General features: G+C 32.3%; 9 protein-coding genes across 11 annotated transcripts; 5 read left to right on the top strand and 4 right to left on the bottom strand.

Annotated features, from left to right (window-relative positions):
- Positions 1–5,005: 5,005 nt before the first annotated feature.
- Positions 5,006–33,975, bottom strand: LOC130446954 (ATP-dependent DNA helicase Q5-like). The gene is made up of 13 exons (XM_056783514.1): positions 33,718–33,975; positions 33,544–33,668; positions 33,323–33,487; positions 33,032–33,205; positions 28,550–28,953; positions 28,223–28,465; positions 26,943–27,152; positions 25,359–25,485; positions 21,557–21,832; positions 18,352–18,760; positions 17,799–18,292; positions 15,754–16,006; positions 5,006–13,983 (listed from the first exon to the last, which is right to left on the bottom strand). The coding sequence occupies exons 1-13, from the start codon at positions 33,815–33,817 to the stop codon at positions 13,907–13,909; spliced, it is 3,057 nt and encodes a 1,018-aa protein (XP_056639492.1). The 5' UTR covers positions 33,818–33,975; the 3' UTR covers positions 5,006–13,906.
- Positions 33,976–35,125: 1,150 nt separating this feature from the next.
- On the bottom strand, positions 35,126–43,907 carry LOC130447122 (NADH dehydrogenase [ubiquinone] iron-sulfur protein 3, mitochondrial-like). The gene is made up of 3 exons (XM_056783778.1): positions 43,772–43,907; positions 39,021–39,248; positions 35,126–35,466 (listed from the first exon to the last, which is right to left on the bottom strand). The coding sequence occupies exons 1-3, from the start codon at positions 43,905–43,907 to the stop codon at positions 35,126–35,128; spliced, it is 705 nt and encodes a 234-aa protein (XP_056639756.1).
- A 24,240-nt stretch (positions 43,908–68,147) lies between these two features.
- LOC130446367 (transcription factor ETV7) lies at positions 68,148–97,897 on the top strand. 2 transcript variants are annotated; one of them, XM_056782586.1, is made up of 3 exons: positions 68,148–68,369; positions 91,250–91,419; positions 95,463–97,897. In XM_056782586.1, exons 2-3 carry the CDS (start codon positions 91,302–91,304, stop codon positions 95,681–95,683), a joined length of 339 nt encoding a protein of 112 aa, XP_056638564.1. In that variant the 5' UTR covers positions 68,148–68,369; positions 91,250–91,301; the 3' UTR covers positions 95,684–97,897. The 2 variants fall into 2 exon arrangements, with proteins under 2 accessions (XP_056638564.1, XP_056638565.1); XM_056782587.1 differs by lacking the exon at positions 68,148–68,369 and adding an exon at positions 72,466–72,543 and having other exon boundaries at positions 95,463–97,891.
- LOC130447121 (piggyBac transposable element-derived protein 4-like) lies at positions 81,423–82,115 on the top strand. Its single transcript, XM_056783777.1, has one exon. The coding sequence runs from the start codon at positions 81,423–81,425 to the stop codon at positions 82,113–82,115; it is 693 nt and encodes a 230-aa protein (XP_056639755.1).
- A 3,357-nt stretch (positions 97,898–101,254) lies between the features above and the next one.
- On the top strand, positions 101,255–110,876 carry LOC130446782 (low-density lipoprotein receptor class A domain-containing protein 3-like). The gene is made up of 6 exons (XM_056783240.1): positions 101,255–101,359; positions 101,452–101,635; positions 101,707–102,029; positions 104,995–105,117; positions 105,222–105,302; positions 106,864–110,876. Exons 1-6 carry the CDS (start codon positions 101,308–101,310, stop codon positions 107,283–107,285), a joined length of 1,185 nt encoding a protein of 394 aa, XP_056639218.1. The 5' UTR covers positions 101,255–101,307; the 3' UTR covers positions 107,286–110,876.
- Positions 110,877–113,327: 2,451 nt separating this feature from the next.
- On the bottom strand, positions 113,328–120,384 carry LOC130446277 (GDP-L-fucose synthase). 2 transcript variants are annotated; one of them, XM_056782414.1, is made up of 7 exons: positions 120,059–120,384; positions 118,230–118,369; positions 118,015–118,129; positions 116,485–116,613; positions 116,207–116,420; positions 115,892–116,020; positions 113,328–113,581 (listed from the first exon to the last, which is right to left on the bottom strand). In XM_056782414.1, exons 2-7 carry the CDS (start codon positions 118,361–118,363, stop codon positions 113,346–113,348), a joined length of 957 nt encoding a protein of 318 aa, XP_056638392.1. In that variant the 5' UTR covers positions 118,364–118,369; positions 120,059–120,384; the 3' UTR covers positions 113,328–113,345. The 2 variants fall into 2 exon arrangements, with proteins under 2 accessions (XP_056638392.1, XP_056638393.1); XM_056782415.1 differs by lacking the exon at positions 120,059–120,384 and adding an exon at positions 119,763–119,877.
- A 34-nt stretch (positions 120,385–120,418) lies between these two features.
- Positions 120,419–120,882, top strand: LOC130446278 (uncharacterized). The gene is made up of 2 exons (XM_056782416.1): positions 120,419–120,567; positions 120,618–120,882. The coding sequence occupies exons 1-2, from the start codon at positions 120,421–120,423 to the stop codon at positions 120,780–120,782; spliced, it is 312 nt and encodes a 103-aa protein (XP_056638394.1). The 5' UTR covers positions 120,419–120,420; the 3' UTR covers positions 120,783–120,882.
- Positions 120,883–122,786: 1,904 nt separating this feature from the next.
- On the bottom strand, positions 122,787–124,656 carry LOC130446276 (zinc finger protein 300-like). Its single transcript, XM_056782413.1, has 2 exons — positions 124,409–124,656; positions 122,787–124,332 (listed from the first exon to the last, which is right to left on the bottom strand). The coding sequence occupies exons 1-2, from the start codon at positions 124,526–124,528 to the stop codon at positions 122,920–122,922; spliced, it is 1,533 nt and encodes a 510-aa protein (XP_056638391.1). The 5' UTR covers positions 124,529–124,656; the 3' UTR covers positions 122,787–122,919.
- Positions 124,657–125,084: 428 nt separating this feature from the next.
- LOC130447120 (uncharacterized) lies at positions 125,085–137,882 on the top strand. The gene is made up of 8 exons (XM_056783776.1): positions 125,085–125,314; positions 125,469–127,069; positions 127,981–128,583; positions 129,436–129,639; positions 129,694–129,987; positions 131,798–132,029; positions 133,181–133,302; positions 137,569–137,882. The coding sequence occupies exons 1-8, from the start codon at positions 125,195–125,197 to the stop codon at positions 137,630–137,632; spliced, it is 3,240 nt and encodes a 1,079-aa protein (XP_056639754.1). The 5' UTR covers positions 125,085–125,194; the 3' UTR covers positions 137,633–137,882.
- Positions 137,883–144,179: the final 6,297 nt, after the last annotated feature.

Raw genomic sequence — 144,179 nt, 5'->3', positions numbered from 1 at the left:
GGCTCTCAAGGCTATCCCGGAGAATGCCTTCCGTGACGCCTTCAATGCTTGGAAATCGCGCTGGCAGCGCTGCATCGACGCAGAAGGAGCCTATTTTGAAAGTTTTGTAACGATTTGCTCAATAAATTTTTTAAATCGACTCAGTCCTATTACTTTCCGGAAAAACCCTGTATATTATATAAATTGTAACTGGACAAAAAATAATTAATTGGGTAGCACTTATGAGAAATATTATTCCTACTATTTATTTACTTAATAATTAATTCGATAAAATGGATTTCCTGATGATTTACATCGCTACTGTAATTAAAACTGCATTTTGGAATTGTAAAAAGTATATTTGGCCAGTTGCCATCATGGTCTGGTCGAGAGAGCAATGGGCATTCGCCGTTGAGAGTTATTTTTCTAAAAATCGCTCAACTTGCCTTCCGCACTCGTTTTGAAATTCCTCCTCACAGACTTCAATTGTGTCGTTGGTTACCTCATTTCGGGAGTGCGGAAGTGTCGCTAAACCCAGACCTGGACATCAAAGGACCACCAGAACTCCAGAAAGTGCCGAAAGATTGAGGCAGTCAATTCTACGTTCTCGTGGGCGGCCCGCTTGCAAACATGCAGCTGCTCTGGGAATTTCTGACACCACTGTTCGGCGAATTCTCCATGAAGACCTTCATTTTCATCCCTATAAATTGGCTGTTGTGCAAGAATTGACTGAACGCGATTTTGTTGCTCGTAAAACGAATGTGAAGTGCTGCTTGACAACCTGTCTCAAGATGCGGTCGTTTTTTTCGCTGACGAGGCTCACTTTCACATTTCGGGCTCCGTCAACAAATAAAACATCCGATATTGGATTGGTGTAAATCCGCGTGACTTCACCAGAAGCCACTTACGAACGAGCTGCTGTCTGGTGTACGATATCGGTAATGGGAGCAGTAACATGATCGAGGAATTTTTTCTTCCAAGCCTCGAACAAATGAACGTTAGGGACGTGTGGTTTCAGCAACATGGAGCCACGACACAGACAGCACGAGGCCCAATGGATTTGTTGCGACATTTCCCCGACCGCCTCATCTCTCTCAGAGGTGATTTCCCATGGCCGGCGGGCTCTCCAGATTTGGCAATTTTTATTAATGGGGTATTTGAAATCCATGGTTTATGACGATCGACCACGAACCATTGCTCACCTGAAGAACAATATTCGTGATGCCATTGCCAACATACCCATCGATATGCTGCGAAGAGTGGAGACGAACTTCCGAAATCGCCTAAATCAGTGTATATACAATGGAAGTCGCCATTTTACAGATGTCATTTTCAGCACTGAATAAAAAAAACTCGGGATATGTATTCTCAAATAAAAAAATAATTAAAATAATATCTGAAGTACTTTTGTTTTTATTGACCTTTCAAATAAGTTAGTTTCTCTGGCGCACCCTGTATTATTACGACAATGTCCAAACTTCTTATAATCTATTTCAGAAAGGTATAGAGTAATAAAATGGGGAAGTCCGTCCAGTTCTATTAGTGCCTCTGCCTAATTCCAACCCTATTTCAGATTCGGCTTTCCTTTTTACGCGTATCCTATCGGCACGCTTTTGGCACACTATTTTCAATGTTTGTGAATGGATAAAATAGGGTAAACCCATATATTGACCCCAACCCGGGTGGTACCACCTGCACTTGATAAAAAGAAAGAATTTTACAATGCAATCAATGCCAAGCTATAAAAGTGGCTTGAATATTCGTTGGGTCACTCTGTGATCCCTTTGCATACCTAATGAGGATTTATTACTCTATACCTTTCTGAAATAAACTATAAATTTTACACCACTGTCTAATACATAGAGGTCTCAAGTGTTTAATTCATTATCGTTCGCTTTTTCTTCACTTTTCAATTGTATCGCTGTCGAATCAAGACTGACTAACGTGTCGTCATCACACAACTTTATACAGGTGTAATCATCTTATCTGGAAGGGAAAAAGTTTCAGATCTGATCAAGAGATGGCCCCAGTTACCTCAATCGCACATGTAACTCTCAACAGTATTTTCTTGCGCCAAAGAATTGTCATTCACTAGTTCAGGTAATTCGTTTACAATAAAATGTTAATACCGTTCTTCAGTCAACGTGTTGTTATAAAAGTCAAATGACCATTGAATATTTCACATCACACTTGTACATAAGTTGAACGAACCCAATGTGAATTTTTGGTCGAACAATAGTGGGTATTATGTGTACCTCTAACTACACCATTTATTTCGAGTCGAATTTTATTACTACAAAACATTTGGTTCGAATGCCAGGGATTATCAGTAATCATTACATCAATTAGAGGAATAAAATCGTTCGAAATCAATAAGCTTCAGTCCTTGAACTAAATAAATTTTAAATGGGTAATGTTTATGTGTGTTAATAATTATTTTATATGGTGCTTTTGTATATTCGTCTTCTTCAGCTATTTTTTTTATGGTATAATATTAGAATTAGCCAATAAAATTATTTTACCGTCGTGTATGTTTAGTTTTTGATCGATAAAAAAAAAGGAGTTGTGGCGATGAAGTTAAAAGACAGTTATCATTTTACAAAGGTTTTTGAACGGTGCTATTTAAATTAATATATGTTATAAGAAAGGAATGCCGTTTATAAATCGATATAAGGAACTTATCATTAACAAGTTATAGGTCCCGTTGACGCCTAGTTGACGAAAAGTAAAAAGTCGAGAAAATTGACGTTATAGTTCTTCCAATATCAATTGCAGATTATAAAAACCCTTGCCCCGATAATTTTGTTTGACCTACCATAGGCGTAAATACCTCATTTTATAAATTTATTATTTTTATAAATACTTGGAATCATAATTATACCTCGTTAAGTTGCTACAACTGAATATTAAATTATAAAATGTAAATAGACTAGTAAAATGTAAGGGAGTTTTGTTTAAACAGGGTACCAGACGTGAACTGAGCCCTTTTTGTACCCATTCGTGTATTAGAACTTTGGTATTCCTTTATCTGACGCAAATAATCTTGTCTCCATCGAACTATCCTTGATGATTCGGTTATTGCCATCCGTTTATTCACTTTTTTGTGTTCAAAAACCACAGGCTGGCAAAACTTGAGGCAACGTTTCTTAACTGGTATAATTGTATTCTGTATTACTTCTAATGTCGTATCCCTGTTCTCCTTCAATAAACTATAAATTGTCCTTTCGTGTCTACTCGATAAATGGGCAATTCTTATTATGATTGAATTATCAGATTGCTGAATATTTTCCTTTTTTAAACATTCGAATATATTTAAAATAACTTGATGTGTTTATTCTCACTAAACTGTGCAATTTCATTGCTATCATTCGCCCATGGTCTAAAGAACACCATATTTCTTTTTATTTGAAGAAATTTATGAATTGAATGAATCTCACCAAGACACGCCACTGCTTATCGCAGGTCTAGGAGAAATATTTCAAATTCAAATTGTGTGCATACGCATTCAGACAGCTTCGGGCAATAGAAATGCATTTATGTTCACGATTCGATGTTTTCATTGGTAAACAGTTGAGATGATCAGTCCACGGTTTGGACTGATCATCTGACGGTTTGCTAGATGTTTACTGAATTTTATACGGGGAGTAAACATTATTTTTCATTTCTTAATTTGGTATGAGTGCCGTGCGTATTTATGAAATATTGATTGTTCCTCGCATTACTCTCTTGTGCAAATGATATTTGAAGTTTCAAGCTCAGGTAACCCTGAAATCTAAAGGATACGTAAGTTATTTCGACAGAAGATTTCAAGAAATGTTTACAGTCATGGATTTAATGTTAGGTACTGTATTCATATGACAGATAAATACCTTGTCAGACTAAAAAATTAGTCGTGGTGCGCATGAGATTTCTATCAACAATCCGACCGCTCATATATATTAATTGTTATTCCACATTACGCCAATTTTCTTTTTTTAATCTTTCAAGCCTAGAAGATGATCTAAGACCCTGGATTTATAAGTTTGATATCTAAATATCATTTATCATCATAGGCCGACAAGACATAAATTTTAGCATGAAAATTATAATCAAGTGGAAAGAAATACTAATGGAAGGATATAGGAACATACATAAAATGATTTAAGAGAAAATGTGATGAGCTGAACCCTGATTCCAGACGAACAAGAAGGAATAACAACATTATGGTGCCACATGCACAACAAGTGGAATACAAAACTTGCCAAGCACTATCGCACTTTCCAATGGCAGTACTTGACGAGGAGGGAATACAAGGTTAGAGGTGAAGAACTCTAAATTCTTGTAATTCTTCATACATTCTTTGGTCGTAAAGTTCGTGCGGAAAACTACGTACTCCAGTCTGTCTATTTCGGTCACACGTGGCCACTGGTCCTTATCTTCCTCCGTAACCTAACAAACGGGTTACAACCACATCCCTAAACTTTCTTCTGATAGCGCTCACGGTCATAATGATTTAATTTCTCACTTTAGGCCTCTCAAAAAAGCCATACTTCAAACAATAATCACTAGCATTGTACTCCAGTACGTCCTCTCTCTTCGAAACGCATCAACAACATGGCAGGCGCCTTATTGTCATGACTGCTCAATAGATGACGCTCACGTCGCAAAGCAGGGTCCTCGTACACTCCAAGATTGAAATGTTTGGCTAAATTGGAATGTCTGGAACCGTTAGTGACATTCATACTGAACACACTGTTTACATTACCACTACACCAACACACTCATAATTACACGGTCTGACGTTTCGATAACCAAGTTATCGTCTTCAGAGACTAAAAATAACCAGTTAGGTGAACAATAATTGGTAAAAATTTTATCTTCGGCCTCTGAACACGATAACTTGGTTATCGAAACGTACGTCAAATAGTGTAATTGTGAGTGTAGGTGTGATGTGTGTGTAAACAGTGTGTTCAGATTGTTGGGCATGTAAACAACGATATTGAATGATATATTCCAATGTTGATATGGGATGATTCAAACCAATATATATATTTTTGTCCAACAATTTTATTACAAATAAATTATGTACATTAAACCGATAGAATTTATTAGAATAAAAAAATGAACAGCATTTTGTTGTTTGGGTAAACATCAAAAGTAAAGAATGTTCGTGAAATTTCATAAAACAATCCGAGAAAAAATAATAGACTATAAAACAACTTCAAGATTGCTTTAAGACACATGAAATATTTACAGATAAAAATATTCCTCGACTATTTTCCTAATATAAATCAGGCCTTGAGGATAACATATGTGACTCTACCTCCCTTTTACAATAAAATGAATATACCAAACCTCACAGTTAAGTTATATCTCTAACCAGTGCAGTGGAGATGTCACTAAATTCAATCAACAGTTCTAACCTACCAGTTTCTCAAGATCAAAGAAAAAATCAAATCATGAAATTTATATACTTTTCAATGAGGCACCAATCAGTGCATTTTTAAAGACAAAAAGATTACAATAGCTAGTTCACTAAGAACGAATGGACGAAGACAGTCTCTTGAAATGAGTCGCATGGAAGATACCAGAGGACAAGAAGAAAAGAGGTAGACCAAAAAAACGGTGGAGGGAAGTGGTGGACGAGGACCTTATATAGAGAAACAACCAGAGCTGGAGAGAAAAAGCAAGGGACCGAAAAAAGTGTAGAGAAATTACAAGAATATGGACTTAAATGGTCTGCATATAAGCCTATATATACTTCTCAATAGAAATACTTAGGAATTCATCTATAAGCTACTTAATTGGAGAGATCATACAAAGAAAAAACGTGAATAAAGAGAATTGAACTAGCTACATGGCATAAATTAGAAAATTCGTCAAATAAACAAAAATTTTACTATACCAGATACCAATAATTTCAATTTTGACATAGAGTATACAGGATAACTAAGTTGGAATTTCTGGAACCGTCGGTGATATTCATACTCAACACGACCACTACACCAATATTTAAATTACACTGTCTGACGCGCATTTCAATAACCAAGTTACCAGAGACTGAAGGTAAACTATAACCCATTAACTTGACTTACCTGTTTTATACTGAATTATCACACAACTTCTCCCGCGAAAATTAATTCCAGCGGGAAAAACTAGGAAGGAAATAAAACAACAATTTGTACACCTTTGAAAACCTACCCATCAAACCTGATAGTTTTCCAGTGAGGAATTCGTTAGAATTATCAACAAAGTAAAAACTACAGAAATTAAAGATGGGGAAATTTCAATCTCCTTTGATGTAAGTTCATTATTTCCCAGCGTGCCGATCCCGCAGACCTTGGAGTACCTTGAGGACTTACTGAGATCTAATAATGTTGAGGTTTTTCCGCTGGAATCAATTTTAGCGGGAAAAGTTGTATTGGTGGGAAAATTCAGTGTAAAACAGTAAGTCAAGTTATTAGGTTTTAGTTTAGCTTCAGTCTCTGAAGTCGATAACTTGGTTATCGAAATGCGCGTCAGACAGTGTAATTGTGAATGTTAGTTTAGTGGTACTGTAAAAAGTGTGTTCAGTATATACAGGATAAAACAAACGAAACACCGAATTTTTTGTAGATTTTGTATACGCCGTTTGCAGATTTTCTGTTTATGTCAAATTTTTTGAGAAACGACATTATGGTATAATATTTTAAATGCATCGTATTTAGAATTTTTGTTTGATTAAATGTGATATTGCTGAATTTAGTGTGTCTCTGACTTGCGGATTGCTGTTTAACAACATCAAAAAATATTTATTTGATGTAAAATTAAAAATATTTGAACATTTATTTACAATTTTTTAAATTGAAAACCTTCGGCTGCCTTCGACCTTTTAGTTCTTGAAGAGTTCAAGGTAAATCCTTATAAACTATAGACCTCAAATAGTCCCATACAAAAAATACAGTAAATAAATCCCGTGAGATTGCTGACCACTTAATATAAGTTTTTCGGCCAACCCATCAGAAATACAATTTTTAGGTATTGTCTAACCCTATTAGCATTATGAGTTGGAGCCCCATGATCTCGTTAAAGTTATAAAAGGCTCTAATTGTTTTAATTGTAACTTAGGTAAAATATTTATTTAATACTATTATGTACTCGTTTCCGACATAAAGCCGGCCCTTTTCGGTCTATTTATTTAGTTGTTTTGTTTCTTTATTTTCTAGAAGTTTTGAGAAGTTCGTTTTGAATATATAAACGAGTTTATTTAGCGCAGTTAGTTTATAATAAATGGTCATAGTGAAGGAAACAAAATAGAAAAGTAACCGAAGAATTTGATAAATTATATAAGTAATGTATTAGTGATTTGTTGATTATAATATAAGTGTAGTGTAAAGTGTTTAAATAAATTAAATGAGCGAGACAGTGTTTATAAATTCACCCCACGAATAGAAAGAGTGTAAATAAATGAGAAAAACATTTCAATACAAAATTAACATAAATTCCATATTTAATTACAATAAATGTTAAAATTCAAAACCTTTGGCTGTCTGACAGTATCCCAATCTATCAACAAATGACCTTAGAAAACTTTGAATCATTTCATACGTTAAAAAGTTTGAGATAAATTCTTATAAACTATAGGCCTCAAATATTCCCATAGAAAAAATAAGGTGGTGATAAGTCCGGTGACCTTGCTGGCCAATCAATAAAACCACTTCGACCCACCCGTCGGAAATACAATTTTAAGGTATTGTCTAACCCTAGCAACATTACGAGGTGGAGCATCATAGTGCTAAGACCATAGGGACGATAGGGAAACGAAACGAATTAAATTTGTTAATATCACCGTTTAATGTAATAACTATTCCTCGCGAAACGTTTAGCTTCTGTTAATATTATATGATACGACTTACAGATTACGGTTATCGAATCCAATTGTTAGTTGGGGAAAGTGACCTGTGACGGCTCTGTGCTGGTGTTGGGCCTGTGTTATGTATCTTTGGTTGTCTATTTTAAGACGCTTATATTAGCTCCACTTGTATGTGGGTTTTCTTGTAAGTCACCTTTGGATAAAGAGCAAATGGAAAATTTCGTTCTACAGAGAGTTCGAACCTCTAATCTCCGAGTTGGAAATCAAGCACTTCAACTACCAACCACACCGTTACGGTTCGATATAAGTTTTCAAGTTTTTTAATAAATTTCAATTAGTTATAATACATTTAAAAATACTGCGATATCAGAGAAGGTTTTTTACATTTACGCCGCACCTTCAGATGGCGCTCGAGTGATAAACAATGATCAGATGTTTTTTACATTTCTAGGAAATGTTGAAATATCATTGCGAAGGTGTGAATATGATGCTGATGCCTTTTGTTTTATATGTGGTCAATTTATTAAATTTCGAGAGATAAAATATGAACAAAAGAGAAAAGGTCTATGAAATATGCAATACCAAGAATCTAGCGAGAACCGAAACACCACATCCATGAATGCTACTTTAGCATTGTAAATCCGAGTAAAATGTAAAACCTATTGAACATCCCGATCTTGAATCTTCTTCTCTTCCAACTGTACATGACCTGACCCGACCAGTATCTGAGCCACCGAAAAAATTATCTCAAAAAAGTAGCTCTCGCAGTTCTAACAGAAGAAATTCTGATAAAGAATTTTTACTTACACCAGAACCACAAAAACACCATCTTATAACTGCAGAAGATTTTAACGACTTGATAACAAATATGAATTTGCCAAAAAATAAAGCAGAGCTTTTGGCTTCTTGTTTAAAACAGTGGAATTTAGTTGCTGATGATATCGCAGATCAGTGAACTAGGCCTAAAACGTTCACAACGTTTCTTACAAGAGAATATGGACTTTGTTTTTGTAACAGCATAAAAGGTATGTTCGAAGAAATTGGCATACTTTGTGGTCCTAGCGTTTATTCATTCACAGCTCTACAAAAAGCTTAAAAGATGTTTTATTACACAACAGAAATAAACTGCCATCTTTTCGAATTGTTCATTCTTAGGTTGTTGGAATTTTGCTTGAATCAGTGAATTATCATCAGAGCATCTACTGTGAGAATGTCACGCCCATTCGCTAAAAGGCTTAAGTACCTTGAAGGAGTAGCACTACAAGCTAAGGATGTGGGAAACAAAACGCCAAAAAAATAGCCTCCTTTGGGAGAAGTCTATGTATTTTGGAAGCAGAATAATATGATATTGAGTCTTGTACAAAATATCTTCTAGGTATACGTCCAAAGAAAGGTTTTGAATTTGAATAATTATTGTAAATAAATGTACAATTATTCGTAATTTTGTATTAAATAATTGATGTTGTTACACCGTAATACGTAAGTCAGACTCACTAAACTTAGTATTAAGAAAAACAGAGAAGCTGCAAACACCATTACAAAGTACAAAAAAAAATTCTCATACCTGTATATAATTGTATTACAATTTTAGAGAACACTCAATTCATTATTATCCGAAATATTGTTATTCCCCTCTGATACATTAATACCTGGAAATTTGAACAGTAAAAATAAATAAAATAGAGAAGGTAACATCGAAATTTCCCAAACAACATCTATACCCTGTAAAATAACTGAAATTACTTATCCTGATTATATTGGTATGCGCATGTGATCTAAATAAAAATATATTATAATGTTCTTGACTAACCCTGATGTATATCATGTAAATAAAAATAAAATTGATGAATTTAAAAGAAGGAATCACTGTATAAAGAACATTCTAAAATAAAACCAAAAAAAAAAAATTTTCAAAAAATGAATAATAAAAAAGAATTAGGAAAATTGAGGAAAACAAAGATCGATTTTCATAAATAAATACTATTGGCTGATTATATATAGTTAATTCATTACATCATTTTGAAATATATACGGTATTTGTCAAATCGCACGCAAAATTTATGTGCAGGGCGTCAAATAAACGAGAAAGCGGCCATCTTCTTGTATTTTCAAATTTGTAAATTATCTGCTAGGGGGGCGTTGCAAAATATATATAAGAATCTTTGGCTTAGCACCTTTTTCTCCAACTCTTTAAGGGTGTATTGTAGTCTAGAAATTTGCCAAAAATCGATCATTAAAAGGGGGCAAAAAAATTTATATTTCATGTCAACGCCATTTTATGATTTTTTTGGTTAAGTCTAATTTTTCAAATTAGATCACTACAAGGGTTGGAATCATGTCAACCAGGGTACACCATTTTTTTGTAATCCCCACTTTACCAGCCCATAATTCATTGAAGTTCTGATTTTTTTACAATCTTTTATGTTCTCAAAAAGTCAATAAATATAAAAAATAGATAGTAAAAATATTTTTCATTTTTTTACATTAGTTTAAAAAATGCCTAAAATTTAGGCTTCTAAACCAGAATACCTCGAGAATCTCTTTTTGAAAAAAAAGATTTGTATAAAAGAATTTATTTCGTTTTATTAAAACTGTCTCTGATTAGGCTTCTAGACCAGAATACCCCCTTAAGTAATAATAACAAGACAATATTTCGAGAACGACTTTTTGGAAAAAAAGATTCCTATAAAAGAATTTGTTTCATTTGATCTTCATATTGTAGTGCATTTTATCATTCTATAACTTGCCATATGCAAGCAATCAAGTCAACATTCGTCTTATCCGTTTTATTTTTTTAAATTTCTTCCGAATGAAGGAAATAAGATATACATCGTTGCTGAATGGAATTGTAACCCCTCATTTATTTGTATATACCCTAATTAGGTTAATTTTACAAACTTGAAAATAATTTTTGAACGTTTTTCTTGGCCATTTTCATAACAATAATTTTTACTAAAAGGTCGTAAATGATCGGTTCCACGTATATTTGTCAAGTTAAACACTTGCTTCACTTATTTGGTCACCCGGTACATAAAGTGTGCATATATAATGTAATAATATATAAAATTATTATAATGTATCCACAACCATACCGTAAAAAAGTTTAGAAACGCATCTGTTCTTTGAAGAAAATAGAAAATTGTCATATGTATGACAAAATATTACAAAAAGTTTTACAACACTTTTTTCTACCAAAAATCAAATTTTTATTATATCAAAATCTATAAATTATATTTGCTGTGAACTTGCTAAAATTTGCCATAAAATTGTCTTGAAATATAACATTCTTCACTTTTTTGGTTGTCGTTCACTTGCCTTTGTTTTTCTTATACATGATATTACGGCATTTCGGTAATTCTCGATTTCTTCTTCTCTTTTACTTATTGTTTCTAGATCGTTCTAATCTTGTAAACCGTCACTACCCCGTATGCCAAAAAATTATACGAACACACCTACCACCGGTTATCCAAAATACTATCTGCATCTCATTAACGTTCAAGTTCAACAATTAAAACAAATATGTTTTACAAAAATTGAGAACTGTATGGTTTGAAAAAATACTTTAGACATGAAGTAGACATGAGATAAAAAAATTGTGATACTTCTATTTATAATGGAAAATAGTAAGAACATACTTTAAATGTAGGCAAATTATCAGTGTCAGTATCAATAAAAACATTCACCACTCCAAAGAGTATTAACCTCTGCAAATATAGGAGCCGATAATAACTATTTCATAGCCAAACGAATATATATTCGTAAAATTTTGAGGAAACTCAACTTAGGAAATATCGTGCTGCCATTTAAACTCTATATTAAATTATTACAACAGTAAATATTGAATACTGATATAAAAAACCAGCAAATCAGAGATGATAATGTTCGCCAAATGGACTTCTGCTAAGATGCTATGGACAAGATCAACGACGATCATGATAATCTGCACATCTGCTTCAGCTACGAATCGACATTTGTCATTTACCAAGATCCCAATCGTAGACTACTGGTCGATACAGCCTCCAAAAAAAGCACTTGATGTGAATCGACAATACCAAAAAAAATCAACGTTTGGAAAGGAATCATGAGGGCTAACGTCATCGGACCATTCATCATCGAAGAAAATTTGATTGGTGAAACGTATTTTCAACTACTCTAATCGACAAATAGAAAGTCGCATTGGGGTAAGTCAATTAAATAAAAAAAAGTAACATTTTTCACTTGGAAGAAAATTTAACAGCACATTATATATCTGTTTAAAATTGTTTTCAGATTTCTACTTTGTTTCAACAAGACAGCTGCCCGGCTCATAACACCGTGGCGGTAACAGCCTTGTTGAATCGGGAGTTCCTGAATCGCTGTATTGGGCTTTGCAATCAAGAGATGGCTTCACCTGTTCTTGCCCCTTGTGACTATTTTCTTTTCCCGTCATTAAAACAGTTTGTACACAGGGAAATCTTTTGCAAATTTAGAAGAGTCGAAATAAATGTTATGAATACTTTTTACAATAGGTTAAGTTATTATTTAGCTGCTCAAGGGCAGCACTTTGAGCATTTGACATTATTGTACTGAAATTGTAATAATGTAATTTGTTGAACAAAGTTAAAAATAGTTGTAATTGTTACTGATTAGCGGTTTTTTTTTAAATAGTTTATTCATGATATTGTATTTCTTGTGAAATTATTTATCTATGCCCTATTGTTTCTGCGTAGTTATTGATGATTAAAAAAGCATTATTGCACGAAAAATCATCATAAATTTAACAGAAAATTAAAATAATCAAATTATGCCTAGTAATATTCTCAAAGTGCTCAGATTTTCGTCACCCAAAAACGTATTTCCTTGTTTTTTAATCAGTATTTCTTATTTACTGTTGTAATAATTTGAAATTGTTAATAAAAAAATTGTTTTTCACTACAACAGTAATAAAAAGCAGGTACACAGAAGGACCAAAAATGGTCGAGTGTCGGGGGCACTCGGGGTTCACCAGCGCAGGTAGTGGACCCATATTTAATAGAGTTTAAATGGCAGCATGGTGTTTTCTAAGTTAGATTTCCCTAAAAATCTTGGTATAGGTCAAACCCTATAAAACAAACAGAAATAGTCGAAAAACTCAATGGTAGGTTGTTTTCTAACGAAGATAACAAAACAGCATGGATGAAGATAAGGAGAAGTGAAACAATGATAATGAACGAAATTCTGTGCTCAAATCTTAATGAACTTTATTGGAAAATAGCTTACTCAGTGAATTCAGTTCAATTCTACATGACATCTAAAATTTATGGAAACAATAAAGACTCATCATTTTTATATTTTAATGTAACAGCCGAATTTGAAGTTTTCATAAAATGTTTCTCGTTAATTATGCAATATTGAAAGAATGAGTATTTTTTAGAAATTTAAATTTTTCATGAATATGGCACATGGCACATAGAATATAGATTGCTTAAGAATTGGGTGACGTTTGATGACCAAAAAGTTACTTGCAATTCTGGAATTAAAAATAACTCGACGATACTAGTTACATTCTTATAGATAATATAGATAATAAAACAGTTAAGGGTTAAATAACGTCTATGAAAAATTAAATATCAAAACTACAAACGGTAGATACACATAAAACTCACAGGACCTCTGTTTATACCACCACTCTAAAAAATAGAGAACTACGTGCCTACTACAAAAGATTTGCAGGGATACTAAATATATTTTGATTTGAATTTGTTGACCAAAAATAATTCAAAGATTTTTCAAGCACCAATCACTCCATATATTGAATTTTTTTATAATTATATTAAGTTCATAACCTAAGCACCAGTAAAATCGAGCAAAATAAATAAAATTTATTTGAAAAATTTTCTAATTTCTTAATTTACCTTGGCGTTTCAAAACTTTTGTATGGCGGCATATGTATACCTTTCACCATTACTTTACCACACTCCCAGAGTGTAAAATAACTGTTTGAATCGATCAAACTTTGAATCTGAGCACAATAATTAAACTAACGGTTTGAAAAAAGCATTAAATTTTGTATTATAAGCCTATTACTTATTTTAACTATAAGTAAACATTTTTGAAAACATTTCAGAAACATTGTGGTTATAAAGTTGTCCTCGCAGTTATTTCTTCATTTTTTTCTAAAAATCTTTTAACATATTCCTTAATTTCGTGTTCATCTGAAACAAAAAATTTTAATTATTATTTACACAATACAAGATTGTTTCATACAAGGAGGTTCAATGATAAATAAGAAAAAAAATAATAAATAAAAAATTCAAAATAATATAATACAAAATTAATATTTTAGAAAAAATGAGTATTTTGTATAAAAGCTGGTTTTATTGCATTTCAAAATATTCCTAATTAAGACTTTTTATATGTTTGAACCAATTTTCGAGGTATTTTCCTCTTCAAATGACATAGCTCCAAAATATGTGTTTTGAATATCTTCTTTAAGGTAGACAGTCCATCATCTCGATATTTCAGAAGAAACATCACTGGTGATGAAAAATGGTTTGAATACGATCATGGAGCAAACACGATAAACTAGCACAAACCACATCAAAAGCTGAAAAACAACAAAAAAAGGTCATGCTGTCAGTTTGGTGGGATTACAAAGGTGTTGTGTTTTTTGAGCTGCTTCCAAGCAACCAAACAATCAATTCTGATGTTTATTGTCAACAATTAATGAAACTCGATGAAGCAATCAAAGAAAAACGGTCAGAATTGTCAAATTGGAAAGGTTTAGTGTTCCAACATGAAACTATTGGAGCTTGGTTGGGAAGCGATGCCACATCCTCCATACAGCCCTGATCTGGCACCACCTTATCATCATTTATTTCGAAGTTTGCAGAATTATTTTAATGTTCAAACTCTCACAAATGACGATAACCTTCATTCGCACTGGTTCAGGTTTTTTATTTCAAGGACCAGAAATTTTATGAGCGGGGAATCATGAAGTTGAAAGAAATATGGCAAAAGGTCATTGAGAAACATGGAAAATATATGATTGATTAAAAAATATTCTTTCTTTAAAAAAGGGTTTTATTTTATACTACAAAACCGAAATTACTTTGTCGCGAACCCAATATATACATATCAATGAAACTTTCATGTAAATCTCATAAAATTCATCTTAAAACTAGAATATCACAACAAAGGTTGTAAAATGCTGAATGTACTGTAAAGGTTCATTCTTGTTATCAACTTAATACAATACCTTAATGTCCAAAAACAAATTATAATAGATTTTAGAAATCAAGTATTGAATTTTCTATAAGCTATTCAACAAAATCGGATATAATTGATATTAAAAAAAATAAATCCATTTTGCTTTAGTACAACGTACAGTTTGAATGAAATACTGGAAATAAATGAGATTGTATATTTCCAGTACAACTGGACTAGGAAAAAAATTTTATGTGGTATATAACCAAATTTATTAGTAGATAGAAATATGTAACTGATACAAAAGGAGCACTTATTCAATAACTGTCAAGATTACCTCAAAACTACTGTAAATATGGAATCATTTAAATAAGAAAACTAGTGTCGAATGAAGGGTTAAGAATTTGTTTACCAAATACCTTGACAAAACTGACATACCATCAAAGTATCGTCAAAATAAAGAAATTCAAGATTTTGGCTCTATACTCAAGAAAAAAATGATCTTTCATCACTATAATGAAGAGTGTCACAAGTCTTTGGCAAAGATGCTTCTGTACACACCCTATTTTTCATATTATTTTGTTCTCAGAGGACTCTTATTTGTTAACCAACCAAAAAAAATGTATCAGCATAATGATTGGCTGGAAAACAAAGGTGATTACAAAAATAATCACCTATTTACAAATCTAACATAAATAGTTCTTTTAGAAGGGTATTGAGCCATTAGAAAAGTGCTTGAATATATCAGATATATCAAATTTGAACAGAAAATAACTAACCTTTATCTGCTAAGGCATGCGATATATTCCTAGCCAAAGTCTTAAAAATGTCTCTTGATTCAAACCTCCGTTCCGTGTAGGCAGGTGTAAGTAACTTAACTACCAAACCACCGACTTCCACTTTCTTTAATCTGTTTTTCTTCCTCTTGTCTGATATATTATGAGGTTTATTGACTTCTTTTGTTTTATTTCTTTGAGTTACATCATTGAACCTGTCATTTTTGGAGAGACTGTTGTTGCAATCTTCATCACGCTATTTGAAAACAATAATATATTAACAAATAAATACACTTAAGCTATCACTAAAAATTGAAAAATACAGTGAAACCAGTTAAGGTGCATGAGGGCACTAACAGTTGAGAAGTTGAAGACCTAACCACTAAGCTGTCACACCTTTATAACCATGTGACATAACAATTAGATAAATAAAAATAACGTAAAATGTATGTATGTATGTATGTATCTATAGCAGACACTTTCTAATCCTCAAAACTAAGAAAACTATCATTGTCTCCATATACCTGTTAATAGAAATCTGAATATTTGTAAATTAGAAATAGGATTTCCTTCATGTATTTACAACGTTAAAGAACTAACTTTCCTCCATTTAGTGCAGTAAACTAGGCATGTTTGGTTTGATGTCAGGTAAATCGTGATATTTATGTGAATTCTAAGATTTTGCTTCTATAAGTACTTTTAAATACAGATTCTTGGAATTGGAATTGAGAGTATATAGTCGATATTTTTTAATTTTCTGTGACTTTGGGTTGGTAACCATTTAACTGTGGGGTTTGAAATCAAAGTCACTTTCTTTAATGAGGGGTTTGTCGACTTTATGTACATATTTTTTTGATTCGTATCAGTGGTTGACATGTTATATGGACTATAATGAAGAGTATGTTGTATCACAAAGCAAACAAAAATAAATTCATGCAAAAATACGAATTATTTTCACATGTCTAAGAAAATATTGGCATGGAGCAAAGAGCATATGTCTTCTGCTATGACTGGTGTACATCTATTAACTGGTACAAAACAGTTTAATGTACCAAAAATCACCCTTTAGGAAAAATTTCATGGTAAAAATTTTTACTCCAGACAAGAAAAAATTCTTGAATGGATTTAATTTATAGCAAAGAGGAAGTTTCTATTAACAAAAATTAATTCAATATCATGTGATAGGAAACTAGCAGCTTAGTTAAAAATTGATCTTTATGCGGGAAATTACAAGATCAGATGTAAATGGTTTCATGTGTGGCCATCCAAATTTATTCCAGCACATAACCCAAAATTTATCTAAAAGTTTTTGAAAAATAATTTTTACTCAAGTACCTCCATAAAATCTGCATATGTCAGATACTGACTATGGTGACTTTTGGTATCTTTTATTCAAATAATTAGAATTCTAGACTATGGTGATTTTACTATTTTATTTATTTCAATTTTGTTATTCATTTAGCAGTATTAACAGACTGACTACCACTGGTACTCGGTGATGTCTGACTTTGGTTATGCCAGATCTAGGACCATTTAAAACCATTTAAAAAATCTAAAGAAATGAAAATATTAAGAACTTCTAATTATGTCAGTTTACTTAATACTAACTACCTAACAGCCCTGCATGAAAAATGGAAGATATTCTTTATTTTTTTTTTATTTAAAATTGTTTTTTTTTTAATAAATATTCCCAATAAAGTGTCTGCCACTGGTGCTCTTATATTTGATCCATATATTGTTTTCAGAATTGAGAATACTGAACACACTGTTTACACTACTACTATACCAAAATTCACAATTACACTGTCTGAAGAAAGTGTTTCGATAATCAAATTCTTCAGAGTTGAGGTAAGGAGTTTACCTTCAGTCACCAATAGTTCCAGAAACTCCAACTTGGAATTGAGCAAATATGTAAGTAAGTATCTGAAGAGGATAATTTCTATCTGTATGCTGTTAGTTTTTTTATTATTATTCAGTTCTTTATTGGAAACAGATCTACCAATTTACTTGTGCACAATAATAAAAATTATAATAATGAAAATAATTACCTGAAACAGTTCTTCAGTTTTGTCTTTGTTTTTGATATCTATTAAGTCCGACTTTTCTTTTTGATTTTCCTCATTGTAATTTTCTACTTTTCCTTGCACACTATTTATTTTTTGTTGATAACTCTCCTCTTTCTTCTGTGTCTCTATGCCCTTACTCACTAACTTTTCATTATTTTCTTCTTCCTCCCAATCTTCCACTGGTGTTTTTGATCTTTCAGGTTTCAAGTCTTTTTTCTCTTCTTGACAGACTTGCAGAGAAGTTTCTGTGTCCTTCATTTCATCACTACCATTGCTTTTTTCTTCATATTTATATTTGTGTCTATGACCCGATTCCGATTCCTTCTTGCCGTTTTCATTTGAAGCATCCTCTTTCATTCTTTTTCTGTCATCTCTTCTATCACTACTGTGGCTCCTTTTTTTATGTTGGTGTTCTTTCTTATCACTACTGCTTCTGTGTCTGTGTTTTTCTTTTTGATGTTTCTCATGTTTATCATCTAAAAATATATTCAACTGTAGTATGTTGAAAACATTAAATTTAACTTTATAAAATTACCTTGTTTTTCTACTGAATCTGTACTCCTTTTATCATTTTGTTCGTCATCCGATTCATCCCCGAAAAGTGATTTAAAGTCCCTTTTGGCACTCATATCTGATGATTTTGAACTAGATTGATCACTTCTAACCTGACTACCTTCCAAAAGTTCAGAAGCTTTTCTGAAGAAACCACTTATTTTTGTCTGGGGATTACTAAATTTATCTTTATAACTCTCGTGTACTTGCCTCGCCGTTTTAAATTCAGATAAAACGTTTTCTTCTCTACTTTCCAATTTTTTTAACTGTTGTTCTTTCTTGATGTTTCTAAATAAATCAGATAATGTCTCATATTTGGATGGTTTCGGCTCAAAAGTCAAGAGTTTTTCATACACAATTCCATCTTCTGTGAGCTTTTTGATATTAGAAATCTGAAAAGAATTGTTCTAAAAATAACTGAGTGAAAGTTGTTTCTTTCGGAAATATTGTCCATTTGACGATGTATTTATATTCTAAGTACGCCGTTTTATGAAACTTTTTAATCTAGTTATAACACAACAACATACTTTTTTTATATCTTGATATGAAATTTTATAATTGAGGAATCAAAATAATACGTCACAAATACTTTTCGTCTGATTTGAGGTCACCATTTGACGTTAATAATAATCATTGCCGCGTTGCCATAATTTTAATTTGACATTGTATCTACAGAAAAAATATAATCTCCCACAATATATTTATATAAATATTATGGAGGAAAACGTTAAATTTCAATTAAAATGGTATTTGATTTATAACCTTTCTAAATAAACAATTGTTATTGAGGTGTTTTTGACGTAAACGATACATAGACAAAGTAAAAAACTATATTACGTTCCATGCCATAGCCATGACAGTAGTGATAACATTAAAAATGAAAAGTAACTACAATATATAGAGGAATTTAAAGAATAAGAGCAGGTCCGGCATTAATCAGTTTGGGTAGGCACATCAATTAGTTGAAAATGTGTTAGTCAAAATTTATTTGTCTCGAATAGTTAAGTTGTCATAGTAATATGGAATATTTTAAAGGAGGAAAAAAATGAAGAGAAACCATTATTTTGTAGAAATGTAAACCAAAGTTAAAACGGCCACATATATTCTGGGGAGAAAATAATTCCAATATGCTTAAAACAAAAATATAAAAAGTGTAGTAGAGGAAAAAATGGGAGCACTATAGAAGCAGAGGAAAAAAGTTTGAGATTATGGAGTTAAGTGAGACATTTTATATTGAACACTGAAAAGTATGAAAGAAAAATGAAGCGAACAAGATAAATGGAGTAATGCACATAAAACAGAAGTTATTTTAACCAAGTGAAATGCAATAAGATCAAATTGATGAAAGAGAAAGAGAAATGTGGTGGGATGGGAGTGTAAAGAACAAATAAAGTAGAAGAAGCAATAATGAAAATGGTAAAGTGTCAGCAGCAAAATCAATACAATAAAAATTATGAAATAACAAAATTAAAAAGAAAGTTTCAATAAATTGAAATTGATAATTTTTAACCACATAAAAAGTACTGAAAACTAGATTAACACTTACGCATATCAAAAGTACTTACTAAAAATATTAAAACAAAAATTTTTATTTTTATATAACTAATAATTGGTTAATTGTATCATACAAGACAGAATGAGTTGAAAGGAGTGTGGTGATAATGAAATATCTTAAAAATCTGTTTTGTCATAATTGATATAATTATATGTGCTTGAAGAAAAAATATGGAGAAAACAACTACTGGAATTACTACTACTAGAAAAGCTATACAGAATGAGACAAGACAGAACTCCAAGAACGTCAAATCTGGCGACCTGACTGGCCAAAAAAAATTGCTTTCACATCCTATATATCTTCTATAAGAAAAGGCAATTTATCCTTTAACAAATTTAGATATGATTCTCCAATAAGTGAAATATCAAAAATAAAGCATCCAATGATCTGATCATCTAAAATACCACACAAATTTACAGACCATCGACCCTTATGTTGAACCTCTTCCATCCAGTGTGGATTATATTGTGATACATAGTCCATATTTTGATTTTTTATAGTGAGACATAAGCCATCATATGAAAAATATTTTGAAGTAATAGGCCAGCTACGACAGAGGAAAGCGCCAGGACTAGATGACATTAGATATGAAAAATAGAATGAAATAGAAGACGAAGATCTCTGGCAGTTTCAGTCATTCCACATTGTGAACTATTTAAGAGGAGAAGATCAGGAGTAAAGACTGAGTTTCCTAGTATCACAGTAACAAAGGGGAACAAAATAGATCCTTTAGGTCGCCCTAATGTATGTACTCTCCCCCAACCCTTATTCGAGTAGATAGACTGAATCTTGTCGTATCAAATATATGAAGATTTTTAACAAGTATGCGTTTCTGTTATAGTCCAGGCTACCAAGGTTTTCACCTCCGATTTCCATAAACCTGCATCGATTTCTTCTTGCTATTTCTTTTATATAGGCATATTCCTTTACGAGTTCACCGTTATTGTCCACAGTTCCCTTTAATTCCAGCGCCCCTCTTTCGGGTATTCATCATCGCATGTCCAATATATGTCTCCAATATTAGAGTTGGTCGTTTTCTACTCCATTAAAGCTACAATTACAGTTTTCCTTTTAATCACTCATGTTCATGCATTATTTGAATGTGATCATAACATTTTAGTTGATTTGTTATTTAAGCATTTGTTGCCATACTTCACATTTGAGAATTATTTTTTTTCTTATTGCAATTGTCATTTTTCTACTCATTAAATACTTATACTTATACCTTTATTGATTTTTTGCAATAAGGGGTAGTTTTCACCCCTAAAAGTAATAAGCACATATTGGCATAGGATATATTTTTAAGATGAGGGTAATTCAAGCTTAATTTCAAATTTTCATGCAAATCGATGCAGATTCATGGTAATCGGAGGTAGTACCTCATTTTCACCTTGGTAGCCTGGACTATTATCCCTTTTAATAAAATTTACCTTGTAAAAAAGTAACGGTAGGCACACTAACTTAAAATTAATTTACAGGTACCTTTCTTGAACATATTTGTCATAATTTGTTTTTAGTTTTTAATGGAATATTTGAGATGAGAAGCTCAATGACCATAAACTTTAAGTGTTTATCAATTACTTCCCACTCCAAAAGATAGTCCACAATAGAAGCAACCTTTTATTAAACTTACCTTTTTAGCCAAAGAGTTCCTGTACATTGTCATATTAGTATTACTGGTAAAACTTTCATATTCAATATCGATGCTACAATCTTCTACATCTTTTTTGTCTAAAGTAGGATCTTCTTGACATTTGGTATAATTTTCATACAGAACGTCTAATAATTTCGAAACGTATTGTTCTCTAGTAACTAATGTTAAGCCTTTAACTTTATTCGTGGTTGACGAAGCAGCTTTCACTCGAGAATGTGCCGAAAATAGTTTGTCGACCGTTTCTTGAGACACTTCCTGAAAATGTTTATTATGATTTGACTCATCTGAAGGTTCATAAGATATGATACTGGATTATTTTCATTTTAGGGCAGAACGTAAGGTGGAAAAATTATAAATGTATGTTACGAACTCGTCCACGACATGGATCGTGCAGCCGGATCTATTCGGTTATGATGGAAGAGTCTAAAGTTTGGCGAATGCGACGTCTTTGATATTGTTTTTTGTACATGTTTTTGTTACAGCAGTGTTTATATTGTTTTCATAGAATCAACTTCTAGGAAAGCCTTTACTTGTTTACTTTCTAGATTTATTCGAGAAATTCTTTTCTCTCATAAAGTCGTGCTTGTTTAACAGCTAGATTCAGTATATAATTAATATAAATAATAGTGAACGATACGAGATAGTGGAAAATAAGCGCAGAATTTAAATAAATTATACAAGTAGTAAAGTAGTGAACAGTTAATTATATTATTATAAATATTGTCAAATGTAATTGTGTAAATGTTACCGGCAAAGTTTGAAATCAGGCATTCTATAGAATATCTAGGCATTGTATACAATGCCTAAAACTAGCCGGCAATGTATGAAATGGTTCATGTTTCACACATTTCCTAGGTATTTTATAGAATGGCAAATGAGAAACCGACAAAGTATAAAATACATCTCCGATTCGTGGGAAGGCACGTGACTTTAGCGCGTGACTTCTCACCACTAGTTAATAAATGATGTACAAAAAGCCAAAATGACTTACTAAAAAGGAACCCAGTTACTATTAAGTGCTGAATCACTTAGATGTGATAATTGTGGAAAATAAAAGTAAACTTATTTATCCCGTTAAAGAAGGCGCCAGTACTATATAGAGTATTGCGTCACGGACTATGAGTTATTTGACATACTTCATGAAGCTTATTTGTCTGTTGGACACGGAGGACGTGGTAGAATATTGAAAGATCTTTCAACCAAATACAAAAACATTACACGTCATGATATTGAACTGTACATCCACCTTTGTGAACCTTGCCAGAAAAAACATAAAGATATTAAAAAGGGCATTTTGTTCTTGTTATCAGGTAGATCTTATTGACTTTCAGTCTCAGCCAGACAGAAAATACGAATTTATTATGGTGTACCAGATCATCTCACAAAATGTGTGATTCTCAAATCTCTAACGTCAAAAAGAGCAGAAAAAGTAGCCTATAACTTAGTGGACATATTCTCGTTGCATCTATATTACAATCTGATAATGGTAGGTAATTTGCCAATAATGTGGTAACCAGCTTGAAGGAATTTTGGCCAGCATTAAAGATCGTGCATGGAAAGCCTCGCCATTCCCCAAACCATGGTGATGTCGAAAATATGCTTTGTATTTGGATTCAAGATAACAAATCTGACCGCTGGAGTGAAGGACTGCGTTTCGTACAATTTATAAAAAATAGAGCTTATCATTCTGGGATCAAAAGAACACCATACGAATTCTCTTTTTGGTTGCAAACCTAAAGTAGGGCTTACAACAACTTTTCTACCTGAAGATGTCTTAAAAGACATAAATAGAGAGGCGCAGTTAGAAAAAGTAATAGAAAGCGTCCAAACAATGGGAAAAGGCGAAAGTAATCAACCAACATGATGAAGAAATGCTTACTAAAGAGATTTTCGTTTCTGACACTGTTGTGTGTGTTCAAAGGAAACGAGTGACGCACTTGCATGTAAAATGTGTCGTCGAAAAATTCATACCTTCTGTGGACATGCTAGTAAAGGTGATGAAAAGGATATTTTGTGCAATATTTGTTACAAAACTGAAAATGCTATCGAAAGTAAAAAAAACTCTAAAATCAATCTCGAAATACAGCCAAAAAATGGAAATGATTTCGAAAAAAAGATTCCTCCTGCTTCTTTGGGATCTACGGTGCGCGTTACTATTCCTGGCGTCGCCGTCGACAAGGGGAGAAGTGATTCACACAATATATTGGTAGCTATCATGAGTGTGACAGAGGATGGTTTCTATCTACTTAGAAATTCTAAAGGAATTTTAAAGCAATTATATGCGAAACCATATTCCTGACCACGAAATTCCTCTCCGGTCAGTTGCAATTGCTCAGTCCAGTGGCAGTTGACAAGGATTCGTCAAATGCCTGTGTAAAACAAAATGCCAAAATTTGAAATGTCTTTGCGTGAAAAATGTAATGAAATGTAATTCAAAATGTCATTCAAGCCTGTCATGTTGCTACAAGTAGGTTAATTTCTATTTTCATATTAAAATTTTGTTTCCCTTAGGGAAAGGCATAAATTAAGTTTTGTACGAATATCATTTGAATAAAGTTTTTTTAATGGCACTCTCATTTTTTTTTTTAGAATAATATTTGTATTTTGGAGAAATGTAAGTCGGAAATAAAACGCATAATCCGAGTTATCCCATCAGCAAATTGTCGAAGAGAGATGTACTAAGTGCCATGGATTAAGTCTTCTTACAGTTATGTATTAAGAAAATACGTCGTCGTCTTCACATCAAAATTTTCCAATACTAAGATCCAATTTGTATATGCTATAGATCGATTTTTAGAAAATTTTAGCCCTAGCCAAATTTGAAATTATTCGGTCAGTAAGTTTAGGAATTACAGGTTGTAATGTTAAAATTTTCAAAAATTGCAAAATTTTTCTCCTGATGGATTTAGTTTTTTGAATGTTACTCAAAAACTACTGGACGAATTGAGCAGAAATTTTGAATGACTCTATTTAAAATTATACTAAAGCGATTTTTGTTAAAAATTTTTTAGGTTACAATTCATATTTTTTAAAATAATATATACAATTCAGTGGAAAGAATTTAAATTGTGACCTTACAAAAATTTTAACACAAATCAATTTAGAATAGTTTCAAACATATACACATAATATTTCAGGTCAATCAGTCGAATAGTTTTTGAGTAACATTCAAAAAACAACCTCCAAGCTCAAAAGTTTGGATGAGAACAATTCCTAAATTTACTGACCAAATAACTTATTTGGTTTCTTCGACTGAAAATCTATCTGTAGGATCAAATTTGGGTGTTAGTATTGGAAAATTTTGAGATATTGTGAATTTTAATGTGAAGACGACCCCTTTCAGCAGTTTTTTAATGCATAACTATAAAGAAGACTTCAATCCATGAAAAATGGCACCTGGTGCATCTGTCTACTACAATTTTCTGAGGAGATAACTCGGATTATGCATTATCAACATAATAAGCTCATTGGGACGTTTTCTTCATACTTTGCTTAAATAGCATTTGTCATTCTATATAATACTTAAGTAATATATACAATGCCAAGGGAAAGTATGTAATACTTCTCATATTTCATACTTTGCTTAAAAACGTCCGGAATTATATACAATGTAAGTAAGAAACAGTGTGTATAAATTCACACCACTATTAGAAATAGTTTAATTAAATAAAAAAAATTCATTGCATATAAAACTTTGTCGGATTTGTGATAACAGATATTTGATACCTATTTCTGGACTTATTGAATTAAATTTCATTATAATATGATTAATAACACCTACCTGACTGTTTTTTCTTAATGCAAATTGTTTTTTAATAAAATCGTTAGCTGCTTTCTTTGCCTGTTGTTCTCTCTCAAAAGAATAATCATCATTACTATTACTGTCATTATTATAATCTCGTTGTTCTCTGAAAGTACAATAATTTGTCAAAATAAACACCCTCAGTAAAATGCATAATTTGGCTGGAATTTTTAATGAAAAAACTCCCTTTTATTGACTTAATGTATAGTTATAGTAAGATAATCAAGAACTTTTGCTATTGTACAAAACAGATAACTTTGATAAAATGTATGAAGAAGTTATTTTATTTTTAAATTATTTTTATATGAGTACGCCACTTATAGCTCCGTAAAAAAATTTAAATGAATCTTAACGTATTAAGTTAATTACAGAAGACTTCAAACAAGTACAAATGGCACAAAGTACTATCAAGAGCAGGGGTAGGCTAATACTTCTAAGCGCGAGCCAAAATGAAATTTTCAAAATGTCTCCCGGGCCGGAAGGTGAAGTGAAGTGTTTTGGGTGAAGTTTTTTTCCCTGTACAAGATATGTTTCGGCCAAAAACAAATGAATGAAAGTTGAAAAAGAATTTATGCTATAATATAGTGAGGTGCACAAAAATTACCTTCTTTAACCAAATAAAAATCTGGGATAGATTTATAATTTATGAATAGTTCCCACTTTTTTGTGTTATGTGTTTAGCTCCTGTAGCTAGGTGCTAAGACGTGAAAAAATATAAACCATAGATTATTCTGGACTATTTCAATGGTATAGGGATGGGAATTAGGATTAGGAAAAACTAACACTGTAAAACCTTATAAGCTTTATAGTACCTGTAGTATTGAGTAGTGGTTATATACAAAATATACTTTCAAATAAATGTGTATCATTTTACTGACTACCTATTCAAAGTACTGGAAGTAGATAAAATTACTTACAATAAACTTTTACTTTCTACTTATTGAAAGTATTGGAAGTAGGACGAATTACTAAATAAATTACTTCCAGTATGTTTTAAGTACTTCCAATACTTTTAGTTCAAACAAGAAGTACTCAGTACATTTTGGGTTGGTAAAGTACTGGAAATATAAATATTCAGTACCTGCAACTTGAAAATACTGAAAGTGAATTACTTAAAGTGAAGTAGCTCAACTCTGATTAAAATGAATGGGTACTTATGATGAGGTTTCATTACTTTTATCTGTTAGAGAATATTTGGTATTGAAAGAAAATCAAGTATTTTTTTATTTCTGTCAGTTTTTTTTACCGTTTGATTTTAATGTAAATAAGAAGTAACTTAGTAACTGTAAGTAGCTCTTTGAAAGTTATTGTATTACTTTAAGCAAATTAGCTACCATTTTAAGCAAAAAAACTTATTTTAAGTAACTAAGATACTTTTAAAAAAGTACAAACAACTTGTAAATAGTTTCATTTTTGTTATTGAATTTTATTGAATTGCAGCATTTTTATGTGTAAACATTTTCAAAAATCTCTTGGAACGGTAATGTAGTATTTCAAAAAGTATATTTAAATCTTTCATTTTCAAGGTTCATTTTGAGGACATAATGAGGATCTCAAACTCACCTAGAAAGTCCCAAACGTCCCTCTCCGTATAGATCATCATAATCAGTTTCAGAATATGTCGTTGGTCTAGAATCATATTGTATACTTTTAGTAAGAAAATTTTCGACCATCTGTTGCACTTTCTTTTTGTCCACACAATAATCACATCGGTTGTTACATTCCGGAGGTGGTTCTCCAAAATGATCAGTAAATAGTTTATGTCGACAATCCCTGTAAGAAAATGAAAAAATGTAATAAACTCATAATTTCCTGATATAACATATTAACAACATCGGCTGTACTTCAACTGTAATTCATATCAACACTAGCTCTAACTAAAGTACAGTTCAGTAAAGATTGAAAAATTTCTTTTTATGATACTGTTACAAACTCATCTCCGCCCTGGAGCCGGTCCTGCTTGGATATAATAGAATTCTAAAATGCGCTGCCTTTGATGACATACCCGGAATTCGTTTGATTGATGTATATTTACACCCTTGTCGCATGACCATCTACAATTTGCCTGCCTAATAGTTCTAATAAACTTCGATGTTTGAAATGGGTTCAAACATGTCACGGATTTGTTTACACAAGTTTTCTCTAGAAAACATTTTGTGTGTTGGTTTGTGATGGTAAGGCTTTCTGTAATTAAGTGGTTTGGAGATACTTCCTGATATCACTAGGTGTTTCCTTAGGCGGCACCGTACTGAAAGAATCCTCTAAAGTAATTTTCTTTTAGATTATCTGAGACATTAGAAGGCTTTTGCACTCATTTTCTGGAAAGTATTATTGCCTCATCATTTCTCCTGATTCCAGATATATTGGAAATCAAAATAGTTATTATTCTTGCCCAGATCATTCAGTTTCCTAAGGCATTCCCAGATTTGAACTGGTGAAGTGAGTGCGCAATACTTTGATAAAAATCCAAATATCAAAATGGATTACCATTGTCTCTTAGGTTAATTTCTACATATCTTTCAATAGCAAGTGATCCTAATTGCAATTAATTCCAATAGTAATGAGCATTGGGTGCCAAATCCCTTTGTGGTTTTTGAGCTATCTGTGTGTCATTTGATATTTTTCTTGAAAGTTTTAAATTCTTCTCTGTATTTAACATATTGCTAAAGTATGAGAATATCTAGAAAGGCGAATGAATTTGTTGTGTTGTGACTTTCCTAATATTAACATAGTTTTGCAATTTAATTATTTGGAGTAATTATACTAGACGGTAAATTTGATAAATATACTTACTAAATGATATTTTAATAATAAGCATTATTATTTTTAGAAGTTATACTTACGAGGGATTTTCACAAAATTCAAGAATTCTTTTAAACCCTTGTATAGCTTGTTCTAATCTTTTCTTTTTGTTTTCTTTGTCTCCAGCTTTTCCTAAATCTTGAGCTAGATGGAATTCGATAGCTTTACTATCCGATCTTTGATAATAAACTCTACATCTGGATAGTTTACCATCCCGGCCAGCCCTACCAGATTCTTGATAAAATGAAGCTGGTTCCTTCGGAGTTCCCCAGTGAATTACAAATCTACAACATACAAATCCCAATCAATTACAATCCGTAAAAATTTGATTAATTCAACTGAAGGAAATTTTGTAATTCAGTATTTACCTAACTGAAGCTTTATCTACACCCATACCAAAGCTAATAGTAGCACAAATAACAGGTACATCTCCATTTTGCCACTTTTCCTGAAAAACTTTTCTTTCATCGGTCTTCAATCCCGCATGATAGCACAAGCTTTTTATCCCCATTTTATTCAATTTTTCCATCAACATCTCTGTTTGTTCCCTAGTCCTACAATAAATTATTCCACAGGATTTGTCCTCCTTGGGATAGCATTTTTCTTTTTCTAAATCGAGGCATTCCAAAATAAAACTCTTCAAGTGTTTGTAAGGATCATCTAATATATTTGGAAAAAATACATCATAAAACAAGTTGTCTCTAAAGCAAGATGTCCTGAAAGTTTTATAATTGCTACCTAATTTCAGACTTGATATGATGTCCTTTATAACCTGAAAATAGGAATAGAGCAAAAACTTGTGGGTGTATAATCTACTACCCCCATCAAACATAAAGATATTTATTACAAAAAGTATTCACAGTTTCATGAGACAATTGTCGAATACATATTATGTGTATATGATACGGTCCTTAAAATGCATGTTTTGAATTTTCATTCCAGAGGTATATAGTATACCTGATCACTAGTAAAAAAATCCTATTTATATGGGCTCGTTCTCACCTTATAAAGAAAATATCAGAGAAGTTAAGACCCCAATTTTTAGAAACCACATACTTTAGGTGAGGGGGACCAAGCACGGAGTTTGCGATGGATGTACTTGAGCAAAGAAGAAAAAAATAAGCAAGTAATTACACAAATCAAGTCGACGAGGGAAATAAAGTTGAAACACTTTAAAACAACTATAAAAGAAACTGCAAAGGAGGTATTTCCAAAGAAAACTTGGTTTAATGATAAATGCAGCGGATTAGTTGTCAAAAGAAAAGAAGCCAACGATAGATTACTGAAATGCAAAAGCGCTGAAGCAAAGGAGACATACATAGAAATAAACAGGCAAATAAATGTCACCTCAAGAAATGAAAAGAGAAAATTCATAAATGAGAAACTGACTAAAGAGTATTGAATATAATGCAGTATTGAATAACTGTAAAGACTTCCACAAGACAATGAAATTTTTCCAAAAAGGGACTTCCCAAAGTGCTTGGAGTCAAGTATAAGGAAAGCAATATTTTGGAAGATGTTAAAACAGTATTGAACACATGGAAAAATATTTTAAAGAGCTACTGAACTAAACTGAGAATATGAGCAATGAAAATGATCGAGTAGGAGTTAGTAGAACCGACTATGGAAGAAATTGAAAATGTAGTTAAGAATATGAAGAATGGGAAGGCTGCTTGAGAAGATGGAATACCAGTGGAATTAATAAATTACGGTGGGAGACCAATGATGAAGCTCCTCCATAAAATAATAGTTAGGTCTGGAACCTAGAAATTATGCCCAAAGAATAAAAGGAAGCAGTGATAGTCCCCATTCATAAAAAAGGAGATAAAATAGAATGTTCCAACTAGAGGGAGATATCTCTACTGAACTGTAAAATTTTATCTAAAGTAATATTAAATAGTTTAAGAAAATATGGAGATGAAATAATCGGTGAGCACCAAGTAGGATTTATGAGATGGAAATCAACTGCTAACCAAATATATATTATAATAGAACTAGCCTCAAAGTACTGGAAATATGATAGAGAATTACATAAAATATTCATTAACTTCAGGAAGGCTTATGATAGCTTAATAAGATCAAAAGTATGGGATGTGCTCAGAGAGAATAATATACCAGAGATGAAAATAAGAATATACATATACCTTCGATATCACCACAGGAGTAAGACAAGGAGACGGGTTGTCCCCCCTTCTGTTCAACCTTGCTCTAAAAAAAGCTTTGAAAGCAACTGAAGTTACTCCAAGAGGAGCAAATATTAGAGGGAAAATAAATATTTTAGCTTATGCTGATGATGTAGCTTTAACAGCGGACAGTAAGAATGACCTGAAAATACTGGCACAGCATATTATATTAGAAGTAGCACCAAAAGTAGGATTGCAGTTATATGGAGATAAAACTGAATATATGAAAGTGGGAAGAGTTGCAGAGCCCAATCATTTAACGGACGTTATTAGACACAGCTTTAAAATTACTGAAGAATTTAAGTACCTAGGATTTACTTCTAAAAGCAACAATAAAATGGAAGAATAAATACAGATGAGGTTAAACGCAGCCAGTAGATGTTTTTTTAAGCTTACGAAATTGCTTTAAAGTAAACTGCTGTTAAAAAACACGAAAGTAAGAATATACATATAATGTGGTAATATAGCCAGTTTGATTGTATGGAACTGGGGTGTGGACACTAACAAAACACACCCAGAAGTTAATATCATATGAAAAATATTAAGGAGGATATATGGGCCAGTTTTCGAAGGAAGAGAATGGAGAATAATGAAAAACAATGAACTCAGGGTCCGGTACAGACGACCAGATATTGTGGCTACCATAAGAAGTAGAATAATTAGGTGGCTTGACCTAATTAATAAGAAGGGATGAAGAGACAACAATAAGAAGAATGTGGAGAGGTCAAACAGAAGGGAGGCGCTCATTGGGAAGACCAAGAGCAAGATGGAATGACCAAGTAGGTGAAGATGTAAGGAGACTTGGTGGAGAAGTAGACATGGCTGAGGATAGAATATTATGGAGGCAGCTTGTCGGCGAGGCCAAAAATCAGCTTGGATTTGAGTGGCCACAGTAGTAGTAATAGTAAGTACACAATATTAAATTATTGCAAACAATCATTGATGTGAATAATCTTATAAATACTATTATTTTAATTATGTCGTTTCTTTTGCTGTAACACACGGTTGGATCATCAGTGATTGTGGTGAATTTTATGTGGTTATTGTGAATATTAATATTATACATTCCTTTTAATCAATGAGTAAAGACGTCATTATCTAAGTGTCTCAAATAATTTGAATGAAAATGGAGTGCAACTAATACCACCAATACAGTCTGATCCAACGTATTCTGTGCTCATAACCTCACAAAATTAAGGAATTAAGCTGATAAGTTAAAAGCTTTTAGCTCGTAATTTAATCTATATGTTATGTTAATGGTAATTTTTAATTTTGACTGCATAAACCAAGCTTCAAAGTATAGTATTTAATGCACTATACTAAACATTTTATGCAACAGCCATCTGATATTACAATTGAAATTTAGTTATTTCTACAACTTATTCAATATTAATATTCAATTTCCCCTATGTCCCATGTCTCTGAATATTATCAATTTTATATACACAATACAATCATCATTTTCTATATTGCTGGTCTAATTAGCAAATTTCATATTTGATTTCAAAAACTGATTAATAGAATAGTTATAAAACATACCTTAATTTAGAAGTAGTACATGAAATTTTCTTTCCTTCATAGTTTATAGTAGAATAGTGAGTGACCATTAAGCACATAGGCTTTCTGGTAGGTCCTTTGTGCCTCACTTGACATTACAAGACCCTTGAAAAGTCAGGTATTTCTACTAGAACCTTTTGACGTCATTAGGCAACCCATGAGGCTTGCCCAAGGGTTTGAACTGCACACGTGTGTGTTGGACATTCACTGTGAAGTGGTCTGCAGTTTCTTCCTCCTCCATGGACCAGCGGCACTACAGGTCGACTGTGATGCCTAGAGGGTGCATTAGCTTGTCTCATGCCAGCTGTCTTCCATCTCCGCCAAGCCTGCCTTGCAAACAGACCATTGACAGACTTGATAGCAGCACTTTTGGCTAACCCAACCCAAGAATGGGTTCTGGACCTATTGGCGGATATGTCGATCTCAATCTGGCAAATGAGTCCGCTCATTGTTGTCTGGGTAAACCTAACCATTCTTGCCGTTGTGGCTTGTATGGCAGCTCTGTTGTCTGAGCAGATTGATATTACTGTGTTTCTATGGCGTAGTTTGAGTATCGGGTGTTCACATCCCATCACAGTAAATATCTTGGCTTGGAAGATGGTAGCATGTTCCCCAAATAAGAAGAATTTTCTTATTTTGGGGTCTCCTCCGTATTTTTTTAACAAATAGTTGTTTGCAGTGAAAATAATCAAGAATCTTACACAGAATCTTAGTACTTGTATTGTAAAGTTCAAATTTTATTAATAAAAAATGTAATTTGACTAATTGTGAACTAAGGTCAAAGGATCAAATTTCAAAAGCCAGTAGAAGTGGCCAAAATGAATAGCCTATAGGTGGAAAATCTGTAAATCCGCCACTGTATGAGAGTGTTATTGTGGAAGTAGTGTATCCAGTATGAATAAAAGGGTTTTAGAAGTTCCAACTTACTCCCAGTTCTTGATTTAATATCGTTTGATTCAAATGCTAACAAAGTAACAGGAAAATGGGATACTCAAAGTAGGAATCTAATGTGGAAATGTTGAATTTACCAATTTAATTACAAACATAAAAAAGTTTATGGAAAAAATTTATATTGACCCACAGGTTTAACGCAATTTTTCAAAATCTTACCTCAGCATTTGCAGTTGCTGTTAGTGCAATGCAAGGAATATCAACGTTTTCTCTCAAATTTCCCAATTTTTGATATTGGGGCCTAAAATCATGCCCCCATTCACTCACACAATGTGCTTCATCCACGACTAGATAGGCCAATTTATTAAACCTATGCAGGTTTTCATATAAAGCCTTAAATAAAGGGTTTAATTTAAGAAATATAATAATCCATAGTAAATTACCATAAATGACAAGATATAAAAATATTGTGAAAGAAATGATTTATGAAAAATCAGCTTTTGAACTCACTTTAAATGTAGCAGTTGCTGCTTGTTCGGGTGTGACATATAATATCCTAATATTGGGAGAAGTTGATTTCAGATCAGCTATTATAGCAGCCCTTTGGGAAGACGATACTTTAGAGTTAATTGTAGCTGCTCTTATTTTTAAATTAGTAAGATGATCAATTTGATCCTAGAAAGTATGTAAACTTCAAACTCAAGTTCTTTACAAGTATATGAAATAGTTACTTTAATAAGCGCTAAAAGCGGTGAAAATACAATTGTAATTTTTTTATTATATAAAACTGCCGGTAATTGGTAACATAAAGATTTTCCAGATCCAGTAGGCATCGATACAAACACATCACGTTTTCCTAAAAGAAATATGCATGTAATTTTTTTAATTACTTATTCTCATCTTACTTTGGCAAATTTCTATCACGGCTTTTTTCTGGAGATTAGACTTGAATTTATCGAATTTGAAATGCTTTTTCAAACCATTAATAATTTCTTCCTCGTCCATCTCGATTTAATTACTTAGAGCCAATTATTTAAAAAGTATTATGAGAGGCAAAATATGGTAAACAAATAGCACATAACACCACTTTTTCTTCTTTTTTATAGATTATGTCAGTCAGATACCAGATTGGTGTCTATCAAGTTTGTGATTCACAAGTGGACAGTAGTGGATGTAATCGGTAGTGTGAAATTTACTTAATTTTTTGATGTTTTTAAAGATAAACAGGGACCTGTTTGTATTAATTAATATTATTATTATTAATTAGTTTGTATTAATTAATATCTCAGGGTGGCGAGCACAGTGCATTGCCGCGCAGAATTTTTATATTCTGGGTGGAGAATTTTTATATTCTGGGTGGCAATGCACTGTTATGGACAAACGTGGCGCTTACCATCAGACGAGCGATTTGTTCGTCTCGTCATCTATTCTCCTAAACTTTTTTGTTGTGTTTTTATTGCACTACCACTGAAGACGTGTAGTTCATCTTACGTCCTAAGCAGGACTGAGAGGTGATGAGACATTATAGCTCATTTGATCGTCTTCAAAAGTGCGCTTCTTTTGGGCCCTTCCATTTATTTAAAACTTCGATGGTACTAAGCACATGTTCAAAGACTTGTTTAGGATTTGGTCAGGGGAACGCGGAGGCATTTGGGGCCCCCCAAGATCGGAAGCACGGGGCGGCGGGTTGCCCCTTCCGCTCGCCTGTTAGTCCGCCTCTGCCTAGGACATATGATGAGAGGCGATCGATATGAGACAATAATAGAAGGGAATATCGAAGGAAAGCTGTCGATCGGCCATAGATATAATTCATGGCTCAAAGACTTGCGCAGGTGGCTCGGACAGACGTCTTCAGAGATTTTCAGAGCTGCGGTTTCTCATGCGACAATGGCTATTTGGATCGCCAACCTCCGTAGGGGAGAATTTTTTGGAAGCATTCCAAAAGATGACCGGCTTCAAGCTTTTAAGTTGCGGAAGTTTTGGTAACAAAAGTATCGTACATTAATGTACGTGGTGATGATTTTCAACGTTAATAATATAATCATTGACCTAAAAAGACTTGCAATTTTCTTGTATCTTCGTAAACTTCAAGTCCAAAACATCAAAAACAAGCGAAAGAATTTATCATCTAATTGCATTTACCTACTATCTACTCGAGTGGAAAGGACGCTATCATATCATATCATGATCTAGTTAACCAAGTCATAGTTTTCGAAAATTCTCACTTTTCACCAGTGTAATTAATACTTCGTTATGAGAAAACTTTTACTTTTATTCAAAATAAACAATTTCTCACAATAAATTACCACAATACTATTTACATTCTTCAGTTTTATCCAAACTCTTCTTATGTTCATTTCGAACTTTCTCGTTTTGTTCTTGTTTACTTCTGTACTTGTTAAATTGTTCCCATGGAAAACTTAGATCAAATTGTCTAAACTCTTGAGCTAATTCCAGCGGTTCGCAAACAACCCGTTTTTTTTCTTCATCGTATCTGACTTCAACGTAACCGCTAATTGGGAAATCTTTTCTGAAAGGATTTCCTTGGAATCCGTAGTCGGTAAGGATCCGTCTAAGATCTGGATGGTTTGCGAAAAATATTCCAAACATATCGTAGACCTCCCTCTCTGGCCAATTTGCACCTTTGTAGATACCTGACAAAAAACATGCAGTGAAATTCTAACAGAACCAAAAAAACGAATACTTATTTTCGGAGTAATTGTATATACGAGGATGTATTGAAAAATTCTTAGCGTACTATAGAACCAAACAACATATTCTTCTCTTAATTAGATACATTTATTACATCTCTAGACCTTTCAAAAAAAATGTTTTGCAAACCAGACCTCCACAGCTTTTATTACCTCCTCATTGAAAGAAAATTTACGACCTTTTAAACTAAACGATATTTTCGGGGACTGACACAGAAACTGGCCTTCACGATCGGTTATCATCTTCAATGGAAAATTTACCTCTTTTGAAGCTTGTGGTCCAATTTTTCACGGTCGCATACGAAGGACATTGATCACCAAGGGTATTAAGCATATCTTCATAATCTGCTTACCCCTTTGGTGGGCATCTTCTTTCTTTTAATTTATTGCGTAACTCTCGTTTACTTTTTTGGCGTCAAACTTTACACTGACACTTCTAATAAGTTATTGTTCGTTGCTATGGTAACGCAATATTTTGTTTATACATGGAACTGGTCTAAGCTAACTAGATATCAATACATCTTCGTATATACAAATGAAGAATTCCCTAAACTCTGTTAATAGTATTTGATCGATCTTTAGTCATTTATTTAGGAATTTAACGTGTTTTGTACGAAGGCGTTTGCGTTGTGTCATCATCACGTAAACATGGCTGCAGCCATTATTTTCTCACAAAGTGTTAATTGCGAATATATCGGTGACGGAGCAGAATGTATGAGTTGTAGTTGTGAAACTAACCATACTGCTTTTGATGACTGACTTGGAACGATGACTTCTACCTATTTTTAGTAGGTACTATAGTTGTACAATTGCCACTAGAAGTGACACTTTTAATGACAGCCAACAGTGTTAAAAGTGATTTTCATTACAGTGTTGTGAGTATTTCGATATTAAAATGCATTTTGGAATTTAATGTGATTCCAAATTCCCCTGTTTCGTTATTAAAAAAGGGCAGTTATAAAAAACGTATGATATTTGTATTGAAAGTGAGGTAATTATACACTTTCACGGTCACCTGGTTTTTTGGCTCTAGAAAATCGAAAAATGGATGGATTTTAATGATCTTGGTCTCAAAATGTTCCATTTTACGGCGGACTTATCAAAAAAAATACGAAAATTAAAAAAAATAAATATTTTTTACAGTTTCATGACTTTAAATGCAAAACAAATGACTTTCCATATATAATCCTTCGTAACTGTTTCTGACGTCGTGGAATCAAGTTCGTATATTTTTTTTCGAAATTTACATAAAAAAATGAATATGTTGAAAAAAAAAGTTTTTCTACTATTTAAGGTTTAAAACTATTCAAAACCGCAAATTCAGCCACTACCCCCGTGTTTTTCACAAATTCGTTGTAAAATGGAACATTTTGAGACCAAGATCATTAAAATCCATCCATTTTTCGATTTTCTAGAGCCAACCTAACCTAACCTAACCTAACCTAACCTAACCTAATCTAATCTAACCTAACCTAACCTAACCTAACCTAACCTAAACTAACCTAATCTAACCTAACCTAACCTAACCTAACCTAACCTAACCTAACTTAACCAAAAAACCAGGTGACCGCGAAAGTGTATAATTACCATAATTTTTTGTAAAGGATTATTTTGCAAAACCGTTTTTTTTACGATTTAAAACAGTAAAACTATGAGAAATTTTCATTCCAGCTATTTCTACTAATCTTTTTTATAAATCCGCCGCAAAATTGAACATTTTGAGACCAAGATCATTAAAATCCATCCATTTTTCGATTTTCTATAGCCAAAAAACCAGGTGACCGTGAAAGTGTATAATTACCGAAAGTGATTTTATTTTGTTCGTGAAATTGTTTTTCATTCACAAAATAAAACATTACATTTAAGACTCACATCATAAATAAATATTATGGCTAAATCGACGAGCAGGAGTTTTTTTGCCGAGATCGACAGTGCAAAAATGAACTCACTTTTAGTAAACCCGAGAAGTGTACAGGAAAGTGCTAAGGTCAGCCAGAACGGAGGCTCTTTTACAGCGATATTGAAAAGGAAATAGAAGCGACAAGACTTGTTGATATGACGTTCAGTTGAAAGGAACGTGAAACTATTATAAAAATGTAGAACTATCAAGTTCTTAGTAACACACGGTGAAAAAAACTAGGATTTGTCTTATTGAAAAAGCCTTACTTCAAAGCTAGCGACGTCCGGAAGATATTCCAATTCTGGATAGCGCCTACCAAGGGTATTTCAAAGGGATTATCAAGGACAGACAAGGTCTTCCTATTCTTATTAATTGTATGTAGCGCGTTCATCATTTTCATAGTATTGATTGATGCGGACACCCACGAGAATTTTCTATCTTTTCTGTATAATATAAAATAAAAATAACTCTTTACCGTCTGCGCAAATTTCATTCAATGGATGTTATTGTCGACTTATACCTACTATTTTTTAGAAAAAGTAAAAAGAGTAAACATGTGAAAGCGAATAGTGGGTGAAAATTATCTCCAAACCATGTGACAGGCATTGACAACACCTATCTACACTATATGTGAGAAGCTACTTATTGTATTAGATTTCCAACTTTAATCCGAAATATGACTTCGGTTGCAAAATGAAAAGGAAGTACCTACAAGACCCGACGAGATCGTCTCGTTGGTGACTACTCAAAAATAAGAGAGAGGCTTAGCCTACCAAAATGGCATGGAGGATTTTTTAAACAGGGAAGTAATGTTTACGCGGCTTCGGGAACCAAATAGGGAAGGCTACCAATGCGAATATTTCTAACTGACCTCTTATTTTGTTAGTTCTTTATCTGGTCTCCATACTCGTTTTCATAGTTAGTCACAAAACATTTACATAATATCCACCTTAAGAAATTTTAAATACTACAAACTAAATACGAGATTATAATCTTATTTACTCTCAAACGCCATAATGGAAAAAATTTGACAAGTCATTTGAAGTGCTAATATAGTTGGTCCATATCTTACGAGGAGATTTTCCACGTACGACAACCATGTATGAATAATATTTAGATTGAAGTTCGGAGAAGCTTCACAAAAGATGGTGATGCTCAGTGTTTGGTGGGATTGGGAGAAGATTGGTGATCATGAACTCCTCACATCTGATCAAACCATTAATTCGACTATTCACTGCCAACAATTTATAGAATTGACGTAGGTGATCTATAAAAATGGGTGGTTTTCATCTCGACAACGTTATACTGCAAGTATATCTAGTGACTCATCCAAAATTGAAAAAAAATTGTTAGGAAACTTTGTACGAATAAATGAAAATAAATAAATAAAACTCAGAAATGTTTCCACTATGATTTTACAAGAAAAATGGCATAATTTAAATTGATAAAATTGCTTAAAAAATCATGAGAAGAACTTTCTCCTCATTCTAATATATCCAATCACTGGTATAGTTGAAAGCTCTAAATTAGCTATAACTCTAATAATATGGCTTTCTAGTTGGTTACAGTCTTACTTAATTTAGAGCAAAGCATGTACCGGTAACAGATTCCAGAGGGGTCAGTTCGTCGGTATACGTCTTGACTCTACATCTTGCATTATATCGAAATGATAATAAATTATAAATAACTTCAAATCTGTAGACTCTGCTTGGAACATCGATTGCAGTTACATCCATCAAAGCCTCAAATTGACTATTATGATGATCTTTTAGAAATTGCATAACGCAAAGTATTCCATCAGGAACGACAAGAAGCTCTAGTTCGTCTGTAAAAGTAAGGGTTGTATCAACATAACATTCACGAATAAAAGAATTACGGATACAAAAAATGCAAGGTAATTATACACTTGTTAATTGCGAATATATCGGTGACGGAGCAGAATGTATGAGTTGTAGTTGTGAAACTAACCATACTGCTTTTGATGACTGACTTGGAACGATGACTTCTACCTATTTTTAGTAGGTACTATAGTTGTACAATTGCCACTAGAAGTGACACTTTTAATGACAGCCAACAGTGTTAAAAGTGATTTTCATTACAGTGTTGTGAGTATTTCGATATTAAAATGCATTTTGGAATTTAATGTGATTCCAAATTCCCCTGTTTCGTTATTAAAAAAGGGCAGTTATAAAAAACGTATGATATTTGTATTGAAAGTGAGGTAATTATACACTTTCACGGTCACCTGGTTTTTTGGCTCTAGAAAATCGAAAAATGGATGAATTTTAATGATCTTGGTCTCAAAATGTTCCATTTTACGGCGGACTTATCAAAAAAAATACGAAAATTAAAAAAAATAAATATTTTTTACAGTTTCATGACTTTAAATGCAAAACAAATGACTTTCTACATATAATCCTTCGTAACTGTGTCTGACATCGTGGAATCAAGTTCGTATATTTTTTTCGCAATTTACATAAAAAAATGAATATTTTGAAAAAAAAAATCTCAAAAATGTTAATTTTTTTGAATAATTGTGAGTTGTGGGATTTTGTTAATAATAAATTGAAATATATTGACAATGAGTTGCAACAATTGTGAATTGAATACATTTGAAGCACTTACAATATACCTAACCAAAATTATAAAATTTATCTATTTTTCGATTTTTAATGGTCCAAAAACTATTAACATTGAAGAACATAGTACGAAACTATTCACGAAAATTGATTGTTTTTCATCGATTTCATTTTAAGCTATAAAAACTGAAAAACTCATTCTTTTTGGATTTTTTTTTAAATTGTTTATTAATTTATGTAGAATACAAAAAAATATATAAGAACTTTATCTGATAATGAGATAATTTTTTGTAAAGGATTATTTTGCAAAACCGTTTTTTTCACGATTTAAAACAGTAAAACTATGAGAAATTTTTATTCCAGCTATTTCTACTAATTTTTTTTTTTAAATCCGCCGTAAAATGGAACATTTTGAGACCAAGATCATTAAAATCCATCCATTTTTCGATTTTCTAGAGCCAAAAAACCAGGTCACCGTGAAAGTGTATAATTACCAAATGCAATTTTTTCTTCTTGTCAATAAATATTTCTGTGACCTAATGTAACTACGAAATATCTTAAACTTATAGACATTTTTCTATATCATGGATACGGATAATTTACCCGTACATGTTTTTTAAGCCCGAAAGAAAATATTTTGTATTAGAAAAATCAAATCAAGATATTAACGTTTAAAAATGAATTCGGGTATATAGCCTTGATGAAGTGCATTGTTGAGATCCAATTTTGCTACTTCGTCATAAAACTTCTCACGTGGCCTTGCTGAACATGATCTATCAAACAGTTCAAAACTTTGGTGACAAATTGATAAGTTAATTTCTCTAAAGCAATTTGTAAAAATTTTTTCCTACGCCCATGTCTGTAAATGTCAAAAATCGCACTGTCAACATTCCTTGTAAATGACATGTACGTAATGAGATCTCTCATAACATACACGTGCGTTTGGAGAAGAAAACTTAATTAATTTACAATCAAATTTTTAATTACTTAACCCTTTATTTGGTCTAATTACACAAATTTAGTCAATTAAAAAACATAAAAACTTCTAGCATTAGCGAGATATATTTATGATTAAAAGAGTGATGCTCCTAAATGTAGGCAGCACATTATACAATTTCTCTAAAAATAGGATACGTTTTCTTAAGTAGCATGCTATGAAAATAAATGCCATGTCATTTATATTGTCAATTTCTTCAACAAAATATGATTGTATCCGAATATTTCCTCAACTTTATCTACGAATATGTCTGATAGTAGTGAAAGTGATGAAATTATAAGAGCTCCATCGGAGATTTTAGAAAAAGCTCAAGCTGCAAAATTACCATACTTGTGTATGTTGAAGAAATATCAAAAAATATGAAGCCATCTTCTCTATGGGCCATTTATTCGATGCTAAGAACTACAGTAAACATTAATGATAACATTAACATAGCAAATTATATCTTCGTCTTCTGATGTACCGAGCAGTACTACAATTATAAATAAGCGTTCATCACCATTAAATAATAAGGCACAATCAATTTACAATAATTATTCAATTGTTATTAACAACTACTATAATAAAGTTTAAATAATTGCGATGTTTTTTATTTAATGGAAAAAAATGATTGGGCGTAGAAAAAGTATAGTACGTTACACGAATTGTAAGCTCATTACGCACTCATGAAATTTATACACGCGCCTCTGCACTACTTAATATCTAACCTAACCTAACCTAACATCATCTTGTTGAATTCACTTCTTCCCAGGACCAATGTCATCCAAATTTTCATAATATCATTGATCATGACGCGGTAGTGATCTCCATTGAACGAAACACAAGTTCCCGCTTCATATTTGAAGAAAATCATGCCACCAGCGTGTAAATCTTACCAAACAGTGAGTTTTTCTTGATGTAATAGAGTTTATAAAGTCTGTTGTGGATTAATGTCACTTCATATGCGGTAATGCACCAGCACAATTTTGTGATAAAACATCAGTTTCATCACAATAGTTTTTAATTACATATGATGATCATGTGAATTCAATTTTCGTACCAGTTGGATTTTATACGGATGTAGTAGTGATGCCACTGTCACTATTTCATTGATTATTAGCCAATCGAAGAGTTCATAATTAGTTAAGGGTTCCTTTAATCTTGGTAACTGGCATTGTCCGCAACTATTCCAAAATTAGTCGCCTATTAATCGATTGGCTTAAATATTTCGCAAAAAAAATATTTTCAGCGTTGTAGTTTCTCAATGACTTTAAAACAAATTATGGCAAAACTGTCAACAGATCCTTCATCTACTCCACTAATTCAATGATAATCTATAGGCGCAAATCTTAGTGTCGAGAATGACGAAGAGGTAACATAAATTACAAGTTCAATAACTTCTTAAAACTTCTCGTTCATTGGTAAGTAGTTCAGAGTGAGAGCAGATACGTCGAGAAGCGTTTTCGTAGTAGGATTGCGGCAAAATTTAAACCAATGTGTACTAACTTCAATATATTTCCGAGCTTTCCAATACTAATGTATTCATAGTCTGGGAATTAATTAGTTAAGACTTCCGGTGTGCTCAATTTTGTAATATATTTTAAAAAACAGTAGATTGATCAACTTCAAAATCCAATATTCAAATTGACGCTTGATAGAAATATTAGCGTATTAGTTTCAATATTTTCGTATTTCTAAAGTTATTTTTGATAAAAGGCAATTTTTATAAAAATTAAAAAGCGATCTATCCATTGTAACCATATTTTTTTTCAGAATTAAGCTCTCTTAGCATTTCAAACTTCTTGATCCTATTATTTGTATACATTTAATTTTTTAATTTTTAAGATTTTATTTCAATTAGAGTTACAATATCAAGGGTAGAAATGATATTTTTTCTCATGAAATGAAGGGATTCAATTTCATTTTCTTTATAACTCCCTTATTTTATGTATTACAAAGTATTATAAAGTCTCATTTGAATGGTTTTTAAAGTTCTTTTAAAAAGAATCAATGATTTTTTTCGTAAAATTGACTGTTTTCTACTTTTTCAATATTCAATATTTCAAATTCTTCGGTTCACTAAATAAGTTCCACCTTTAATAAATCATAATTTGGTTTGTGTAAGGTCCATAACAAAAAAAAATACATTGTGTTCATTTTTTTAAAGTAAATTTAAGCTCCTTACAGTTTTTTCGATAAAATAAAAGTTTTTGAGTTATTTGTGAAAAATCTATTAGAAGTATGCTTTTTTTTTAATAAAAATTCAAAATTTCTATAACGAATTAGTCAAAAAGTATTGATTTTTTGAAAAAATCTCTTTAAAATAATATATATAAATTTTTTTGATTTCTTATTTCTTAGACCTTTCTGAATGTTCTTGATTTTAGGTCTCTTCTGTTTCAAAATTAGTTTTTTTAATGATTTTTAAAAGATTGATAAAAAATTGACATTTCGACTAATGTTAAGTCTTTATCAAAATATTGGTAGGTGAATTATTCAACTGGTCGAATTTATTGAGTTACTTATCAAATTATTCCGGCTGCGAAGTATTAAAAATTTTCTATAGATAGATAATAGAAGATGTTGTATCACTTTAGTTTATTATTACTTAAATTATGTAATTATCATTGTTTTAGTTCTCTCTAGCAGCCCTTGAGTAATTCAGTCGTCAGGGAGGCGGCAGACATTGTCAGATAATGTAGGACAACGTTATATCAATATGTAAAAAAATCACTTCGAATATTTTTGACAGAATTGATATAAACATTATCATGTAAATCAAATTTTATATACCTGTATGCGTAATTTGAACTTTCTCTACATACTTTGGGAGACACTCGAAAACATATGATCCAAAAATTTTCAGTTGGTCTCTTCGGGAAATCGTCTCAAATTTCGGCTTAGGTTTACCTCCAACACAAATCCTCATAGGACTGTATGATCTATTCCAATATGATTGTTTCAGTATTAGAGGCAAAATTTTTGAAAATAGTTTTGTATACATTTTTTAACAAGTTACGTTGACACAAATAGACGTACATAAATATGTCAAACTTAAAATCCAATGGTTATCAGAGATAGCGAAATAGATTATTGTGGTATGAATAAACTGAAAGAGCGCTCAAACTCGAACACTGTCGTTAAAACGAGCGTCGCTGTATAGTGGTGCGAGTTATTGAACAAGAAATGGCAAATCGTGCGAATTATAAGGTTTGCTGTGTTGAAATATATGAAAATAATTGGTGGAATGATGAATGTCGACGGACCATAAAAGCAAAAAACACAAGACCCCTTAAAATCTAACAAGTTTCAAGATCTCTAGAGCTAAGGCTAGGTATACACTTAAAAAGAAGGGAATCATGAAAGACATTCGCACGAAATATAAATAGCTCAACAAATATTAGTACAATTTGGAAAAAAGATTAGCAAATATGCAGTTACAAATCATATCGGAAAATTGCGGCATTAGAAGATGACGGACAAATTATTAGTAACCTTAAATAAATAGCTGATTTACTTGCCAGCAATTATAAGAAACAATCTAGCGATGCTACTTTCACAGAAAGTATTCTGGAAAATGATAAAAATAGTCTTCATAACTTTCACATCAACAATATAGATATGAACATCAACAAACCCCTCCTAAAGACTGAGTTTGACGAAGCTCCTATTTCCTGTAACGATTCTAGCACAGGGCCAGACATATACCTATTAGCTTTCTACAACATTTCCCAAAAACAACTAAATCTACACTACTGAAAATATTTAATCAAATATGGACAAAGCGTACTCGTATATGAGGCTTAAGCAAACAATCAAAAATGCATAGCTGTATTTTTGGACATAAACAAACATGAAGGCCTAACAGAGTAAAAACCTTAAAAGAATGAAATATAGATGGACAAATGCTGGCTTTCATTCACAATTTTCAGAATAATAGAAGTTTTCAAGTTAGGATGAATGGCTCTATATCTCACCTCAAAACACAACAGCATAGAACACCTCAGGGTTCAGTAATCAGTCCAACTCTATTCCTAATAGCTATCAACAATATCACCACTAATTTACAACAACCAATAAAACAACAACAATGAAATAAATTTTACAATCGCAGCAAAAACCAGATGTTCTCTAAAAGAGAGGTAGACCAAAAACCAGTACTCAAACTAAATGGTATTCTTCTCGGTTATGTATCAAAAATCACATAACTGGGAATGATCTTCGATTTGCAGTTAAATTGGAACGAACACACTAAGGACCTTGTCGTCAGATGTCAGTATGGACTAAACCTATTAAAAGTTCTTCAAACAGAGACTGGAGATATGACCAAGAGACTTTACTCTCAATCTACATGCATGTCATAAGATCTAGGATCGATTATGGGTCCATCGCCTATGCCTCCACTAAAAAACGGATACTAAAATGCTTAGATACTTTAGCCAATCAAGCATTACGCATAATTACTGGAGCTTACAGAACATCTCCCATCGAAAGTTTACAAGTAGGACTAGCTCCCGTCACTAGCTAAAAGAAGACAATACCTAACATTGCCATATACCAGTACCATAATGAGGAACCATGAACATCCAAAAATACAATAGCACAGTTGCAAACAGATATCAAAGCACGTTCGAATTCAGGAAAAGAATCGACTATCCTTTTTTTCTAAATGTTTCTAAATATTTCAAACAACTAGATATGCAGTTTCCTCCAATATTGATATACCTGGTATCAATTAAATAAACATAGGTACTAGAAAGAGTTGGCTTTTATCTTATTGCTGCCATTTTTCTAAAGATTATGTGCTTAAACAAAAAATTGTGACAATGTTTGTTTTTCATATTCTAGGAAAAGGACAACCAAGACCACTTCCACGAGTGTTAGCGTAGTGGATTGCATACGTATTGCGTCTCCCAAGTTACTGAAAGTCCCGAAGACCTTCCAAGAAATTGTGGTACTAAATATTTCTATAAACAAATAATACTTCTCAGGATATCTAAATATTAAAATCTTACCTGGAGCTTAAGTAAAATACATATTACCAACTTATTCATCATAACACCCCTCTCATGTTGGGATAACTACCATGGATGCGGATAAATTAAGTAATTGATTGTAGTTTTATGACCTAACCTAACCTAACCTCACATAACGTTACCTATCGTAGCCTGACCTCACTCAATATGTGATATTCATACTGAACACAGAAGGTAAGTCTTCAGTCTCTGAAAACGATAACTAGGTTATCGAAATGCGTGTCAGACAGTGTAATTGTGAGTGTTGTTGTAGTGGTAGAGTAAACATTGTGTTCAGTAAACCAATCTTAGTCTGTAGATAGGAAAATGGCCACCCCTGACGCAACTATTATAGACCTTTGCAGGTCCGATTGACCGCGGGACGCCACTAATGTACAGTGGTGTTGCAGTTATGTAATATGCTCAGTACTATTTTTCGCTTTAATGAATATCGAAAACCAAATTAAGGAGCAGGAAATGCCAAATAATACAAAATATACCGCTTATTCTGTACCTTCAAATAAACAAAAAGAGTTTTAAATGTAAGCAAAACGAGATCGTTTGTGTAACATTGAGCCAAACGTTTTTAGTTTTTTGGAATTTTTAAGGAAATTTCGGAGTAACGATATATTATTTGTGATTGCAAATCGTGTATCGTTTTTTCAGCTTTAAGCTGATTTTTGTAACTTTTGTAAAAGACAATAGTGAGAGGTTATGTGGAGCCAAATCAAGACAATCAATCCTGAAATTTTGAGCTCAAGCTCCTGTACATTATGTACGTTTGTTTCAAGTTTTTCTCTGTCACATATCTCAGAAATCTTTAACCTGAAAGATTGGAAGTGTACAAGAATGAATGTGTTGAATTAATCATTTGAACTGTTAGTGATAAGTAAGAATTGTATCATGTTATTTGTGAAGCCCACCTCTACTGACAGAAAAATAATATCAATGATTATTTTCATGTATTCAACGATGGAAACGGACATCCCGTATTCCCGTAGACAAAAACACCCCGTTTCCTGACCAACGTAAATCAACAAGTGTTCACAAGGATTTGTAATTCTATTGTAACTAAACACAATCATGCAACAAAAGGGAAGAAAGCAGTGTCGTTCGTTTTTACTTAGAATTTAAATAAATGTAAACCAAAGATAGGAATTTTCGGAATCTATGATCGGGTTAAACCGATGTTCGGATCATATTCACTGTCATTCGGAAACAAAGTGATCGGATCATAGACATAAGATGGGGCTCTTTCTATAGAATAGTATATCATGGGTAAATGAGATCAGCTGATGGATTATTTCGTTTTATTTTTTTGATCTTTGAAAGTACTTAAGGTAAAGTGGAGATACTTGATTCTCGGGAACCATGATTTCTATTTCGTTGGTAACATTGGTTGTGTACTATTCGTTTTTACTAAGCAATCTATATTTAACTATATTAATTGCTGTACTTTTGGGTCAATCTTTTTTTTTGTTTCTTGTCTTCAAACGTCTTCTATGGTAAACAGTATATATTTTATTTTTTAGTCTAAATACACTGATTCCAGTTTTATGTACGACAGTGGTGTTCTGTAGTGTATTAAGCCGGTATAGCTCTTGCAATATCAATTGCAGATTATAAAAACCCATACCGACAATATTTTGTTTGATCTACCATAGGCGTAGATACCTCATTATATAAATTTATTATTTTGGAACTTGGAAAAAAATCATTATTATACCTCGATAACTTACTACAACTGAATATTAAATTATAAAACGTAAATAGACGAGTAAAATGTAAGGGAGTTTGGTTTAAAGAGGGTACCAGACGTGAACTGAGCCCTTTTTGTACTCCACTCGTGTATTAGAACTTCGGTAGCCATTTATCGGACGCAAATAATCTTATTCGGTTATTACCATCCGTTTATTCACTTTTTTGTGTTTAATACCACAAGTTGACAAAACTTCACGCAATGCTTTTAAACCAAGTGGGAGTCCTAAATGTTTAAAAAAGGTGATAAAAACCTACTGCTCTTCTTCGAACGCAAAATGTACCATCCTTGGCCCAATTTGTAAAAGTGAGAGATGTCGAAATGGCAAGATATTTTGACAAAACGAATATCCTAACAGTGGTAAAGTGCAAGATTTGAGGTGTTGGATGTTTGGTATATTATTCCGAAACAAACTTGGAGGCAGACGAGAGATTGACCCAAATCAAGATGGATCTATGGTATAATACATTTGAGAGCGCGCAGAACGAAGAATTGACAAATTGGAGCTCGATAATGGTAACAGTGATATGATATCCTCGAAAAAAGGTTCACAAGTTGCTGCAGCGTCGGTGAAAAATAAGAAGATTTACGAATTTATGAGAGATATCACAATTAAAAAGGATTGTGGTTAATTTTGAATGATTTATGTATTATCATAATGTCATCGTGTACACAATAAAAAACAGATTGTAATCGAATATATTTATATATAAAAAAAATAGTTTACGCCGCTGTGCAAGAAAATCTCTAATATAACAGTCCATTCTGGAGAATATATATTCTCTATTATAATCCTATTCGTTTTTATTTACTTACCAACTTGCTTGTACGTATATCCGGTAAAATTACAATGAATGGATTTCCGGGCTTAGAGCGTACATTGCCGATGTCCATCAAGGTCGGAGAACGGATCAAAGAAAGAAAGGAAACAGAAATGATATAAGAAAGAGAGGAAGACCTCCCACGGAAAAAAGCGATGCCGGGCGAGCTGTTTCCTGTTTTCGAAATAGGGATTGAGGAAAATTAAATGAGTTTTGCTGGTTGTGGAAGAGCAGGCGGATACAACTCGTAAAATTTATCGATCTACAGGAAGTTGTAATTATAACATAAATGGAATAAATTCGGAACTAAACAAGTTTGGAGTAGACAGATTTATTAGTATTTTTAGAAATTTTTTTGGTTATCCCCAACAATATGAAATATACAACCCATTATTCGAAGCATTTGTTATTTATTTGCATCGAAGTACTAAATTAACAAATATTTTTATGTTTTTACATGTTCTTGATTTTAGGTCTCTTCTGTTTCAAAATTAGTTTTTTTTTAATAATTTTTGAAAGATAGAAATAAATTGACGTGTCGACTTCAGTCTTCAGTCTTCACCTTCATCATGAATACCAAAATAAGAATAAAATCAAAATAGAACTCTGTTCTAATAAGAAAAATTAATTTTTCCATAGTCCCTTGGACTCAAATATGTATTTACAAAATAGAAATATAAATTTTTTATCATTTATAGCTTTTTCGTTATTATGCATGTGATCCATTTCTACAAATTCTCTTTTTTCTAAATACTCAGATGTCTGTCCTATGTTGTAAACAGTGTCACATTTAGTACAAGGACAGACGTCTCAGTATTTAGAAAATAGACTAAGAGGACATCAATGCGATGAAAAAAAAAATAGAACTGCATTAACCAACCATGGTATATCCAAAAAACATAAATTCAATTATAAAGATTCAAAAATTCTTGAAACATAATCTAATATACGAAAAAGAGAATTTGTAGAAATGGTGACATCCATAAGAACTAAAAAACTATAAATGATAAAAACAGAAGAGATCTAAAATCAAGAACATCTAGAAACATAAACATATCAAAAGGTCTAAGAAATTAAAGAAATTTAAACAAATATTTATATCGGTGCCTCCGAGGTGATTAGTTATAAAATAGGAGAACCAGTAGCCATAAGTATACATAAAATTGGAGATTAAAATAACTATGGATTAAACTCTAGTTTAAACCAAGAATTAAAAAAGTAGTTCTATTTTGTAGGCTACATGGACCTAAATTTTTTTTACATTAAGCAAATAGAAAATGTGGATAATTTCGTCATCTTCATCGTCAACTTTTAGCAAAACCAAAACGTACAATATAATATCGTAAAGATAGGCTTACAAACGAAGGTAAGTAACCCATTATTAAGAATTGTACAGAGTGGTACTTGATAAAACAAGGGAAGATAATTTCAGTAAAATTAAATGCAAAGATGAATTTTTTGTTTCTGTTATACAAATAGGTATACGTGTTGATATATCATTAGTTCAGTGGGTTACATAACTAAACATTATTATTATTAGAAGCTGTCAAAAAAGAGATAGGACTAAAAATTTGTAATTTCCTCCTACTTATAATATTTATTTTACTACAACATGACATGGCGCAGTCATGTGGAAACTAAATATAGATAATAAAAAGCTTTATGCAAGATTTTGAGAATAAAATACCACATTAAATATTTGTAAAAATGTCTACCGTTTCCCATGTTATTTAAGGGAAACTTTTCAGAAAATTTTAAACGATTTAGACAACACTTAAATATTTATATGATTGCGAGTGGCAAAGATGAGAAGGATGATAAAATTAAGATTGCTACTTTATTAAATTTGATTGGAGAAGAAGGAATTGCGATGGACAATACATTGAAGTCAACGAACACAGCGATAAAATTGTATAAAAATGTAATGGAAGAACTGGAAACGTATTTTACCCCAAAAAAGAACGTAGTTTATAAGAGATTTGTATTTTATAACAGAAAACGGGAAGAGGGTGAATCGTTCGATCATTTTTAACAGATCTTAAGAAACTAATACAGAGTTGTGAGTATAATGAACCTGATTCAAAGATAAGAGACAGTATTTGGCATTAATAATAAATCTTTACAAGAAAAACTGTTATATTTGGACAACTTAGATTTAAAGAAGGCAACAGAAGTATGTCGAGCAAACGGAATCGCATCTGCTCGAGTAAAAAATGTGAAAGGTACAAGTGAAACAAAAGTGGATGCTGTTTTAAGGGCAAGCATCAGAAATACAAGAATAATAACGAGCAAAGTGGTAGCTACAAACCAGAAAAATTTGATTCTAGAAGCTACAATCATGGATTTCGCCAATGCCCGACATATTGGAAAAAATGTACTCGTTGTTTCAGTTATGGATATTTTAGTCAAGTGTCTCGAAACCAAAGTAAAACAGTTAAAAAGCTACAAGAGGGGATGGTAGTCGAGATGATGATTTTTCAGAAGACGAGCTGTTAGTATCAACTATTACGGTAGATGAGGCTAAAAACTGTAAGGAGTGAACTGAATTTTTGGACATAAATGACAATATCTTACCTTAAAATATTTATGATAAGTTGAAAATTATAAAATAATAAAAATCTACAGCTACAAAAATGTAATGTAACACTTGAACCTTATGGAGGGTTTAAAATTTCACCGCTAGATTCTATAGATATAGATTCTTTATTTGAGAAAAACAAGTTTAATATCCATTTTATTGTAGTTAAATATTTTAGGTCTTCCAAGTTGCATTAATATAAATTTGATACTAGAGTTGATTCGGTTTTAAGTTTAAACAAAGAAAATCAAGATCTATTTACGGGGCTAGGTAAAATTGGCAAAAAAAGTACATTAAAACTAAAAAGAGATGCTGAACCGATTACCTATTTATATAACAGCTTCACACTTTTATTTATTATTTAAAAACTATAGTAAAAGTTACAAAGCACTTTTTTATTTCAAGTTACTCATAGAGCTAAAAAATATTTGGCAGCAATTGTTAAGACCATTTTTTGTTTTATCTTTTTTTTGCCATAATAGAAATACAATACAATTTATAACAGTAAAATCATACTGGAAAATAACTTTACTTCATAGCTATAACAATTTCCTGGAAAATTCTAAAACGTTAACGTGAAGTTTATCCTCTGTGGTCTTCATTTATATCACATATACCACAATACAATTATTCTAAATCACTAGCATCACATTCATCTTCCTCGGAATCAATCGTTTATATCAATTTCAAGTCTATTTCAAACTGTTACATGTTGCATATATTGGTTTCCAACTTTTTTACGTGATTTATGGTATTTCCAACCAAATCTCTGTGTCAAAATTTGAACATTCTTTCATTATTTGTTTCAAAACCTAGGAGAAATTTTTGAGTGAAATGTTATAAGTTCTTGTCTGTCTTTTTAGTTGGGAACATTACTTCGATTGGATTTAAAACACAGTTAGTAAGGAGGTAATCTTACAACAGTGTGATCATTCTTCGTGGCCGTTTCGTCTACAGCTTATTGTTAAACAGTTGCTTTTTTGTATAATGCTCTTCAAAATATAAATCTTGTTCAAGTAGAAACTCCTGTATAGCTTTTGTTTTACATTTCAAATTATCAGTTGTCCAGGCTTTACAAACAGTATAGTGTCTGTCAAAACCTGTAGTAACAGTAACAGATTTGTTTTCTTTCATTACGATACTCCCTCATTTTCGTTCTAATCGTTTCTCCACTTTACCAAACTTTCCTTCACTATTTGTCTTGTATTTATTGTTTTATATCTGTACTCATGTATTTTTTAAATCGTCTCAGTGATCATACCTCAAGGATATATTCTGCAATAATACCTTGAAAATTTGGCATTATGCGAACATTAAACAGATCAGCTGTTCCCGAATGGTGTTCTGCGGAGCCCTGGGGTTCCGAGAGAGGCTCTCGGTGGTTCCGCGAAAATTCAAGTAATCGATGTACAGTATCCCATTTCTTGAGTAGTCATTTGATACAATAATTGTTATGCTTATCATACTCTTTCTACAGTTTAAATTATATGTAGGTAGAAAGCCCCCCTTTTCGACTGAGTTGGTACTCTAAGAATGATATTTCTGGTTTTGACAAAGTAAATACTGCGACTTACTAGAACACCAAACCCAAAAGCCTTAGTATGGTTAATTTACTTCTAATTTGACCTAGAGTTCCGCTCAAAAAGGGTGAACCAAAAAGGGTTCCGTAGCCAAAATAATTCGCGTTCAATTTTTAGAAAAATCCTGAAACATTCCTTTTTCATCTCATTGTAAGATCTTGTTTTGTAATTTTGTATAATCTGAGAAGCATTTGTCAAAAATATTGTTTCCTGGATAACATCTCTTCTGGACATTCCTTGCCTACAAAGTCGGTTGAAAATTAAATTTTGAGCATCTGTTGACAGATGTTGCCGTCTGTTTGGCCTCTCTGTGCTAGAGACTAATAGGACGTTATCCGAATCTGCAAATTGTTCACAATACTTCTATTTGAGAATCATTTGACTTTCAACACATCGCACACTTGCACAGCTTACCGCTAACTACTAACTGTGAACCGAAAACTCTACTAAAAGTACCTACCTGATGATTAGTGAAAAAATACTTTGAATTATGTCTAATACCGTATTTAGGTTCATTATTTACTCAGAATTATTCGATTTAGTAACTGGTTTAATTTAAAAATTCCAAGGAAATACTTTTTTGCAATGTTGTTGTTTATCTATACTTTTAAATGATTCACTGATTCCATTAATTGAATTGAAGGTTGTGTCGCCATAAAGGAACTTTTTACTTCTTAGACCTTTTTATATGTTGCTCTTGATAAATCTTGATTTTAGGTCTATTTTGATGGAAAATTAGGAAAAATATTTTAGTCTTTATCAAAATATTTATCAAGAAAAACATAAGGGATCTGTAATATACAACATTTTATATTAAAATCTGTATCTTCTTATTATGAAAAAGTTCAATAGATCAGGAAGCGTGGTATATTAAAATTTAATTAAGCGCAAGAGTTCATTATACGTGACTAAATCCAATTTTCCGTAAATTTAAGCGTAGAAGAAAACCACATTTACGGAAATAACTAAAAATTTACGTATTTGTGAAACATATGGTACAGTTATATAATTTTCTTACCAGTTATAATTCATACTAGCATAGAGTACGTCTTCTACCTAAACATTTTGAAACCGTTTGTATTCGATTTGTATATAGTACAGTCAATGTGTGCTCTACTTTCTAGTTCTAGATTTATTGTCTATGAAACGTATGAAATTATAGTATCAACATTAATTTTATCATTAGTATGTCTGCTAGCGATGAAATCAAAAAGTACTAAACGAATTTTCAAGTGGTGTCACCAACACGTAGAATATGATAGATGTATTGTTATTAAGTAGCCTAGACCAATTCCAGTGTAAAGTTTGACGTCAAAAAAGTAAACCAGAGTTACACAATAAATTAAAAGAAAAAAGATGTCCACAGAAATTGTGAAAATCGGAAAATTGGAGTATCGATCCATCATCAAGTACCTGTATTTAAAAGGGTTTAAAAGGTAAGCAGTTTTACGAAGATATGCTTAATACCCTTGGGAATCAATGTCCTTCGTATGCGACTGCAAGCTTCAAAAGAGGTAAATTTTCCATTGAAGATGATAACCGATCGGTAAGGCCAGTTTCTGTGTCAGTCCCCGAAAATACCGATGCAGTTCATGACATGATTTTATCAGACCGTCGAATTGGACTAAAACGGATATATGAAGCACTAAATAGTTCATACGAACGCATTCATAATATAGTTCACGTCAATTTAGACATGAGGAACATTGCTGCAAAATGGATCCCCAAATGTTTAAATGTTGACTAAAACCGTGCGAGGGTAGAAGCATCGATCGCGTTCGATCTGTGCTCGATTTGAAAACGATAAAGACTTCTTAAACCTAATTGTTACTATGGATGAGACTTAGGTACATTTCTATGATCCACAAACAAAGCAACAATCGATGGAATGGCGACACTCTGGTTCTCCAATACCTGAGAAGTTGCGTGTCCAAAAATCTGCTGGAAAAGCTCTTGCTTCAATTTTTTGGGATTGCCATGGAGTAATCATGATTGATTTTTTGAAGAAGGGTAGAATAATAACTGGAGATTACTATTCGACATTACTGAACACTCTATGGGAAAAAATTAAAGAGAAAAGCTATCCAAAGGTGTTTTGATTTTGTAAGACAACGCCCCTGCACACAAATCTAATGTTGCCATACAAAAAATTCGTAATTTAGGGTTTTAATTACTAGAACACCCCCCTTATTTACCAGATTTAGCTCCGTCCGACTATCATCTCTTTCCTTAACTGAAAAAAAAACTTAAAAGGTCGTAAATTTTTTTCCAACGAGGAGGTAATAAAAAAGCTGTGGACGTCTGGTTTGCAGAGCAAGAAGAAACATTCTTTTAAAGGTCTAGAGACGTTGCAGGTTCGCTGTAATGTATGTATCCAATTAAGAGGAGAATATGTTGAGTAATAAAATATTTGAAATTTTATTTGGTTCTATAGTAGGCTGAGAATTTTTCAATATATCCTCGTACATGAGAAATTTTTAAATATACAGTTTGTTGAGATACTATGTAAATTAGTTGAAATCTATAATATAAATATGTAATGAAAATTGAATCGCTGAATGTGTTACTAAGCACAAATCTAAATCGATTTTGCTAACCCTTTTTCTATAATAATCCTTGAAGTACGAGGATGGTTCTTACGGAGAGAAACACGAATTGTCTGTGGTAAAATGTCACTTAAAATGTAAACATCTCTTCGATGTGCATCTATAATATTGCTAAATCTGAAAGTCACAAATTTCTATAAAATAAAAAGGTGTTGTGTATTTGTGACTCATATATACTCGACAAGTCAGCGGACAAATTTAGGCCGAAGAACCCGAAAAGCAACGAATCAAATTAATTATTAATCTAATCGTACTTCCCACGAACGTAAAGATCGCAACGAACGTGAAAGAATTCGAGTAAGACAGACCCGTGAAGCGTGACATTCGACTAATAATGGTGTTACGATATGTCAATTGATTACAGTGCCTACAACTGTGTTGCTATTGGACCTATTAACTCAATTTGCCAATATTGTAAGGCATTGAAATACCACAATGAAGCCAAGGATTGTGTTACACAAATAGAAATGTGAAATTGTTACCGTTGCTTCCAGCTCCAGAACCACTTTTTCACTTACACTTCAGCTTCAACGTAAGCTGATGAACTGAATGCATGTTTAAAGTCATCCAAGTCTGGGCCAATAACGACTTCCAAGCTAAGGTCAGAGTTGAATATACTTGGCCCAAGTCTGGGCCTATCCTGGCCCATCGTAAAATCCTATATGAGTAGTTTTCCTATTGGTATTTAAATATGATCAAAAGTGTTGATAAGTAGCGATGGACTTTGGGCTAACATCCGACAAAATACATATCAAAAGACCACAATTTAAGCGGATGCATTTTAGGTTTCGAATTACAGAAGTTTTATTGGATTTAGTTTAAAATATGACATATTCCTATGTAAACCCGAATAGTATATATTTATTTTTTTATAGTTTCCATCTATATAATACCGTTTTACGATAGGCAACAATTTTCATATTTAAGACTATATTTTTTAGTATTCCTTATAAATACAAAGAACTTCCTTCCCTTACAAAAAAATATTCGATTCATCGGATGCCGTAAATGTTACTTCCGCTTGTCAATAAGTCGAAAAAAAATCTGTCAGTTGCGGCTCTAATTCGTTTACAACTTAGCTGTCTGTTCTTGTTCAATATAAAAGTATTTTTCTTCCTATTACCAGTTTACGGTAGACACCTGTCCGAAAAGGCATATAAAACGTTTTTGTACCATCTCGTCTAGGAAAGTGTTAAACGGTACGATCCTATTCCGCCAGCTGTAGTAAAATATTTTTTTTATCTATCACTATTAGGTGAATAAATTAGGGGGACAGAATTTTAATGACACATAATATATATGCAAATATAATCCCATATTTGCTTTAATCATATCAAGGGTGCTTCAAAAAAAGGTGATTCCGTCTCGCCGTCTTTAGGATATAAAACTGAAAAATATTTGATGTTTGCTCAGTAAAAAATTGGGCATTGAAGAAACACATTTTTCATCATTTTGCCGCAACTACTGACAATATTAAAATTTTGTACGAATATGCTCTGGAAGTTGATATATCCAATGAATTTGTTTTTGTTTGACTCCCATGAAGGCGCTAATTACACGGCTCGTACCAAGTAGTATTGAACATAACTTTTTCAATATTATATTTATTTAGCAAAAATTCAAGTGAACTTAAACATCATTTAATTTTACACAAAAAAGGTACTCTTGATAAAACCCGTTTTCGGAATATTTTGATTTGAAAATGAAATGAAATACTAACCGATGCTGCTATGAAAAATCACAAGATTAAAATTAAAAAAAAACTATTAACATAAAATAGAGTTCAATTAGAGTAGGTGTTCAAAATGTCCTCCGTTTTCACGAATCTTTTTATCTAAAAAATCCATTAATCTCCTAAACGTTTGGGAGTCAGCTGTGAGGTCATTAAGTGACGTTGACTTCTATCTTTCAATTCTTGAGGTGAATTTACCTCTATATATATATATATATATATATATATATATATATATATATATATATATATATATATATATATATATGTATATACAAGACTATACATTCTTGTTGAGAATTGTAGCCCTTCAAAATTGAGCTCTTATAGCCCTGTATTTTGTGGGTGGTCAGCCCACATTTTACCATATTTAATTACAATTTATCACATATTTTTGCAGCTTCGACTATTGTTCTCCATTTTTCTCTGCCCTGCATCTGTTTGTTCCAGTCACGTACTGCCAGATTTTCCATATCTTGCACAATTTGATCTTCCCATCTATTTTTGGGTCTACCAGGCAACCTTTTCTCGATCGGACTCCATTCTGTGATTTTCCTTTTTCCATTCTTTTAATGTGCCCGTACCATTTTTTTGCTGTAATTGTATTTACTATATCCTCATTTTCTAATATATTCTAATTTCATAGTTCAATAGTTTTCTATTTCTAACTTTTACTAGTCCATGAATTTTCCTAATTATTCTCCTCTCATTTATCCTTAGTTAATCTTTGCCTATATTTGTTAGTCTCATTTTTTCAGCGGCTTATGTAACTACTGGTCTTATCGCAGTCTTGTAGCCCTCAATATGGTTGCTCTGCCAATTCTTTTGCTCTGCATTACAGATTTGTACTTGTACCTCTATAGCATAAACTTTTTCTTCAAGATACTGTCAAACTGTGTAATCCAAGGGATTAAAATAGCATGACCAAGGAGACCAATGAATCGGAGCATTAGTACTTCTACTAAATTCAGGTTATACCACCATTTAAATTTGCAGGTAGAATATGATAACCTAATAATTTGTTACCTAAAGCTGCTGCCCAAAATTAACTTTAAATCAGTGTTGGTAATGTGATATCCTTTTGACATGTAGATTCTCAGCATGTAGTATGCATTATGGGAGTTAAACATAGCTAAAATTCTAAGAAATTTAGATTGAGGGTTGTCCTTTTTTGTAGTGTTTGACAAAAATCCACTCTAACTGGTAGATTGTCTGGCAAAAGCTCTTGGAGCTCTGTATTGATATGGATGTAGCTGTTGCTTTGTACTTGTAGAAAGCATATTACCACATTCCTTACGCTAACTGTTGAATTTTGATCAATTAAATTTAAAATCATAGTTTCTCTATTAATAGTTTTTGTTGTTCTTGATCTACCATAATTTATTTTTTTAGCTTTCACATTTCTAGTTTCTCGACAACGTCGTTCAATGGCTCTTAATGGATTTTTACTTGGTAAGGTTCTTCATAACGCGTAACAGCTGCACTACAGTTTCTTAAACACTCGCCTAAGGTTAATAACATGTAAGTGTATTCAAAGTTTGAGTACGTTTATATTAACAATATCTAATTTAACAAGTAACAAGGTTTCAAAATGTAATTATTATTGACTCAACGTCATAACTATCAGTAAATGACAATTTGCCATAGCAAACTCAAAGAAAATGCTATGACCGTGTAAAATTCAAAGTTAAATAATTATGGGTACTCAGCTATTGGGGACCTTAGTATGAAACAAACAACAGTTTGAGTCCCAGAACCGCAATACATGATCATCACATTGTTGTTTGTTGCATACTAAGGCCTCAGATAGCTCAGTGCCCATACTTATTCAACTTTAAATCACAAGATCTTATACTAATTAGACTGGATTTTTGTGAAACGTAACAAGAAACGAAAGCCCTCGGTCCCAAATTTTCTAAATGTATTCGTTTTATTGATGGGGTCTCATTTAGACAAAAAAAATTCCAATCACAAAAAGCTAACTAATTAATAATAATAATAATAGTGAATGATAAATTTATCAATACTTTATACCAGAATCGGTTATTACTTTTATTATTATAATTTTCATGTCAAGTTATTCCGAAAACAGTACAGAGTATCGATAATCAAAATTTTATAAAATACATTAATAATTTTAAACAATGGTGAAAAAAAATTTTATTGACAAAAAGTTATTCTTCATTTTTATCAGGTCTGACCTTCTCGTAGCGGGTATTTCTCCTCTGCCGTAGAAAAAGGCTTTAGACTTGTCAAGAATATAAGGAGTCAAATTTAGAATAAACTCCAAGGGCAAGGCATTCCATTTTTTACGAAAAACCGTTTGGAGTTACTAGTATGAGACTGACAATATCTAACAAACCTTCGTAAACTATTCCACAAATATTGTAGGAGATTAGTATGTGGATATCGTACAGGCCAATCCAGAACTGTGATTCCCACATGCCCCAAGTATTCTGTAACCTGTATGTGGGCATCAAAATGAATTCATCATCAATAAATATAGCAAAAGGGATCACAGCCTCTAATAGCACTTCATCAATGTAACTCCAAGCAGTCAGAGCTCAATTATCCTTAGCGTTCACTAAGAAATCTTTAACCACCAAACTGTGGTTACCTCTACCTCTTATTACGGTTTCTTTGCGTACGGCCTCCATACCTTTGTCCAGTTCGTTCACATCCGTATTTATGTTTTCTAATGAAATATCATATTTGAAGAAAAAAATTAATTCGAGCTCTAAATTCTTGAAAACAATTCATTTTTGAATCAGAAATGAATTAAATAAAGAAAAAAATGTTTAATATTCGAAAGAAATTTTTGTAAATGTAAGTTTAAAAGAATCCCCCTGTATATAAGTCAACTTTTCAGAATTATTAAATATATCCAAAAAAAAATTCTATGATTTGATAATTTTTCATCATTTTCTTTTTAAAATAAAAATTCGTCATTATAATTCATATTTGTTTCAAAACGAATAAAATAACATATTTAATTCTGTCGATATTATACAGATATATTCCAGATATAATATAGGAAAAAAGTGGCTTCGATTTATTCAGTAGTATAAGCACAAATTGGTATATTTATTTTTCTGTTTTTAACCTCAATAAATATAATTACTGGTGAACTGATAGCCAGGACAAAGAGAATTAAATAGGTTCAATCGGCTGTTTACTATTTAGTGACGTCACTCGCAGATGATTGGTGTATAATCTATTTCTGATCACATGACAAAATGTTTAAATTGAATTAATTTTCTTCCATTAAATATTATCGTTTTCAACAAATGTTTGGGACTTTTTGAAACTTTTAGTGATTAATAAAAATTAATAATGGGATGTAAACTGTAAACTTATCTTAATTTCCATATTAATTTCATCAATTACTAAATTATACCAACATTTTTGAAATGAAATATTTTAATGTTCTCTGTAAACAATGTTTTTAGCTTGGGTTATAATCGCAGTTTTCATTTGTGGCATTAGCATATAAACCTAAAGCAAGATTTGTTACTCTACATTCACAAAAGCAAATATTCTAAGCAGATCAAATGAAATTCCTCTAGTCACAACACCATATTGCATTTCTTGAATCTTATTTATTCATTTATATATTAAATATAAGGGTAGACGACCGGTGGTGGAAAAGTATTCGTATTATTTACGGACGGCACCCAGATGCTTCCGGCTAGGAAAGGACTAAGATCTGACAATGGGCGTAAATGTGCAAAGGAAAGGAACCAGCATGGTATAATGTCACGTAAATTATTATACCAAGGGACAGTTTTACAAACTTATTTCATACAGCTGTCATTTTTATGTGTTTACAACTTTATTATTCATATTTAGGCAGTTTCAATGAAACTTCAAATTGTGTGTTGTGCATTTTTAGCACCTTCACAGAATTAGTTTGGTACGCAGTAAAATTTCCTACCCTTTTTATTAAACTAAAATCTATTCAGGTATTTATACAACGTTTGTAAAATATTTATTTGCAGCTATTTGGATGTATCTTCTCAATACTAATATCTTCAAGATATAAGGAAAGATTGAATCAGTTTATTAACAACTTATAAAAAAAATTACATTATATTTTATATCCTTCAACGTATTTCGGTAGCAATTTCTACAAGACTTCTTCTGCTCTGTCGTAGGATGTAGTATTTTCAATAACTGGAATTTCGATTTTCTGGAGAAGCCAGAATTTGTGTGGTGCTAGAGTTGGTAGGTAAGGCGAATGTGTATAAACAATAACGCTTCACAGTTTCCTTCTTTAAAAAAGTTCTGATCGCACTAGACCCTCACAATGACCATGACCTTTATGTTCATCTGTAATTGAAGGGATTTTCAGGATAAATTCTCGATTTTTTAAGTTCCTAGCTATAAGCTCAACTTCATCATCTGCTCGGTCGTAGGATGTAGTATTTTCAATAACAGGAATTTCAATTTTCTGAAGAAACCAGAAGTTGTATAGTGCTAGATTTGGTAGGCAAGGCGAATGTGTATATATACACATGATATATGAAGTTTCCCAGTTTTGTCATTTAAAATAGTTCTGATCGCACTAGGCCCTCACAATGACCATGACCTTTTTCTCAATCTTTAATTGAAGGGATTTTCAGGCAAATTTAGCAATAACTGTCTGTTGAAAAGCTTCACCTTAGCACGTATGAACTTTTAATTTGTTCTAGAAGCTCTTGAATAATCCCCTTGCGACGTATGAACTTTTAAGTTGTTCTAGAAGCTCTTGAATAATCCCCTTGCGACGTATGAACTTTTAAGTTGTTCTAGAAGCTCTTGAATAATAAGAAAATTAATTTCGGATTTGTATTGAGACAATTTCCATGCTAAAAAGCTTCACCTTGGCACGTATGATCTTTTAAGTTGTTCTAGAAGCTCTTGAATAATCCCCTTGCGACGTATGAACTTTTAAGTTGTTCTAGAAGCTCTTGAATAATCCCCTTGCGACGTATGAACTTTTAAGTTGTTCTAGAAGCTCTTGAATAATCCCCTTGCGACGTATGAACTTTTAAGTTGTTCTAGAAGCTCTTGAATAATAAGAAAATTAATTTCGGATTTGTATTGAGACAATTTCCATGCTAAAAAGCTTCACCTTGGCACGTATGATCTTTTAAGTTGTTCTAGAAGCTCTTGAATAATCAGTCGCCAATATAAATGAACACGATGGTTTTCATTCTCATCACTCTTTAAAACCGAAGGACTTCCCGATCGGTCATCGTTATTAAATAATCATTCATATTTTTCTTTTTGCAAATGTCGTGATTTAATTCAAATTGAGCTGATGTTATCAGCCTTGGCCTTTCCGCTCTATAGGACAGACCTCGATTTTTTCGAAGCACGTTCGCCTAGCGAAGTCCATTGCTTCGAGTGTGTCCTGGTCTATATTATGTACCAGTGGATCCAGGCTTCGTCGAATGTTACGAAACGACGCAAAAATGTCTTCGGATTGCGCTTAAATATCGTTAGTGAAGTGGTTTCACAGCTTCGCTTGTTATTCAGAGCGAACACACACAGTTTTTTCATGTCTAAGATATGATCCACGCGATCTCTTGAAATGCCTTGTGTAGATTTAGATTTTCATCGCATTTTACTTCGTGGCAGTCGATTTCGGGACACCTAGACGAGTGTCATCAAAAACCAACGGGAGTCCTCATTTAAACTCATTGAATCAATTTTCAACGGTTGCCTTCGAAGAAGAGTTACCATACTCAGCTTCAAAACACTCTTTGATTTCGTTTTGCGATTTCCATTCCAAAAAAACTGGAATCGGATTAACGATCAATATTGCTCTTATATTTTTAAATTCGTGGTCACTTCCGCTTCCACGCGTGCTCAAAACTAAACTAAAGGCTGAAACCCACTAGCAGCACGCCACACCACGCCACGTGTCGAATATGTGTGCATATTTTTTTTTCATTTAATTCAATATATCTAAAAATTTTGATACCCCCACGTGGGATGCCGTGGCGTGTGGTGGACCAAGTGTGTAAGCAGATAATTGAAATAAATGGAAAAACATATGCACACATATTCTACACGTCGCGTGCGGTGGCGTGGCGTAGCGTGCTGCTGGTGAGTTTCGACCTTAAGAGTCCTATCCAACTGAGATTTCGACAGTAGCCGTCTATTGGAATGTACTACACGGCAGTAAAATTCTTTTCTGATCTGGTGGTGAGGCTAAGTAATTATTGCACTGCTATTGTATGATATTTTTCGAAAGTAAGAGAAATAGAAATGAATTCTAGTTTTATCCAGTTAACACACAAGTGTAAATAAATATGATATTATAAGATTCCAACGACCTTACACAAGACGACATTTAGAAAAATTAGGGAAGGTTGCAGCAAAATTTTCATTTTATTACAACGAAATCAATTTACGAGTTTTAAGTTACTCTGTATATTTACTCTTCTTAATTCTATGTGACTTTAAAAAAATAACGTTTCCATTATTATGTGCGCCGTTTTGATATGTCATTCATGAGTGTAATGAATAATGATGGAACTTCCACTTGTCTTAGTCTCATATTCCTCACAAATTTCTCTCACATACTTATTAACAGGAAAGCGAGGAGACGAGCTAAGACTAAAAAGGAACCTAATCAAGCGAAACAATTAAGCTTTTATTAAGTAATATTTTACGACATCCCGTGCTATGTCGAGCTGCGCGCCGCCGGCCGAAAAATTAATAGTCCATTAATCACAAATGGTGTTTCTCTTAGGACGTTTCTAATAAACATACAAAATATTGTCGGGTCGTCCAAACCGTGAACCGGATACGGCTTATCAAAATTCAGAATACCCTTACCAGACCGTACCATTATTTATTTTTCGAAGGATTCGTTTATAAAGATAATGAAGAAAAAATCGATTTTTGAAGAATAGAATAGAAGATTCGTTTTTACAGGGCTATAATAGGAAAGCGTGACCCTGGAAATCGCCTCATCTGATTGAAGTGGCGTTATGGTGGGTACACACGATACAGACTTCCATAAAATTCTATTGAATTTTGTCTGTGCAAACTAGACAGTACAGACAAATGTCGGTGCGATCCAAAAGTCGGAGTATGCATGTAAGTCTGCGTATTTATCGTAGGTAATAAATTTAAATTCTATTTTCGAGCGAAAATTCGCAACTCTTTGATTCGATTTTTGCGACTGCAATATTTTTAAGACACAGATAACTATTTGATAAATTTTTCACAACAACAGTAACAGATCCAAAATGAATGGTATCAACAAGCCTAGCAAGGGAACTATGGACCATCTCACCAGCAACAGTTTCGGCATCAACACCAAACCCCATTCCAACATCATGAGCAGCAATAACAGACTTCCGGAGCACAATCATTGGTCAAGGAGACGAGTAACAATAATGGAGATACTACTGATGGTACTCATGGTACGATCATGAATTTAATCATTAACTTTATTATTAATTATTTACTTTTATTCGTTATTTATATACATTTATTTATAAGATTCTCATGCTTTCATCTCTCATTTAGTTCATAAGTGGGATTATTCTTTGTTAAATGTGTGTCAATTACATTTTTTAAAGAAAATTAATAAATTAGTGTCGTATAATAATAAATGGAAAAGAAGAAAAGAAATCAACTTACTCCTTTAACACACAAATAATTGCTCTACACATTTCTGGAATTATTAAGCTGAGTGCTTGTTTTGATATTCCAGTACTGTATTTTATATCTTCGTATGATCTTCCAGCAGCTAAATTCGTTCGGCGTGATAGCTTTTCGCATAGGGGTATCTTGTTTCACTATTAACGGAATAACTAAATTTAAAAGTTCATTATATGAATCTACGTCCATTCGTAAATAGTTTTGAAAATCATGACCATCATCACAAGCTAATTCACTGGTTAAATTTTTATGCGAAAACCTAGATTGCTGCATTAACCACTTTTTACACCATAAAGATCTTTTTGCAAGCTGCGGTTGCTAATAATAACTGACGTCTTCTTTGCAATAAAAGTTTATTCATATTTAGGCACAACAAATGAAAGTCTGAAGTAATGAAAAGTCTGTACAGACATCCTATTCAAATGTCTGTACAGATATCTGTACGAACAAAAGTATGAATCGTGTGGACCCACCATTAGGTAATGGTTATTAGGAAAATTCACGAACGGTATAAAACTTGTTTGATTTTCAAGCACGGTCACGAATATCAACAATCGCATCTGAGATCTCAATGCAAAAATTGTTAGTTTTCTATACAATAAAAATGTGAAAATGTAGAAATTATAATCTATACAAATTAAACTCCCTATGAAGGAATTTTTGAAGTTATCTGGCGAATAATATAAAGACTAGAGCTTTCGATTGAAAGGGGGATTTGCGAGGTGATGGAAGTTCCAGAATTTGAACTAAGAGCTCAACGACAAATTTGAGAATTTAAAAAGTTTGTATTGCCAGGAACTTGAAAAAATTGATGATAGTGGAAGGGGGTCGGATGACATTTATGTTCCAAAAGTTTTTTGTCCATTTGCCCGACAACGTTCAACAAAAACTGCAATACATTTTTTATTTTACCAAAATGGAGCTGATAACTTTTTGAGGAAGTTAATATGAGATAATAACGTAGAAGAAAATTATCCGAGGCACATCCCAAAAAACCGAACTAACGGGTGTGAAGTGATGGACCCACGTTTCATCAAAGGTTATGAAACTGTGCAAAAATTCTGTGGAACATTGCCAAACATTCAATGAAAACATCTTCATGACGTTGTTTTTGTTCCATTGTGAGCAACCGTGGTACCCATCTTGCGCACAGCTTTCAGTTAATGATCATCCAGTATCGCTTTGTGGATTTTCTTCAACATTTCTGGAGTCGCCACCTCATTTGGACGATGCTGATCTTCGCAGGTAGTACGGTCTTCTTTAAACTCTATTACCCAATACTTTACTGTGGATAATGGAGAAGCAGTCTCACCCAGAGTAAAATCTAGTTCAGCTCTCATATTGATTGAACTAATGCCTAATTACCAATTATTTCCATGTTTACAAATTCACTGAAAACGCTCACTATCAATGGCTGCCAATCAAATACTAAACAACGTGGCGTTTTCAAACTTGAAACATATCCTGTATAGATTGTGTATTTTCTAATACAGTGGTATTTTTCAGGCAACTACCGCCATCTATAGGTCATACCAGGTGTTTCTGGGACCATCCTCGTATTCCAGGACGCGATTTGGCTTCATTCTGTAGGGTCAAAATGTAGGTATATAGATCCATATTTTTTTCATTTTTCCATCTCTACTAATTATTCTTGTCAGCTCCGTCCCTTAAAGCTGTTCGGTAAGAAATAGGAAAGTTGCATGGTAAGTTTAACAAAAAATGAAACAGTAACGAACAAGCTTGAATTAAAGTGTTTTATTACTTTCAGAAATATTCACCTTCGAAGTCTAAACATTTTTCCAAACAAAAGCTGCTATCGTAGAAACATGACTTTGAAAGACTTCAATATCTTCTTGAAGTGATGGAAATAACTGTTCACGAATTTTTTATTTGACAATTGGGAAGTAGCAAAAGTCATTAGGTGATAATGAGATATTAATTCGATGCTTCTCTACTTCAAATATTCAGTTTCTTGACCTAAATATACGTGCAAAATCTATGGTATTGCTGATCTCCTTAAGTTGTGAATGCTAGTTTACGATGTTACTAAAAGGGGTCGCCAAAATTCTCAACGAGATCGCAGCGTTGAAAAGGTTCAAAACTCCTGGATTAAAATAATCTTGTGGACGTCTATGGATATTAGCATTATTTATGCAAAATAAAATAGGACATTTCCTTTGGTTTGTACAATTAATTTGAATAAATTTACTTACATTAAACTTGATACGTCAACATGTTATCCAATTGTTACTTTTATAAACGGAATTTTGATTTAAAGTCGTTTTCATAACCCGCAACAAAACCGTTTAAAGAAATACAATTCCTTTCTTCTTAAAAGAAAAAACGTATAAACGTCAAGACCTCATAATACCAAATTTATTTCTGGAATTATTGAAAATTGTCTTTTTTCTTTTATTTCATCAACATTATTTGCTTGACTTGTATACAATCTTTTTTAGATATATGTACTCAGAAAAAATAGTCTAAAAGTGAGTGATCGGGAGATGTGTTTGGCCATTCCATAGTGTCCTTTCTTTTAATTTATCTGAATCAGACAATTCATTTGTTTTATATCGGACAGTAGCACTAAAGATAGTCCAGGAAAGACAGAAAATCAATCGGAAAAACTGGTAGGTCTACTGATTTCGCTGATTTTTGAAAATCTTTCGGGACTTCTGAATCCAATTCTGACATTAGAAATGGCCGAGGTGGCTTTACGGGGTTGTTTGGGGAAGAAATTGCAATTATGATACGAATAATAACGTGATTTTTTTTATCAGCCAGATAGAGGATAAAATTGTTGCTTTTCAACGTAAGTCTCATTTTTGCTTTAATAGTTCCAAAAAAAATCGAGAAAATGAAGAAAAATCACTAAAAATATCAACTTTTCAATTTTCCATCAACATAAAGAAAATGGAAAAACTTTTTCAAAATTTTTAATCATCTGGAAATTTTGTTTAAATTAAGATATTCATACCTAATAATTTTTTCAAATTGTTCGTCTTTGTGTCTACTTTTCAAAAAAAATAGGAAAAAAATTCTTAAATACACTTTTCCGAAACAAATCAGGGATTTAGTCGTTTTTGGATTTTTTTAATGCCAAAATAGTGTGGAAATGATAGATTTCAAACTTCAAAGGTCTCCTTTGTACATTAAATACGCCGAACGAAACAACAACATGAAAAAAAATTGAAAATATTAATTTTTTGATTCTTTACATCCAAAAATAGAGTGGACACCAATTTACGAATTATTCTGTAAATTATATTTCAAATTGCTCACATTCGGAATCTTTTGTACGGGTTTCACTTTCATAATAGAAAAGAAAAATATTTTATTGTTTGAACCAGTGTATATTGTTGAGGGTAGGAAGAAACATCCCTGCTATAAAACGTCGACATTATAACCCGCGTGGTTATTCGAACTTCAGACGTTGTAGCGAAAAGTTGCGTGCGCGCACGTTCAATTCCAAACGCTCCTTGTTTACAATAACTTTACTGACAGTTGCCACGTGCTCCCAAGTGTATGAGGTGGGTTATTGATTTTTTATAGCTCAAATTGCGCGAGTCACAAGTTATCCAGTTTAATTTAGAATAGGTACTTGTTAAAGGTGCAGAAATTTGGATTCACACATTAAGGTGAGTAAAAATTGTAATTTCGTTAAAACGATTAATAAATTCACACAAGAATTACTGTTAAACACAAACAAAAACATTCTGAAATGATAAAAGAGCAAAATGAGGAGGCTACTATATTTTTTATTTATATTACAGAGTGTTCAGTTAGAAATACATAATACGGAATTTAGTAAAAGCAATACATAATAATCGATTAAAAATTGTGTGTATCTAAATAAATACAATGAAATGGAAATAACTAATTTATTTATTAGAAGACTCTTGATTTATCTCAGTAATGTCATTAAAATAATAATAATTGAGTTAGTAAGGGGACAAATACCTTTCTTTTTCTATAGTAGGATACCAGATACCTTTGTAGGTCTAAAGGGGAACTAAATCGACAGGACAGTCACATATGTGCGGAAATAATAATTTAATACGAAAAAAATTTTACGTATTACGTCTTCCTATTATTGATGTTAACAAAAAATATAAAAAATTTTATGAGTTACCTCACTAGGACAATAACAGTTATAAATAACAATTTAATACTTATTTTGCATCGACCTGTTTCGCTTTGAAAATCGCTATTTGAAAAGTTCAAATAAACCCAAACAAAAGCAGCCTGTCCGGAACTTAAATAAATCAAATGAATTAACTATACAAAAAAATATAAGAAAATAGCGAATACCTGAGCGATAAGTTTTTGGAAAGTGTGTGGAAGAAAAAAAGTCTTTTGTAAATTGGTACCTACAAAATTGAAAAATTGTTGTTAGAACACATTTACTTCTTTATTAACTAATACTGAAGCTTTTTGTTGGTAACTTTTTGGTAGAGAGTAGAGGGTAAAAAACCTATATCACTGTACAATATACAATAATCTCATTCTATATAATTGTGGAATTCAACTACCAAGAAAACTGTTTTTCAATCTTTCAAATCTTCATACAAAGGGTGAATTATTTCGCTAAAGTTTGTTAAAAATGTTATACATGCCATATAAACTTTACATACATATTTTATAAGTTAAATCGTGTAGTTCTGTAATAAATCAACAGCAAATAATTTTTTTTTCAATATCCAAGTATCCAGCAATTTAATTAGAAATATTTAGGGAAAATAAACTTCACTCATATTTGAATTATAGAGAGAAGTATTTCGTAAACTGATCGGAATCTTAAACCTTTTATCATCATACAGTGTATTTCATTATTAATTGGTAACCTTATGTCTTGACTAAATCTTATGAATTTCTTTAATTTATCATTTTTTAGACCTCTTTTATATGGTTTTGTTGATAAATTATCTTGTTTTAGGTCTGATTATCAAAATATAAAACAGTTTTCCTTTCCATATGTAAAGCACTTTCCCAACGACTTTCGAATTATTTCAATAAACATGATATTAGTATAATTCATAAAGGATTTAATACATTATCCAAATATAAGTAATATTAAATGACAAATACATTGTAATGACTGTGATGCTGTCTACATAGGGCAGACATCTCAGTATTTAGAAAATAGACTAAAACGTCATAATTACGATAAAAAAATAAAACTGCATTACACACATACCTAAAAAAGAGAAAGCTATCAATAATAAAAAACGCCCAAATAATTTAAGTAAAATTTATAGTTCAATTTTATAAATATTAATGCAACTACAAATAATTTGATAGACGGCTGCTACATATTTTTGAGATGTAAAAACTAAGAAAAAAGTAATTTTTCTTGTTAAAACAGATTTATATTTAGATATTCATAATGTAGGTGATCTATTGGTTAGACAAAAAAAAGGAAAATCATATTTTGATTAAGACTGAAAGGAGTCAAAACGTCAATATTATATGCTTTGAAACGAAATTTCAATTGATAGAGACGTAAAATCAAGATACTTTATCAACAAAAACAATATTCTTATATATAGATATCGGACAATGAGTAAAGCTTTGAGTCATACTGACGCAGAATACAATTTAACCTTTGAAATAAGATCCTACCACCTCTCTTCATAAATTTAGGTACTATAATTTCAATCGCGGTCTCGTTCACTTACGGCTATAATAAGATTTTTATGCTTTTTGTGTAATAAATAAATCAATGCATCAAATTCTATTTTTATATAAAATTATGATGTAATTTTTAACCTACTTTTCCTCGGTGATAAGATGCAAATCCATTTTATGGTACAATCTAATTAACTTTTTCAGGTCTCACTTTAATAATTTTGTGCATCGTTGCCATTTAGTTCTGCGTAACTATTTTCAAGGTCATAGCTAAAGACGTTTTCCAATACAAAAGAAATACTGTATGTTTATCTTCTCATCGCTTTTTGAGCTACTTCCAATTTAATCGGAAAAACTGTGATACTAACTAAAATAGGCAACATAAAATTGTACGTTTTTCGAATGCGCCTATCTCCACCCAAGTCATCTGCTCTATTCAGCTCTGTATAAATATAAACGCAGCGAAATTACCAATATAATAAAGTTTTTTATGGAAAAAAGCTTTGAATCCGATAGCTAAATAGTCAAAGTCACACGTTCCACCACCCCCTGTCATCGTCGTTTGCGTTACAGTTTCTGCACGTAGACTCCTTCCTCTCCCCTGAGTTCTGTGGAAGATTCTGGACGTCTTGTCTTTTTGTTAAGAGTTAGCCTGTTGGCTATACACTTTTGTCTTCTTGGTTGTCTGGACGTCTTAATGTGTGTGTGTGTGTGTGTGTGTGATTTCGATGCGTAAGGGTAAACCCCTTTCAATCTTCTCCGGTAAGAAAAGATCTAATCCGAGTAGTGTTCCTTCTTCTTTACAGCTATCTCCGATAGCTTACTTATTAAGTGCGGAGTTACCGTGTCTGGAGGTGTCCTCTCTGGGTCTGACTCGAAAAACCTAGGATCTTGGAAGTATTTTTTGTTTTTTTTTTGGTGAGTGGCTTTGTGTTTTTTATACTTTTGATATTTTTTACTAACCTAATTTAACCTATCGATCCAGTGGTCTTCTCGGCCTCCCGGGTTTCTTATAATCCTCTCCGGTGAACCTGATGAATCCACTTCATTCCACTTCCTCGAGTAGCTTTTCTGCCCTCTCGTCCATGATGTCCAATACTTTTTGTGTTTCTCTGTTTCTTGTTGTCCAGTGGACATTTAATGCTTATCTCAGCGTTAGTTTTGTTGGGCCTGTAGATTTGATCGGTTCGATTTGCATATGTGTCCACATGCAACCGGGTCCTATAATATTATACTCCTAATAAATCTTGTGTTTTCGTCTTCAGCTTTCTTTTTCTACCGGTCAATCCGCATAGTCTTGCTCTCGTTTGTCTCACTTTTTCGCGTGTTAACTGAAAGTGAGACGTCGATCTAACATAACGCCTAGGTATCTGGCCTTTTTTGTTGACTGGATTTCTTCGTCGTGGATTTTTACGTTCCAGTTGCGTCGGTGGCTTGTCTTTTCTCGCTGTTGATTTCTATTTTCCTTGTTTTATACTATCCGTCTACCTCGCAGTGTTTTGGAGCCTCGTTGCTATTGCGATATCGACCGAATATAGCGCAGTCATGGTATTCTCCATTTATGTGTAATAGTCAAAGTTTTTCACTGGGATTTTCTTTATTTATGAAAAATAATGAAACTTCCTGTAGGTTTTACATGGTTCTTAGTGTATCCTTAAGTAAAATTTGAAAAATCTCTTAAAATTGTTTAATTTGATTCAACTGTTTACAAATTTGTTATCATCTTCTATAATACTTTTATCTAATAATACTATTAGTACATTATTACATATTTTGGTCCTTCGAAAACGTTTAAATACATTTTACGTCATTACCAAACAGCTGAAATAAAAATATCCGGACATATCATCAACGCAATTGAATATAATTTTTTAAACAAAACAGGAATTTTGTATTTAAATGAATGGAACGGAAAATGATAATGGCAATTGAAAATCGGTGATAATATGTTTCCTTTTCCTGTCCTATTGCTTTTATATGGACAAGGATACGGATATCCTGTTCTAACGACGTCCTTTACAATAAATACATACATACACATACATTTTGACGGTACCTATAAAAAAATTAAATTCTCCTGTATTTCGATATTATCGCTCGCGGTATCGACGCAGGATTTTACCTGTATTTCATTTTTAGTGATAACACACAGGAAGTGATAAACAGATTCTTTACTTTCATTGGGTGAGTGAAACCAATATATAAAAAAATAAAGTTCGTCTTAATTATTTCGTGAAAGATTTTCACTATTGACCTCAATTTTGGTGTTCAACAATTTTATAATTTTATGATCCTTATTTTATTATCATAATTTTTTTTGTTATAAAATTATAATTACGAATGGTTACGAAGTATCAAACCTGTCTGGTACTCGAAGTTTGTTGAATTTTTATAACAACTAATAGTGGATCTTGTTATAAGATTTCGATTGATATATATGTTGATATATTGAAAAATTCTTAGCCTACTATAGAACCAAACAAAATGTCAAAATATTTTACATACATCCTCGTAAATCATTGTAATTTGTTGACTTATAAGTACATTAACGTCCTCTCTTAGATGGATACACACCACACCAAATCTACCCCTTCAAAATATACCCCCCTCAACCATGCACACCAACTTGATCTTCCTACAACATCTACATCTCATGGGGCCGTCAGTTTTCTTTGCTGTTGCCTCGAACTATTTTTTTAGGTTTAATGAAAGTGTCTGCCAATTTTTCCTTTTTCTTCAAAGAACGAGCCATGAACTTTGCTCCTTATTTCTTCTTTTTCAACAATCTCATTGAGAGTGGCTTCGGATTCTAGAAGAAGCCGACACATTAGAAATCATCTTAACAGCGTGGATGTCTTCCTATTCAAAAACCTGCCAATCTTCACGTATTAGCGTACCCTCTAATAGGTAGTTCCTCTTCTATCTCTCTGTTTACTATTTTTTTAGGTTTAATGAAAGTGTCCGTCTATTCTTTCTTTTTCTTCAGCGAGGAACGAGCCATGGGCTTTGCTCCTTATATCTTCATTTTCAACTGTCTCATTGGGTGCGGTTTCGCATTGTAGAAGAGGCCGACATATTAGGATTAGGAATGATCTAAAAATGTGGATCTCTTCCTACTCGAGATCTTACCAATCTTCACGAATTAGCATACCTTTTGATAGGTAGTCCCTCTTCTAACATTCAGTTTTTCAAGTTGAAATTATAGTCCAGTCATTTAGCAGGCAAATAAAATTCTTGCTTCGAAGCAAAATCAAAACTTTAGATTGGCTGCTTTATATTTCCATTATTATTTTTTTTTGGTACATTAGCAGAATAAGGATAAAATATAAATAAAACTGGAATTTATATACACTACTAGCCACAAGTTTTTGCCTACCCCAAATCCATCCATTGAATTTCAAAATAAAACACTTTAATAAATTTCTGTTTCATATTGTCAACTGAAGGACGAAACTGTGACTTACAAACCAAAAATATCAATGTCTGTTATTTGTTTATTTTATACGAGGGCATCTTTATATTTTGTCGGTGAGTGCGACAAGTTGAAAATTGCAAGTACCGGCTTGTTTATTATTCCTCATTTCTGAATTATTTCTTCGGTGATTATGATTATAGTTTAGTCCCAGTTAGCCCTGTGAGAAGGAAGAACGTGCTCTGATTTATAGTTTTTGAACCAAGACATCTTTTTGCGAAGTTCGCATACGAAATTTTTTTGTTCAGGCAAATTCAGACATGTTAGTTTTAAAATGGGTAAAACCAAGGAACTTTTGGTCGAAACTCGTGCAAGTCTTCATAGTCTGGAAAAGTAACTGTACCATTGCCGCCGATTTAAAAATACCTCGAGTTACCGGGGACTACAACGTGAAAAAATATGCATCCTGCATCCATCAGGACTTTTGGTGATAGAAAACGTTCAGAACGCCTTGAAAAACGTAATCAATATTGAGATCAATGTAAATAGGGATCTGCCTTTGAGTTCTTCTACAGTGAAAAGGAGATTGAGAGAATTTGGCCTTTTTGAAAGCATGGCAGACGTCAAAATAAAATTAAGAAGTTGCAGTGGGACGTATGAAGAATGGGAGAGAGTTTGATAGAGTGATGAGTTGAAGTTTTTGAGTCTAAGAGATGAATGTTTATGTGCAGGTCAAAGGATAAACGTATGGTAGATCTAAGTGTAATCCCGACTGTAAAACACAGCCGAGGAGGTGATGGTTTTGGAAGAAGGGCGACTGGAAATTGAAGGGATTTTGAAGAAAAAAGGATATAAAAAATATTATAGGAAAATATAGTACGTTCTGATCAGCTCCTAATCGGCAGAAAATTTATTTCCCAGCCTGACAACGATCCCAAGAATTCTTCGAAGCTGCGCAAATAGTATTTGAAATAATTGTAAAGAAAGATTGTAATGAAAGTAATTATTTGGCCATCACAGTCACTCAATCTCAACGCGATTGAGTTGTTGGGGCAAAAATTGATCAGGGAAGTCAGAAAGCAGTGTCCTACTTCCACTTCTCCTCTTTGGAATATCCTGAAAAACAATTGTAACCAAATAGACGACTTTATACTTATCTATATATCTTTTTTAGAATATAACAATAAATGGATCGTATTGGTTTTTACTTGTTGTGTGTCACGAAAATTATAAGGTGGGCAAAATCTTTTGATCGTTAGTGTATAGCTGATAAAAAAGTTAAATTTTCGTGAAAAAAAAAGAAAATTTTAACTAGGCACGAATCGAGACCCTCAGGATCAGGTCTCTCGGTATGTAGTTTGATCTAAACAATTTTTTCCAACGTAATTTTGTACAAAGTTGGGCTATAAATTTTTGAACTTTTAAAACCGATCAAGCGTCTTATTTTCGTACTGATCGATAATCAAAAATTGTATGATTCCTCAATTTACTTAAATTACTCCTTAACATCATAAAATAAACGCTCTGGCTATTTTTAGTTAATTTTGATAGCCTTGGATCCATAAATTTCGCGTTTAATAAACTTTGTGGCAGATGCACTAACACTTCCGTTAACTGGTGTATGGTTTATCTTCGAAAAAAAAAAAAAAGGTAGAAATTACTCCATTTCCTTTCGGTATCAAATAATGAAGAATATGATTATTTATTAACAATATTACATACTTTCCATGTTCATAATATACAGTATAATATAAGAAACAATTTTAGATACAGTTCCAAATTTCTCTTATAACAAACACGGTTCTTTATAGAAAATTATTAGTATAGAATTATTTTCAACATTAGTTTCAATTGAAATATAATATTTGGTGCTGGACTATCCAAAAGAGATTTCTGTTATTAATTAAAATTAACTTAGAATCAACTACGTGCCTTGAAGAAAATGAATATAAAAGGGTCTAAAAAGTGAAATTTATATACGAGAACTTATCGTTTTGCCTCTGAACTTTTTGTGAATCAAAAAAATTGAAAGAAAGCAGGGGAGGAATCACATCTCAGTATCCAAATAGATCTTTTTCGAGTGACGCACGGTGATGTGAATTCTTGCGCTTAAAGAAGTTGATCCCAAGTTTAATTCACAAGAGTTTGGTGGATAGATACATTTGGGGAATCAGCAGTATCATATTTAATGGAATAGACGGTTGTGTACGAACGAACATACTGATGAAGCACTTACAACTGTTGCAAGATCAGTGTCAAACTATCTGACGAATAGTCTAATTTCATATTATACATAATATACTTACTTTCGAACTGAACATGAAATAATTATCTGCATGATGGGCTCCATGTTGATAGAACTAGAGAAGACACTTGCAGTCATCTTTTAACGTAGTTGGTATAGACAAGACAAAGAAAGTTTTCTTGCAAAACTATTAACAATAGATGAGTGTTGGATCCATCACTATGGTGTAGAGACCAAAATTCAAACTCAGAATAGAAACATTGAGGTTAATCACCGCCGAAAAAAATTCAATATAAAACCTTTCTTAGGAAAGGTCATGCTAACCGTATTTTGGGGTGCTAAAGGAGAAATTTTAACAATACCAATAAAAGGTAACCTAGGTTACGGTGCCTGTGTTTCAAAATTACTAAAGGCTAAATCAAAACGGTAGGGTAAGCTGCGATAGTTATTACTTGCACCAGGATATCACACCCAGTTATACGTGTGACAGTTGTAGGATTGTAGCATACCAAAGTATACTTTTTCAATATATATTCCCAGCTTTCGAATAATGGATAGATAATTTTTATAAACTTCAGTTATAATTACAATCTAACCAAAGTGGGAGGAAGAGTGTATAGCCCTTTAAGGTATACAGGGTGTCCCACGACGAGTTAAAAATATCTGTATATGGCAACATACTTATAGTAAAATCATGAAAATTTCTACGTTTTCGTATACGATCTTTTTAACTAAAATATTTTTAAAGATGGCCGACTTCCGGTTCTACCGGAAGTCGATTGTAACCTTGTTATTTTAAATAGAACACCATGTATATTATACCTTTTTGAAATCTACTTATAATTTTAGTATACTTTTGTCTAAAAACTTTTTCCGAAAAATGCATACTTTTCGGGTTATTAATTTTTTTTTGAAAAAAATTTGACCGTTGCAGACCCTTATAAATTATTTTTTTACGAGGATACCCTAAAAGATATGAAAATAGTTTCTGTTCGGTTGCTTTCAGCAAGGCCAGACGTATACGAATCTATGCAGACAAATGCTTCATTTTATACAGGGTGTGTATAAACAGTGTTCAAAATTTAACTTCATAAATATCAAATTTCTTTATTTTTTTAATAGAACCATCTGGTTTTTTCTATTTTAATGCATTCGGGGGTAGAAAATAAGGCAAATTCATGTATACTTTCCTATACCTAAACCTTACCGTTATCCAGATTTTAAATGTTTTCTGTAAATTTGTAAATTTTTAGAGATTCAGGTGTGGTCTAAATTTTATTTGTGCAGTTGATACAAGCACTAAGAAACAAAAAAAATATTTTTCTTATCTTGTCAAAGTCTGTAAAAAAAATTAAATCAAATTGTATTTACTAATCCTATTCCAACCTTTAAGGGTTTCCGAGATATAAGAGGTTTTAAATTATTATTGTATTTTTTAACAAGTTTTAATATTTTATGTATACTTTTAGTAGGCTTTGTAATAAATGACACTTATTTAACTGTCATTAGTCAATTGTTGATACTTTAGAAAATGGTTAAAATGGCTCGTTCTCAATTTAATAACGAATAACTAAAATTTAGACCACACCTGCATCTTTAAAAATTTACATCCCTACACAATATATCGATATTGACGCTTCAGACCAGAAAATATACTTTCCCTAATTCTCTTACGCAATTACTTTATTTTATTACTCTATACCTTTCTGAAATAGACTATAAATATCCATTTTTGTTTGGAGATTTTAGTGCTTATTTCAATTGAGTATTGTGATTAAAGTGATCTTTTTAAACTTAATAGAATATTAGGAAAAAAAATTTGAGATTTCAATATTCTTTCAATTTCTTGAGAACTTGAGAAGAACATAATAAACTTTAATATCTTCCTGTTTAACAAGTTCTTCTTTCATAAATAAACTTTATCCGTACCTTATTTATTTACTTATAATTTCCCATAAAACATTTTTGATCGATTTTAAATATAATAAATGATTTGTTTACTGATATGTTTGTCAGATATAAAACTTTATATAAGTTCATAAAAGTCAAAACAAAAATTTTAACAGGCTAATTATGGTCCGATTATTAAACAGCCGACGACAAAGACTAAAAGCCCATTGCTCCTAACAACAGGATATCTATCTGTCAACTAGGGTCTAAATTTTCATCCCTTATTATTGATATAAGGACAGGAAGGGGTGTTTCCTTAGACAGCGTGCTATTTCCGTCAGCTCTGTCGAAATCCGGCCATAATTTTGTTTTTCTATTTTGAGGAAACAAGCACGTGAATTAAGGCCTTTTGGCCGTACTCAAATTTCGCTTGTTGAGGGTAGTTAACTATACTATAAAAGGCGCCTTATAATAAATGCCCTTTTTCCTTTTTAGGTGTTAAAAAATGCCGACATCCGTTTTAAGGTTGTTTGTTAGGGATTTTGATATGTTACAAATTTTACAACAAATATAAGGTTATTGTCATTAACAAAAATGATATAAATTTAAGGTTGGCAACTAAGTACTTTCACTTTTTAATCATAGAGAGCGTTGCTTTATTTTTGAATAACTTATGTTAGTGTTTGTCCCGTGATAGTGGTCACATTGACGTAACTTTAGAAGCAAGTAGTGCGTGTCTTTCATTAAAGCTATTAGTTGTGGGTTAATTTTAAATGGAGTGCAGAAACGTTTTCGGCATATTTTACGCTGTTGCGGGTCACAAAGAAATAGGTGAAGTTTATGGTGCTGATAGTTTAACAGAGCGCACGTCCCAAAATTGATATAAAACATTCCGGTCTGGAGATTTATCCCTCAAAGATGAGCAACGTTCTAGTCGGCCTACTGAAGTTGATGATGACCCAATCCAAATCGTAATTGAAGTGGACCGTCATATAACTGTTCGAGAGGTTGCGAAATGGACTTCTACTTCTTCAAGAAACCTTATCCATTTTGTATCGGGTTGGAAAGGCGAACCAAAGCAATATGTGCTACGGGAACATAATTTTTTACATTTCTTTTCTGCAATGAATTTGATATTACATCACACAAATGAAGAAATATTACTGAAAAAGCAAAATTTCATTGATAACAACAATGTGTCACCTCCCACTAAAGAAGAATTGCTAGCCTTGGTTGTAATTTTCATTCTCTCGGCTGCCAAGAAAGCAACCATCTATCGATACCACAATTTCTGTTTCCCTTCACAGAACCTGCATGAATTGTGATAGATATCAGTTTTTGCTGAATTGTTGGTTTGATTCAAGAGAAACAAGCCAGGAAAGGAAAATGAATGATCCTTTTGCACCTGTTCGTGAGATATGGGAAATTTTCATTGAAATTTGCAGATAATCATATACACCCTCATCTATCTTACCTGGCCATTGACGAACAACTCCTAGGATTTCGTGGACGATACCCATCCGCATGTACCGGGTGTCCCAATTCGAATTGCTCTCGGCCATTTCTCGGGAACCGTTTATAGTACAGCTTCGGGAAAAAAAATTTATAACAAAAGTGACCTCGAGAAAACCTGGAAATTATTTACAGAGTTGTATGTCCACCGCCAGAGGGCGTCATTAAATACCAAAAATTATATAATTAATAATCTACAAATTTTGTCTAATTATGATGCATTTAAACTATGAATATCGTATTCTTCAAGAAATTCGGCGAATATTTGATTTTACAAGTTTTAGTCTATCTCTTCAAATAAGAGGTGGGGGAAGTGGGAACTTTATTATGAAAAAACACCGTCCAGTTCTACTTAACCTATCTATGCAAACTTAGTCTTTTTGAAGAGAGCTCCTTTCTACCAATGTAAGACTTATAATTTCGAAATAACCGCATGTTGATATCTTTTTCTTATTACAAGATATCCTAAGAAATGTGTAAATTTTAAGCATTTTCCTTTAAACATAAATTACTCCAGTTTTACTGAACGGATTTTAACATTTTTTGACTCCTCAAAATTGTCTTTCCTTGCTCTATTAGTAATATTTCTAATTATTATGTCAATATTACTTATGCTGTCACCGGGAAACTGCGTTATGGAAGTCACAGAAAAATCCACGCTGGATGGAAGAAGTTCAATATCAGGGGCGATAGTCGGTGAATGTATGGTGTGGTATTGTAGATGGTCAGATAATTGGACCTTTTATTTTTGACAACGCAATTAACGGGGAACGTTACCTAAATTTATAAGGGATGAATTACTACTTCTTCTAGAAGATACATCACTAGCAACTCGTAGGTCTATGTTGTTTCAGCACGATGGGCGTCCGGCGCATTTCTTCAGACAAATTAGAGAATTTTTAGATAATGCTTACCCTGATAGGTAGATAGGACGTGGATGCCTATTTTTTTGGCCAGCCAGGTCACCAGACTTAATCGTCTTAGATTTCTATCTCTGGGGCCGGATTAAAGACCTTGTTTATGCAATTAGATCCACTACTAGAGATACCATGATCGAGAGAATACGAAACGCCATTCAGAGTATTTCGAGAGCAGAAATTGAGACTGCTATTCAATCTACTCTTCAAAGAATAAACGCTTGTATCGCAAACGATGGGCGACAATTTGAACATTTAGGTCGTCACTAGCGAAGTAGCTCAAGTTATATTTCCATTTTAACTTCCATAACCCAGTTTCCCGGTGACAGCATAAGTAATATTGACATAATAATTGAAACTATTATTAATAGAAGAAGGAAAGACAATTTTGAGGAGTCAAAAAATGTCAAAATTCGTTTGGTCAACCCGGAGTAATTTATATTTAAAGGAAAATTCTTAAAATTTACACATTTCTTAGGATATCTCGTAATAAGAAAAAGATATCGACATGCGGTTTTCGCTATTCTGTTGCTAATTTGGTCTACTTTTATATTTCTTAATTAAAACTGCATGTTTCTATTAACATTTTTCAAGGCTAGCAAGATTTTAAAAAATAAATAAATATCGCCCTCTACCGTATACGTTACTCATTAGGTTGTTTCGAAATTATAACTCTTAGATTGGTAGAAAGGAGCTCTCTTCAAAAATACTAATTTTGCCCAGATAGGTTAAGTCAAAAGTCAAAATAAAGTTTCCGCTTGTAACTTGTAAAATCAAATACACGCTGAATTTCTTGAAGATAATCATAGTTTAAATGCATCATAATTAGGCAAAATTTGTAAATTATTCATTTTATAATTTTTGGTATTTAATTACGCCCTCTGGCGGTAGACATACAACTCTGTAAATAATTTCCAGGTTTTTCTCGAGGTCACTTTTGTTATAATTTGTTTTCCCGAAGCTGTACTATAAACGGTTCCCGAGATATGGCCGAGAGCAATTCGAATTGGGACACCTGGTACATGCGGAATAAACCTGCAAACTATGGTATAAAATTGTTTTGTTGTGCGACTCCTTGGCATGTTATATGGTAGATGCAAGTCCGTATTTAGGAATAAAGACCAGTACAAATGGTTTGCCACTTGCTAACTATTTTATGACGGAGCCTACAAAATCCATCTATGGAAGTAATAACAATGTCACCGTGGATAATTGGTTTACTTCAGTTAGTTTGGCTGATGAACTACTCAAAGATCCATATAAACTAACAATAATTGGAACGCCCAGAAGTAAAAAAAAGGAAATACCACCAGTACTGCTGCCTACAAGACAGAGAAATGCAAATACATCAATGTTTTGTTATGATCAGGAGAAGGTGTTACTTTCGTACGTGTCTAGAAAGCAGAAGGTTGTACTGCTATTGTCTACAATGCATCAGGTAGGTGAAATTTCAGAAGAAACAGGAAAACCTGCGATTGTTCAGAATTACAATGAAACTAAAGTTGGTGTCGATACATTCGACCAATTGTGCACCAACATGAGCTGCAGCAGAAAAACTAAAAGATGGCCCCTGTGTGTTGTGCTATATGTTATGATCAATATGGCCAACAACAACTCCTTTGTGATTTATTCGAATAATACTTTAAAAAGGGGAGAGAAATCCCTTTCGCGATACGCGATAGATTTGAGTCGCCGCCTTGCTGATGAGAAGATTAGCGGCACCAATTTTGATGTGAAATATCCGCCAAGAAATTGCTCTAATTTTGAATATTCAAAATGATTCAAAAAATAAAATTCCTCAGGAAAAAAAGCGCAAAACGTGTTTTTACTACCCTAGTCAAAAAAGACGGATGACAACAACTTATTGCGGACAATGTGAATATCCGATCTACGGGGAGCACCGCGGAGACAGCGTTAATAAATAGGAATTTGAATTATATTTTGTTTTATCATTTTCTAATAAAGAGTTTCTACCACTTCATATGAGTTTTTCTGGAAAGATTTTTCGTACAATGCCGTCGTAAAGTTTACGTTCCGTAATGACATGACGAAGTAAGTCCCGTTATCTAGCTTATCAAGCTTCATTTTTAACTATAATTGGAATATCATGGAAATACTTGGGCACTAGAAACATTCTTTTCTTGAATTATCAGAAAACAAAAAAATCTATTCTGAAATTAACGATCCTGTAAAACGATAAGTACCCACATGAACAACGCTATTAAAATAGAACCGCATAAATCAAAACTTCGAAATCATTCACTTTTGACATCTCCAAAAAGCTTTTTTATCGCATAGTTCATCTAGGAAGCCAAGACATGTTGTATTATCCATCCCTAAAATTAATGGAAAAGAGGTAAAGCAGCTGTAAAGACAGATTAAACTGTAACAGAACAGCTGGTGATATTTTACAACCGCTATGTGCGATCCTCGATAATGTTTCTTCCTGTCGAGGGTGTGCTAAAACAGTTATTGTCGATAAGGACGTGTGTTTATACAACACAGGACAGTCTTAAGACACATTTACTTTCTTTCATTTAAAGGCACCGCATATTTGATATTTAAACAATTTTGGAGGTTCACAACTTTATTTCAAGCAATGAAACATCAATTTCTACAGGACCTGTCATCTGTTGAGATTCTAATAAAAAAAGGGATTAGGTACATAAAATTGGTATAATTGGGAGGTATAAAGGTACGAAAAGGCCACATTTAAAAAAATAAATTCGATAATAATAATTTTTCTCTAACCAGAATTTTTTTATTGTTTAAAAATTCTGCTCTATGTTAGTACTTTAAATAGATTTAGTATTTAATTGGAATTGATAGAACGATCAGTATAATTTAATATTTGAAAATGACTTTATAGAAATGTGGGGCCGCGGCTCCGCTTTGAGCAAGGTCCAATTTTGGCACACTCTCTCACCATATCGGCCGGTATTTCACGAATAAATGTTTCAATATTGGTGTCCAGTGCGTCAATCGTTGCTGGTTCATCCCTGTAGACATTAGCTTTAGCATGGCCCTAAAAGAAATAGTCCAAAGGCGTTAAATAACACGATCTAGGCCGCTAATTGACGGGCCCCAAACGTAAGATGAAGACGGCTCTCAATTTGGCCATTGTTTCGCGTGCCGTGTGTCATGTGGCACCGTCTTGTTGAAACCACATGTCATGCATGTTAAATTCTTCTATTTTGGGCAAAAGAAATCGTCAATAATCACACAGTAACAATGACGTTTCGACCATCGTCGCTTTTGAAGAAGTAAGGCCCTATGATGCCACCGACCCATAATCCACACCAAACAGTGACTTTTTCGGGATGCATTGGTAGCTCTTGCAATGCTGATCTTCACTCCAGATGCGGCAATTTTGCTTGTTGACGTATCCGTTCAACCAGAAATGAGTCGCAGAACACAATCTCCCTCCAACTTTGCCAGCGCCCCTTCACCAAATGTTAGACGTTGTGGGAGAGTGTATGGCTTCAATTCTTGCACCAGTCGTATCTTATGAGGTTTTACACCCAAATCCTTTCGCAAAATTTTCCACGTAGTGGAGTAACAGAGGCCCAATTGCTGCGAACGGCGACCAATCGACATTTCACGGTCATCAGTAACACTGGCGGATACAGCCGCAATATTTTCTTCGGTCCTCACTGTACATTTGCGTGTTAGTGGTTCGAAACTTAGTCAAGCTTCCGAATAGTTCCCTCAGTATGCCGACCAAACTGCCCATAAAATTGGAAGAAATTCGCGATGCACTCTCTTAACCGAGCATGAATTTTGATTCAATTCAATAATTTGCAAGCGTTGATCGTTTATAGACCAAACTGAACAAGTTTGACAATGACACAAGACACCATTCACGCGTGATCTGTCAAAAACAGTGTTGCCAAAAAGATACCAGCAAAAAAATCACTCAATATTTAACAAATAATAAATAAAATGATGTACGTATAGGTAATGGGAAAAATTTTAAACATTGTTTTTTCTAAGATTGACAATGATATATTGAAGTGGATGCGGCTCTGTATACTAACGACGTTCTTTTATATCCATATGCTTCTTGTCTAAATAAAAGATATAAGCCCGTTTACGCAAAATGCTTTTTACTCTAAACAAAGAAATGGTGCTCTTTGTGGTGTTTTCATCTAAATACACAAAAACGGAGGTTTTCAATTTATGACAGAATGCATTTTGATAAAAGACTGGTTTTCTAAAGTATGTTTATTTTAAGATAATATGAAACTTCCTGACAGTTGGTATTCACTCTTCCAGTAACTGTATGTAGTCAGTTGAAAATAAACAATTTTCTCAAAACTTTAACTCCTCAAACCTTTATGTTGTTTTGCTACCATAATCGAATCAATTTTAGATGAGTTGTGATAATTCCGTTTATTCAAACCAGCTGATATGAATCTTAAAATATTATTGAATAGAAGGAGCTATTTTTTAACGATAACTTATCCGCTTCTACCGAAGGTGTTTGTGATTTGTGTCAAAAAGCCTTTTCGAAAACTATAACGTCAATCAGCGTATATCTCCTATCATCTGAAGCGGGTCCTAACCCATAACGAGATTTAGCTCGAAACGTCGCACACTGGGGCAAAAAGGTTCCATACCTGGCAACAAATCAGGAATAAATATATGTCAAAGTTGATTATTATTATTAATAGGATCTGTACTACTACAAATAAAATAAAATTTAAAAAGACATTATCGTAAGATATAAATATTTTCTTCTAGTTATTTATTTACGTGATTACATATCCATACAAAAAAGATACAGCTATTACATTTCATCATCTTCAGAATCAAAAGAGTTATTCTTATCATCGCTTTCACTGTCATTAGAGTGGTCAATAATGACGAATATTAATCTCCAGTTATTGTTCTACCCTTATCCAAAAAATTAATCATGATTATTCCATGGCAATCCCAAAAAACTGGAGCAAGAACTTTTCCAGCAGATTTTTAGACACGAAACTTCTTAGGTCTTGGAGAACCAGAGTGTCGTCATTCCATCGATTGTTGAATTGTTTCTGGATCGTAGGAATGTACCCAAGTCTCATCCATAGTAACAATTCGGCTTAAGAAGTCTACATTGTTTCCAAATCGAGCACATATCGAACGCGATGCTTCTACCCTTGCACGCTTTTGGTCAACATTCAAACATTTGAGCATCCATTTTGCTGCAATTTTTCTCATGCCCAAATTGACGTAAACTATATGATGAACGCTTCTTCTTCCTTTTACGTTAGGACTAGGTCCTGTATTTTCATCAAGGGTTTGCCAGGAGTAGTTGGGATGCCGAGGACCAGCTTTCATACCACCTTATAGGTGGTCGTCCAGGAGGTCGAGTTGCAATTTTTGCTAACCGTTCATTTGTCATTCTGTCAACATGGTCTCTCCATTCTCTTCTGCGGCTCCTTGCCCATCTTACTACATCCTGAATATCGCACATGTCCCTTATTTCTTCATTTTTCTTCCGATCGAGTAACGTATGTCCTGTTATTGATCTCAGAGTCCGCATTTCTGTTGTTCTTAGGAGCCGTTTAATGGTTGTGTTCTCCGCTCTAGTTTCTATTGCATATGTCATGACCGGCCTTACGCATGTTTTATATATTCTAATTTTAGATTTTGTGCTCATGTATTTATTCCGCCAAATTAAATCTCTAAGGTATCCTGATATTAATACTGCCTTCGTTGTTTGTGCTTTTACTTCTTTAGATTTCTATCGCTTGTTATGTTTGTCCCTAGATATTTGAAGGACATCACTTGTTCTACACTCTGATCGTAGATCTCATTCGTATGAAATATTCAGTGCTTCGGATATCCGTTTTAGCACAATTCGACGGTCTGATAAAATCATATTATGAACTGCATCGAAATTTTCGGAGACTGGCACAGAAACTGGCCTTACCGATCGGTCATCATCTTCAATGGAAAATTTACCTCTTTTGAAGCTTGCCTTTTAAATACAAGTACTTGATGATGGCTCGATACTTTAATTTTTCGATTTTCACAATTTCGGTGGACATCTTTCTTCTTTTAATTTATTGCGTAACTCTGGTTTACTTTTTTGACGTCAAACTTTACACTGACACTTCTAATAATTTATTGTTCGTTGCTATGGTAACGCAATATTTTGTTTATGCATGTAACTGGTCTAGGCTGACTAAATATCAATACATACTCTTACACTATTGCTTTAACGATAAAATACAAATAAAATGATGTGTGGCACCACTGGGTACCCATTTCTTATTATTCTCACAATAAATTTTGTTTCTTTTAATGGTGTAGTTTAATTAGACCTTTAGTGTTGAGAATTGGCAACGGTGGGGTGCGAGGAGCGCACACTAACTGTGTCGAATCCCAAAGATTGTTAGTTGTGCGCACAAGAAAATTTGAAGCAAAGAGCTAAAGAGCAAACATACAAAAGTTTGAATAATTATTATCATTAAGACAAATCGAAAAACAATCAGCAACATCTAAAATTTTCCAAAATGAGCAAATGTTCAATATTATATAAAATATTGAATAAAAATTGGTAGAAAAAATTATTTTTTCTAAGAAAATACCCACCATTTTTGGTATTAGTTTCAAAATAATTAGAAACTTACATATTTTGAATTTTCCACAAAAAAGCCTTTTAGTTTGAGAATGGTTAGGTTAGGTTAGGAGACTATGACTATAATCGCATTGATGAGAAAGTATTAACTCTTTGTCAATCTCTTGTTAACTCTTTTATAATTTTTCTTCTTTCATTTACGGTAATAAACATTTCAAGTCAAATACAGGGATTGAAGATACGGTCTTTATACATGCAAATGTACGCTCGATGCACCCTACTATACAATCTGTGAGCTCAATGCAACAAAGTAAGGGTAATTAATTAATTAAATAAGCAAGCAATGTAACAAATTTGGCAAATTTTCGTTTTCATTAATGTTAATTCTTCTATAACCAAAATAAATGCACTTTTCTCCGGATCAGTTTCATAGTACCGTCCAATTGAATGGCTTTTCTTCCAGTTGAAGTTTTATATGCTACCTTAATACTTCCATTATTCTATTGCTTGAAAATTCTTGTTGCTTCTCTAATTTTGGTCGTAAATGAACACTTAGAACACATACTTTAAATTTCATGTACATTTAAATAATATTAACCTTTCCATATGCACGGTTAAATTGCCAATTTATCATTATTTTGCGTGGTACAACCACAAGACTATACAAATAAAACAGAAGTGTAAATCTTATGCTGGGATAGAAATTTTAATCCTCTCTAAGAAAGTTGTTCGGCTAAATTTAAAACTATATAAATAACAAACCAAAAATTATATTTTAGAAGAAATGCTAAACATTTTATTTCATATTGGGGCTTCTAAATCATAAAAATGATGCTTTTCAAATCAACTTTAGTTGTAAATATGACATATAGACGAAATAATTTATATTTTCAGTACTGTTCACTACTTTTGCAATTTACAGCTTTCAGAGATTATTGCCGTTTTGCAGGTAGTCAAGACGAAATATCTTGAGCCTTTTATGAATGTGTTCCGTAGTATTTTAGGTTTCAAGTTTCCCGTCAAACTGTAAAAGAAGTCCTAATTACTTTGCCGTCATTTTGATAAACTGTTGTCTCAGGACAACTGACATAGATATCAAGATTCGATATAGCAATTGATCAATTTGAATGATTCCTCATTTTGTGTCAAGTCCTTTCCTCAGATTTTTCACTTCTCTAATCTGAGTAACCACAAGAAGTGTATTTTTATGTCTTCCAGAATTGGATTTATTCCAATAAGAATTTAGTTGGTAATTCAAGCAGAAGTCGGCGAAATTATCGAAAAAGGTTCAAACAAAACAAGTTCGTGCTTCAGATAGTTGGGTCTGTGTTATGATAACACGTGCTCGTCGAGTGAATGCGTTTTTAGAATGAATAATTGATACCTACAAGTTAACGCTTCAAGAGATTTTTTCACGTCGTATCTGTGTACGAGCACCGATTACGAAACTATATTCACCGAATTTCAAAAACAATTTCCGAACTCGCCGCAACCAAATAGTTCAATTCAAGTGTGGAAGACATACCAAAAATTCTTAAAAAAGGGCTCCGTTGCCGACACGCTGTATTATGGACCGGTATCTATAAGAACTAACGAAAATATGTCCAGCGCTTGGTAAATTATTATTCCTCTTCGAAAAACTGCATCTTACATCTTTCTCTCTCCCCCCATTTCCAGACTACATTGGACAACGAAAAATTGAAGTTTCCATAACGAGATCTTACTTTCGACATGATTTTGATATGGAAATTTCCATTTGGTAAACACCGAATGACTGATCTTGTTACCCAACTTTTTATAACAAAATTTTTATTTCGTGTGAATTTTTTTCAAATAGTTATTGAAAAAAAAAATACATATTCATTATTCACCGAGACGGTAGCAGCACCCAGTGTTTCTTTGTTCATTGTTAAGAGATAATAAGGCATTATAAACATGCATTCACAACGTTCATTAAGAACTTCCTCAGTTTATGTTAAGGGAAAAATTAACAAAAGACGGTTGCGGACGTCGTACATTTCCTGAGATTGTCTTTGAAAAAATTACATCGTGCTTGAGACACCGCCAATTTTCTACGCGTCTAACAACCACTGCTATTACAAGGAAACATTAATTAATAATTGTTTGTCTGTATCTCAATGGTTCTTTAAGGTTGATAATAAACAATAAATATCGAATTTATTGCTTTCCAAGGTTACAACAATGGTACGAATTGTACATGGTACTTTATGAGAAATTGTAGCTTCAATCACATTTGTAGAAGCCCCTATTTCACTTTTATCAATCAAACTTTTCGATTGCTGATATTGAGCTATCCCAGACTATCGAAAGGAGCTTCTTCAGTTTGTTCAAACCGAGGAGAAACTCAATGGAGCACTATTTGATTTGATGATAAATAAAGATTTTGTAGTTTTGGTAACATTACCGTAGGAGACTGTATAGACTTCCTAGCAAGCGATAAGCTCGGTGTAAAAGTGGCGAAACAGTAAACACTGATAGAGAAATTGATCTGGTTTGGGTTGGTATCAAGTTGGAAGCTCGTAAGGAGTTGGTTGTGATTCGGGGAGGTCTTTGTAGAAAAAGTTGCATGATAACTTATGCCCTCACGAGCTGGAGTAGTACAGAATTATCTCAAAGTAGTAGAAATTGCTACTCTAACATGACCTGCAGAACCTATTGAACATTTATCGGATGATATGGGTCAGAGGACTACCTTACTAACTCTTCCTAGTAGCTTATTTGAGCTACTGCATGTTATCGCTCTCAATATATATCATTCCAACCCTCCAAGCGAACCTACAATTATTTGAAACAAGGTCATATTTCTCTTTTACAGTTTCAAACCTTAGCTTGCTAAGCTGAACAAGAAAGTGAAAGTATTAATGATGATTAACAGTTCGACGTTCAGGAGCCCAATGAAGGTTCACAATCCCATAAATGTAGGAATAAAACAGTCATGATTCTTCCATTGCATGAACTGGGTCTTTCTGTCGGGAACATAAGTTAAAAACCTTTATAAATCACTTATTTTTATCCATTCAATTAGTTTAAAATCATTTTTAATAGCAAACAAAGCATCAGTAGAAACATTTTTGCGGTTTCTTGCTTTTCAAACTCGACTAATCTGACACATACTTTATGCATAGCATCAATTAATGAGATCTCATAACATACACGTGCGTTTTGAGAAGAAAACTTAAACTTCTTGGTTTAATTAAATTAAAATAAAATTTTCATCTGTGTAAGCCTTTATTTGGTCAATTAAAAAACATAAAAACTTTTAGCATTAGCGAGATATATTTGGGATTGAAAGAGTGATGCCCCTAAATGTAGGCAGTACATTATACAATTTCTCTTAAAATAGAACACGTTTTCTTAAGTAGCATGCTATGAAAATAAATGCCATGTCATTTATATTGTCAATTTCTTCAACAAAATATGATTGTATCCGAACATTTTCTCAACTTTACCTACGAATATGTCTGATAGTAGTGAAAGTGATGAAATTATGAGAACTCCACCGAAGACTTTAGAAAAAGCTCTAGCTACCACACATAATTTGTTACCACTAAAATCCAAAGAGAGGTACGAAATTACCTATCTAAAGTTTAAGGATTGGCGACACAAGCATAACGTTAAATCCTTTTCGGAGAATGCTTCTTTTATTTCTTAATTACTGGAATGAAAAATGCATAAAACAGGTTGTGGGGATAAACATAATCGGTAATACACCACGTAAAATTGCTGGAAATCTTGAGCTGCCGGAACCAAAGCAATATACCGGCCATTGTTTCGGGAGATCAATCTCTTAAAAATAAAAAAGACAACGCATTACGAATATCGGAGGCAATTACCAATTATCAATCTTCGTCTTCTGATGTACCGAGCAGTACTACAATTATGAATAACCATTCATCTTCATTAAATAATAAGGCACAATCGATTTACAATAATTGTTCAATTGTTATTAAAAACTATTATAATAGAGTTCAAAAAATTGCGGTGTTTTTTATTTAATGGAATAAAATGAATGGGCGTAGAAAAAGTATAGTACGTTACACGAGTTGTAAGCCCATTACGCACTCATGAAATTTTTAACTTCGTGCGTAATGGTTTACTTACAACTCTTATTACGTAATATACTATAAACGTGTATGCGTAAAAAATTCACTGCCATTTAAATAAATGTTTAAATTGGTTTTTTTCGCAAGCTTCACTTGAAATTTTACAACAACGTTGTACTCTTACTGCAAACAACTCAGTCACAATTTTCGGTTTCAAGTTTCAGACAGATCTCTTCGATTCCGCCCCTTAAAGTACTAAATATCATTTTTCTATTGCAGGTGTTAAAAAAGTAACATCTTCAAAATAGGCTACTACGATAAGGATCTTAAAATGACCCTACAAGCTGCAGAATCACCTGTCAGATATGGTATACCTCTAGAATGGGAACGAGTTTCTTATTACAGGAACGAACTTTCACATACGTACGATGAAGATGAACTACCCAGAGGTGAGTTTTAAAAAAGTCTACCACAAAATATTACATAATTTATTACATGTTTCCTTGGGGAAATAGGATACACATTTAGTTCTTTAGTTGTAATCTCTACAAAATATATGAACAGATCTAGTCCACAGTCAGAACCCGTCCTACAGTCCGACAAACTTTATCTCAATGAATTTTTTCGAAAGTGCTGCTTTTTCGAGCTAGAAATTGCGAAACATGTCGAATTCACGAGTTGTTTAGTAATAAGTATGTGCTTAAATTTAATGCATTCGGTAGCTATTATGACAAGCAATTTGAAAAAAAATTGTCCGACAAAATAACTGCTACTTTGAGCTTGTCCGACGCCTCGAATATGACGAATATAAGGGGGCAATTTTTGCAAAACAAATATCGTTTATTTCGTTATAGTTTATTCCGTGCCAATTTTTTTAGTGATTTTATATACAATAAAATTCTCATAGTGTCCGACAAATTCCCTGCTGCGTTTTGGTGGTCGACAGTTTAAATATGACGATTTCGAGTGGTTTTGTTTTGCGATGAATATATGCTCAATGTTAATTTCGCAACATGTCGAATTCACGAGTTGTTTAGTAATAAGTATGTGCTTAAATTTAATGCATTCGGTAGCTATTATGACAAGCAATTCAAAAAAAATGTCCGACAAAATAACTGCTACTTTGAGCTTGTCCGACGCCTCGAATATAACGAATATAAGGGAGTAATTTTTGCAATAAAATTAAAGTTTAGTTCGTGCCAATTGTTTAGTAATTTTATATATAATCAAATTCTCATAGTGTCCGACAAATTCCCTTCTGCGTTTTTGAGGTCGAAAGTTTAAATATGACGATTTCGAGTGGTTTTGTTTTGCGATGAATATATGCTCAATGTTAATTTCGAAACATGTCGAATTCATGAGTTGTTTAGTAATAAGTATGTGCTTAAATTTAATGCATTCGGTAGCTATTATGACAAGCAATTCAAAAAAAATGTCCGACAAAATAACTGCTACTTTGAGCTTGTCCGACGCCTCGAATATAACGAATATAAGGGAGTAATTTTTGCAATAAAATTAAAGTTTAGTTCGTGCCAATTGTTTAGTAATTTTATATACAATAAAATTCTCATAGTGTCCGACAAATTCCCTTCTGCGTTTTTGAGGTCGACAGTTTAAATATGACGATTTCGAGTGGTTTTGTTTTGCGATGAATATATGCTCAATGTTAATTTCGAAACATGTCGAATTCACGAGTTGTTTAGTAATAAATATGTGCTTAAATTTAATGCATTCGGTAGCTATTATGACAAGAAATTCTAAAAAAAATTGTCCGACAAAATAACTGCTACTTTGAGCTTGTCCGACGCCTCGAATATGACAAATATAAGGGAATAATTTTTGCAATACAAATAAAGTTTAGTTCGTGCCAATTGTTTAGTAATTTTATATATAATCAAATTCTCATAGTGTCCGGCAAATTCCCTACTGCGTTTCTGAGGTCGACAGTTTAAATATGACGATTTCGTGTGGTTTTGTTTTGCGATAAATATATGCTCAATGTTAATTTCGAAACATGTCGAATTCATGAGTTGTTTAGTAATAAGTATGTGCTTAAATTTAATGCATTCGGTAGCTATTATGACAAGCAATTCAAAAAAAATGTCCGACAAAATAACTGCTACTTTGAGCTTGTCCGACGCCTCGAATATAACGAATATAAGGGAGTAATTTTTGCAATAAAATTAAAGTTTAGTTCGTGCCAATTGTTTAGTAATTTTATATACAATAAAATTCTCATAGTGTCCGACAAATTCCCTTCTGCGTTTTTGAGGTCGACAGTTTAAATATGACGATTTCGAGTGGTTTTGTTTTGCGATGAATATATGCTCAATGTTAATTTCGAAACATGTCGAATTCACGAGTTGTTTAGTAATAAATATGTGCTTAAATTTAATGCATTCGGTAGCTATTATGACAAGAAATTCTAAAAAAAATTGTCCGACAAAATAACTGCTACTTTGAGCTTGTCCGACGCCTCGAATATGACAAATATAAGGGAGTAATTTTTGCAATACAAATAAAGTTTAGTTCGTGCCAATTGTTTAGTAATTTTATATATAATCAAATTCTCATAGTGTCCGGCAAATTCCCTACTGCGTTTCTGAGGTCGACAGTTTAAATATGACGATTTCGAGTGGTTTTGTTTTGCGATGAATATATGCTCAATTTTAATTTTTTTTACTTTAAAATTGAGAATGAAACATGTTCTTTAATATTTTCCGACAAACTTTCTGCTGCAAAATGCTTAAAAATGTCAAAAAAGAGTTTTTTTTCATTCCAACTCTTACTGTATGTTTTTTTTGCATAAAAACCCTAATAGAAAAGTTGTTTAAAATTAAAATTCATATTTATATTCAAATATGTATTTGTTTGAAATTCCCTCTTCATGGTTACAGAACTTACTTCAGACTTATTCAGCAATTATGAGCGAATAGCTCCCAGTATAAATCCCGCCTAAAATTAGTTTACTGCAGTGAAAACGTGTATCAATTCAGTTTAACTTTTTACGTTTTTTATTACAAAACAAATGGAGTGTTATATTTGTAAATCTTTATGCGATAGTCCTGGTTATCAAGAAAAAGAGAAGAAGTATTATAAAAAATTTTCCAAAGAAATATGGTCATATTTATTTATAGTAAAAAATAGGTATTTATGCAACAAGTGAGTAAAGTAATATTTTTTTTCGCGAGTGGGATTGCAATTCCTACGAGTGAAAAGAAGTTACTTTACTCACGAGTTTCACACAAAAATTTGTTTGCGTCCGTAGACATAAAAAAATTCGACAAAACTTTTATCAATTTTTATTTTATAATTGTAATATTAAAAGTACAACTGTGAGCATTATTAATTTGAAGTGAAGAAGTTATATTACTATTGGTACTTGAATTGACAGCATTTAACGAGTTCAAAGAAATAACATCGTTTATAGTTGTATTAGTACTTATTGTATTGTTGGTAGGATCGAGACGATGTTGCTTGAAGTCTCACTAGTTATTCCCGTTAAAATTTACCCTCCGCAACTGTGTTGGATTTCCACCCAAAAAATACATCTAAATTATCAGACAAAAGACATTTAACCCGTTCCATCTTCCATATCGAGTTTACTATTATTGGCTAACAAACACAACCGAAATAACAACTTGCTCTAATTTTGACAGGATTTAATTGACAAATGCCTATTAACTTAAACACTGCAATCCTTTCAGTAAAATGACAGTAAATTCAAACATTACATGGATTAGACTGTGGATTTCTTACAATTTTTTAAGAAATACATCCTCGAAGATGTATGCTATACTTTTTATAAATTTAGAAATTATGTCCATATTGTATCTGAAATAATATCTAAAGACATAAATATTCTTCTTCTTATTTTAAGACTATGTCTTGTGTTTTCAAAGAGGCACCCTAAGTTGTGACTCCGAGGACCAGCTCTCATACCAGCGCTTTGGTGGTCTTCCAGGCGGTCTACTTGTATTGGGTCTCTCTTCCTTTGCGATTTTCGCCAGTCGATCGTCGTCCATTCTATTGACATAATCTCTCCATGCTCTTCTTCTAGTTCTGGCTCATCTCACTATATCCGGAACGTCACACATTCTTCTAATTTCATTGCTCTTTATTCTGTCTCTTAGTGTTTTCCCTGTGATTGAACGTAATGTCTTCATCTCGGCCGTTCTAAGAATCCGCTTAGTAGTTGCAGTCTCCGCCCTCGTTTCTATGGCGTATGTCATTACTGGTCTGACACAAGTTTTATATATCCGTGTTTTGCTTTCGATACTTAAAAATTTATTCCTCCATATCACGGTTCGAAGGAATCCTGATATCCTAGATGCTGCTGTTGTTTGCGTTTTGACTTCTTGTTTCAAGTTCCTATTGATCTTGATGTTAACTCCTAAATATTTGAAAGACATAACCTGCTCTACACTTTTATTATAAATAAATAAAAACATAAATATTTTATAAAACTAATTATATATTGTTTTGGTTCTAGATCCCAGACAATGGACACGAGAAAACGTTGCGGAATGGTTAAGACACGTGATGTCAGTACACAATCTTCCAGAAATACCACCTTCAAGATTCCTAATGAACGGAAAAGCTCTTTGCCTGATGTCACCCAGTATGTTCCTCAGCAGAGTTCCTTTAGGTGGTAAATTACTATACAAAGATTTCCAGTTAAGATTATGCGCAGCTCTGTATTCGAGAAGTTAAATTGGTTGCTACATGGATTTATTTATTATTATTTTAAGAAGAATTTTTATACTTTAATAACATTGGAGAGTGTAACAATAGTTTGGCATTGCTTAGACCCAAATGCATTTTCTGATTTATTTCAAAACCTGTACTAGTCCAGGCTACCAAGGTTAAAATGAGTCATGAATCTGCATCGATTTGCATGAAAATTTGGAATTAAGCTTGACTTATCCTTATCTTCAAAATCTCCCCTTTGTCGATACGTGCTTATTACTCTTATGGGTGAAAACTACCTCTTATTGCAAAAAATCAATAAAATCATAAGTATAAGCATTTAATGAGTAGAAAAATAGGTTTGAATAAAAGTTATTTAATGCTTTAATATATTATTTATGATTTTTGAACCCTACTTGATTTATTTCCATGTATATCCATTATAAAGCACCCCCGGTTAATATAAAATTTTAAAAAATATCATTTAATTACTTTATGGTACCTTACTTATATTAAATTGACTCTTTTGTTTGTGTTTAACTCAAATATTTTGCAACCCAAATGTTCAACTATCATAAATCATTCCTTATTTCGAAAAAAAATGAAAAAAAAAATATTTATAGACGTATTTGTTCTCTTTGTGATGATTTATTTATTTCACATAAAAATCTTTTCATCTGTTTTGACTTGAATATTTTGTATTTATAATTTTCAACCCCTATAAATTATCCCCTATTTCGTAAAAAATTGAAAAAAAATATTTACTGACGTACTTATACAATTTTTTAATTTATTTCAATTTGACATTTTTTTATCTCCTAACTTGAATTTTATGTAATTAGAATTTTTAACCCCTATAAATCATCCCTTATAACAAAAAAATGAAAAAATTTACAATATTTATATACTTCCAAAATCTACCTGCTCCAAAATTTAAGTAAGGTGTATTTCGTTTTTTGGACATATCTCCGATAATTTTCAAGCAAAATAATTGATCAAAACGTAGATTTATGGGGAATTTTATAACCCATAAGTTTATAAACGTTTCAAATTTCTTTAGCACTCATATTTTTAAAAGGCAACGTTTAAAAGGTTCGAAAATTGTATCAGCCAGACGTTGTCTGTCAGTTAGAAAAAATTTAATAAAGCAAAATATTTGTTACAAAAAATTTTAACTTTTTGTTCTGTATCGATTTTATGTATATCTAATAGTTTTTCAGAAATTTTGAAAAAACGATGAAATTTTTAACAATTTCGAAAATAATTTTTCGACTTTCAACATAATTTTGTTTGAAATCAAGCATTCTAAATCGTTCAAACTTCCAGAAATCATTATTAGTACGTAAATAAAGTAAATCATCACATTATATTTTTATTACCATTTAGGTACTAAGGTTGAAATTGAGGTTTTCTTCTACAAAAAGAATATAAATTGATTTTATTTCGGTCATAACTTTTATACTAAAGAGTTATACTAACTCTCATTTTGAAGATTTTTAAAAGTACTTTGAAAAATATTATATGCAATTACGTTGAAAAGTTTACCGTCTTTCCGTTACTCGACGTTGAATTTTTAAAAAATTTTCTTTCAAAAAATTTCAACCTTCAATAAATGATAACTCAGTTCATATTATGCCTAAACCAAATTTAAAAAAATTTCTTTGTTTTTTATAAGCTTCATTTTTTTACTCACACTTTTTCAGGTAAAATCAAAAGTATTCGAGTTATTCATGAAAAATATTTTTTTTACTGAAAATCCCAAGTTTTCAATCGTGAATAACTAAAAATCTATTGATTTTTGCAAAAAAAATGCTTAGAACATTTTTTTTTGAAAAGTTGGTCAATTTCCGCGGTTATTTTCAACATAACAATTTTCACTCCCTAGTTGGGGTAGAACACACCCCTAAAATCGAAGCAGGTTCATGGAAATCGAAGGTGAAAACCTATGTATCCTGGACTATATGTATCTTGAACACAAACATACAAATGATTTCTCTATGAGTCTGGACATAAGGACTTCAGTGTTCATTGGACATCTTCTAGGTTCTGATTTTGTATAATACCAGAAAAGATTTAATTTTATGTTCATCTACCTCAGTATTAAAACTGTTGTTTTATGAAAATTATGTAAAATATGACTGACTTCTATGTAATAAGTGATTTATTTGTATATTTTGTTTGGCCTAGTCATGTATATATATATATATATAAAACTGAAAATATATTGATTTAAAAAAACTTTGTTATTGTTTATTGGTCTGAAAACATACCCAAGTTTTACCTGTAAAAAGACACTAATTATATTGAAATATACTTTGAAACAATCTAGTGGAACAAACATGTATTTTATATCGTCAAAATGACTTAGAAAACGTATCGAAATATAGTAGAAAATGAGAATTCAAACCTAGATAATATGATAGCCTCCAGAGCAAGGGTGGGGCAGTAGTGGCGATCTCCTCCCAAGCAAAGTACAAAACAATAAATAAAAATTAAAAAATCAATCTCAGCTTAAACCAATATTAGCTTATTGGGAAATAAGTATTGTATTATATGATGAATCTATATATAGCAAGTGAATTTGTTTGCACGGAAAATAGCTTTTAATAATCAACTTTATCGAAATAGATTGTAGATAAGTTTTCTATTATATTTCTGTCACTTGACAACGAGCTGATCGAACATTCAAAACTTAGAAGCTACTATAATCTGGCCGGTCGGTAGTGAGAGTAATAAAAACGCGTGATCGGCTCATGGGATGCTAGTGGTACCTTTTATAACGATTCGTATTGGCTGAAGCAATGTCTGAGAAAGTCAAGTTCACACAGCTGCACGTTACATTAATTTATTATAATTATATTCTAAAAATTTTATATTAATAATTATTTTAAGCTTTTGTTTTATTATGTTATTCATTTACTTTGATAAAAATTAAAAATTAAACTACATTTCTAACATGCGCTTTTACAGTAAGAATTATGTGACTGTATAATAGCGCATGTTAAACATGTACTTTAATTTTTATTATTCTTTAATATGTGGTATTATAGTTATGTTATACATTGACTATCCTCTATTTTAAAATAAATTTTATTGTTAAAAGTGGCTGTGATATTCATGGAACTAAATTTAAACTGTCTATTTACGTTATTCAATCTGAAGAACAATCATTTCTAAACGCGTCATTGCATCCTACCATTCCAGAAAATTAGACCAGTGTCCCACAAGTTCCACAAGAAAACCGGACATACAACAGTGGTTAAGGGAACGAAATATTAATTTGTTGGCCGAAGAAAAAAATAAAATTGTTTTACGATTGCCACCTTACCATGACATTTTTTATAATTCTTTACTGTCGCCTCCCCTCAACACACATCTTTGGATCCGTCCCTGCTTCAAATATTCAAATTAATATGTATTCCTTTTCTATCAAAGCTCGAAAACTCTCAATTAAAATACGAATTCTTTATAACGGCGTTTCCCAAACTAGACAAGTCTTAGGTGAAATGAAAAAATTAAACAAGATTGATAGAAACAGTACACGTGTAGCTGATGTCAACTACTATGCTGCTGATGCTACCCTTGCCCCGTAGCAATTACGCACAGAGCCGGATTAAGCTAGGGGCTTGGGGGGGCTATAGCCCCGGGCCCCAGGTCCAAGAGGGTCCCATCATTTGGAAATCATTCTGTATTTCTTGATGTGTTAATACCACAAATCTAACGTATTGATATTATTTTGTGAATTTTTCCGGGTTTTCGAATTCCTTAAGGGGGCCCCGTCATTATTTTAGCCCCGGGCCTTATAAATCTTAATCCCGACCTAATTACGCATAAAGGTTCAGAAATATGAGGTGTGTAAAAAGATAGGTGAATGGTATTTGAAAAAAAAAGTAAATGAGATAAGCTAGGGCGTAAAGGCCGTCAATCTATCTCGGTAACACTTTGACCAATTGATCTATTATATACCTCGAATTATCTATCAGTCAGGTAGCAATGATATTGCACAGCTACCTGTCTGGGGCTATGCAGCTTACTTCTTCTTGCATTAAAAAGTTTTAATGTGAGCACTGTAGTCTTTGTTAGCCTTTGATAGCCTCGCACTCACAAAGGAGGTGTTTGGCGGTTTATTTGGTTCTTTACAGAAGCGACAAGTGCTGACGGGATTTTTCCGATGCTCTTCAGGCGGAAGTTCAATGAACAGTGTCCTTTTGGGACCAGTTAATAGAACAAGAAAGATTTCTTCTCGGTTTCCCATGATTCAATGGCTATTTTGGAAATCTATAACTATTTTGGAAATTTATAAAAGGTTGTTGTCCTATGAAAGGAGTGTCCAGCCTTCTCCCGGTAATCAGCTTGCTCATTTCCATACAAGTACCCACATTAGAGTAGCTTTATTGTTTGTTCCGAGTATGATCAAAGATTGGGTACAGTTCCACACTAGCTTTGGCTCAATTTTATAAGAGTCAAGTGTTTGATGGGTTTCTCTATTATCCGATAGGCAGCTACGGCAGCTACGTTATGCGCAACGAGCTGCGCATGTAAGGATAGCGAATGTTTCCGCTTGGAAAATGGAAGGTTCTGAGCTCATTAGGAGAGCGAGCTTATTTTCTTGGCCATATATTCCTTAAAAAAATATTAGATACAAATAAATCGCCCTTATTGGCTTTTAAAGTAATCGTCATTGAATTCAACACATTTTTAAGAACGTTTATAAAGCTTCAAAAAATGCCTCTTATGAATCGATCGCAGAAGTTCGCAGGCGCCAGAACATGGTTGATGATTGAGAGCAGTTACGCCATGCTGGGCACAGAATTGGCGCACGAGGGCTGCAGAGGAAGCGGGCATGTTATAACGCAGCAGGACCCACTGTGCATTCCTGATCAACAGTGGTAGAAATGATGCGTTCACGGTTTGATTCACAGGAATCGCGGACGATACGATCCGAACCTGATATCGCTGATTGATGAGTTTTTCACTATCCCGAACGCTCGTAGTCAGTCAAACTAATATGGCCACATTTGAATTCAGCTGCCCAAAATTTTATGGTCGTATATTATGATAGTGCAGAGACAGTGTCTAATTACTCTTTCAATTCCGTGAGCGTATTGCTGTTTAAAAACTAATATTTATTGATAGGTCGATATTTTCAAAAAAAATCTCACCGTGATTCAATTATACGATTATCAAAGAGAAACTAAGCTTCCAAAATATATGAAATTTTAGTGAGTATGTCTCAACGCATACGCAAATATATTTTCTAACATCTCCTTGCTGAGGTTGGATACTCCAAATATTTTTCAGTTTTCTACCTATCCCAGCGATAGGATCACCTTCTGTGAAATACCCTGTATATGTAAAAAAGTGCATAGCAAAACTTCAGCCTTTAACTGTGTTATTACATGAAAACTTCTTATGCAACTAATGTAGAAATTTCGATATTACCCACAGAGCATACTTTGGATATATTCTGTGATATTACCCTTAAAGAATGTATCCTGACGACATCTTTTATCTATATTTATAATTGTCATTTAGTAAGAAAGAAAACTATAATACTTCTAAACCGTCAAATGTCAAAAAATAACAAGTTTAACCAACTTCACTAATATGGCTTCCAACAAAACACTCAAAATGCTTTAAATATAAAAATGTTTTTAATTTCCATTTTATTTTTTCTTTTAGGTATAAGTAGGATAAAAAGTAAGCAAATTTTATTTCCATGTAATGTATTTAAGAGTTCTAAATATAGGAAAATGTTGTGTTTGATCAAAATATAAAAAATACCTTTTTAGGTGAATCATTAACGATCACTAAATATTATAACGACTTTGTATCTCCTGTATCAGAAATCGTCGAGGAAAGGGTAGGAACAACATTTTCTTTAATATGTGAATTGATTGTATCGAACCAAGAAATCTCTGTAGTGGATGATCATCTAACTTGGGTCAAGGTAGAGATTTTATCAAATCAGTCAAGGTAAACATTCATTTTACCGGATATAGTAAACTTACCGTTTTAAATTCTAAAAAAACAAATGATAATTTCAGAATCCAGAAAGAGTTACCAAATCAACCTGGTATTAATAAATCAGAAAAACGATTTGCTCCTCTACAAGAAGAAGACAAGGGACTTTACATATGTCTTAGCAAAAAATTCAATCTCTCTATTAATGTTACAGTGAAACTGATAGACCACATTAAAAGGAATGACCTTAGGCCAATGAGGGAAACAATATTCTGTAATGAACAGATGTTCCAATGTGTTTCAAATGGTATTTGTATCATCCCTCATTATGTTTGTGATGGACAACCTGACTGTAAAGATGCATCAGATGAATCTATAGAAAATTGTAAAGGGGAACCTTGCAGAGGTAAGAATATCTACTATAAAACTATATTTTTGTCAATGCTGGTTTCATATCCTATGAAAGTTAGCAGAGAACACTATCATGGTGAAGAATTATAGACTTGTATGGCCTCGTTAGCGTCTGTATAATTAAATGCTAATTAAATCTTGCAAAAAAATTAATTTTGTGTAGACGTTAAGAAAAAAAATTACTTTCTGAGTTTTTTTGGCAGACCACTATTATTGGTGAAGGATTATAGACTTGTGTGGCTTCATTAAATGCTTGACTAATGTTAATTACATGTCACGGAAAAAATTATTTTTTCAGAGACTTTACGAATAAAAATGACGTCCAAGAATAGGAAACATTTTTGTTCTCATAAAACTTTTTTTCATCATTGAATATAAAAGCATTTAATTATGGAAACATTCTACTTCAATTAGTGACATGAAAAATGAACATTTAATGGAATTACATGAAGGTTAAATACTATAGTAGAACTGTTTATATTAACCAGTGGAGCACAAACCAAAATCAATGACATTTCCCCATAACCCAAATTTTTCCCATATTTTAGTCTTCATATGGGGCAGCGTCGGATTTAGGGGGAATGGAAGCCATGAGTCCCGAGAAAAATCTCTAACTTGATCATTTATTACAAAAGCAATATTGGATCCTTAGCAAAATTAACATCTTTCCATAAATTGTTTGGAAGTTTAAATGAAATGTATTGTATTTGAAATGCAGTATATAGTGAATTAATTAATGTAATATAAGGGATGAGATACAAATAGTGTAACGAATTTTGTTTGATTTTTGTGAATTTTTTTTTATAAATAAAATATTTGACATTATTGTAATTCAATAAGTGATTTGTTCACACCTCCAATTTTAACATACAATTTTTATTTTTTTTTTTAATTGTTAAAATGGCTGGTTTATAGGGCACTTCAGGGTGCTGCGTAGTGAGAGGTCTCAATCAACGGGCAGTCTGGAGTCTGTATTTTTTATCTGGAATATGAAAATATAAAATTTTTATTATTAGTAATGTAGTAATTTCTATATGAATCTGTTCAAAGATAAAAAAGGTTCATTCAGAAACTACTAGTTGTGGAAAACGTGTGTAAAATTTTAAAGAACTTGATAAATAACTTTTCGAGCTATGCTGCCCGCCTTGAGAAAAACATGTTTAAGGTTTTGGCATATGGGAATTCAATGATTTTAATATCTTATGACTTAGTTTGCAATTTGAACACATATAAGAGCCACCTGTCCTCTCAAAAAACTCAATTCTATCTATTCTGTTTTCTGGCTTATTTTGAAAATGATAAGCTTATGCCAATAATAATTTCTGAAATGTTCATAATTTTTAAAATTGATGTGTATCCTTCATTAAATAGGACCTCTGCTATATAGCCGCAATTTTTTATAATTTTTGTTCCGGAATGAAGATGCTTTGCTTCCATATGGTTGAGTTAAAACTCTCATTCATACTAATGTACTTCCAAATATAAGAAAACTTCCCTTCTCTCTTTAGAAATGAAACATCTGATCACCCAAAGACAAAAGGATTATAAGAGCAGGTGTCTTACGTTCACAGGCTAAAACTCGAAAATTATTTTGAATTCAGTTTTAAAAATTTACAGACATATTTTTAAAGATTATTACTAACATTTTATGAAAAAAAATCGATTCTTTTAAATTTTTTACTCTATAATAATAAATAATAATAAAATGTGAAGTAATAATTAGAGTAGAAACATTTTAATTGATAAGCTTGCTTCATTTTATACCCCTACTTCTCTTTCAGTATCCAAAAATTATTTTAGAAACTAGTATTTCTTTTATTCCTGAGCCTACAATAAATTACAGGATATTGGCCAAATTTAGTTTGAGCAAGTCTCCCTACTATATCTATTGTGCTATCATGGGTTGAACTTTCAGATTATTTAGTGTCTTCAGAAAGATCATTTCCTCTTCTAATACATAATATCTGCATAAAATGTCTCTCTCAATCTCCTCTGTCATAGCTTTCCAGTGAAAGGTTTGGTTGTTTTAGCCCCACTGTGTTGGGTCCCATTATTCATAACTTCCAGTCTCTTGTGGGACCTCCAACAGGACTTAGTTTGTTAAGTATATATAATACTCTTCCTTCTCTTTCCAGCTTTCAAGGATTATTACTAAAACTAGTATTTCATTTAATCCTGAACATAAATAAAATATAGTATATCTGCCAAATTCAGTTTGGGCGAGTCTTCCTGTTCTATCAAGTATTGAACTTGTAGATTATTTAGCATTTTACATTTAGAAAATATGCTCCTCTTCTAATCCATAAAATCTCTTTCCACTGGATTGAATTTATGGAGATGTCCATTCAGACGACAATGTTTCGTTAATATTATTTGTACACATTGCTTTAGTTAATGCAATCTCCTAATATCCTCTGGTCATAGCTTTCCAGTGGTATATTTGGTAGTCTTAGCCCTACTATGTTGGGTCCCATTAATAAAATCTTTCCTTTGTTCAGTTTGTTCTTTCAATATTATCTTTCTGCCGATCTCTCACAAGATTCTGATCACCAGAAGAATGTTTGAGCTCCTTTCTCTGTTAATTTATCAGTTATCTCATTACTTTGCTCTCCAGTTTGCCCTGGTACTCCCAACAGGGCCTTTTTTGTTAAATATGACTAAGCATTCCCAAACCATTTTGGAATAGATGATAGAACAGCTCAGTTATTTAATGAATCCATATATCGTTTTATTGCAGACATATACAAAATGCATGGATATGAAAAACGAGCTTTAGATGTCAATATTACACTGTGCCCTCCTCTAAGTGCTGTGTTCAACATTTACAACTCACCTTCCATTTACAGACTTTTAATGAAGTGCAGAATTTGAAATGGCTTTAAGAAAGTCAAGTACTTGCTGATAAAGTTTCTGTTTTACATTATGTTGTGATAATCTGTTTAAAAATCCAATTTTTCTAGATAAAATACCTTGTGAAGGTGGTAGATGCATCCCTAGTAGTTGGTGTTGTGATAGACATCATGATCCAAATTGCACAGTTACTAACAGGCCAAAATGTTGTCAAGCACTTATAGTACAAGAATGTGAGTAGATTTTTCAATGATCAAATTCAAAGCTATATGTTTTATTTTTTGAAAAAATTACTTGTGAATTCACAATATTTTTTTAATGTCTTGTTTTTTTTTAGCTTATGAAGAATTAGAATATGGGTTCACAAACGTAAACAATAATCAACATAATGGAGCTCGATATTTGTTCATATCAGTCTGTAAGTTAAACAGAAATCTGAAAATTTATCATAATTCAATCGACTTAAAAAAAATTTGTACAAAAATCAAACTTGAAGTTATACAAAATGGTTTTAAAACTTGAATTATTCTTCTGTTTTTAAATGAAAACAGTGTGAAGATAAAATTTGGAAACTGATCATACTTTGAGAGAGGGATCAGACCATTTCAGAGAAAGAGAATTTTACAATGCTGAAATAGTATATTGGGAAGTAAAAGATATTAAACTTTGTCATTGTTGATATTATTGTCTTTTGTAGTATGTAATTTCGAATGGTGTTGCGGGTTGAGGATTCGAAATAAAACTGTCCGAGAATTTTTTAAAATGCCAGCGTTTCGATCTTTTATTTGATCTTTATCAAGGCTTTTTTTATTATTAGACGTCAGTCAAAAGATAAAATACATTTATATATATTTGCACGAAGAGATATTTCTCCTGTTAAAGTACACCTATAGATGTATTTTAACACGAGAATTCGTGCAGAATATTGTTACAAATCGTTCGCACTAAGGTCTAGTGAGTGGTGGTTTGCAAGATGAACTCAACTGATAGGCTTAGACTAGACGAGAGAAATAAAACGAAATGAATCGACTCGACTAATTTATTTATTAATCTACTTGACTAAATTGCAACAATCGAAGAAAAATATTAATTATCGATCAGTGTTGACAATCAGAGGAATTTTCATTTTGTTTCTGAAGTCTCCCCGCCCACCCACAGAGGCTTCGTGAAACCCTAGGGAGCACAGTTTGAGTAATGTGAGTAATTATCTAGTGTCTTACATTTAGAAAGGCGTGTCCTCTTTTGATCCATAAAATCTGCATTCTCCACCATATTGAGTTTCTTAAGGTGTTTCAAACGACATTGTTCTGTTAAAACTCCTACACATTGCTATGGATAATGCATTCTCCCAATTTCTTTTATCATAGCTGCCCAGTGATATGTTTGGTTGTTTTAGCCCCACTATGTTAGGTCCTATTATTCAAATTTTTTTTCTCCATATTTTCTTCAATATTGTCTTGGCGTTGATCTTACAAAAGGATTCTGTTCACCAGAAGAATGTCTGAACTCCTTTCTCTGTTAGTTTATCAAATATCTCATAACTCCCATAGTCCCTCGGTACCTCCAAACGGCCTAGTTTGTTAAATATATATAACACCCTTCCTTCTCTTTCCAGTTTCCAAGGATTGTTACTAAAACTGGTTTTTTTATATTCCTGAACCTGAAAGTGTACTAACTATAATATATTCCGAGCTTTCGAATACTTATTTATTCATCATCTGGGAATCAATTATTTGTCACTCACATAAGCGTTAAATATCTACCATTTCTCTAATTACCTATTTACAGGACCCAATATTAAGGATTTATAAAAGTGTTGATGATATTGCTGACAATTACACGGTCTGTCCCATCATGCCATACATGAACCAGCAACATATAGTAGGCTGAAAGGATCAGTCGGTGTAATTGTTAGTATAGTGATAAAAAACTATATCCTTGGTTTGAAATGTTTATTAATTCATTTAATGTTTTTCAAGGTATAATCAGCATCCTGTTTTCTATTGTATTGTTGCTACTGATCGTTTCCAAAGTAGTCATATTCGCCAAGAAAAGTGCATTGCAGCAACAGCGACATCACAATCTCTGTGAAAATATAGCGTTACGGAATCAAACGAACGTCAATATAATAAGAGCAGATTTTGCCCCAAGCGGTATTTATACCGTACGTAATCACTCACGTACTCCTCGATCGAATATAATCATAGATACTTCTGATGCTAGCGATCCATTATTATTTGGTACGGGACGTTTCAATGTCGATGAATTTAGGGGATATAATGATCAACCGCCATCTTACGTCGATGTTTTGAGGAATAATAGACTTATCAGTGAACCGCCGCCGCCCTATACTAGCAGGGAAATTCTTAATATAAACGAAGAAAGGCAGGAAAGAAGATGATAATTCGTGGTATTGTAGTAAACGGTATTTTTATCTATTTATAAGTTACAATAAAAGTATTGTCAATAATTATAGATTTGAAAACGTTGTGTTGCTAATAGTATTTCTACTATTTATTGATTTTTTTTTCATTTTATGTCATTTCTATCCACAACAGTACAATATCTATTTTTATGAATATGAAGATTTTGTGTATACCTGTTGAGAATTAACTGGACAGATATTATAAAGGACATAGAGGACCTTAACAGATCAACTATAATTAAAGTAGCTTAATAATTGACAATATTCTTTGATCATACACGTTTCTAAACTTGAAAAAAAATTAGTAGGTATCCTGTCCAGAATGCAATCCCTAGTGATTTGTAAAATTTCTCAAATTCCAGCTATTATGAAACCTTGAAATTTCGTATTTTTGTGTGCTAACAAAGGACTAACCAGCAGTATTTTTCAATATTTCTCTTATGTTATGGGGTGGGGAAAAATAAGCATCCCCCACTTTATACTGAACACACTGTTTACACCAACAACGATAATTACACTGTCTGACGTGCGTTTCGATAACCAAGTTATCGTCTACAGAGACGGAAGGTAAACAGTCAGCGTCAGGAAGTGTTGGTGTAGTAACAGTGTGTACAGTATGAATATCACCAATGGCTCCAGAAATTCCAACTTAATCCCTCACTTTATTAAACGTTATTAAATCTTGCACTGTGTTGAAATGTATCCCATCTGTGGGGCACTTTTGAACAGAAGATGGGGTACTTTTAAACTACAACAAATGTAGCATGGAAAATTTATTTTAATATCAAGACATGAAAAAATTCCAAGATCTTTTCGTAAAAGATCAGTCCCTTGTATCTTTTTTGTTGTTTATCTTAATATTACGATATTACTTAGGTTTAGGCTCTAACTGTTTGCCTTTAATTTGTTTCTTATCTTATCTTAGTTATCCATAATCCATATTAACCCAATCTTGTTTTTGATCGTCTTCTACAACTGTTTTCCATTCTTTTATTTTTCTCTGCTTTGGTAAATGTATCCGTACTATCCCAATCTGTATCGTTTTATGAACTATGTCTTTTCCTTTATTTTTCTTCAAAAATTCTTGTCATTTATATTCTCATTTCTCTATCCAGTGTTAACAAGAACATCATTAATTTATTTCAATCTCTTTGTATAATTATTGATTACACACGAGTGGCAGCTATATATAGTTATACTTTTTTATACATACTATTTTTGCAGATATATATGTTCTTATGGAATCTCCTGTAGTTATTTTTTATTTACTTTCAATCTCTTTTTAGATTCAGTTATCAATTTTTCGATAATCCCTTTCAGTATATTTTTCCATATCACCAAACCAAAAACTGTGCATATCTAAATTGGAATTTTGAATCACCTGTTTAATATAGAATAAATGATGTTAGGATTGAGATAAATATTTTGCAAAATGTACTTTTTCCGAAACGAAGGAAAATATCTAAAAAACATATTTTAGATAGACAATTCACTGTTATACGAGCATTTCCACTTTCAAAGTTTTCTGAATAAATGTTTTACAATATTGTTATATTTTAATAATATTTTTTAATTATGTAAATAATTCTATCAACTTCAAGCAATATTGTTAGGTTATGTATTATTTGTAAGGTCTCAATATTGAAAGCAAATTCAACATCATTTAGTTATTTAGTTTGTAAAATAATAAACTGGAAATTTGACACAATAAAGAGAATGAATGAACCAACAAATTATATCCAGAAAAATGTGAAGATAAATTAAGAAAAATACAAAAAGGAAAACTATGGATTGATAAGATGGAGGAAATCGGACAGAATAAAAAGGGGACATTGCATCTCACTTTCACATTCAATCATATGTTGATGACATTCTGGTTATAAACTACATTAATCCTGCAGATCCAAAGCAGCAGCAGCTACACACCTAAATAGAGATCAGTTGAACATTCTTGAATATTTCGCTGAGCATAATCTCAAGCTGAATGCAAATAAGATTGAAGTTTTGCTGTTTTATTCTTAGAGACTTAGAGAAAATTCGCTACAAAATTGAAGTTGGGCCGTGGTATTTGAACAATTTGGTTTCGGCTAATTCTAGACGTGGACTTGAAGTTTCAAGACCATTGAAAGATACTTGTATATAAACAGATCTATTCGTAATTTCAAGATGAGGAAAAAACTTTATGAATCTCTGGTATTGTCTATTTTTACCTACTGTAATGTTGTTTACTCTCCTTGTCTTGACTTGACATCGAATAATAATAGTGTGCGATACTTAAGTAAAGAAAGTTTGGCCAAAATTAAAGAATTAAGTTGGTTAAAAATATCAAAAGTGGCAACCCTTCATTACATGTGTTTTCTTAAGAAAGTGTTAGAACATTCTGTTTATTTGAAGAAAAGATGAAACAAAGGGAAAACTTCGGAGGAAATGATACTACAGGGATAGAAAAACAAGAAAAAATAACAAAGAGTGCCAATTTGATGCCTAAAAGTCAGAAGGAGCATACTAAAACAAATCAGGAAAAGTTGTAAAAATGTATTAAATATGGATATTATATTTTTTTGGAAAAAATTGATTAGTCACGTGCAGGAAAAAATATTTTTTTCAGAAAAAATCCAATAACAGATGCTAATACCACTTTGAAATTGTTTTTTTTTAATACGAAATTGATGTTGAGACCCAGGATTGTCTGTTTCCATTTTTGTAAACAATTTTCCTATAAAACATTAGACTGTAATTACTGATTATACTGCACATGAGATACTGTTCGAAGACCTGATAAGATCAATAACGAAATGATGTGATTTGTTTCGCTCCAATCTTGTATATCTTGCCGAAATGTTGGAACACATATCTCAATTACATATTTTATCGAAAGTTAATTATTATTAAATAAATGTATTCTTAGTTTAGACTGATTAGATATCTAAATTCTAAAATGTATACTAATAAAACAAAATTTAAGAAAAGGTTATGTATATTATAATGTATTAGAAAATATTTTGCGAAATGTAAATTCTTCAATTAACTCTCAACATTTTAAATATTGGATACTCTTTGATCCTAATTGTCAGAATCTTAATAGATCGGTATCAATACAAGTCTTTACTTGATTAAGGAATTATTTTCATAGTAAATATGAAAATATATATATATAATATATATATAATAAAAATATCTTTATTCGCAAGGAATATAATGGTCACAACTACAATGAAACCAAATAACGGAATAACGGAACCATTTTTTTATATATTTTTTAAAAAAGTTACAATATTTAATCATATGAAGTTTTAACAAAATTAAAAACTTATCACATATTCCTCCTACATGTTGGTAAAAAGTACTGTTCTATTGTAACTGGACACTAAAAAATTGGTGATGTTTGTTGAAGATTTTACGTTGATACGCATATGTTCTATAAAAATTTTTCTAATACCGTATATATAATAGTATAAACTATACTTAACTGGTCATTAACTTGGTCTTTTATTGTCAGACTGTATTATTGTTGGTATTTTTATGTAGTGCAAACAAATTTTAAAAATAAATCTATTTTGATAAAAAAATGCAGTTTTGAAATTTTATTACAGATTTCTGTACTCACCTAAATTTTGTTGTTCATTTATCATACCGTAACCACAAAAGCGTTCAAAGAGAATATTCCAACATCAAATCTAGTTTATATGAACTTAATTTCAGCGGTACTGAATGCAGAAAATTAGCAATTCAGATGCTAGAAAACAATTATCTTCTACGCCAATTGGTACTGTTAAATATTTTTCTATAGACAATACAAACATTCAGTCTCTGGCGTTATAAGATGGCACCTATTGGGTTACTACCACATCTGGACGTCGTTCTGGACTGTAACAAAGGTGGTCAGCCAAGGCTTTTGTAAGTAAAAATTCCACTATCAACTGGAGACGACGGGTCGCAGTACCGTAAAAGAGAAGGTGGACTTGTTGGGTTGCACGTTTGCATCAACTTCAACTCTTGATTAGCGGGAAAAACTACCACCCAGCCAGACTGGAGTTTGTTCAACGATGCCAGAAATAGAATTTCCACAAAGAAATATGGCAAAAGTTCTAAGAGGCTTTGACATCAATAAAGCCACTGGCCTCTATGGAATACCACCAATCGTATTGAAGAAATGCGCAGCAGAACTAACAATTCCGCTTATGCAAACTCTTTTTCCTATATAAAAAAAGGTTCCTTCCCTGCAGATTGGCAACTTGCTCGGGTTCAATCCATACCAAAAAAATAGGGTTACGATTGCTTTAGTCTCAGCCATTGCCAAGGTCATGCAGAAAGTAGTTGACCATCATCAGCGAACATCAAAACGGATTTTGTAAACATAGATCCACCGGGGATTTCATGGTCTATGTCACCAACGTATGAACTGAAGCTCTAGAGAAATATGGGGAACCCCGAGCAATCGCACGGAACATATTGGCATGCCAACCTTCTAAATAAATAAAGATCGTACGGTTGGTCGTCCTCACTTATCGACTGGCTTAGTAGCTTCGCCGATGATAACACATTGGTGTCGTCGTTCAAATAAACCATCCTAATGAACTCTACTAGCACCCGATCTTTATAACATTCTGGCATGGGGTGGAAACAATCTTATTGAGTTTAATGTAGCAAAGACCCAGGCTGCTTTTTTACAAAGATAGCTGGTACTTCGGCTAAGGATTTGGTCCTGTCTGGATATAAAATATCACCAACACAGCAAATTCAGCTGTTGAGTGTTGAGGTTTGAAGCAATATGTCCTGGCATAGTCACATGGCCGAATTGGCTAAGGGAGCTTCTCAAAAACATGGACTATATATTCCGCAACAGATTCTAATCTTTTACAAGATCTAGATTCGTCCAACTCTGAAATATTGCTCGCATATATTCGCTCATATTCGACTTATAGGCGATCCAGATTTGACCTGAACCTTTGATAGTTTGCATAGAAGAAAGGTCAATGATCTGATTCTGTCTTACAGATACTTCCACGAGCTGAACATAATTCCATCTAGAGCAGTTCACTACAACACAGAAGTCAAGATTACTATCCACAGGCATCTCGATAGAGCAGGCACCAGCTTTTTACATAAAAAAGTTGAGTGGTTCAACATCCATAACATTGTGTTCTAGAAACGCACGTTATTTCAGATCATTATGTTTGATTTTGGTTTCTTAAACTCATTTTTTTATTATTTGCAATGTTTTCTATAGGAAACGAATATTAAACTTCATTCCGGAAGATTTATGAAATTGACAAGATTTAATTTTTTAAATTCTGTTAAAACTATATTGGCAATCCACTGCACATAGAAAGACGAAATTATGTCCAGACTAAAGTTTGATAAATGAAGAATCAAAATCTGTTCGTGCGACATTTACTTCAGGAAAAAGATCAGCGCTGAGATAGTTCTACTAACCAAAAAGAATTATGGTCAAAAATCGAGAATTGAACTAAGCTACTAATGTGCGATAATTGATGCAACCTAGCAATTTTTGACGATTCCTCGTTAAACAGACATGCTTACAGAAAAAAGCCTCTCAAAGGCTAGAATTATACAATCACTCCCAATTGGACCGATAACGAGACACAAAAATAACTGGGGCAAGTGGTCTTCAAAGAGTTGTTCCGCTAGATAATGGCCAACAGAAATCCATGTGGTTAAGAGCGAATAGATTTGTTAATAGTGAACAAATCTTTTACTACCACTAAACTAAGACTCATTACACTGCTTGATCCTTCAAGTCTGATATGAACCAACGACCTATGCAAGGATCGAAGGCCCTGGGTTCTCCAGTATCGCATCAAGAAAGGGGGACACAGTAGACCCCAAATCCATACATACATACATACATACAAGGCTCGAAGGACCAGATCACATTGTGAGTTCAATGTGGTTATAACCAACTTAAAGTCAGTTATACAACTTTTTGTTCTTAATGCTAATGAATTATTTAAAACTAATAATTTTCATTTAATATTAAATAGAAAAACTACAAAATAATTTTTAAAATATAATTTAATTTCTAGCAGTTTTATAATTTTGTCTGTACCAATCAACGCTGTGTTTTATCGCAACAGAAAATGGTGTAAATTCAAAATCGGGTAAGTATTTTCTCAATTTTGCATTACTTGCAGTCTTTTTGTACTGTCCATCAGCTTTGGTAGTATCAAATACGATGTCTCCTGTAAAATCAAAGGCTTTTGCAATTTCGTTTGCTAGCTCTTTGATAGATACTTCTGACTGTTCATCAACTAAAACAGAAAATGATAAAAATTTGAAGCATTATGTTACATAGGGTAAAAATATAAAACAAACAAGTACTTTAACATTCAATTAAATTAGAAGACAGATGACAAGATAATTGATGAAAAAAACAAATAATCCATTAATCGGGGAAGACCGAATGACTGGAATTTAGTAATATAAAAAGTTTGCCTCTTTTAAATTAAAAGATGTTTTCTATCTCCAACAGTAAGGAAGAATGATTTTAATTTAATGCAACAATGTTATCCAATTGTGATGGTTCCTACAGTGAAATGATGACAACATAAATCAATTAAAAAAAGTTAATCTATGAAAGAAAAAATCGCACACCTAACCAAAAAAATGTAACTTTTCCCCTAGAAAAAATTATTGAAATTTTATAACAATACAAGCCACCAGATTAATCAAATATCATTTCAACAAAACTGTATTAAATCAAAAATATTAGCAAGAATAAACAAAATAATTAACAACAGAACTACTAATATATCTTCTGTATCACTGTATCACTATATCTGTATCAAATACAGGATGGGCTAGAATTACTTATTACAATTTTGTCAGAAGACCGACCACCAGTTTGATGTCGTTTCTAGTCACCATTGCTAACAACTCTACTATAAAAATGGTGAGTGCATTTCCTAGTGCTATGGGAAACTCATTTTGGTCCACAAACGCCAAATCCAGTTTCTTGCGCTAGCTTCGAACCGTATGTGTAGCAGAGAGACACATTTCAAGCTGCGGACGATTTTTATTGACCAATGATTAGCAGTCATTAATTACCACTTCGAATGAAATATCTCTCCATCATGCTATGCATTTGGTCCATTGGTTTGTCACTTCTTTCTAAGAATTCTCAATTTTACTAAGATTAGACTGTGGGAGACCTTAAATGTCTATAAGGTGAAAGGAAGGCAGGTTAAGTATCGCATCTAAATCTGTGGTGAGACAGGTTGTAATACCCACACAGATCAGCCTTTGAATCTTGTTCAGTTTTTTCTGAGCTAGTCTTTATTCAATTTTTGGCCATCAAACAAACACTGCGTAAGTGATCATGGAATTGATGACTGTTTGGTATACTTGGCTTTTGAAACTACCTTGTTTAGATGATTGTTCGAAGTGTTTTATACAGGATGACTCCTAGATATTTTACTTCATTAGAAAGTATCAATTTAGTTCCATTAAGGATAGGTGCGCTTATATTTTACTGGGTTTGATCGTGAGTTGCTCTTCACCACCACAGTTTTTAAATGTGTTTAGGGTTGTTTGCTTTCTGGCAGAGATTATGCCTTACCACCACTACTAGATCATCCGCGTAACCCAGTACTGTAATTCCAGCGCTACTAAATCTAGTGAACTCCTGTCCAATACCAATGCCCACAGTAGGGGTGATAAGACTCCACCTTGTGAACAACCCTCCACTGTAGTAATGTATTTTCGTTTATTTCTGTCGTTACTATATGATGTTCTAGCATCGCCTCGGTCCATTTTAGAAGAAGGATTTCCATTTCCCACTCTTTAACGCTCTTTTTATGAATTGATCTGAAGTGTTGTCAAAAGCTCTTTCTATGTCGATAAAAGCTTTTAGAGCAATATATTTGCTGCCAAGAGCCTTTTTTATATTTTAACTAGTCAATGTTGTACACTTGTAGTGGTCATACCTGTTTGATAAGCAAATTGTTTAGTTTGAAGTGGCTTTCTAACGAGGGTCGTGCTTCTATGGTATTGTTCTACGGTTGTCTTGATAGTTTTTAAGAAAAGGCTGATAAGACAATAAACCTTTTTCATATGAACACTACTTTTGCCTATCGCCATATTTTAGGAATTTAGCCTAGAAACAGGCTGGCTTCAAAAGGCTTTTGAAGATGTTACTTCATTACTTCAAAGCTTTTCTGTAGCATGGCTGGAAAAATGCCGTTTGTGTCAGATGATTTGTAGGACTTGAAACTCTCGATCACAACTTCCAGTTAGAAAGTTTTGGAACTCTCCTTGCCTCTGGGTGAGTTGGTATTGCCAGATCTAATCTAATACTTAAATGATCAGACATGGAGGGTTCATTTGTCACATGCCAGTATGTGATATGAAAGCATCTGATAAGATTATGTCTAGAATCTCTTTTTCTCTTTTTTAGTTGATTTTATGATGTTAATTTCTTAAATATCCCAATACATAAAATACTGTTAGGCTGAATAGTCAGTCCAATAGACATTTATTGACAATAAAAAGCCTGTTTCTGAGGATTATCGAAACTCTTTTTCCCTATACTTTAGTAAATAATGAAATATATATAAACTTACCTGATAAAATTATTGGTTCAATTTCCTTGTATTCTCTCAAGACCCACAAAAATAATTTTGCAAGATCTAATGAATAAATAAATTGTCTTAATGGCTTTCCCGTACCCATAACATTAAATGTAGTACCACCTAAAATACAAATGTTTGGGTCGATTAATACACAATTTAAATTTCAAGTCAAATATATATATATATATATATATATATATATATACCCATACCACCCAAACATGGGTGGTATGAAGTTCAATAACTTTTAAAACAAAAAATTCAAAGTTCTCATTAAGACTAATAGATAAATCATTTATAAAATACCTTTTTGTATAGTATCATGTAGTTTCCTTATAAGACCTGGTATAACATGACTCGATTCTAAGTTGTAGTTATCGTGTGGTCCAAAAACATTGCATGGAATGACTGAAGTAAACATACAACCGTGTTGTTGATTATACGCCTTGTTCTGGATATCTATTAGACGTTTTGCGTAACTGTAACCAAAATTAGAAGGATGGGGAGGTCCGTTGTGTACCTTAATTTAGAAATTAAATTTCGCCAGTTTTTCAATCGCTTTTTTAATTCTTTAAACCACTTACCATCGTTTCATCGATTGGATATTCAGTTTTATCTGGGAATATACATGTAGAAAGACAAGATACAACCTTTTGTACTTTGGTTTCAAAACTTATTTGCAAGACATTATCATTAATCTTTAAATTGTTTCTCTGGAAAAATAATTAAGAAGTAAAATAAATAAATTACAAGCATGCTGCAATCTTATTTATAAGTATAACAAAAACATTTTGAGACAATAAGGATCAATACACTTCTAGATACATTGTCATCCATTTCTATTTAGTCGTGAACTAGAGAATCTGATCATGCTTGAGACATCTGGTATAGTAATAGTAAGCCTATCGGTAACATGGCTGTGCATAGTAGGAATTTCGCAAGATTTCTCAAAAGCATTGTTCGTGATACCATATTAGGACTCAGGTACATTTGGCACGATTGCCTTGAATTAAGCCCATAAAAATGTGCGGTCCTTTGCACCGGCTCTCTCCTTATATCCACAAGGAATGTCCGGGGAAGACGGCCGCTGAGGCATCTGACGTCAAGGTCCAACGGCTCCTTTAAGGGGACTATAGCTATTGTTATTTAATAACATGGAGATTCTTTGGGGTGGTAACTGATAACTGATAGAGGCCAACCCTGGGAGTATGGGAAAATAATAAAAAATTCCAGCAGCCCTATTCTTCAAGGAATATAGAAACTTGAAAAATGAGTTACTTTATCAGAATGATGTTAAAGTTGTTTCTTATTTTTTCACATATAAGGAATACGAAATAAATTATTAAAAAGTTCTATAATGTCCACACCTTGAGATATGGCAGGACAAAAATTGAAATATTGAAGATTTTTATCTTCTTTCCATATAATGAAGGTTAGTTTAGGTTAATGTACCCACCCCCCAGCCCACTCAAAAAAAAAAAAATTTGTGCCTTAATGACGTTAAAATATTTCAAATATAGTGAATAATTCTACAAGTTTCGACCTAGGATAACTCGAAGCATAGGGGTGCTTTATTTTTGTTTATTTGAGTGGACTGAGGGGTACCCTAACCTAACATAACCTTCAATATATGGAAAAAGAAGTATCGCAATTTTTGACCTTCCATATCACAAGGTGTGGGCACTATAGAAGTTTTTAAATAATTTTTTCATGTTCCTTATAAGCGAAAACATAAGAAACGACTTTAACATAATTCGAATAAAGTAATTCATTTTCAAATTTCGACCTTCCAGTAGGGGTTCTGGACTTTTTCATCATTTTTCCCATACTCCTAGGGATGGACTCTATGAGAATCTACTAACAAATTCAAAGGTCATAAAAGTTGTAATTGTGCAGGTTTTATAAACTATTCCTCAATTTTGAAAAGCAGTTTTCCAAGCCAATAAAAAACCTTTGATATCATAACTATTTATAAGATTTAAAATAAAATTTAAGTGGGTGGATTATGCTTCTATTGTCCTTCACTTTGACAAAAAAATGTTCACTATATTTCACAATTTGCTTGTTATAAATTGAAAATATGACAATGTTCAAGTGGTTTACGAAAAACTTACTAAAAAGTCCAAATTATGAGACATATTATGAAAGAGTCCACCAACCATTGCTGCTAAATGAATAACATGTGTGGGTTGATATTTTTCAAATACTTTTTTCGTACTATCATAATCACTAAAATTCAAAACTTTCATAATTATGTACATATGATCTTTCTATTTGTAAATTAAAGTAGCTTGCATAAAATAATTGATTTGATAATTGTAATATTTACCATAAATCTACATCTTTACTACTCAAAAATATCCAGGTTTCATCTGTCCTCTTTTCCAATAGAACAATCTCTTGTATAGCTCTACCTACCAAACCACTACCTCCGGTTACTAGAATAATACTCTTTTTGGACATTTTTACCTAAAAGATTGATTTATATTAGACATTATAACTATAATTTCTCTATTTTACAAAGCTAATAGGTTCAAAAGGCCCAAAAAGTACACAATTCAACTAATGAATTAGAAGTAGCAAAGAGTAATAAATGAATTCTCTACCTATAAAGTGAACCAGTACTATCGAACGACTTAGAAACAAATATTAATATAAAAAAAAACACCTGGTTGTAACCTAATTACAAAAGAAATCCTCGTTGTTAAATCAAACCGGCATATGTGCCAAAATTTAGTTTTTGAAAATAGTTCGTATCAAAAAAATCTTTTTTCCCCATCTATTTTTATGTCGTTGGGCCGTTATACCTATACAAGCAAATAGTCATTTTGTTTATAAGAAGATAAATCTATTGTTTAATAAGCCAATCAATGAGATACATTTGAATGTCAAAGCTGACTGTCCAATAGACAGTTGGTTAACAAAAAAAATAACTTTATGATGGTAATATACAAATAAACTGTGACAACATTGAAAAACATAATTTCTCACCAACACATTTTTAGTAAATTGCTACACCCAAAACGAGAGAATTTGGCTCACTCAACCATTGAAAAAGACATTCAAAGAGCAGTGGACTGATATGCTTATCTTCTCAATATGGAAAAGACAATGAAAACGGCAAAGAAAAGTGACAAGCCTTACTTGGTTCATGTGTTGTGTGAGGACTTTTTTGATGTTAAAGCTCTGAAGTACTTCCAAATGATTTTACTTATGTTGGATATTCAATTATTTGAAGTAATTAAAGATAGGAATAACTTTAGTTTTAAAATATCCTATGGAACACATGCCTGGGAAGAGGAGAAGAAAAGAAATAAATAGTACAGTGGAAATGTGAATGTGAAGAGAAGGAAAAAAGTATCCTAAAGTTAATTACTGCCAGGATAATACTGTCAATTTATTTTAATTTCTAGAAAAATTTGTGAAACCTTGAAATTACCAGCAAAATGTTAGTGTTAAAAAAATTGTTCAACAATAAATTATATGTTCAATGTTAACATTCTCCTTTTTTCTACCTAGAACAGGTATCAAAAGAAGACGCACTGAAACACAAAAGTAAAATTACATAATTTCAAAGTCATATAGACATAATATCTTTCAATCTGAGCAATTTCTGATTCATTTGCTACTACTATTTCAATTATAAATATTCGTCTATATTTTATTCACGCATTGGATGGCATTGAGGTGAACCAAACAGACGTTAAATAGAAAATATCACATGGGAATGTTGAAAACGCTCAGGTGAAAAATATGCATTTTGCAGGTATGCCCGTTTAATTTCACTACAATGAAATGTTTAATCTGCAAAAAACAGTAGTCAAACTAATATACTCATATAATGAACCTACAAAATCCTTACCCAAATTAATATCAATGTTACCAATTATCTTAAAACTGTTAGAATAATTTCAAAACTTGAATTTATCGAGGAAAAATGCGTAAATCTTCATGATCTGTTTAGCTCTAAGTGCATAGATTCATTGTATATAGTTTGATAAAGCTATATATAGATGTAATAAATAAACAACATTGCCTTTCAGCATTTTTAAACCAGATTTGTTGTATTAATATTATTCTGAATTTTAAATTAATGTCAAATTGTTTATGAAGTGTATGTGAAGTTTAAGAATTCTTTGTAAAACAATTAGTACTTACCTTTAGAAAATGCAATGATGGTGTTAATTAAAATATTTAATAATTGTACCAAGTACAATAGTGTTTAATCATCAAACTTTGATGACACGTTGCATAACTTTTGAAATTGTGATTTTTGTAGGTTAAGATTAACAATAAATAACATTTCAATTTTCTTTGTTAAAAATATTTCAAAACTTTCTCATTTACATGCCATAAATAAAAAATGATAGAATATCCTTATATAAAAAGTTATCTATTTAATAAATAAAATAAGTTATTGCAAATTGGACTTGGAAGAAATTACACATGCGTGCTTGTGGATTGAAACCACAAACTTCATTTATATTACGTAAAAATCTAACCTATATTAACAACAGAAAATGGCTCATAAATCAATTCTTAATAATATTTCTAAAATCGGGCAATACTGGAATTCCAAAAGAAATATTACATTAGGAAAAATAATATACAATCAAAAAACAACATCTGTACCAAACGTATCAGGTTTGTCAGAAAATTGCGTGAAAGTAAGTATATACCTATTCCCTTTAAATCGCGTTTATAATCATTTTTTAAGATTCCAGCTCAACCAGTAGGTCCCGGAGCGGCAAAGAATACCGGCTACAAAAACCCAGAATATTTCTGTTATGATAAAAATAGTTATTTTGAGGCTGAGGTAGAAATGTTGAAATACCGCTGTCCACAACCTTCGGTTTATAAACCATATGTTCATACTAAATAGATATTTTAGATACACCCACAATTGTTATATATTAAATTAGCTAAATAATAAATATTTATTAAAAATTTGCCTTGAACTCTATAGAAAACCTCAATATTTAAATGTGAAACTTTCTGTGTATGAAGAGACCAAATCCTTCACTTTCATTTCTTCTATTTTACTTTGTCCACTTTGGTTTGAGACCTCAGATCCTTAGTTGAATGTAATTATTTGTTTTAAACTTGATGTCATGGATAAACTTCTGTACTGTTGATGTTTACTCCCAGTTTTTGGAATGTTTCAGCTTCTCTATTAAGTATCATCTATATTTATTTTAATTTCCTAGACTTTATATATATATATTTTTTTGTGATGATTAATCTTGATTTTAGATCTCTTTTGAATGAAGTTTCAGTTTAAAAAAAGAAACTTAAAATCAAGCTTTTAGGGCTTCTTTAAATTAATTGCCATTTAAAAATGGAGACCTAAAATCAAGACACATCATCACGAAATTTTTATTTTAATAATTATGTTTATTTTCTGTTGTCATACTTTGTTTTATTTATATTAATTTCCAATCAATACTTTTATAATACTTTGTGTATTGACGATAAGCAGTACATCATCAGAGAATTTTTTTAGTTTGCTTGATTCACAACAGATAAAAACAATGGATCAATTTTGATACTTATATTTGAAAGAACATATATAGATAAGTCTGTAAATGTTACATATTTAAATTGTTGATTCATCTATGTAACCCCTTTTGCTTTTATTATTCCGGTGCACAATTTGGGTATTCTTTTTAACAATTTCAACAAATAATCGTCGTCTATTTGGTTCCATTCGTTTTTCAGGTTATTTCAAAGATGTGAAGTAGAAACAGGACATTCTTTCCTGACTTCCCTGTCCAAGTTGCCCTACAACTCAATCAGGTTGAGGTTGGGTGGCTGAGACAGCCAAATTATTACATTCCTCCTTTTCAAATACTCGTTGCACAGCTTCGAGGAATGTTTGGGATCTTTGTCAAGCTGCAAATAATTTTTTTTTCCGGTCAGGCACAGGTGAGAACGTACTCCATTTTCCTTTGATATTTTCTATAAATTCATTTTACTTATAATTTATATTCAAGTTAAACTAAATATTTTACATTTACAAAAGTTCGAGCAGGTTTTGATTTCCCTAAATGGGCGCCGGATCGTCTTTAGCCCAAGACGATCTTCTTAATCCAACGTTGCGTTGTAGTCCAGGGCGCGTCAAGGTAATTTTAACTTGTCGCACTTACTCACAAAATATAAACATGCACTCATATTAAGTAAAGAAATAACAGACACAATTATTTTTGATTTATAAGATACCGTTTCGACCTTCTCTTGACAATATGAAAGACAAATTTGTTAAAATGTACTATTTTGAAATTTAATGAAAGGATTTTGGGGAGGGCAAAAACTTTTGACTGGTTTGTAAGTGAAAAATTCTTATTAAGAGTAGAAGGAGTGAAGAGGAAAAGGATAGTACATAAACAAGATTTAGAATATATAGGAATACAGAAATGGCGTGAAGCAGCCATGAACAGAAATAGATGGAGGAAAGCAATAGGACACCAAGCCTTATGTCTATAAGGCCTCTTATGTGGGGCTTATGCTTCCTTTTTGTCTTAGTCATCCATTGTTCATAATTTAATACTTGAATTTTTGTATGACTTGATTAAAATATTCCATGTTTAATTCATATGTAATGTTGACTTTTCCATTTTTACCCTGAATTCTTTACATTTTTTCTTTCTTATTAGTATGCCTTTTAATTTTCCTCCTCTATCTATCATATATTTCTGTATCTTGATTTGTTGCTCAATATCTGTTTTTCTTATTTTTAAGTATGTTCACTTCACATATTTCATTTGTCGTATTTATTATTTTACTTTTGAATGTCATCCATATTTTCAGTACTTTTGTAAGTTATCAAAACTCAAAATAGATTTCCTTTAACGTAAATTATGATCTCTTTTGAAAAAAATTATACTTATTTATTGAGTATATTATTTTTTATTATAATAAAAAAACATTTTTGTACATTCGAAAAACAACATGTATACAGTGTAAAATACTAAAAATAAAAAAGAATAAATTATCTCCTATATACATAAAAGTTGAAATGATTATTTAATTTCAAATTCGAATTTTATGTGACTCGGAACTTCATATTTTGAATCATCTTCAACCCTATATTTAACTTCATTTGAAACATCCACTATATTATGTGCAACTTTCATGTGATGTTTCATGTAGCATTTGTCAGTAAATTTTTTATCACAAGCAGTACAAGGAAAAGGTTTGATACCAGAATGACAATACAAATGCCTGGATAACTTTTGTTTATCATAAAATTGGCTGGGACAAATGTGACATACATATTTCTTTTCCTTTTCCTGAGGTTTCTCACCAATGGTATGTGATCTTCTAACATGAGCATTCAAAGTTCTAAGTGTCTTGTATTCTCGTTGACAATACTCGCAAGTAAAAGCTTTCACATTTGAGTGTAAATTTACATGTCTTTTCAACTCGCTGCTAGTTATAAACGGTTTTTGACATATGTGACAGATATGCTGCTTATCACCAGCATGCCTCTTCATGTGTTGATCATAGTTTCCTTTTTGTGGAAATCTCTTGCCACAGATTGCACAAGCGTATTTCCAAAGAGATCGATCTGTATGTACAACTAGATTGTGAGTCTTTAAATTTTTGTTGGTATTGTATGCTTTGTTGCAAATTTTACATATATAATTTCTTCTATTAAAATGAGTATATTCATGAACTATTAATTCACTTTTTGTGATGAATCTTTTACCACACAAGCTACAAACGTTGTCTCTGTTTCTACTATGATATTTGAGATGTTGGTCATAACCCGCATAAGTTCTGAATCTTTGTGTACACTGATTGCAAGCATATGGTTTCACACAAACTGCTTCCACTGAATGCACTGTTTTACAATGTGCTATTAAATCTTTAACTAAATGAAATATGTTATTACATGTTTCACAAGTGTAACTTCTGGTAGATTTCCTACCTTTTTTCTTAGTGTTTTTGTCTGTTTTGTCACTTTCAATATTCACTTTTCCACATTTTTTGTGATGGATTTTGAGATTTGTTTTTGTGGTATAAGTTTTATTACAAGTATAACACGTATAAGTACCCTTGGGACTTCCCTTACAAGTTTTTTTATGCACTTTAAGACTTTTTTTACAAGTAAATTCATCATCACAAATCAAACAAATAAAATTCTCCCCTTCAGCATTTGGGAAATCAGTTGGTTCGTCCTTAAGTGGTTCAGTTGTATGCACAATATTATTTTCTTCATTTTTTATACTCAAATTATCATCGAAATCTTTAACATCATCACTAAAATCATCCAAAGGACTGGAACTTTTATCATCATCATATGGAATACTTTTCGCTTCTACGTACTTCAATCTATCCACAAGATCTTCTATTTTCTTTTTAAATCTTAAGAAATCGTCTATCTGTGTTGTACAAATGTTGCAAATTAAATGCTCATCGATTGATTCTTGCTAAAAACATTTGACTTGTTAAAAACGGGTTTCTTTTAATGAATTATATTGTTGCACACACAAGTTATGTACCTACCAGATCTCCAACAATAGATTGCAATTTTGTTAACCACTTAATATTATTTTCATCTGAATCACTAAGACGAATAGTGTGTGGGCTTGATTCAAGGCAAATACTGCAATATTTTCTATTCATGTTTATTTACTAAATAGATTTTTTTAAAAACAATTTCAAAACATTATCCTTGAAATGTTTGCATTTTATTGTTTTATTTAATAATTCTTCTTTTTCTGTGGTGACGTTTGAGCTTAATGTCTTTGTCCATCGAATAAAAAATTAGTTTCGGTCGCACTCGCAAACCGATCTAGAACAATGTCAAAGTACTTGGAATGGTGATTACATTACATATGATTGGGTATGTTTTTACGCTATTTCTGGAATTACCCTTTCGTGTTATAAAAAACCTGCTCTGTCCCACCAATATTTTATGAGCAAAGTGGGCACAATGTTATCGAGTACATGGGGTCCACATATGTAAGACAGTGTCCTAGGTAGTAATTCGGAGTTCATAATTGAACCAGCGTACAGTAATACTGAATTGATTCTAAATTAACTTGGTCTAATTGACACATGCAAATAAATGCCTGAATAATGTTCTACTTTCTATTAGTTTCCAAATAATCGGCTAAAAAATTAATAACCACTAATATGCTAGCGTGCTCGCCAAAATATATCTGCAGTAGTTCCACTGTCAGCCATTCAACAAAATTGACAACTGTGGCTAACTTTGTTGTTATGTAGATCGGTTATTGTTTATACCTACATTAATGACACAAATAATGCTATTAGTTTTTTAAAACAATGTTTTCAGAAAAATGTTCAATTTGTTTCACAGACAACGAAGTACTTAAGGATATTTCTCAACTTGATGATGATAGCTTAACTCTCTCTTTCAAATTGCAAGCTGTAGTTCCCGAAGTGGTAAGCACTTTGATATGGCACAGTTAAATTACATTTTATTTGTTAGAACGTCGCGTTAATAAATTTGGTTTTCATTTTAAATAGAATTGATTATTAAAATAATTCTTTTGCTACTAAATTCATATCCCCATTTTATACCAACTGTATTTTTTAGGAATGGCTTGTTGATTACAAAATTTGTGAAGTTTGTATATCAGAAGTTAAATCAGCATATATATTTCGAATAAAATGCCTGAAAATCAAGAATAATAAATTAAAAGATGAATGCTTTGAAAAGTTTAAAGATTATGATGATATTAAAGTAGATTATGATTCTGATGGGTCAGACTTTGAAGAAGACACTAAAGAAGAAAACCAATGTTTTATATGTTACCACTGCGGGCATACCAGTTCGTCAAAGGATGATTTAATACAACACATTCAAGGATGTCATCAAAATGGAGAGAAAGAATTGCCTAAGTATAAAAGAAATACTATGTGTTCCCATTGTGGTAGAAAATTTACAAAACAATCTTCAATTGAAGAACATTCACTTGTATGTGATGGAGTCAGACGACACAGAAAAATTAAAACAGAGTATCAATGTAATACATGTAAACGATTCTACAGTTCAGAAAAAATATTGAGGTCTCACGAGAAAAAATGTAGTGTAAAAGAATTGAAAATCACAGATTATCAATGTCCAAAATGCAACGTTTATTATAAAAGCGAGAAAACATTGATAAACCATACAAATAGAGGATGTAAAAAGGATGGCAAAGAACCTGCTTATTTTTGCAAGTGCTGTGAAAATATCTTTGATACAGTATTAGATCTGAAAGATCACATGTTTAAAGATCATGATATACTAGAGTTTCGTTGTGAAAAATGTGACAAGGTTTTTGATAACAGTGAAGCATACAATGCACATAAATCCGAACATAAAAAATCAAAACGGTTGTTCTCTTGTGAAGTGTGTAGTGAAGAATTTCATTATTTGAAGGAAGTAGTGGATCATTGTTTGAATAAACATTCATTAAAACAAAAATCAATTAGACCATACTATTGTGATTTGTGTCAAAAAAGATTTCGGTCGTCTACAAATTTACAAAATCACAAACTGTATCATGAGGGTAATAGGTCTCACATTTGCAGTATCTGTGGTAAAAGTTTCATAACTAAGAGCGATCTTCATAACCATGAAATAACCCATAATGATGACAGAAATTTTGGGTGTGATAAATGTGGTAAAGCATTTAAAACAAATAACAATTTGTGGACACATTATCTAATTGTTCACACAGATCCTATGTTATGGAAATTTGTCTGTAAACTATGTGGAAAAAGATTTCCATTGAAATCAAATTATGATCAACATTTTCGTAGGCATACTGGACAGAAAGAATTCATTTGTCCATTATGCAAAAAACAGTTTGCTAGCAAAAGTGAACTGCAAGCACACATTAGGTGTCATTCTAATGTTAAAAGATATGTTTGTGATCACTGTGGAAGAGATTACAGAAAAAAGAACAGTTTGGACATCCATCTTACTAAAGCACATGGTATTGGTAATGCCAAGCTTCCTGTAAGAGAAAAGAAATATGCTTGTCATATATGTCCAGGCAGGTTTTATGATAGAAATAAATTAGCTAGACATTTGTGTACACATTCTGGTTTAAAACCATTTGCCTGCTTTGCATGTGATAAAAAATTTACTGACAAATCCTATATGAAGCATCATTTAAAAACAGCCCATAATATTTTTGAGGATTCGGGGTTAAAAGATCCTCATATTACCTAAGTATTGTTATGCTGAGATATCTGCAGTATTATTAGCTGTCTATTTTGTGTATGTATCTAATATAAAATTACAAACAATAATGCATTTTCATTTTATGACATAATTGTTGCATATAAATACATGACAAGGTACTGAAATCCAATTTGATAGCAAATTAAATGTATTATAAATGTAAAATTCAAATTTAGCAAATGCTAAAATACCCAATAAGTTATGTAATTTGTTAGACCAGGTATATATAAAACAAGAAAAATATCAATAATTTCTTTTATTTAAAATTTTTTTCTTATTTCTTGACGGTTCTCACAATAATTGGTTTATGAAATGAAAAATATGATTCATAAATAAAAATTTTAATTTTGTGAGCACTTAATTTTACCAAAGTATGGGTAAATTTACATTTTGGTAAGTTTGATTAATTTTTTTCTAATGATGCCTAACATTTCATTCATTTCGGCCCTTTTACAGTTATATAGGAATTAAATGCAAAAAATCTGAAATCGTTACATGCTTCCTGTGAAGAGATATAGCTACTATGGACGCACAAAACGCTAGTAATAACGCATTTTTTTGGAAAAAATGTCTTAAAAAATAGGTAGAAAAGTCAAAATTTTTAAAAGTTTCCACTTGAAGCGACCTAAAATCAAGATAATTTATCACAAAAACTATATAAAATAGGTTTAATAAGTAAAAAATTGAAGAAATTAAAAAATTTTATTATTTATTCTTTATTTATTATTTAAAGTTAGCTCAAGTAAACAAATATTAAGTTTATAATGATTACTCGCCAAAATTCTTTCTGTAGTAGTTCAAATATTCTTTAATAAAAGAAGAAATTATCTTGTGACAAATACATTGGAACTACACTAAATCACCATGAATGAAGTGTTTATCTTCAATTACATATATATTTTAAAAATGATTATTTAAGAAAGAATGATCAAAGGCAGAAATTTATCTACCTAACGTATATATTTGAAGATATGGTTTTTGAAGGAGTAGACGTTTTAACTCAAGATGTTCAAAATAACCCACGTTGTCCCCACGGACCAACAATATTATTTTGTAGGACTGTTAATGGTGTTCCTAGGAAATATTTCGCATGTTCTGCATGTAGAGACCGAAAACAATGTAACTTTTTCCTTTGGGAAGATGAAAGATCAAAATTTAACGACAAATATTGGTCTGAGGAATCACAAAAATTCGTTAAATTTGTAAAACACCGTGAAATGTTCAGTACTTTGAACAAATTTTTAGCCGATTCTAATGCATCTCAAAGAAATTTTTGTAATACTTGTAATATTCTATACAAAAAGGGCGACCCAAAACATATTAATCATTCAGTTCTTAATGGATTAACTGATTATCAATTAGCGCATCCATCTGATATTCTTCCAGCATTAAATAATTCTAAGAAAGAAGCACAATATCACTTCTCAAAGTCTTCAGTTCGTGATATAATAACAATATTCAAGTGCTTAGGATTTAAGTAAGTACTGATTAAAAGTGATTTGACTCTAAATTGTTAATATATTTGAAAAGCTTTTTTCATTGAATATTATGATCCATATTTTGTTTTCTACCTATTATACTATTGAGGTTAACGCTGTTTTCTCAACAGTCTAATCACTTATTGTCCTATATGTACTTAGATTAATGTGTCTATAAATATAGCTGGTCAGATTTCTTTTTCCTGGGCTGCTATGAATTATGAAAGGAGTTTATTGATTATGCTTAAGGATCTTATTGATTCACTATAATAAAATTTATTGGCGAGAAAACCAATAGTCTATAGGACTTTATATCACACAATGTTTTACCCTTCCTGGGAATTATGATAATTTCTGCTCTTTTTTATAGTATTGAAGTTCCAATTCACTAATCATATGTTTATTAAGTTTTATAAGCATTACAAAACTTTTTCTATCTTTTTGTTGCCTCTTGCCTAACAAATTGTAATCAGGAATTTCATCATATCAAGTTTGATTTTATTTTTATAATTAGTACTCTGGACATTGCAAATTCTATGTATCTATCTGTTTCTTAATGTTACATAGTAGGTTTTTTTTGCCTTCTCAATTTTATTTGATTTGAAAATATTTTCCAAATAAATGGCAAAATGTTTCTGTATATTTGTTTTTTATGGTCTATCTGTTTGTTGCCTTAAACTTTTTAACATTGAGTAATCAAACTTAGTTTCTATTTACAGCATTTCTAGGCTCAATCCTCCTACAATTCTTGTGTTAAATGTTTCTTGAATTTTCTCATCATTAGCTAGTATAGCTAATTTATCCAGCATTGTATATTGTAGTATCCTAAAATTTCTCCAATTTTTTTTTAGAAATGTAATATGTCTTGGCACTCCCAGAATTCATGAACATATACAAAGTAATAATGAAGATATTACTAGCATTCTTTTAGATATAGATAAGAGATTTCATAATTTTTTTGGTCCATTATCTTTCTGCTGGTATAACATGTTCAATAATCACTTTTTTATGAAAGAAGCAAAAGGAGTATTTAGGACATATTTGCAGACAAATCAGTAAGTAAGTGTTGTATTCATATTGTATAAATTAAACAATTATCTATATTTAAGAGGTAAAAATATGGTACTTATAACAGATCCACCTTTTGGAGGAAGAACTGAAATACTTTCAACAACGTTTAATAGCATAAATGCAGAATATAAAACTATTAATAAACTACAAGATGATTTGCCCATATTTTGGATATATCCATATTATATGGAACCACAAATTTTGAACAGAATGTCAGAATTTTGTATGTTAGATTACAAAGTTGAATATGAAAATCATTTGTCATTTCAGAGTGGACCTAAGGGGCGAAAAAAAGGATCTCCGGTTAGAATATTTACAAATGTCGATTCTAGGTGAGTTAATGTAGTGTAATCATCATTATCAATTCTTCACATTATCAGCCAGTTTTTGAGTACTCATAATAAAATATGGCTGTGACAAGGTGGTGTAATGTGTGTCGAGATAGCAGGAGATAGGTGGAGGGCATCATGGTTGTCCCCTAGTCTTCAAGAATGCTGGAAAGCTGATATCCATGTATTTCATAGTTTGGTATAGAGCAGTAATAGTGAATCTTTTTGAGAAGTGGGTCAAATTTTGATCATTATTTTTTTTATTTAGCTCGTGAATAAGAAGGAATAAAGAAAATCACATACTTTATATATTTTGTATAATTACTTATTAATAATTGGTTTAATAATCAAGTTGATTATAAAGTATTTAATGGGAAATTTGTTGGTGTTTATTTTCAGACAATTTATGAATATCTGGTTTATATTTTGAGTTCATTAATTTAATGAATTTCGCAGTTAGTTCAGTATAGAGTCTATTTCTGTTTAAAGATTTCACAAAATTTATTGGCGAAAACAATTTTCCAGCCAAATATGTGGACTAGGGTGTCTGTTATTTCCCAAATTGGATTTTGTTCTGCAAACGCCCCTCAAATGTTTAGGTTATAAATTATCAGACCCAAACCAGCCCTTAATATTCACATTTAACACTGCCTAAATCATAATACATTTCCCATTTAAATAACATGAGATTTTTGCACTTTTCGCAGATAATTTTTTTAATTTAATGCTCTACAAAATAGATCTAGATCTTCTTTTTTAAATATTCAACTTCATCTGAATTAATAACATACTGTAACGTTTTACGTATTTATTTACACTCTTTCTATTCGTGGGGTGAATTAATAAACACTGTCTCTTACGTTCTTAATTTATTTACACACTATACAATTAACATTACTCATAAATATCACTTAAATAATTTCTACGATTAGTTTTACTAATTCGTTCTTTTCACTACTACTATTTAAGTTGGAATTTTTGGAACCGTTGGCGATATTCATACTGAATATACTGTTTACACCACCATTACACCAATAATAACAATTATACTGTCTGACGTATATTCAGTACTACTACTATTTATTTAAAACTAAATTAACCGCACTATATAAACATTTATTTTTTTAATTTCTTATTTATATACCACGAATAGAATTCTACAGAGCTGTAGAACAAAAAGAAACACAAGAAATAAAGAAATAGACTTTTCTAGAAATTATAAAAAAAATGTAACAAACCGCTTTCTGTAATAAAAAGTTCATCAAGGCACGTCCGCCATTTATAAAAAAACAAATCAAGGGCGCCGCGCGAATTCGCATAATTTTAAAATTCCATTGTAGCTGGACAGGGCCGACCCAAGAACTCATTTCGCGAGCTTGTTCGTAACAATATAATACATAACACTTTTGACAAATACGGGTACATCCCACACTCTGCTATGCAACGAATATGCATGCGCGTCAAGTTGCAGGTACAGTAATACGATAGAAATAGAAAATCTGCTGGCCAATGTCCAGTTGGGGAAATATTCTTTTATAAATTCGATTATAGATATAAATATATTTTATTTTAATTTTTGTTTAAGTATTTATTCTCTTTTTTAACATAAAAAATAAAAGTGTGGGTCAGTTAAAAAGCTTGGGTGAGTCAATGCCTGATCCACGGGTCATCACTGATAAAGAGTAAAATACAAACTGTTTTGAAAATCAAACAATCAAATAGAAAAGGATTTTTTGGATACAAAATGTGTTACAAAAATATTGAGATACATTTACTCGTTTGATTTTTTTCACCAAATCTGTTTTTATTTCAGTTTAGTACAATTACCATCTCCAAATTATAAACACTGTAATATTTGTAATCGATGGGTTGCAAATGAGAATAAACACTGTAATCAATGTAATGCATGTACTTCAAAAAATGGGGATACTTATGTTCATTGTGATAAATGTAGCCGATGTGTAAAATCCACTTGGAAACACTGTAAAACTTGTAATCGATGTGCTCAATTAGTTCACAAATGTGAACAAATCAGTTTTGTTAAGGTAAGTTGAACAAATCTTTAAATTAAATTAATCTTCAGGCTTTTTCTTTATTACAGACAAATTAAAATATTTTAGAATAAAATTTCGTATCTATTCTGAATCATTGGTTACTTTTCATTTGCAAACAGTTATAATTTTATATTGACAGAGGTAGTTACCTCACTAATTTTTTGATAATATGTCGATTATTGAGTGCTATTCATCGTGTTGTTATTATCTGTCTATCAAGCTGATCTTATAATAATTCTCCATATTCTAAAACTATAAGCTCGTGTCATTATCCCCAACATCCATAATCTTGAACCAGTTAATTGAGTTCCAAATGGTATCACAAATTTTTTTAATATGATTTTTAAAAATTTTTCCAATCACCTCTGTTTCCACCACATCTCAGCCTTTTTACCCACCAAGCAGCCTCTAACCACTACAGTCCCTATTAGAAAAAACTTTCTTTAGATCCAAAAATTTTAAATTTTGGGAGAATTTTACCCAGTTGGTCCAATTCTTGGAATCCTAGTTTTTCTTACTATTTTATTGAAGTGCTTTTAAGATAGTTATTTATTTTTTAAGACTTACTTCAAGAAATCTAGTTCTGTCAGGTTCATCAGATATTCTTTTTTTCTAAAAAATTTGGTTTTTGTTTCTTTTTATTTTCATTTTTCCTTCTTTTAAATTTTTTTCACGACATTTTTATTTATTTATTTTTCATATTACTTTCGTCGTTTTGTTTTGTCGTCTTATCACTTTAAGAAGGTTCCTTCAATTTATGTGTATTTTTTATATTGGGCAAATCATGTGAATTGTGATTTACAAACAAATGTTTATTAAAACTGCTCAAATTTTCACTAGTTTAAACGTGAATTATTGTAAATTTGAGTGGTGTGTTTTCTGAAAAACAGTTTGTCTTGGTATATTGTGTACTCTTGAAAATATATCTCATAAGAAGCAATTAAGGCCGATTATTTTGTCTTTTATTGAGATAATGTCTGAAAAAATAAACTCGTAAAGGGCGCTATCTCCCTTGTGAAGAGTATTGTGATAAAGGTGAATTAGATTAAATGAACAAAAACCACTTTTAAAATGTGTAGTTTGCATGTAAAGGATATTCACAAAAAATTTGTACTTTGAAACTTTTGATTTTTTTGTTATAGGAATGTTTCAATTGCAAAATACCTGGCCACAAAAAAGTTGATTGTCCTCAATTGAGAGAAGCAAAACCACAAAAACGAAAAAATACAAATATTAACAAACCCCGAAAGAAAATGAAGAAGAGGTAGTGAAATATTGCGAAGCTATTTTTTATTTTACAAACACAATAAAAATAATTCTTCTGTTTGTTACCGTCCCAGTTACAGGGTTCATTTTATTTAATTGAAAACCAGCCTATAAACTGCCCTCCTTAGAAAAAGTGTTAGGTCGCTTTGTACATTTTTAAAATTTTCTATTTGACGCTGAAATAAAGAAGAAGATGGTAACTTTTCCAGAACTTACTCAGTCTACTGCAAATCATTTAAAAGCTGCTTGAAAGGCTCCTATTGCAAAAAATAAACACAGATCCTAACACAGAAAATTTTATTTTATGAGATTGGATTCTGGGCAAAACATTCCAATGTGTACCAAATCCTCAAGCTAAACCGTGAAATACATTGAGCCTTGGAACTCAAAAAACACTGCGTAGCTGTATTCCTAGATGTGAACCAGGTCTTTGACAAGGTCCGACACCCAGGATTATTATACAAAATTAAAAAATATCTTCCTATATCTTATTTCAATTTGTTGAGATCTTATAAAAGTTAAAAGGCAATTTATAGTTAGTGTAAACGAAGCAGTGACTAGCAGTTCTCTTATAACAGCAGGATTCCTATAGGGAACCGTTCTGGGTTCTTTAATGTACATACTATATACGGCATATTTACCTACCAACAGAAACTATGGACGCATTTGTACACGACACAGCCCTCCTAACAAGAGATGAATATTCAGTGGAGGCAACTAATTCACATCAGAACCATCTACAACAAATAACAAGTTTGGTTGCACAAATGGAAAATTAAGATCAATGAGACCAAATCTGCCCAAGTAAACTTCACACCGAGAACAGAAAACTATCCTTAGTACATATACACAATATACAAATAGCAAAGTCATCAACCACTGAATATCTAGGGATGCATTTGGACAAAAGATTCACCTAGGAAGAGGGTATTGCTAAGAAACAAAAACAGACTTAAAGATGAAGATAATATACTGGTTAATCTGAAGGAAATCCATTTTATCTTTAGATAATAAACTCCTTGCATATAAAGCAATAATAAAACCGATATTGTTGATGGAATAGAGCTATGGAGTTGTTAAAGCAAACTCAATATATTCAGAATTAAGAGATGGTAATGATGGTATCAAATGGTACCCTGGTATATATAAAACCACACGATACCCAAAGAAAAAACGACAACCAACTTGAGATTAACATATATGTAGTACTCTACCCATTAACAGAAGCTCATAGTAAATGATGACTCGAAAAGAAATGGTCATTATATCTGATATAAGGTTAAAGAGGAGTTTAGTTTTCACTGGAGAAGATCTCATCACGTCATTGAGAGCTGAAAACTGTTCCGTCATCACATTAGCCTTTAGAATAATATGTATTCTGATTGTTAATAAATAACAGATAACACCCTGCGTATATACCCAATTACCTACAGGGGAAAATCATTTGAGAAACGATGCGACTCTTTCCAACCACATACAGTTTTATATAAAAAATAATTATTGTTACGAACTCGTCAACTGATGTAGACCGTGAAGCCGTTCCTGTTCAAATATGATGTCGAAGCTAAAGTTGTCCGCCGGTGAAACACCTGTTTGTACATGAATTAAAGTGTACTTGTGATCTAGACTTTGGCTGTTGGCATAGAAAAGATCTAGCAGGAGAAGGTTATGTGATTTAATTGAAAAGAAAAATGGACGTTTTACAGGAATCGGTTCGATCAAATCTTCAAGTTACCAGCGACAGAATGAAAAAACGATAAGACATTAAAACCGCAGAAGGCTCATTGAAAAGGACAGATTATGGTTACACAACCCGATGAGGGGAAAGGGATTTTCCCAAAAATTCCAAGAAGGTCCATACTTCATCAATAAAAGGATTAATGATCTCATTCACGGCATAAGTAAGATCCCCAATGAAAAACCGAAAATACTAAAATCGACTAGCGTCGTTCGAAAGAAACCATTCATTATATCTAGTGTATTTTCTACTCGTCTAGAGGGGTGTCAGTGCCCTGTACCTTCCCCCGCCTCTGTTAACTATTATTGTGTCGAAAAATTACCGCTTAACCGCCAAATATATAATATCAATTTAAAATTAATGTACAGTCACAGTAGACCTTTTATTTATAAGTATACCTAACCTGGCAATAAAGAAATTTCAAACCATAACCTCAAAATAAGCATATACTCGTAAAGTGGATACTTCCTCACAAATTGATAGTTTTTCGTAATTGACTTTAAAAACAATACAAACATATTTTTTTAGTTATATATCAAGTCGTTTATTCGCTCAACCTATGAAGAAAAAATATACATGGCCCCCACATTTGATTGCGGCCCCCTAGATAAGGCTCGACCCCACCACTCAAAGTGATAATAATTGATAATAAGAAATAATTAAGGCTCTAAGTTCGATCTAAAAACCAAACTTTATTGACAAAATTGTTGCAAACATAAAGTAAATCATTTATTTTTATTCTACTGGAAGTAAATTTCCATTTTGAGATAGATTTCCCTCATTGACCAAGATTAAATTTCAAGTTAACAAAATTATGACAAAGTTACGACCTAAACAATTAATATTTCTGAAGCGCTTATAACTTTAATTACAAAATGCTTACTTTGATGTTCGATAGTCTATTTAATCATAGAGTCAATTGCCAACATTGCCAGATGGTTCAGACGAGTTTGGCCAGTTGTGCTTCGTTGCCAAGTTTTCAATGAATTCGACAATCTACTAAAAGACCTCTCAGCCAACTGTAACTGGGATAGTACAGAAAAGTCTTATAGCTGTGCATAGGTTCAAGAAAATGGACTGGAGGTTTTTCTCATATATTGAGTTAAACCGCTTCAGCTGACCTTTTTCGGACTGGAATACTGTTACAAATACATTCTTCATATGAAGAGTTTCTGCAAATAGGGCGTCTGAAAGGTAATATGCAACTAAATTGGCAGTTCTAAGCTTCACTTCCTTCAGTCTAGATCCATGAACACTAAAACAAACAGGTTACAAATTTATTCACAGCTTACAAATTTGGTTTTCAAATCAGCCATGATGAAACCCAAAACGACAACAAAAGATTTGAAATCCTGTAAGGCTTGTTGCTGAAGTCGCTCGGGCGTATTTTCAACACTAGATTTTCTTTTGAGTGAGAATCCTAACATCGTTAAAGACGGTTTCCCATGAATCTCTTAAGGGCCTGCAATTCAGTTAACAAATCTTTAATCAGTGTAATTTGTGTTTAATGAAATTCCTTCCCTTTGTATAATCTCATTTCTTCGATCAATGGAGGTTAAGATCTTGTGCCAAAACGATGATGTCAAGAGGCCTTTAAAAGACCTGGCGGGAAAAGTAGAGGTCGGTAGGCGCCTGGTAGAAGGGGAAGGTAAAGGGAGTGTGTGGGCCCCGAGCAAGCGTTGTATGCAAACAATGCAAACAGTAACTAGCATCTAATTAAATAGTAACTAACCTAGAATCTAGAATTTGCATTAATTTATAAAAGATCCGCAGGGAAATATTCTGCAATAAATTTAAAAGTTAAAATGAAAGAGGGCCCGGGCCCTGTGAGAGTTGCACCAGCTACTTTTATGGGGGCCATATTATATTTGTTTTGACTGCTATTTCGAAGTAATGAAATTACTTCTACTAATAAAAAATTAGTTATGTGCTACTATAATTCTCTATAAAAACTAGTATATTTATTTTAAAAACTAGGTATATATACCGTTAGGTGAATTATAATGTATAAATTAATTACCAACTGCTTGTTCACCAACATATATATGTAATTTTCGATGCTTCACTCCCCTAATATACTGATTAATTCTATGTGTAAATTAAAATATTATTTATTATAAATTATACTTTCCATGAAAACAAGAATTCCCTTGGAAGTAGGTGTGCCACATATAATGTGATGATGGAAAACAGTTTATTATATCTTCACAAAATATCATGTAAATATTATAGGGATATTGTCATACACGAAACCAGGGCTGGCCTTACATATAATAATTTCGATGAAATAAAGTTATCAACAAAAATCGAATACGCTTAATCTATACTTTTGTGCGATAACTATATAATTCAAATCATAAGCGATTCCTAACATTTCGTTAACCATGTGGAGTTTAATAAATACAAAAATCTCTGTATATCTTTTTCAATGTCCGCGTTGACACTTAGAAATCTAATTCCACTAAAAAATTTGCTGCTTTATTTTTTCTGTTTTGCCATTCGTTAATATAGAAATGTCGTTTGTAGTAACACATGTCACTTTTTAAAAATCCGGAATCCTCCGGATGTTGAGAGGATGTTCCAGGGATAGGGTTATCAAAAAAATGAACACTGATGATTTCCTCAGCGAGCTCTTCCTTCTGTTCCCAGGATCGATGAATTTTCGTCAAAGAATTGAAATTGACCAGGAAACGGGTGGCTCCTCTACGAGAATCCTGTTTCAGCGCCAGAAATGTCGTTTGTAACACTTGTTACTTTTTATAAACTTTTTAGAATTTTAATAGTACTTAAATATATTTTATTACAACAAAAGTTACAATAAAGATCTTACTGTACAATATCGTGAAAAAACATGTGTTCTGTAAATTTATAAAACCGTCGTCCGTTTCCTTATGCTTACATTCCTCCTCCTTCCTTTGGCTCAGACTTCGTCCTAGAAGTCTTCGAAATGTCCTGTAATATTTTTTCTAATATTTGGACCTGGGCTGGCTAGAGCTTGTGTCCAAAAAGGAACTTTGAAATTCTTCTTTTCTTCCTCAATAAAATTACTAATAAAGTAACTAAAATAGATATTAATAAAGTAATAGCTGTAGCACTGAGTCCTGTAGAAATCTGGAGTAGATTTTCCAACGGCTCTATTGGTTGGATTTGACCATGGGTTTCTGGAATTTTCAATTTTTCTATCTTGATTTTATGATCTGGTGTGAATATTATGGCTACGGCTTCTGGAACGGAAATTTCAATAACAATTGGTTCTTCTGTTAACAGGACACTGGTTGGTCGGATCTGATCTTAATAGGATGGACTATTCCTATTAATCTGATGTATCTCGCACAAAATTTTCTGCTGCTATGCATTTGGTGTTGTTATTAACATTTGGAATTAGACATCTCGATGATATAGGATATGTACAAATAATGGCAGCAACATAATGTGATTTCTATTAGGTATAGGATAAATTCTGAATGTAGTATATAAGTTGATATGAAGGATTGGGACCTTGGTTATTATGAGCATTGTATTGGAGGTTACGCAGATAAAAGATTTAGAAGATTCTATGAGCTCATAGGGATGTTCTTCGTTGATAAGAAGGGTATGTTGAAGTTCGTTTTTTAATGATTACAACTCTTTTAAAGCTAATGATTCAATATTTGTAATATCTAAATGAGAGAGGGTGATTGTTCTAATTAGTTTCATGATGAACTCGTTTACATTTTGAAGATTAATTATTTCATTGTCAGGAGCAATATAACCGTCTTTATTAAATTTTTTTATAATTTCATTCCCTTTCAATTCCATAGAGTTTTTAATAAAGTTAAATCTGAGTCATCTGCATTTCCTGTAATGTATTTTATAGTTGTATCAAGATAGGAGTTAAGAGAAATTAACTGGATAAATAGTTAAAGTTTCGGCCAATAAATTTAAATCTATATGTAATACGAGTCAAGGGTAATGTGAAATTTTTTTAGATTTTCTTAATTCTTTGGCATAATATCCGTTATTCGGAATATTCCAGATTTTGAGAGAATGTCCCAAGGATAGGGTTATCAAAAGGATGATCACTGATGATTTCCTCAGCGTGCTCTTCCTTCTGTTTCCAGGATCGCTGAATTCTCGTCAAAGAATTGAGATTGATCAGGAAACGGGTGCTTCTGTACGAGAATCCTGTTTGCAGCACCAGAAATGTCGTTTGTAACACTTGTTACTTTTTCAAAAATACACTTATTACAAACTTTCGGAATTTGATAAGTACTTATCTTACTAAACAAAAGTCGTGAGAAAACATGTTTTCTCTTAATTTATAATATCTCGTCTGCTGATTGAGCATTTCGGCCGGCAACCGTCTTTAGTTTCCTTATGTTTACGTTCCTATATTTATCCCAACACTCAAAATGCCTCGTAAGACATTCCACTTGGGTTTACGATTATAACGCTCTGGACTAAGTGGAACGGGAAAGATCGTGGTCGGGAACGTGATTGTCGTGAGTGTTTAGTGGAATGCACCCCATGTTACTGGAGTTATGACGTTACCAAACCGCTTAGTAACAGTGATTTGATATTAGCGTCGCAGTCACCAAAATATGGCCACTCACCCCAATCAAACAGGAAACAACTTTATGATTACATATAAATATGCTCAACAACTGCATTCAATCAGGGAAAACTAATAATTGGAGGAAGGTTATACGTGATTTGGAAATGGATTTGATTAAAGAGCACTTAAGAAACAATAAATACGATCTACGAGTTCCAAGGGATTCTCGCAGCCGCCAAAGAAGATCCTAAGATTTATAACAAGATCTTCGGATTGCGATGAGAAAAGATCTAAAAACCAAGTGTGGTTCTAAATGATGTGGATTATAAATATGCCCAGAACACGCTTTCTTTATGTAAAAATTATAGTGATCTGACCCCAGTGAGATTTAGAGAATACTAAAGTCATATTTTTATTTTTCTTTGTTTCATCCTTTCCTTTTAGTTGAAAAAAAGGTACTATTATTGTCACAATGCCTCAAATATTTAACAAATTCATTTTATTTTCATTCTCTCATAGTCTAAAAACGATAATAATATATTTACATTAGTAATATAAAAAATATACTACTCATGAAAAAATAAAATGACGAGGGGTCCAGGAAACCCGACATTGTGTAGGATATAGTTTATTAAAGGTTAATGCAGTTTAATATTTAACAAAACAATGTGAAAACTGCTTATTCAGTAGACCAAAGAGAGAACCAGAATGAAGATATTATTCAATTAGCAAATATTTTTAAAATGAATTCTTCGGACTTTTATTATTACATGGTAGAGAAAAAGGACATTATTACTATTATACCGAAACTCAACGATTATTGCATTTAAATTTTGTCTTTAATAAAGTAATATGAACTTATACATTTTTTGCATTTATTTTAAATCCTTGAAAAACTCAAATAATGTTTGCTTCGATAGGTTTAAAAGAAAATTCACGCTTTAAAAGTTTTAAAAACTATTGGCCCTATTCCATACCTCCATCCTTATATCCCAGCCTCCGTAGTCCGTGCTATATTATTGTCCAGCTTTTACGTGGTAACAATTTGATCATCCTACTTGCAATGCAATGTAAAATACAATATATAATGATCATGAGTGCAGCTGCAGCACAGCTGATCAGTTCGTGCAAGATGTCATAATTGCTACTTTGTGATATTGGTATGGTGCAATTTCCATTGCTTGTTAGTTTTAAGAAGAAATCTAGTTTTCCATGGTATCGATCGGTGGGGCTAAGCGTCAACTCGAATAAGACCTACCGAATTTCCTTAGCTGGGAAGAAAAAACCCAACCTCAAGCCCATAAAGCTAGTTGAGCAAGTTATTGAGTGGAAAACAGAGGAAAAATATCTGGGACTCACACTAGATTGTGAAATTATCTGGAACAACTACCAAAAGGAGATAATCGTTAAAGCCATAAAACCCCCATGGTATGCATAAATATCATATGGGGCAGTGAGCAGAACTAGTACAAAGACTGGCTTGCATACGTGCAACCGGAGCCATATCATGCTCAATAGATGCACTAGAAGTGATTCTAAATCTTCCAACTCTTTACATGTACTGGAAAACGTGGCAGATAAAACGTCACTTAGAATGTTCAGAGATGGATACTCCAAAATAAAAAACCGTCCCTAAATAATGACCAAACCTGGGACATGCTTCAGGAAAATGTTTCGAAAAGTTTTAGTTTTGAGAAAAAATTTAACATCATACACGAAATAAATAGAAATGCCGTTAAATGGTATACAGACGGATCCAACACAACAGATGACCTGAAATAGGGCAAAATCAAAACCTGGGCAACACACCGAGCATTTATGCAATTGAAAAATATTTCCAATCTAGAGAGAAACTATCGCAAGGGAAATGAAATCAGCTCGCTAAAGAGGGGACAGACAAGCCCTTCATGGGACCCGACCCTTCTGTGGTATCAGCTACAGAACGATAGAAAAAGTATTGGAAAAGAAGGTAGACAGGAGCACAACCAATTACTGGGACAACCTACAAGGGCTGAGATAGGTAAAGACTCTTCTGGGAAATTATAACCAGAGTACATTTGCTGAATGTATCAACCTAAGTAAGAACAATTTACGAATACTAACAGGAGTTCTAACAGGGCACTGTCGCCTTAACAGACATCTAAAGACGTTAGACTTGGCAGATAACGCGGCGTACAAATTTTGCTGCATAGAGGATCTCCATCCACATTATCTCGAAGTATAAAATAGTACGTACCTGGGAGCGTTTGAAATAGAAGACGAAGATCTTTGGCAGCTACAGCCATCCCACATTTTGAATTTTCTAATAGTAGTGGGATTAACAGATCGGCTGGAAACAGTGGGTTCCCCAATATCGCAGCAAGAAAGGGGGACACAATAGATCTTTGAAGTCGCCAATATTTACATATATACATACAAGTTATCAAAATCTAAAGTTTTTTCTGTATTTTTCTTTGTGCAAAGAATCATTCATGTTCATGTTTATAATTGTATCTACGTTTTTTCGCTATTTCGTACCTTGTTATTGCTGTTTTATTTGTGTTTATCTCATTGATGACTTTTTAATCTATTTGATTCCTGCTAATTCCAACAATTTGACTGTTAAATATTCAATAACCACTGCCAAATATAAAGAACTTCCAGCATCAAGTTTTTCTATATACTTTACTTTCCTGAACAAACGGTGTATATTAACGGAAACTGTTGATTCCAGTTAGGTTAGAGCAAGATTTTGCCTTTTTCTTTACCACGTCCCGATAATTATTTTATGATCTTTCTATTTTTTTAAATATTACCATTTCAAAACAACCAATCTAGAACCTAGACGAAACTTACTGCGGAAAAAATGAATAAAAAGGGAATAAAAATTTGAACCCTAATACTCTGATTCTCCAAAGAGTATAAGGAAATCTGGGAACGAAGATTTGCTAGATGTTGATCTGTTTTGTTTGTCAATCGATATTGAAATTTGTTTATCCTTTATCTGTTATCCACTATTTTTTCGGGATAAGTATTTTCTCTTAATGCAGCTTTTGCTTTTCCAATAGCTTTGCATCTAAATGCAGTTGTGGTGGATCTTAAGCCCGAAGTTCATAAAAAGCCAATATGATAGAAACATCAACCTTGTCCTTACCTTCATAATTTATTATCTATCTTATATATTATAATATCTTATATTATAAAAGAAAAACATAAATTTTTGGGTTTAAAATTGATTTACCGGGGCGTATATCACAATATTCCGAAATTTCGCGTGATATCACTCTATGGATTGTTGTCTGCAAGTGGTGTATCTTCGTTCTGTGAATCTAACTAGTATTTCGTCACTTTCTGTTCCTAATAGTATTTCACTTAAATTATTGACAGGTAACGCAAAATCTAGATCATCATCCACAACACTTATTTCACAACTAACATCAAAATTTTCGCCTTTCATCTTCACTACACGAAGGGATACAACGTTATTATTAAAAGCAAAAGACACTAAAAAAGATGATAAAATAATCATAACACTATAAATTATTTCACTTATCTAACTTTTAAGAGTGCAGAGTCAGTGAAACAACCGTGACTCCGACAGTGGATTTAATGTTGCATTTTAATGTTGCAAATACGGCGACAACGGACTGCAAATGGTTAAACATTTAAAAGTGAGTTTAGGAATTTAAGTAAACAAACAATATGTGTAATTGAACAAAACGTGAATTGTCTACAAGTAATCTTAGGTATTCACAAACAGAGGCTGCGAAAGAAAAGATATATAGATAGATATTAGTCATATAAAATAATTGTATACAGTGGCTTATAGGATTGTATATATAATTGTAGATAGAAATGGTATTTAGTGTAATTTTAAACACAGTGATCCAGAAGTTGTCGTTCATCTTCTATCCCGTATTCCCGATTGGGATAAGTCTTTATTTACATTAACCTCCATAAGGCGTAACGTTATCCTTCAACGTAACCATACACTACATGGGGACCCTGCCAGGATGTGGTGTATGGTTAAAAACCATTACACAGTATACCTCTATCAGCCAAACTTATAAACACTGGTCTTTTGCGCGAGATCAAGTGATACGATCTGAAGCACCAAGTTGGTTTCGTGAATCTTTTTGTTTTAATATAGTGTGACATCAAAAATTGTAATATTTTGTTTAATATTAGTGTTTTTTATGTAAATAATTTAATATTTTGCTTATATTTTCATAGTAACAGAATAATCTATAAAACAACCTCCTTCCTCATGAACTCTCTGTACTAATTGTACAATAATAGGATATCAGAGTGGTCATAGGAAGTCTTTATATTTGAGTATTGGAATCCTCAAATACCGTTTCTTTTGATATTGTAGACACCAATTCGAGAATTGCGTCAGGAAATTTTGGAATCGAATGGTGAGTGAGTTTCTAAAACAGAAGAAATCGTCCGCATATATTAGAGCCGTCGTATGAAGCTTTAATCAATTTTCACATTGGTTAGTTTGTTAACAAAACCATATAAGTTGTCAATTGGTTAGATTACTCTTATTTCTCGTGTAACTGATCCTTTGTCTACATGATTACGAAGTTATGGGGTATTCTGGAGTGCTCGCGAGAAATTT

This window comes from Diorhabda sublineata, chromosome 7 (assembly GCF_026230105.1).
Source record: "Diorhabda sublineata isolate icDioSubl1.1 chromosome 7, icDioSubl1.1, whole genome shotgun sequence".
In the NCBI taxonomy this organism is placed as follows: Eukaryota; Metazoa; Arthropoda; class Insecta; order Coleoptera; family Chrysomelidae; genus Diorhabda; species Diorhabda sublineata.
Note: the sequence above shows the minus strand (reverse complement) of the source record. Positions and strands in the feature narration are given on the sequence as shown.

Coding starts and splice junctions, on each gene's coding strand:
- LOC130446954 (XM_056783514.1), bottom strand. CDS start 33,817: ATGGACGAGGAAGAAATTATTAATGGTTTGAAAAAGCATTTCAAATTC. Junction 33,206..33,322: donor CAGCAACTGCTACATTTAAA/GTGAGTTCAAAA, acceptor CCTTTATTTAAG/GCTTTATATGAAAACCTGCA. Junction 28,466..28,549: donor GTAGATAAAGCTTCAGTTAG/GTAAATACTGAA, acceptor TGTATGTTGTAG/ATTTGTAATTCACTGGGGAA.
- LOC130446276 (XM_056782413.1), bottom strand. CDS start 124,528: ATGAATAGAAAATATTGCAGTATTTGCCTTGAATCAAGCCCACACACT. Junction 124,333..124,408: donor AATCTATTGTTGGAGATCTG/GTAGGTACATAA, acceptor AAATGTTTTTAG/CAAGAATCAATCGATGAGCA.
- LOC130446277 (XM_056782414.1), bottom strand. CDS start 118,363: ATGTCCAAAAAGAGTATTATTCTAGTAACCGGAGGTAGTGGTTTGGTA. Junction 118,130..118,229: donor AGTAAAGATGTAGATTTATG/GTAAATATTACA, acceptor TTTGAATTTTAG/TGATTATGATAGTACGAAAA. Junction 116,421..116,484: donor ATCCAATCGATGAAACGATG/GTAAGTGGTTTA, acceptor TTCTAAATTAAG/GTACACAACGGACCTCCCCA.
- LOC130446782 (XM_056783240.1), top strand. CDS start 101,308: ATGTTTTTAATTTCCATTTTATTTTTTCTTTTAGGTATAAGTAGGATA. Junction 101,360..101,451: donor AGGTATAAGTAGGATAAAAA/GTAAGCAAATTT, acceptor ATACCTTTTTAG/GTGAATCATTAACGATCACT. Junction 102,030..104,994: donor TAAAGGGGAACCTTGCAGAG/GTAAGAATATCT, acceptor CAATTTTTCTAG/ATAAAATACCTTGTGAAGGT.
- LOC130447121 (XM_056783777.1), top strand. CDS start 81,423: ATGGTAGATGCAAGTCCGTATTTAGGAATAAAGACCAGTACAAATGGT.
- LOC130447120 (XM_056783776.1), top strand. CDS start 125,195: ATGTTTTCAGAAAAATGTTCAATTTGTTTCACAGACAACGAAGTACTT. Junction 129,988..131,797: donor TTTACAAATGTCGATTCTAG/GTGAGTTAATGT, acceptor TTTTTATTTCAG/TTTAGTACAATTACCATCTC. Junction 133,303..137,568: donor CGAAAGAAAATGAAGAAGAG/GTAGTGAAATAT, acceptor TGTCGTTTGTAG/TAACACATGTCACTTTTTAA.
- LOC130446278 (XM_056782416.1), top strand. CDS start 120,421: ATGGCTCATAAATCAATTCTTAATAATATTTCTAAAATCGGGCAATAC. Junction 120,568..120,617: donor TGTCAGAAAATTGCGTGAAA/GTAAGTATATAC, acceptor TCATTTTTTAAG/ATTCCAGCTCAACCAGTAGG.
- LOC130447122 (XM_056783778.1), bottom strand. CDS start 43,907: ATGAGGATTTGTGTTGGAGGTAAACCTAAGCCGAAATTTGAGACGATT. Junction 39,249..43,771: donor AGTTCAAATTACGCATACAG/GTATATAAAATT, acceptor TTACTTTTACAG/ACGAACTAGAGCTTCTTGTC. Junction 35,467..39,020: donor CCCTCTGGAATCTGTTACCG/GTACATGCTTTG, acceptor GTTTTTTGTCAG/GTATCTACAAAGGTGCAAAT.
- LOC130446367 (XM_056782586.1), top strand. CDS start 91,302: ATGACCCTACAAGCTGCAGAATCACCTGTCAGATATGGTATACCTCTA. Junction 91,420..95,462: donor TGAAGATGAACTACCCAGAG/GTGAGTTTTAAA, acceptor TTTTGGTTCTAG/ATCCCAGACAATGGACACGA.